Here is a 138,929-nt window from a genome sequence, read left to right as displayed (position 1 = left end):
GGATTTGAGAAGAACAATCCCATCAGAGTATCTCTCAGTTGTGCACCACTCTTATTCTGTCTCCTCCCACTTTAAGGTGTTCCTGTGTTCACAATGGGGAATCTGGGTTCACAGGCAACGAGGAGCAGAGAATCAGGATTACAGTATAGTCACTCTGACTCTAACCCACACTCTCTGGAAATTTTTTGTATTCCGAGAGGTTTCATTAGGTAATTCCTGCCCCCTATTGTCCATTCTGGATCATTTCATCGCAAGACCCACGAGCTGAAACTCATATTACTTGTTCATTTTCTTGAGGCAGTGGGGGAGAGAGCTCAGTTTGGATGTTCTGCTTGTACCAGGAAAGCAGCCTGGCCCCCAGAAGAGGTGATCTCATGGAAGCGTATAAAGTTCTGAGAGGCTGTTTCCTCTGGCTGGAGAATCCAGGACTAGGGGTTACAGTCTCAGGATAAGAGGTTAGCCATTGAGGACTGAGATGAAGAGACATTTCTTTACTCAGAGAGCTGTGGCTACTCTCTCATGAGTATGTCCACAATCGATAGATTTTTAGGCACAAAGGGAATCGAGGGATATAGGGATGGGGCAGGAAAGTGGAGTTGAGGTAGAACAGCAGCCATGATCGTACTGAATGGCAAAGCAGGCTTGAGGGGCCGTATGGCCTACACTTGCTCCAATTCCTTATGTAAATGCAGCAGCCAATTTGAGCACAGGAAGGTCCCGCAAACGGCATTGTGATAATGACCAGCTAATCTTTCACTGTTGTTGGCCAGAACTCCCCTGCTGCAAAATAGTGTTATAAGATCATTTACTTTCATCTAAAGAGGCAGACGTGGCCTGGGATTAATATTTCATCCAAAAGATGGCACCTCTGACAATGTAGCACTCCCTTAGTGTTGCACTGGATTGTCAGCCTAGATTTTGTGCTCAAGTACCTACAGTTCCTTTTATATCAGCAACAAGAGTGCTACATGCTGAGCCACAGCAGACACTAGGAAAAAGATTGCACCGTGTATAGGGAACAGTTTGTGATTCACAGATCGTGACTGAACCTGCCACGTCACCCAATTCTATCCCAAATCACAGCCATTTGAAATATAGGAGAAATCACCGTGGGTCTGTCGTGAGAGGGAGGCCCTTACTATTTTGTGGCCTTTGCGTTATCAACAAGCCACTCCAAAAAAACATAATCCCATGTGGACACATGTTAATGGATGACACACTCAGAGCAGGATCACAATAGATGAAACACTCCATACCATGCTGTGCAACAGAGCATTAAAGTAGCACCAGCATATTTCACAGGAGAAAGAGCTTCTAATGGGCAATTACCAAGCATTCTTGGTTTGTGTAGTAATTTGGCACAGTTGTGATGATCTATAATCAGTTGTATTGGGTATAACTGAAAACAGTATTTTTCTATCTTTTGAGAAGTTCCAATTGCAACATTTCCCAAACCTTTTGCAGCGAGTCCCTGGACAGTAGGAGAAGGGTCAATCAAACATCGAAGCAAGCTTCCCACAAGAGTGTCTGTGAGGGACAATTCCAACACTACTGAATGATTTAAAAGCTCAGTGAAGAAAGCAGCCACAGTGATTCTCTGCCTCTCATGGACATTAGCAAGGAAAGGAATGAGTTGCTCCACAATGCTGATCAGATGAGGGACAGCACACGTGGCCATTGTGCTGGCCAGCAGCATAACCCCCTCATGGTGCTTCCCTGGACTCTTGATCAGATCCCAACTTCCCTTTTTCGTAATGTTTGAATCATCGCTGTTTCCATTTGTCAAGAGAGCTTGAAGTATCTCAACAGCGTAATTGCAAGTGTCGATGTTACCAGGTTTTTCAGGCAGGCTGAATGCTTTCCTCTCTTTTGGAATTCCTGGAAAATCGCTGGGGAACCAGACCTGGACACTGGAGCTGAGATAAATCAGAATAATGCTGAACAGCTGGGGGTACAGGACATTTACCACACTTTCTGACTCAGGGCTGCAGATCATTGCATGAAGAGCACAGATAACAGCCAGAGGCTGTTGTGTTGTTGATTTTGTCATCTCTTGGATAAGGCATTCTTTCCTGTCATCATACAGTAGCTTTGTTATCCAGTAGGTATTTAACAGAGGCTGTGGCTAGTATATTATCACTCAGTAGGGATTTCCATATCTCATCCATGTATGTCTGAAATGGGATTTGGTATTTGAGGAGATAGGGCAAAACTATCAACATATTCTGTGAAGCCAGAATTGAGATAGAATGTATCACAGCATTTGTTACTGGTGGCTCTGTAATTGACTGCAATTGATGAAACAGAACTTTGATTATTCCAGGGCTGTCGGTAAGGATTGCTCTACATTTCCTAACAAGTAAGTTCATGACAATGGAAGCCACGCAGGAACCGTTCAATTACTCGTCAGTAAGTCCTGAAGTCACTGTGGAAGAAGTGTGCTACCACTGGGCCAAAGCAGACACCCGATAAAGAGACAACTAAAGGAAAAAACTGTGTGTGGATATATAAAAGATGGATGCAGCAATTCAATGGAAGCGTTTCCCCTGTGTGTTGCGATATTGAAGAATTTAGAATCGCAGTGGAAAAGAACTGATAATTAAAAGAACAAACTCTGACTTTTGGAGAAATGAGCCTTACTGGTTTATAAGGAAGCAAGAGAAGTAGAGAAATTACATCAAGTAAAAAGCTGACAATGCACTAGTAAAGAGGGCACTGAGGAAACAGTGACACATTTTATGCCAGAGGACAAAGAGAAGGGGCTGTTCAAAACAAGAGGAAGATACACAGAACTCAACAATGGGAAGGAAATCAACTGAATAGCCATGTAGTTCTGTGGCTCATTGAGAAAGTGAATTGATTCATTTCCCCTCACCCCATAAAACAACAATTATTACTTTGAGAAAAGAGGATTTTACCAAGAGTATCAATAATGCCATTAGCCAAAGCAAAATCAGGCAAGCAGTCTACACAGGAGTGGGAATGGACTTGGCTACAAGAATCAATGACTGAGGGTTACTGTCAAGACAAAAATGATTGGTATGTTTCCACATTCAAAATATCCACTACTTCAGTTGATGAAATAATAAAAAGCTACTGGAACAGAAAGTGTTCTCCCGTTCAGTTGCAAGAAATTGCTCTTGATACAATGGTCTGTTTTATTGAAGTGAAGGACAACACTGCATGTTTAACCCAACTCATCTCATTGGCTTCAATAGAAATGATGGAATTAACAAGTCTAACTGATGGATACAGGGAACCTGTGAGTAACCTCCTGATTACTCTGAGCTGAAGTTTTCTCACTATAAGATTATTAAACATTTAACCCCACAAAACTTCTTTTTTGTAGTATAGTATAGAAGTAGCTTAATATAATTGATGGATTAGGGAGACAATGTCAAGCTGTAAAACCTACTGCTGTTGAAGCTAGAGTTCTTGAAAACTGTCTGAGCTAAAAAGCAGGAATGCAAGGGCCTCTCAAGTAGATAAGAAATCATGGGATGTAGAAATCTTGAGTTAAGAGGAAAATAAGACAGTGGTGAATATGAAGGACATCATGTAATTATGTAAGGTTGGCAGCAGCCACATGAACATTATCTGATTGGCCAAGAAAAGCATGCAAAGGGTATGATCACCATGGCGATGAGCTGGTTGGGCACTGAGAGGGGTTAATTGGATAAGAACCAGAATAAAAGAAACCCTCCTGGTCATGTCTGCATGGCAGAGAAGAACTAGAAACAAGAAAACAAAAGACTAGAGAGAGAGAGAGAGAGAGAGAGGGAGAGAGAGAGAAGCTTGATGTGCCCTCTTCCATCCAGTGTTGATACGAGTAGCATAACCCACGTTAAACTGTAAATTGCTGCCCAAGTCTATTTCTTTAGTTTGAGCAAAACTTAATAAACTTGTTCTGACTTTGTCTCAGTAAAGTAGATTCACAACTGAACTTTTGTCATGTCCGATCCTGTTGCGAGTAAAGGGGTTAAATCTTTACAGACTGGCTCCTGACAAGTAGCGACCCAGATGGAACGTGACTAGATTGTGGACTCGTCTTTGAGAGAAAGAATTTCAAGATTAGCAAGTCCAGCCAACACGCGTCTCGGGAGGGGAACCTTACTGGAGTGTGGAGATCTTAGTGGGCCCACCAGCAATCAAAAGCAGTTAAGTGAGAAGAGATATCATTACGTCGTCCAAAAATGTTAAAGGGGTCTTCAAGCAGAAATTAGATAAACTTGCTGATAATGAGATACAAGAGCTGTTGGTGGAATGCCTCACTACAGGCAACCGAATGCCATATAAGGAAGGTATAGAGTTTATCCCAAGATAGGATAGGTCAGAAACAGTTAAAAGTCGAGAAGGCAAGGAACCTTCTAGCTTAAAAGCTAGTTCATTTTTGCGCTGAGTGATCAATTTTGATGCAGACATTTGGGATGAAGGGACAACCGCCGAGGATGACCTTAACCACTTAGGTATTCAGCGTCTGAACCTAATGGCACTGTGTGGTCAGACCCTACAGGAGAAGGATAAGACCCCAAAGGATTTGGCAATCAATTGTATGAATTGTACGAATGGTCTCAGTAAGGGACTCTCTGCGAGTGGACACCCCAAAAGCTGCAGCTCTAAAGAAATGTAGCCATTGTGGAAGGACCAAAAAGGTAACCCGGGAGGCAACGAGGATCATGTTACAACTGCGGTAAAACGGACCACATGGCTAAGGACTGTCGCTCTTCCACAAAGAGTCCACCACCGCACTACTTCCCCCGGCTCGACCCGAAGCCATCTGGGGTCAAGCAGAGGTCAGGCCAACTGATTGCCCTGCTTAAAAAAAACGTTAGTCTATGGCCCTCTGAGTCATCAGCACGATTGATCTTGCAACATCTTTTAGTGTTCGCCATTGGTAAGCATGACTGCAGTCGAATGGCAGGTGAGGAGTCTATAAATGGGCCCCCACACCCATATACTAAACAATATCCCATCCCCAAGGAAAGCCACCCCCACATTCAGGATACCATTCAATCCCTTCTCCAGCAGAGACCCTGAACACACTTACAAACTGACTTCATCTGTAACTAAAACCCAAGGGAATCATGACTATACCCTGGTCATGATGGACCAGTTTACTAAGTGGATTGAAGCCTTCCCCTGTCATTCCAATACCACAATCACTGCTCCCAAAATGTTATTGAGTGAGGTGATTTGCAGGCGGAGAGTGCCACTGCAGATAGTGATCAGGGCTCACATTCTCCTGGAAAAACTTTCACCCGTCTGTAAGAAATAATGGGGATAAAACCTAAGTTACACATTTCCCACCACCCCCATCTTTGGAAGAGGTGAAGAGGGGCAATAGGACCCTGAAAATAATGTTGATGGAACTATGTACAGATCATCCCACTCAATGGTTAGTATGCTGCCAATGTGTCTAATAGCGATCTGCTCGACCCCACACAGAGTATCATCATATCAGGCTATGACCAGGAGTCTTATGAGAACCCCAGGACACCTGATATTGCCATGCCTGAGTTCTCTGCTACAGTATTCACGTTGCTCCAAGTGGTCGGAAAAAGTGATAGAGTAGACTACTCAGATGAATCAGTTTGTAGCACAAAGGCTGGGGAAGTCAAAGAAGCAGATCAAGAAATACTTTGACAAGAAGGTGTGATCATTTGAGTGCCAAGTGGGACACATGCTAATGGTCTTGAATTATGGTAAAAAGAAGTATGCCGCTGAACCCAAATGGAAGTGACCATACCCAATTGTGGACCGCTCAAGTCCCGCAGTCTATTTGATTCAGTTCCTGTGGAAAAGAGGTTCCAAGTACGCAAAGTGGTATCACATTAATCAGCTGAAAACTGAGAAAGAATAAATACTTCACTGATCTGTTACAGGAAGACCTGCAACACCCGGACTATCTAGTTATACAATGAGATCGACTCTCCACTGGATGGTTGTCGGACTAACACTCATTGATACAAGATTCAACTCTACAACATGTAACTACACATGACGACCAAGGGAATCAAGGCTTTGTGAATCTACGAGATGGATGCTATATGACTGCTTACTGTGAACACTGTAGTACAGTGAAAGGGGACAAGGGCATCCACTGTAAAGTTACTAGAGGGGGAGGGACTAATGCTAAGGTGCCAATTTTGGGCAGCCCATACGCATTTAGTAAAGATGAGGTAGAATAATGACCGCAGAGAGCAGGAAATAAAATGGCTAGGTGAACACCAATGATGCGAAACAGTACAGAATGTAGAACAGCACTCATGGCTCCTAACACCGTCCATCTTTATGATACTGACCCAGGCAGTAATATTAGTGGTAGGAATTTTCATGCTTTACTATCTTAAACGTCTTGTGCGACAAGTAAGTCAAAAGACAGGTCGCTTAGAGTTTGTGGCTTTTCTCAGAAATAATCAATGAGGGCTTGATAAGGATATCTTCCATTCAAAGTTCTGTAAGATTATTAAGCTTTTAAACTGACTAAAACCCCTTGTAGTGTAGTATAGCAGAAGTAGGGCATAATATAAATGATGAGACCCACAAAGGTCTCGCGTTCAAGCCCCTGGTCAGTACAGATCTCAACTAGGGCACTAGGATTGGTCATTAACCCTCGAGTAGTGAGAGCAAAAATTGTAGGGTTCCTGCTTCCTATCTAGTGACCACTGCTTGAGGTCCATTTGGGTGCACATTGGGTGAAGACAGAATTGAGCTTGGCTGTGATGCTTTCACAGATGAATGTCATACCAAGATTCAACAACCAATGCCCATACATGAAGAATGGCAATTGGGTTGAGATATTGGCTGGGATACACTATCCAATCATTAAATAAACTCGCTGCCTCAGAAGGAGTTCCACATCTTTGTATTGGGGGGGGGGGGGGGGGGGGAGGGGTAATAGTTGCCAAGATTAAGAAAAAGTAAATTATATCTAATGAATATTCCCTCATGGTTTATAAGGTGCACTCTGTGTTCTAAGCAGAAAATATCATGCCTGGATTTTGCAATCAGCAGTGAGGTGACAGCACTTGCCGTTGACCTTGAGAAAGCTGTCCATAAAGGCCTAACTATCTCTGTGACTTGGATTTCCCCTTTCCCAACATTCATCTGAATCTGGCACCAAGTCAAGAGGATCTCCAGGAACCCAGCAAGTGATGGCGTCAAGCAGGGTAAGCAGTCAATCACATTGAAAAATTCTCTCAGGCAGCAAAACAGTAGGTAAAATGCACTGACTATCCTTCACTTGTCATAAATTTTACAGAGAACTAAATGAAGATTGGGATATACACATCAGAAGCTGAAGTATCATAAACTTTAAAAACTATGGAATTATCACAATGGAAACATTTGACTTTACACAAATATAAAATTAGTTGTCCAGGGCCAGAGAGGTTGTCAGCAGTAGTTATGACTTAATATGCCATTGAAACCCCAGTTACTCCTCATTAATATTGCGCAGCTTTTCGGGGGGTTTTAGCAGCCATATTGACAGTGACAGCGGAAGTTCTTGTCAGTTCAATGATTTCTGAAGATTGGTATCTGTGGGGACTTCAACAGCACTCCATGCAGCAGCAGGAAATCACTGACACCAATTTCTGGATTTTCACGTTTAACTGCACATTTGCAGATGCCAGGATTTGTTGTCGGTTTTATGATTATAATGACGGTGAACGCTGACAGTTTTTCGGTCACTACAACTGCAAAATCCAGGCTGTTGAACTAGATTTTACTTCTTGGCCATAAATCACTGGTAGTTTGCACCTGGTGCTTCAGCTATTTGGGAACCATACTCTAGAACATTTTCCCTAAACCTCTCTACCTTTTCAGAAGTTGCTAGGTATGACTCCAACCAGTGGAGAATTCCACCACCCCCCACCCCCCCACCCCGCCCCACCGACTCCCATTGATTTCAATTTTGCTAGGGCTCTTTGGTGCTACACTCGGTCAAATGCTACCTTGATGTCAAGATCAATCACTCTCATCTCACCTTTGGTATTCAGCTCTTTTGTCCATGTTTGGACCAAGGCTGTAATGAACTGAGTGGCCCTGGCGGAACTCAAAATGAGTGCCAATGAGCAGGTTATTGCAGAGTAAGTGCCGCTTGATAGTCAATAACACCTTCCATCACTTTGCTGACGATTGAGAGTAGACAGATGGGGTGGTAATGGGCTGGGATTGGATTTGTCCTGCTTTTGTGGATAGGACGTACCTGGGCAATTTTCCACATTGCTGGGTGTTGGAGCCAGTGTTGTAGCTGGACTGGAACAGCTTGCTTAGGCCATGGCTAGCTCTGGAACACAAGTCTTTAGTATTACAGCCAGAATGTTGTCAAGGCCTATAGCCTTTGCTGTAGACAGTGCCTTCAGCCATTTCTTGATATCTCGGGGAAAGAATCAAATTGGCTGAAGACTGGCATCTATGATGATGGGGTTCTTGGGAGGAGGCTGAGCTGGATCATCCACTTGGCACTTCTGGTTGAAGATGGTTGCAAATGCTTCAGTCTTGTCTTTGGCACTGATGTGCTGGGCTCCGCTATCATTAAGGATGGGATGTTTTTGGAGCCTCCCCCTCCGGTTATTTGCTTAATTATCCACAACCATTCACGACTGGATGTGGCAGGACTGCAGAGCTTTGATCTGATCCATTGGTTGTGGGTCGTTTAGCTCTGTCGATAGCATGCTGCTTCGGTTGTTTAGCATGCAAGTAGTCCTGTGTTGTAACTTCACTGAGTTGACACCTCATCTTTAGGTATGCCTGGTGCTGCTCCTGGCATGCTTTCTTACACTCCTCATTGAACCAGGGTTGGTCCCCTGGCTCCATGGTAATGGTAGAATGGGGGAATATGCCCAGGCCATGAGGTTATAGATTTTGGTGGAATACAACACTGCTCACAGTGCCTCATGGATGCCCATTTTTGAGCTGCTAGGTCTGTTCTGAGTCTATCCCATTTAGCGTGGTGGTCGCACCACACAACACGATGGAGGGTATCCTCACGGTGAAGACAGGACTCTGTCTCCACAAGGAGTGTGCGGTGGGTCACTATCATTGAGAAGTGCATCTGCGACAGCTAGATTGGTGAGTTCAAGGTCAAGTAGGTTTTGCCGTCTTGTTGGTTCTCTAACTACCTGCTGCAGGCCCAGGCTGGCAGCTATGTCCTTCAGGCCTGGGCCAGCTCAGTCAGTACTGAGCCACTGGTGATGGAGATTGAAGTGCTTCACCCAAAGTACATTCTGTGCCCTTGCTACCCTCAGTGCTTCTTCCAAGTGGTGTTCAACATGGAGGAGGACTGATTCATCAGCTGACAGAGGACAGTAGGTGATAATCAGGTGATAATCCTTGTCCATATTTGACCTGATGCCATGAGACTTAATAGGGTCCAGAGTCAATGTTGAGGAGCTCGAAGGCCACTCTCTCCCAACTGTGCACCAATGTGCCGCCATCTCTGTTGGGTCTATCCGGCCAGTTGGACAAGATATATCCAGGGATGGTGATGGATAAGTATGGGACATTAGCTGTAAGGTATGATTCGGTGATTATGACCAAGTCAGGTTAGTTGCTTGACTAGTCCAGCTATCCCAATTTTGGCACAAGTCTCCAGAGGTTAGTGAGGAGCATTTTGCAGGGTCAACTGGACAGGGTGTGCCTGAAATTTTTGGTGCCTAGGTGAATACTGGGTGATCTGTCCACTTTTATTCTTATTTGACTCTTCTGTAGTGGTTTGATACTACTGGGTAGCTTGCTAGGCTATTTCAGAGGGCAGATAAGATTTAACCACATTACTGTGGGTCTGGAGTTACATGTATTTTATACCTTTACTATTATACCATTCCAATTCTTGTATTATGTTGCATTCTTCCTCAGTGTTAGCTATAGTTCTCAGTGTGCTATCACCTGCAAATTTTGATAGAGTTACTTGTTCCTAAGTCCAAACATTTATATTAGGATAGTTGGCCAAAAACTTGTTCAAAGATGTAGGTTTTGCAGAGCCCCTTTAAGGAGGAGAAAGGGGTACAGAGGTGGGGAGGTTTAGGGAGAAAATTCCAGAGCTTAATACCGAGGCACCCCCCCACCCCCAACTCATATTAGGAGGGCAACTGAAATACCCTTACCTTTGCTGTGACTGTCAGCTACCTCAGCACATTCTGGGAAATAAACACAGTGCTTTCTTAATCGCCATTGTTCAGCCATTCATTGCTAAATGTATCCAGAAAGCGATAAGCAGAGCAGATGAGCATTTATTACCAAGCCTCCTCTGTCTTATCCTTAAGACTACAACCGATTTCACACTTCAAGCTGTCGGTCACCACCAAGGACATGAAAAAAACCCTTTGCACCAATCTTTGCTGCACACAAGACGATGTTGCCAACTCTGATTATACCTGGAGGTTTCATCATTTGCCTCCAAATACCTCACCCAATCGAATCAGCTTGCCCTCCATCTCCAATATTTTTATAATTATTAATGAAAGCACAATCTTTTAACTACCTCTGATATTTCTTCCAGGTGTAGCGTGCAGCAGGGCCCAGAAAATTAAACTTTAACTCCTGGAGACTCCAGGACCATCCTGGAGGGTTGGCAACCCAACCTAAGACAAGCATTCATTATCAGTTCAAGTAACACTGCCACCAACAGAATGTGTTGAAAGAAGCTTGAAATTTACAGTGATTTTGTGTTTCACGATTTTTTGTACAAAATCTGTTGAAGAGGACTTAAGCTTTAAGATTTTTCCCAGCGTTGCTGACCAGGTACAATGAACCTCAATAATAGTTCTTTTAGAAACATTGTGAAAATGATCCAGTGTTCCTCAGCCAAATGAGTTTCTTCAATCCATGAAAATATACTGCCCTTCAAACTACAGCAGAACTCACCTGCAAAATGCCCAGAGCTTTCACCATCACTGCTGCTAATTTATATGTCATAACTGCACCCCTTAGTGCAACAGTGTGTATTTTCCAACTTTCCCACAAGTATTCTCAATAAGATGGAAAAATGGTGTATAGACAAGGTCAACCTGCTCAGACTAAACAAGCGTCATGGTAAATGGATTAAAGGTGAACTAAATGATCTCTACAAGTCTTGCAGAGGCAAAGGGAAATAGGCTCTTTCACTAGGTTAATGTAGAAATATGTCAAAATTATGATTAGTGTGGTAAAGTGAGAACTGGGAAAAAGCATAGTTGCCAAAGAAAAATATAACAGAACTCTTGCAGCACCAAAACAGCAAAAAGACAAAGAAGCAAAAATATGGAACAATGCAAGTAAACTCAAAAGTAAGCATCAAATGGTAAAGATTCAGAATGATTATTTCCCATCAAAGTATTCACAAGGGAAGAATAAACAAGCCCTACTCCAAAAAGGCAAAATTCAGGACTTTGATATAAATGAGATGGATGTCCTAGGCAATCTGAAAGGATATAAAACAAATACATTTTCTGGGATAAATAGGATTAATCCCAAAAACTAGGGATTCTCAGTTACAATACCAGGGTTATACCAGCATTTAATTGGATATTGAGCAGAAAATGGTGAAGAATGATGCTGAACCAGACAATATATCTAGCGTGAAAATCCAGGGCTGATTTCATTAGAACAGAGGTGATAAGGGGTGATAAGGATAGACGTGCTCAAAACCATAAAGGGGTAGGACAGAGTAGCTAAAAACAGACTACTCCCTGTGATTGAGGAGACATAAAATCAAACACAAGAGATTTAGGGCAGAGAGCAGGAGAAATTTTTTTTAAACTACAGAGGGTTGCGGACACGCTAGTAATTAGTGACTGAAGCAGAGATCATGCAGCTTGAAAAGGTTAGGTAGGCAAGGAAAAGACAATAAGGGACTATAGAAACAGGACAGACACATGGGATTAGGACCACTGAAATTAAACATCATTATGGGCCGAACAAACAATTTCTATAATTCTGTAATTTTTATTAAAACTGACTAGCACTCTTTTAAGATGGATTGCGAGAGATGAATTCCAAGATTGGCAACCCGTAACCAAGTGCTTAGTTGCAATTTTGGATGAATCTTTAGATTCTTGGCTTTATCGACCCATTCAATAGGGGTAGGAGTAGTACTATCAGTAAAAGTCGATCTAATAGTTGATGAAAACAGTTATTTATGGAAGAGTAGAGGTTTGAGTCAATTCAAGTGAGATGGAATTAATTAATTACTACAAATTGAAGGATATGTATAACTGTTATGATCAGGTGAGGAGGGGGTCTCAGGCTCCCCTTTCGCCCCTTCCCTGGTTTGACCACAACAGTGTTTATCCTTTTTTAACGCAGGGATTGACCTTACCACCTCAGTGAGCACGTTCTCCTGTTCCTCTAATACAATTGCAAATGAACCAATCAGCCAGGTTTTCTTGAGTTTAAACAAGAAAGATGTGAGTTTATTACTGTTAACACTTGAACCTAGTTAAAATGCTAAAATATGCTACACATTCACACGAGAGTCACACACACACACACAAACAGATTACAGAGGGTAAACAGATTTGGTGGATGAAGTCTGGAATAAATGGAATTTAAATACAGTTTTGAGTCTCAAGTCCTTAGCTGAAGTTGTAGTCCTGAAGTCCTCGCTGGGCCACGTGCACAGTGGTGGGCTTGCTTTTCTCAAGGCTGCTGAAGGCAGAAGAGGAGTTCGATCCTTGTCCCTGGTTGCTGGCTGTGGTAGTTTGTAAGCTTGAGGGGGTTTCCAGTTGCAGCCGGGTCTTCTCTTGATATTTACTGGGAGAGAGAAAGAGACCTGCTTTGTTGCTGGCTTTTCAGTAACTCCTGTCTGTTTTCTGTGTGTCAAAGCTTACAGTCTCTCCAGAGTTGCACAGGCAGTCACATGACACTATCAAGTCCTTTTGTTGTTTTTAATGAGGGTTTTCTGGAATCTTCTGTGAGATTCAAGGTGCTACACTTCAAGCTGTCCAGTCACACTTGGTGGGGGTGGGGGAGGTGTGGGCGGGTGGGGTTGGCTCTTTCAAAATCAATGGGTATAGATGACCCTGACGACCGTGCTAATAAGGGCATTCACAGAATCACAGAATAATACAGTGCAGAAGAGGCCCTTCGGCCCATCGAGTCTGCACCAATGCATTAAAGACACCTGACCTGTCTACCTAATCCCATTTGCCAGCACTTGGCCCATAGCCTTGAATGTCATGACGTGCCAAGTGCTCATCCAGGTACTTTTTAAAGGATGTGAGGCAACCCGCTTCTACCACCCACCCAAACAGTGCATTCCAGACCGTCACCACCCTCTGGGTAAAATAGTTCTTCCTCAAATCCCCCTTAAACCTCCCACCCCTCACCTTAAACTTGTGACCCCTTGTAACTGACCCTTCAACTAAGGGGAACAGCTGCTCCATATCCACCCTGTCCATGCCCCTCATAATCTTGTACACCTCGATCAGGTCACCCCTCAGTCTTCTCTGCTCCAGCGAAAACAACCCAAGCCTATCCAACCTCTCTTCATAGCTTAAATATTCCATCCCAGGCAACATCCTGGTGAATCACCTCTGCACCCCCTCCAGTGCAATCACATCCTTCCTATAATGTGGCGACCAGAATTGCACACAGTACTCCAGCTGTGGCCTTGCCAATGTTCTGTACAACTCCAACACGACCTCCCTGCTTTTGTAATCTATGCCTCGATTGATAAAAGCAAGTGTCCCATATGCCTTTTTCACCACCGTATTAACCTGCCCTTCTGCCTTCAGAGATCTATGGACAAACACGCCAAGGTCCTTTTGTTCCTCGGAACTTCCCAGTGTCAGGCCATTCATTGAATAGTTCCGTGTCACATTACTCCTTCCAAAGTGTATCACCTCACACTTTTCAGCATTAAATTCCATCTGCCGCTTTTCTGCCCATTTGACCATCCCGTCTATATCTTCCTGTAACCTAAGACACTCCACCTCACTGTTAACCACTCGGCCAATCTTTGTGTCATCCGTGAACTTACTGATCCTACCCCCCACATAGTCATCTATGTCGTTTATATAAATGACAAACAATAGGGGACCTAGCACAGATTCCTGTGGTACGCCAATGGACATTGGCTTCCAGTCACTAAAACAGCCGTCTGTCATCACTCTGTCTCCTACAGCTAAGCCAATTTTGAATCCACCTTATCAAGTTACCTTGTATCCCATGTGCATTTGCTTTCTTGATAAGTCTCCCATGTGGGACCTTGTCAAAGGCTTTGCTGAAATCCATGTAAACTACATCAACTGCACTACCCTCATCCACACACCTGGTCACATGCTCAAAAAATTCAATCAAATTTGTTAGGCATGACCTCCCTCTGACAAAGCCATGCCGACTATTCCTAATCAAATTTTGCCTCTCCAAGTGGAGATAGATTCCTTCAGAATTTTCTCCAATAGTTTCCCGACCACTGACGTGAGACTCACTGGTCTGTAGTTCTCTGGCTTATCTCTACAACCTTCCTTAAATAGTGGGACCACATTAGCTGTTCTCCAGTTCTCTGGCACCTCCCGCATGGCCAAAGAGGAATTAAAAATTAGGGTCAGAACCCCTGCAATCTCCACCCTCGCCTCCCACAGCATCCTGGGAAACAAATCGTCCAGACCTGGAGATTTGTCCACTTTTAAGCCTTCCAAAACCTCCAATACCTTGTCACTCCCTATGACAATTTGTCCAAGAACCTCACAGTCTCTCTCTCTAAGTTCTATATCTACATCCTCATTCTCTTGGGTGAAGACAGATGTGAAGTATTCGTTCAACACCCTACCAATGTCCTCTGGCTCCACCCACAAATTTCCCCCTTTGTCCCTAATGGGTCCTACTCTTTCCCTGGTTATCCTCTTCCCATTGATATACTTACAGAATATCTTGGGATTTTCTCTACTTTTACCAGCCAGAGCTTTCTCATATCCCCTCTTTGCTCTCCTAATTGCTTTCTTAAGCTCCATCCTACACTTTTTGTACTCCACTAATGCTTCCATTGATTTGCTCTCCTTGTATTTGCTAAAAGCCTCTCTTTTCCTTCTCATCGTACCCTGAATGTTTCTGGTCATCCATGGTTCTCTGGGCTTGTTGCTCCTACCTATTACCCTAGAGGGAACATGTTGGGCCTGTACCCACCCAATTCCTTTTTGAATGCCCCCCCCCCACACTGCTCTTCTGTAGATTTCCTGACAAGTAACTCCAGTCTACCTTGGCCAGATCCTGCCTTATTTTACTAAAATTCACTCTCCCCCAATCCAAAACCTTTTTTTGCAACTTGCCATTCGAGGTAACATAATCACCAAGAGCACCCCATTGTTCTGGCTAGGTTGAATCAGACTTGTTGTCTGACAATTCAACCAATGAAATAATAATGGTAACTTGTTCAAACAATAAAGTGCTTCAGTAAAGTTGATTTTGGTTACTCTGAATTGATGGGAGGAAATTCAAGCATTGATTGTGGAAATTGAAAGGGGTTGGAACACAAAGGGGCAGAAGTTATGTTACAGTTATGTAAAGTTCTTCCTAAGCACCATTTAGAGTAATTGCATTCAGTTCTGGACACTGCACCTCAGGAAGGATATTTTGGCCTTGAAGAGGGCGCAGCGCAGATTGACCAGAATGATGAGGGTTAAATTATGAGGACAAGTTGCATAAACGTGGCTTGTATTCCCTTCAGTTTAGAAGATTGAGGGCTGTCTGATCAAGGTGACTTAAAATGTTAAAAGGATTTAATCGAGTACATGCAGAGCAACTACTTCCTCTGGTGGATGAATCATGAGCAAAGGGACATAAACCCAAAATTAAAACTAGGCTGTTTTGGAGCAAAATGTGAAACTCTTTCCCTGAAACGATTGTGGATGCTGGGGGTCAATTCGAGCTTTGAAGTCTGAGATTGATATGGTTTTGTTAGGTAAGGATATCAAGGAATGTGGAGCAAAGGCGAGTAATGCAATTCAATTGCATTATTAGCCATGACTTAATTGAATGGCGGAACATGTTCAAGCAGTTAAATGGCCTGCACTGGGAGAACTCCCTTGCTCTTCTTCAAAATAGTGCTATGGGGTCTTTTATGTCTACCCATGGACCTTGGTTTAATGTCTCATCTGAAAGATAGCACCTCTGACAGTGCAGCACTCCCTCAGCACTGCACTGAGAATGTCAACCTGAAATTTGTGCTCAAGTCCTGCAGTGGGATCCACAGCATTCTGACACAGGCGACAGTGCTATCACTAAGCTGTAAAATAACTAAAGGGCGCTTTCAGGTAATGCACTGGTCATGTTACAATCCGAGCTAACTGCTGTTTTTTGTAACAACTTAATAATTACTCGTAAATTCCAACTGCAGTCCAGTTACATAAGAATATATGAAATAGGAGCAGGTAGAGGCCAGCTACCCGACCCGAACCCGACGACATGTATCGGGTTCGGGTCGGGTCGGGCCCATCTTCAGCGTATGACGTTCAGGCTTGGGCCGAGTCCAAGTTGAGTCAGGTCGGACACACACGGTAAGTGCTCTGCTGGTAAGTATTGAAATTAAAAACACTTACCTGAGCTGGGAGTCCGGGACGAAACTGAGTCTGCGCAGTGAGTGAGTGACATCACGATGACATCACCGTGCATGCACTGCAGCTTCGTGGAGATTCCAAGTCCGAAGGTGAGTAAAGGGATGATTGGGTTGGGTCGAGTCGGGGCAGGTTCTGGCCGGGTCGGGCTCAGGGCAAAATCGGAGGGATTCGGGCCGGGACGGGAGTGGTTCGGTCGGGTGCTTTTTTCCCAACCTGAGCAGGCCTCTAGGAGCAGGAGTAGACTATATGATCTGTCGAGCCTATTCCGCCATTCAATATGGTCATGGCTGATTTTGGGCTTCAACTCCACTTTCTTGCCCGCTCTCCATATCCCACGATTCCCTGAGACCAAAAATCTGTCTATCCCAACCTTAAATATATTCAATGATGGTGCACCCATAACCCTCTGGTGTAGACAATTCCAAAGATACACAACCCTTTGAATGAAGGAATTTCTGATCTCAGTCCTAAATAATTAGCCCCTTATTCTGAAACTGTGCTGCCTTGTTCTAAATTTGCCAGCCAGGAGAAACAACCTCTCAGTATCTACCCTGTAAATCCTCTTCAAAATCTTGAATGTTTCAATGAGATCACCTGTCATTTTTCTAAACTCCAGAGAATACAGACCCAATTTAATCAGCCTCTCACCTTAGAACAACCCTCTCATCCCAGGGACCTAGCTAATGAACCTTTACTGTACTGCCCCAATGCAAGCATATCCTTCCTTAAATATTGGAACCAAAATTGCACACAGTATTCCAGGTGTTTTCTCACAAAAGCCCCGTACAATTGCAGCAAGACTTCTTTAATCTTGTACTCCAATCCCCTTGCAATAAAAGCCAACATGTCATTTGCCTTCCTAATTGCTTGCTGTACCTGTATGCTAACTTTGTATTCCTTGTACAAGTACACCCAAATCTCTCTGATCATTTACAAGTTTCATGCCTTTTAGAAAATATTCTACTATTCTATTCTTACAACCAAAGTGATAAACCTCACACTTTCCCACATTATACTCCATCTGCCACCTTGTTGCCCACTCACTTAATGTCTATATCTCTTTACAGCCTCTTTGTGTCCTCATCACAGTTTGCATTCTCACCTAGCTTTGTATCTTCAGCAAACTTAGTTACATTACTCTCTGTCTCGTCTAAGTCATTAATATAGATTGTAAATAGCTGAGGCCCCAGCATTGATCCTTGCGGCACTCCAATTGTCACAGCCTGCCAACTTTAAAATGACCCATTTATCCCTGCTCTCTGCTTCTTGTCTATTAACTAATCCTCTGTCCATGTTACTATATCACCCCCCCCCCCCCCCCAACTCCATAAGCCCATATCTTATGTATTAACCTTTTGTGTGACACCTTATTGAGTGCCTTTTGGAAATCCAATATACTACATCTACTGGTTCCCCTTTATCAACCCTACTAGTTACATCCTCAAAAAACTCTAATCAATTTGTCAAACAGAACTTTCCTTTGGTAAAACCATGTTGACTTGCTCTAATCATACTATACTTTTCTAAGTGTATTTTTAAAACTTCCTTAATAATAGATTCCAGCACTTGCCCGACAATTGATGTCAGGCTAACTGGCCTGTAGTTCCCTGTATTCTTTCTCCCTCCTTTCTTGAATAGCGGTGTTATGTTTGCTAACTTCCAATCTGCTGGAACTGTTCCAGAATCTATGGAATTTTGGAAAATCAGAACCAGCGCATCCACCTTGTCTGCAGCAATCTCTTCTAGAACCCTTGGATGTAGACCAGCAGGTCCTAGGGATCTGTTGGATTTTAATTCCTTGAGTTTCTACAGTACTTTTTCTCTGCTGATATTACCGTAATTTCCACACTCTTATTAGCACCTAGATTACCCTCTATTGCTGGTATGTAACTAATATCTTCTACTGTGAACAGACACAAAATATGTGTTCAATGTTTCTGCCATTTCCTCAATCCCCATAATTTCTCCTGTCTCTGCTTCTAGGGGACCAACTTTTACTTTAGCTGCTCTCTTCCTTTTTATATATTTGTCAAAGCTCTTACAATCTGTTTTTATACTTCTGGCTAGCTTACTCTCATTCTATTTTTTTCCCTTTTTTAAAATCAACTTTTTGGTGGCCCTTTGCTCGTTTCTAAAACAATCGCAATCCTTAGACCTACTACTATTCTTTGCAACATTATAAGTCTCTTCTTTTAATCTAATACTATCCGTAACCTCCTCAGTAAGCCACGGATGGACTTTTCTCACTTAGTTTTTGTTTTGAAATGGAAAGTATCTTTGTTGAATATTTTGAATTGTTTCTTTAAATGTTTCCTGTTTCTTTGCCATCATACCTTTAGTCTATTTACCCAGTCAACCTTAGCGAGCTCTTCCCTCATAACTATCTAATTGGCTTTAAGATTCCTGTTTGTGATTGGTGTATGTTATTTTCAAACTTAATATACTCAATTGTATTATGATCACTATTTGCCAGTGAATCTTTTACTATGGCATTACTAATTAACCCTGCCTCATTGCACAATACTAGATCCAAAATAGCTTTATCCCTAGTCAGCTCCACAACATATTTCTCCAGGAAACTATCACAAAAGCATTCTACAAACTCATCTTCCAGACCACTTTTGCCAACTTGATTGGTCCAAGTCCAAATGAAGATTAAAGTCCACCAGAATTATTACAATGCCTTTGTTATAAGCTCCAATAACATCATTTAATTTTCTGTCCAACAGTGTAACGACTGTTAGGGGGCCTATAAACTACTCCCACCAGCATTTTCTGACCCTTGCTATTCCTAATCTCCACTGTTACGACCGACTGCTCAAGACAAAGCCACCAATCAAAATATATAATTCTGATTGCGGTGGGAGCAACGGACTGTCAATTCAGTCCCGCTACTCCACAGATAGCCTAACCTATCACTTTAAACTCTCTAAAGTAAAGAAATCCACAGCCGAATTGAGCCATCTATTAACCCCTGAATGAGGTGAACCAAACCAGGTGTCTTTCGATCAGCAAATTAACTGTCCATTAGAAAAACGAAACTCTTAAACAGTAAGATATAAACATTAAAAAAAAAATGTCCTTGCAGATTTACACTCCTGCCGAAGTAGATTCTTCCAATGTGAAACAATCCATGGTTGCTTGAAGTCCTTGCAGCCGTCCGATGGGGAAAAAAAAGGTTCTTCAACAGTAGGACAGTCAGTAGTCCAGTTCAGCAGTTGAAGTGATGGTCTTCTTCTCTTCCAGCGATGAACACAGCAATTACAGTTCAGTAGTTAAAGTAATTGGTTATTTTCTTCTAAGGAATTAAGCTGGCTTGAAACTTCTTTAAAATTTTGAGTATAATAAATAGGGTTTAAATAAACCGAGGGAGAGCTCTCCTATTTCCTTCAGTATATGCTGGCAGACAGTCTGTGAGACTGTCTGTCAAAAGACAGTTTTCAGCTAATTTCAAAAATTAATCGCAACAATGTATATTTAACTTTAGTCTCTGAGTGGCTGTATCCAAGGCAACCAGGATGCACATTTTAAGCTGGTTGGTTCCTACTCTGTTTGATTGTATCCAACGGCAACCAGAATGCACCTTCTCTAATTCCTGAGGCTTGCCTGCTCTTAAAGCAGTACTGATCTTTTGCTGACTTAAAGACACACCGCATACTTCCCGAATAAAAAAAACCCACCAGGATCATAACACCACCCATACTGATTCTACTTCCTGATTTTCTGAACCAAGATCCTTTCTCATTAATGTCCTTATGTCATCCTTTATCAGGACTACCTCTCCTCCTTATCCATTCTGCCTGTCTTTTCAAAATATTGTGTACCCTACAATATTTATTTCACAACCTTAGTCACCTTGTAACCATGTCTCTGTAATGCCGATTAGATGTCAAGCAATTATCTCTTATTTGTGTGGATGATCTGTGTATTCAGAAAAAGTGACTTCAACTTTATTTTTTTACTACCATTCCCTGCATGGACCTTGCTCTCTGATGCACTATTACCGTTAAACTATGTCCCTTCCTGTCCCACTCAGTTTGGCTTTACCCACATCAATTGTACTTATCTATTGCCTCAACTTTTATCTTTGGATTTCTAAATTTCCCTTCACCCAAATCCTCCTACCCCTCTACTAGTTTAAAGCCACTTTTCCTACTCTGACCATATTTGCTGGTGCACTCCTAAGTTTGTACACTCTGTCCCTTCCTATAACACTCTAGTTACCATTAACCGTTTTGCCACCCTGCACTATTGCCCTGTCCTTTTAACTTTCCAAATTTCCCCTCACATGAACCACCTCCCCCCCCCCCCCCCCCCATCATTTAGTTTAAAGCCATCTCTACAGCCGTAGTTATATGACTCACCAGGACACTGGTCCCAGTACAATTCAGGTGAAGACTGTCCTAACAGTACATCTCCCTCTTTCCCCAGTACTGGTGCCAGTGCCCCATGACTTAGAGTCATAGAGTTATACAGCACAGAAACAGGCCCTTTGGCCCATCATGTCTGTGCCCGCCAAACTATTCTAATCCCATATTCCTGCACTTGGCCCGTAGCCCTGTATGCTATGGCGTTTCAATTGCTCATATAAATACCTCTTAAATGTTGTGAGGCAGTGCGTTCCAGATTCCAACCACCCTCTGGGTGAAAAAATGTTTCCTCAAATCTTCCCTAAACCTCCTGCCCCTTATCCTAAATCTATGCCCCCTGGTTCTTGACCCCTCCACTAAGGGAAAAAGTTTCCTCCTGTCTAACCTATCAATGCCCCTCACAGTCTTGTACACCTCAATCATGTCCCCCCCCCCCCCCTTCTCTGCTCCAAGGAAAACAACCCTAGCCTTTTCAGTCTCTCTTAATAGTTGAAATGCTCCAGCCCAGGCAACATCCTGGTGAATTTCCTCTGCACCCTCTCCAGTGCAATTACATCCTTCCTTTAGTGTGGTGACCAGAACTGTACACAGTACTATAGCTGTGGCCTAACTAGTGTTTTATATAGCTCCATCATAACCTCCCTGCTCTTATATTCTATATCTTGGCTAATAAAGGTAAGTATCTCATATGCCTTCCTAACCACCTTATCTACCTGTGCTGCTGCCTTCAGTGATCTATGGACGTTGGGACTCATGCTCTCAGCTGCAGAGAACAGTATCTATCCCACTAACTGTACTGCACCCTACTACAGCTACATTCCTTTTTATTCCCCCCACTTAAATGGCCCCCTGCACCATGGTGCTGTGGTCAGTTTGCTCATTCTCTCTGCAGGGCCTGCCCCAATCCACACAAGCTGCAAGAACATTGAACCTGTCGGACAAGTGCAAGGGGTAATGCTCCTCCGTTGCTACCTTCTGGATCCCCATACCTGCCTCACTCGCAGTCAACACCCTCCTGTCCCTCAGAAGTGCCTAGCCTAAGGGATGTGACTGCCTGCTGGAACAAAGTGTCCAGGCAACTTTCCCTCTCTCTGATACATCGCAGTGCCCGAAGCTCGCACTCCAACTCTTCAACTCTGAACCAAAGTTCCTCGAGCTCTAGACACACTGCAGATGTGGTTGCTGTGGATCATACTGGTGCCCACCAGCTCCCACATGCTACACCTGCCCTGCCATCTCTATTGTGTTTTATTTAACTAATTAGGTTTCAAGCTTAGAAATATCACTCAACTGTTATCTGTAGTTATATTAAGTAGTTTAACTACTTAAGCTATAAATTTAATACAATACTTATATCTCCCCAGTACTGGTTTATACTGCCCCGTTTAGAGGAATAAAATCTCAAACTCACCAACCAATCACCTACCTGCTCACCTAATTAATGCCTTTGAATACTCACCATCTACTGGAGGCAGAAAAAAAAGGTATAAAAAGCAGCACCTCCTTCCTCCTCTGCACTGAATTCCCAACTGCACCAAATTCCCAAGTTAGCACTAATTCCTCATCATCTCCACTCTGTGCTCCCACTCTCAGCTGCCATCTTCGGATTCCAACACTGCCTCGGTGTTGTGTGCAACATTTGTGAACTAATATCTCAGCTATATCAGTGGTCAGCTGAAGATCACTCTCGACTTCAGGTGACCTGGCTTACTGGCTACATCAGATACTTACAAATTAATGTTCTGACATCCAAAAGTTAATGTTCTGACATCCAAAAGCGCAAATCATGGTGTAGGCTACCAAAAAAGATTAGCTTTTTTATGCATTCATGGGATGTGTCACTGGAAAGGCCAGTATTTATTGCACATCCCTAATTGCCCAAGAAGGTGGTGATGAGCCGACTTCTTGAACCATTGCAGTTCATGTGGTGTAGGTACACCCACAGTCCTGTTAGGGAAAATGTTCCAGGATTTTGACCCAGCAACAGTGAAGGAATAGCAATATAGTTCCAAGTCAAAATGCTGTGTGGGAGGGGAACTTGCATTAACAAATCAATAAACGAACACGAAATAGAACTTGCATTTATATAGCACCCTTCAATACATCAAAATATCAAATAAGACAAAGTTAAGGGCAGTCTATCTGAATGCATGCAGCATTCACAACAAGGTAGATGATTTGAAGGCACAAGTAGAGTTAAATGGGTATAATTTAATTGCCATTACAGAGACATGGTTACAGGGTGACCAGGGCTGGGAACAGAATATTCAGGGATATTCGTCATTTAGGAGGGATAGGCGGAGGGGAAAAGGAGGTGGGGTAGGGCTGTTAATAAGGGACCAGATCAGTACATTAGATCGAAGGAGCAAGATGTAGAATCAGTTTGGGTGGAGCTAAGAAACAGCAAGGGGCAGCAAACATTGGTGGGAGTCGTTTATAGGCCACCAAACTGTAGTGGTAATGTTGGGCACGGTGTAAATCAGAAAATTAGAGTTGCATATAGCATGTTGCAAAAATATCACACAATCACACTGGAACACATGGGCTAGTCTCTCTTCTTAAACAAAGTAAATGGCAAAATAATTTTTTGTAAAGTCAATGCCTATTTTAAAATGCAAGTCTTTAGTCCAGCAGTGCACAGGCTTGCTAGTTATACGACTTTCCACAAACTCAGTGACACAAATGTAATACAACCAATGAAGTCCTTCTGAAGTGTAAGCACTGTTCTAATGTAGGAAACACAGAATCCAATTTGTGTTGGTTTTCGTGATGTTGATTGAGAGATAAATATTGACCAGGACACCAGAGAGAATTCAGCTGCTCTTCATCGAAAGAGTGCGGAGGAACCTTTTATATCCACCTGAGGGGGCAGACAGGGCCTCAGTTTAATGTCTCATCTAAAAGATGGCACAACACTGGAGTGTCAGCCTAGATTTTATGCTGTAGCCTCTGGAGTGTGACCTGAACCCATGATCTGCTCACTCAGAGGCAAGCGTGCTACCCACTGAGCCACGACTGACACTGTCCAGCAATTGCTGCAGCAGAGGATGGTAGGGCTCCAATATGTGCACACAACTCCTAGCAAACAGCAGGGTGCTGAGCTCAGCCAGGGAAATCTGAGCAAAGGCAAGAAACGTAACAGGGAAAAGAAAAATCACAACAGTTAAATGTAGACAAGTTCAACACTTCCATTACTGATAATACAATGAATATTTTAATGGCTATCAAGTTTAGAATTAATAACAACCATCTTCAATTAGCAGGATGCTAATCACAACTTACGTAATGCAGTCAATTTGCTGAAAAGCCAAACAGCTACAGGAGTAACCAGATAACTCACTGAAAAGTAAGTTTCCAGTTAAGAACTGCTAGGTTTAAGATCATTTGCAGCTACTTAACAATATCAATCCCTTCATAAACTGAAAATTCCTCATTGTCAGATTTTACTAATTCAGGGAGTACATTTGCAAGTTCAGATTTCCTAGACTCCACAAACAAATTAATTTTTTTAAAAAGCCACTGCCAGGCATGTAGTAAAATTAGTTTAGTCTTAAAGACAACTGAGGTTTATTAAGCATATTATACTTGCTACATTATGTATCATTAATGCATACGAAGACTATTTTTTTTAGGAGATGATGAATAAATATAGATTGCTAACAGCATGTTAAATAAGATCTAGAATATGATGAGTCAAACAAAGAATGCAATTGTTCAGATAAAACAAACTTCACAGAAATTCAGAGGCTGAGATTCAAATTTGAGCATGATTAGCTGTTCAACATTAATAAAAACAATATTTATAAAGCTTAGCATTGGTATTTGTGAAGTATCATTTAACTGTGCAAATCATTTGCCCCCCCCCCCCCAATAGTACTTATACAGCAGTTAAGAAAATTGCACAAACAAGTAGAGCTGTCAACTCTGGTTGGGTGTATTCCTGGAAATTATCACATGACCTCCTGGCCCCACACTCCCGCCACTGGTCCACTCTCCAGGCACACTGCCTTCCAACAACCAACTGAAAAGGGAACAGACCCTTTGTCAACCCACTGGATCAACCTTGACTGTTAGTGGAACAGCTTTTCTACGCCATCTCCAGCATTTTTATAATTAATAAATTAAAACAAACATGAAAACACCACCAGAAAATCTAGCCCCTAGTTTTCCTTCCAGGATTGTGTGCAGCAATGTCCTGGAGATTAATCTTCAATCCCTGAAGATACCAGGCCAATCCTGGAGAGTTGGCAACCCTACAAACAACTGAAGTGTCTGTTTAAGTAAGGAGCTACAAACTAGATCAAGAAGGAGCTGCATCTATTAGTTCGACTCCTTCAGATTTAAACAAACGGACTCCTATTGCTATTGCTCCACATATAGGTCTAAATGCTGTTCATATAACCACTGCTCAAAGCAGCTGAGAAATAAGCAGCACTAACATCAATCCATCAGGCTGGCAAATAAGTCAAGCTCACAATCTTACTATACTGGTTGAAGGCAATTCAAGTTCTTAATAGATATGAGTTATATTGAATCTACAGTCTGTGCCCTGAGCTAAGTTTAAAATTACAGCAATAACTGAAGTCAACAGTGCTTTTTTTTTTCAAAAAAACCTTTACGCTCGCAGAGAGGGGAAACGTGGTTTTGCACTCTAGATTATTCCCCTTCGACATGAATAGTCGAGCTGTGCTGGAAGAACATCCAGATCACCAAACGTTATCTGGCTCGGTGGTCAGCCAGAAGAAAGTCTTTGTCCCTACACATGACGCAAAGTTTCAGATTCCGCACTGAGCCACCCGCAGTGAAAAATGCCCAGATGCCCATGATCAGTGTGATGATGTAGACTGGGATCAGGCTCCCTTCATACTGAGGATTCATAAACGTCTGTATCGAGAGGGGGAGAAAGCACAATACAGTTTGAAAGAAAGCATTATTCTGAACCAACAGCACAACAAGAAGCCAGGATATTGTTAGTTTCCCTTCAAAAGTATTGAAGGATGCAGAATATGCAGGTTGTTGAATTTTACCATCTGATTTTGGATTCAGACAAAAGGATTAAATTACAAATGCACTGCACTTCATTAAACAAACTTCTGATTTATTGTGAAAAATTACAAATTAAAATTCAGTAAAAAAAACTAAAATTGATATAAGCAAAACTTATTGGCAGATAGAGGTAGATGGCAGTCAACCTCTCATAAAAAATTAGATCTGTAAAAGTTTGTTAAACAGGCCATTCAGCTCATTGTGTCCGTGTTGGCTCTTTGCTAGACCCATCCAAAATTAATCCCACTGCTCTGCTCTCTCCGCAGCCCTCTCTCTTCCTCTACTTCAAACACGATGCGTGTTGGGGGTGGAAGGGGTGTTGGGGACAGAGAAGTAATCATGAGTCCTAACCTGCATGAGCTTCCTCATAGCAGCTGGTTGATGCTCCAATCAAATCCAATTTTCCTTTGAAAAGAAACAATCTTCTCTGCCTCAGCCACTCCTTGTAGCAAAACATTGTACGATTCCCACTCCCAATGACTATTCAATGACCCTCACCCCATGGAAAATGCATGACATTGGTTGAGGATAGGATCAGTTCCAGATGTGATTCCGCCGCCCGCCCCCCCATGGTCAAACAGCCTATCAATACGCCCATGTTAAGAATGGCCATTTTGGCCCAGTATCAATGACTGCAAAGGAACAAGAAGAAACCAGGAAAAAAATCCCTTATGATTTACTTATATTAAACAGTGGCAAATTATCCCTAGTTTACTCAAAATACGCATTCAAAGCTGTGCAGTACATGTCGCTAACTTGGAAGCTGTAAATACACATTTGTAAGCTTCTCGGATAATTTCACCTCACAGAGGCAGGGCTATTTTGAGCTAATTTTACCACAGAGCATTAACACTTACCACGCTGGACACCACGAGGTGGCTTAGTACGACTGCAGCGAGTGCCCACCACTTCTTCTTCTCACAGGCATCGAAATAGATAATTCCCCAGAACACATGTAGCAGGATGATGGCCAGGGTCATAAACGCTACGACATAATAAAGACAGGCTTGTATTTATATAGTGCCTTTCAGCACCTCACATCCTGAAGTGTTTTACAGCCAATGAAGTATGTTTGAAGTGTAGTCACTGTTGCAATGTAGGAAATGCGACAGCCAATTTGTGCAAAGCTCCCACAAACAGAAATGCGATAATGACCAGATCATCTGCTTTTAGTGATGTTAACTGAGGGATAAATATTGGCCAGGAAACCGGGAATACTCCCCTGCTCTTTGAAATAGTGCCACAGAATCTTTTACATCCGGCTGCGAAGACAGATGTAACCTTGGTTTAACATCTCACCTGAAAGACCGCAAAATTATCTGAAGCACAAAAATTTGCAGCGTAATGGGGAGTGGGACTAGGTGAGTTGCTCTTGCAGAGAGCCGGCATGGACACAATGGGCCAAATGGCCTCCTTCTGTGCTGTAACCATTCTATGAGTCTATGATTCTACCTCTGACAGTGCAGCACTCATTCAAACAGCAATGTGATAAAGACCAAATAATCTGCTTTACAGTGATGTTGGTTGAGGGATAAATAGTGGCCAGGACACATGGGGTAAAGCGCCTGCTCTTTTTCAAATAATGTCATAGGATCCTTTACATCCAGTCGAGAGGGCAAATGGGGGCCTCAGTTTAATGAAAGACTGATTCATTTTAGCTGGTTTCCCATTTAGAAACTTGAACTTTTAAAATTGTAAACATGCACAACACACCAGTACCTTTGTAATTTTTAACCCACAAAGGTGTGTAATTGGGACATTGGGTCAGTGGAGCAAAGATTCATGGAGCACAGGAGTGAATTTTGGCCAGTTTCAACACACCTGATTACATTACTGGACTAATAATCCAGGGAACACGAGTTCAAATCTCACTGGGGCAAGTTGAGAATTGAATTCAGTTTCACAAGTCTGCTGTCAGATTATTGGAAAAACCCAACTGGTTCATTTATGCTCTTTAGGGAAGGAAACCTGCTGTCCTTACATGGTTTTGCCTATACGTGACTTCAGTTCCCAGAATAATGAGACTGACTCTTAACTTCCCTGTAAAGTGGCCTAGCAAGCGACTCAGTGATAGCAAAATCATGACAAAGAACTCATAACCTAACATTGTGGGTACACCCTCACCACATGCAAGCCTACCACCACCTTGTTAGGACAACTAGGGATGGGTAATAACTAACGGCCATGCCAGCAACACCTACATCCTGAGAATTACAAAAAATTGCTGTTTTCTCTCAGTCCTTTCCTGATTCTCCTGGACCACTCTCATCCCAAAGGATGGCAGGTGATTTGTCAAACTCAGCCATTGGGAGTTGCACAGGACGTTCCACAACTCCCCGTCGAGCAAATTGGTCTCTCGGCTCACAATCTTTCATAGCAGCATAGCCGAAATGAGAACACAATGTGCGTCGGGGTGGAGTTAGAAAAGTAATCGTGAATCCCAACCTGCATGAGCATTTTACAGAGCATCTGGTTTCTACTCCAATCCAATCCACCACCCCACCACACTGATACGAGCTCTATTTTTCTTTATGGATGTTTGAATAAGGAGCAAAATTTAACAAGTGCATATTTGACACTGCGGGATGAATAGAATAATGGAAAACAATGCTCAATTCAGCAATGATCTGTATGGTCTTGTGGGCTTGCTGAAAGTCATGGTGTGAGGCAGATTTGTCCAGAGTCTTATCATCATGCATCACCTGCGGTGTTATTGCCACATCTTAGCCAGGATTATCCCAAGTATCTTACAGAGCTAAGCTTTTCTGCCTTTTCTCCATAACATATCCTAGAAATAGAACATAAAGTAGGCAATCTCTCTCATTACAGTATTTTGAACAGATATCTATTTTCCTCCTTTTCTCCCCTCTCCAATTTTCTAGTATTGCCACCTTTGAACCTGAAGATACAGTATTGTTTTTGAGTAAAAACATACTTCCCTTCCATCTCTGTAAAGATAACAAGACTGAAATTCAGGCCCATTTTCCAATGTAAAACAGTACTTTGCATACAAAGAAGTTTGTTTTGTACATATGGTGTTTATAACATGCACACTTGGATTTCAGAGCTATTTTGATGCAAAATGAAAGAATAGCATTTGTACAGCAACTACTTGTATCTTCAGGATATCTCAACGTGTTTTGTAACCGATGAATTGCTGTGTTGAGGCAAACAATTAATACCCAACAAAGGTCCTAGAAACAGCAGTGAGATGAACGACCAGTTAATCTGCTTTTGGTACTGCTCCCATCTCTTCTTTGAATAGTGCCATGGAACCTTTGACATCCACCTGACCCACATAAGCATGCATATGAGCCCTGGGCTTAACATCTCCTCTGAAATTCATCTCCAACAATTCAACACTTCAGATATTATACTGAAATGTCATCCTAGATTATAGAGCCATAGGAGTTTTCAACACAGACGGAGGCCATCAAGTCCATCGTGTCTGTGCTGAGCAATCCAAAACTAACTCCACTCTCTCACCATAGCTCCATATCCTCTTCCGCTTCAAATATTTATCCAATTTTTCATTAAAAGATGTTATGGTCTCTGCCTCAATCACCCGCTGTGGCAAAACATTCCATCAGCCACGATCTAATTGATTGGCAGAAGAGGTTAGACGGGCTGAATGGCTTACTTCCTGTTTCTATGCTCCTCCAAACCTCAGCATAAAGAAATTTCTGCTCATCTCATTCCTCATGTGGTAAGGATGTTAAATTGATGACCTCGTCACCAATTCCTCTGCCAGCAGAACTAGTCTTTCCTCATTCATCCCATCAAAATGCTTTATCATTTTAAAAAACTCCTCTTGGTCTTCTCTGATCCAGTGGGAACGGTTCAGGATCTCAAATCTCTCCTCATAACCACAGTTTCCCATCACTGGGATCATCTTGGTGAATCTTCGCTGTAAGTTTGCATGTCCTTTCTACAATAGGGTGTCCAGAAGTGCCATTGCTCTTACGACCATACCCTTTATCTGTGGCCTAGCCACATGCTCCAATCATCAGCTGCTAAGTTTTCAGGATGGTCTGAACGTTGAATTCCCCCCACAAAACTGAAATCGCCTCCGTCCGACACTTCAGGTGAGAAGCCCCTCCCTCATCTTACTCAGGCATTTTTGTCCAGATCTGTAGAATAGAAAGCTGGGTGCTTGCAAAGTATCAGCCGTTGTGCAGTATAACAAAAATACACCTACCTGATAGAAGGAAGAAATGCGGCGACTCCCCGTGAATGCCGACTGTACCTGGACCCAGGGAATCCGCGAGGATATTTACAACAGAGAAGGCTCCACTCATTATACCAAAACCCAGCCCTGAAACTGTGCACAACACAAATCCTTATTCAAAATGCAACAGAATCCTATTGTAGAGCTAAGTACAGAAGATGATCAGTCACTCCACAAACAGGACTCACCTCTACTGCTGGGGCTTACATGTTTCTCCACCACATCAACCAAGTACAGCAACTAGAACTGGGGGTTGAGGTAATTATGTTGGGTGTTTAATCTCTGGGGGTTGAGATGATTATGTTGGGATTATAATCTCTGGGGGTTGAGGTGATTATGTTGGGATTATAATCTCTGGGGGTTGAGGTGATTATGTTGGGATTATAATCTCTGGGGGTTGAGGTGATTATGTTGGGATTATAATCTCTGGGGGTTGAGGTGATTCTGTTGATTGTTTAATCTCTGGGGGTTGAGATGATTATGTTGGGATTATAATCTCTGGGGGTTGAGGTAATTATGTTGGGTGTTTAATCTCTGGGGGTTGAGGTGATTATGTTGGGATTATAATCTCTGGGGGTTGAGGTGATTATGTTGGGATTATAATCTCTGGGGGTTGAGGTGATTATGTTGGGATTATAATCTCTGGGGGTTGAGGTGATTATGTTGGGATTATAATCTCTGGGGGTTGAGGTGATTATGTTGGGATTATAATCTCTGGGGGTTGAGGTGATTCTGTTGGGTGTTTAATCTCTGGGGGTTGAGATGATTATGTTGGGATTATAATCTCTGGGGGTTGAGGTAATTATGTTGGGTGTTCAATCTCTGGGGGTTGAGGTGATTATGTTGGGATTATAATCTCTGGGGGTTGAGGTGATTATGTTGGGATTATAATCTCTGGGGGTTGAGGTGATTATGTTGGGATTATAATCTCTGGGGGTTGAGGTGATTATGTTGGGATTATAATCTCTGGGGGTTGAGGTGATTATGTTGGGATTATAATCTCTGGGGGTTGAGGTGATTCTGTTGGGTGTTCAATCTCTGGGGGTTGAGATGATTATGTTGGGATTATAATCTCTGGGGGTTGAGGTAATTATGTTGGGTGTTTAATCTCTGGGGGTTGAGGTGATTATGTTGGGATTATAATCTCTGGGGGTTGAGGTGATTATGTTGGGATTATAATCTCTGGGGTTGAGGTGATTATGTTGGGTGTTTAATCTCTGGGGGTTGAGTGATTATGTTGGGTGTTTAATCTCTGGAGGTTTGAGGTGATTATGTTGGGATTATAATCTCTGGGGGTTGAGGTGATTATGTTGGGTGTTTAATCTCTGGGGGTTGAGGTGATTATGTTGGGAATATAATCTCTGGATATTGAGGTGATTATGTTGGGTGTTTAATCTCTGGGGGTTGAGGTGATTATGTTGGGATTATAATCTCTGGGGGTTGAGGTGATTATGTTGGGTGTTTAATCTCTGGGGGTTGAGGTGATTATGTTGGGTGTTTAATCTCTGGGGGTTGAGGTGATTATTGGGATTATAATCGCTGAGGGTTGAGGTGATTATGTTGGGTGTTTAATCTCTGGGGGTTGAGTGATTATGTTGGGTGTTTAATCTCTGGAGGTTTGAGGTGATTATGTTGGGATTATAATCTCTGGAGATTGAGGTGATTATGTTGGGAGTTTAATCTCTGGGGGTTGAGGTGATTATTGGGATTATAATCGCTGAGGGTTGAGGTGATTATGTTGGGATTATAATCTCTGGGGGTTGAGTGATTATGTTGGGTGTTTAATCTCTGGAGGTTTGAGGTGATTATGTTGGGATTATAATCTCTGGAGATTGAGGTGATTATGTTGGGTGTTTAATCTCTGGGGGTTGAGGTGATTATTGGGATTATAATCGCTGAGGGTTGAGGTGATTATGTTGGGTGTTTAATCTCTGGGGGTTGAGGTGATTATGTTGGGATTATAATCTCTGGGGGTTGAGGTGATTATGTTGGGTGTTTAATCTCTGGGGGTTGAGGTGAGTATGTTGGGTGTTTAATCTCTTGGGGTTGAGGTGATTATGTTGGGTGTTTAATCTCTGGGGGTTGAGATGATTATGTTGGGATTATAATCTCTGGGGGTTGAGGTAATTATGTTGGGTGTTTAATCTCTGGGGGTTGAGGTGATTATGTTGGGATTATAATCTCTGGGGGTTGAGGTGATTATGTTGGGATTATAATCTCTGGGGGTTGAGGTGATTATGTTGGGATTATAATCTCTGGGGGTTGAGGTGATTATGTTGGGATTATAATCTCTGGGGGTTGAGGTGATTCTGTTGGGTGTTTAATCTCTGGGGGTTGAGATGATTATGTTGGAATTATAATCTCTGGGGGTTGAGGTAATTATGTTGGGTGTTTAATCTCTGGGGGTTGAGGTGATTATGTTGGGATTATAATCTCTGGGGGCTGAGGTGATTATGTTGGGATTATAATCTCTGGGGTTGAGGTGATTATGTTGGGATTATAATCTCTGGGGGTTGAGGTGATTATGTTGGGTGTTTAATCTCTGGGGGTTGAGGTGATTATGTTGGGATTATAATCTCTGGAGATTGAGGTGATTATGTTGGGTGTTTAATCTCTGGGGGTTGAGGTGATTATGTTGGGATTATAATCTCTGGGGGTTGAGGTGATTATGTTGGGTGTTTAATCTCTGGGGGTTGAGATGATTATGTTGGGATTATAATCTCTGGAGATTGAGGTGATTATGTTGGGTGTTTAATCTCTGGGGGTTGAGGTGATTATTGGGATTATAATCGCTGAGGGTTGAGGTGATTATGTTGGGTGTTTAATCTCTGGAGATTGAGGTGATTATGTTGGGTGTTTAATCTCTGGGGGTTGAGGTGATTATTGGGATTATAATCGCTGAGGGTTGAGGTGATTATGTTGGGTGTTTAATCTCTGGGGGTTGAGTGATTATGTTGGGTGTTTAATCTCTGGAGGTTTGAGGTGATTATGTTGGGATTATAATCTCTGGAGATTGAGGTGATTATGTTGGGTGTTTAATCTCTGGGGGTTGAGGTGATTATTGGGATTATAATCGCTGAGGGTTGAGGTGATTATGTTGGGTGTTTAATCTCTGGGGGTTGAGGTGATTATGTTGGGATTATAATCTCTGGGGGTTGAGGTGATTATGTTGGGTGTTTAATCTCTGGGGGTTGAGGTGAGTATGTTGGGTGTTTAATCTCTTGGGGTTGAGGTGATTATGTTGGGTGTTTAATCTCTGGGGGTTGAGATGATTATGTTGGGATTATAATCTCTGGGGGTTGAGGTGAGTATGTTGGGTGTTTAATCTCTGGGGGTTGAGGTGAGTATGTTGGGTGTTTAATCTCTTGGGGTTGAGGTGATTATGTTGGGTGTTTAATCTCTGGGGGTTGAGATGATTATGTTGGGATTATAATCTCTGGGGGTTGAGGTGAGTATGTTGGGTGTTTAATCTCTGGGGGTTGAGGTGATTATGTTGGGATTATAATCTCTGGGGGTTGAGGTGAGTATGTTGGGTGTTTAATCTCTGGGGGTTGAGGTGATTATGTTGGGATTATAATCTCTGGGGGTTGAGGTGAGTATGTTGGGTGTTTAATCTCTGGAGGTTTGAGGTGATTATGTTGGGATTATAATCTCTGGGGGTTGAGGTGAGTATGTTGGGATTATAATCTCTGGAGGTTGAGGTGATTATGTTAGGTGTTCAATCTCTGGGGGTTGAGGTGATTATTGGGATTATAATCTCTGGGGGTTGAGGTGATTATGTTGGGTGTTTAACCTCTGGGGGTTGAGGTGATTATGTTGGGATTATAATCTCTGGAGGTTGAGGTGATTATGTTGGGATTATAATCTCTGGAGGTTGAGGTGATTATGTTAGGTGTTTAATCTCTGGGGGTTGAGGTGATTATTGGGATTATAATCTCTGGGGGTTGAGGTGATTATGTTGGGTGTTTAATCTCTGTGGGTTGAGGTGATTATGTTGGGTGTTTAATCTCTGGAGGTTGAGGTGATTATGTTGGGATTATAATCTCTGGGGGTCGAGGTGAGTATGTTGGGTGTTTAATCTCTGGGGGTTGAGGTGATTATGTTGGGTGTTTAATCTCTGGGGGTTGAGGTGATTATGTTGGGATTATAATCTCTGGAGGTTGAGGTGATTATGTTGGGTGTTTAATCTCTGGTGGTTGAGGTGATTATTGGGATTATAATCTCTGGGGGTTGAGGTGATTATGTTGGGTGTTTAATCTCTGTGGGTTGAGGTGATTATGTTGGGTGTTTAATCTCTGGAGGTTGAGGTGATTATGTTGGGATTATAGTCTCTGGGGGTTGAGGTGATTATGTTGGGTGTTTAATCTCTGGGGGTTGAGGTGATTATGTTGGGTGTTTAATCTCTTGGGGTTGAGGTGATTATGTTGGGTGTTTAATCTCTGGGGGTTGAGATGATTATGTTGGGATTATAATCTCTGGGGGTTGAGGTAATTATGTTGGGTGTTTAATCTCTGGGGGTTGAGGTGATTATGTTGGGATTATAATCTCTGGGGGTTGAGGTGATTATGTTGGGATTATAATCTCTGGGGGTTGAGGTGATTATGTTGGGATTATAATCTCTGGGGGTTGAGGTGATTATGTTGGGATTATAATCTCTGGGGGTTGAGGTGATTCTGTTGGGTGTTTAATCTCTGGGGGTTGAGATGATTATGTTGGGATTATAATCTCTGGGGGTTGAGGTAATTATGTTGGGTGTTTAATCTCTGGGGGTTGAGGTGATTATGTTGGGCTTATAATCTCTGGGGGTTGAGGTGATTATGTTGGGATTATAATCTCTGGGGTTGAGGTGATTATGTTGGGTGTTTAATCTCTGGGGGTTGAGTGATTATGTTGGGTGTTTAATCTCTGGAGGTTTGAGGTGATTATGTTGGGATTATAATCTCTGGGGGTTGAGGTGATTATGTTGGGTGTTTAATCTCTGGGGGTTGAGGTGATTATGTTGGGATTATAATCTCTGGAGATTGAGGTGATTATGTTGGGTGTTTAATCTCTGGGGGTTGAGGTGATTATGTTGGGATTATAATCTCTGGGGTTTGAGGTGATTATGTTGGGTGTTTAATCTCTGGGGGTTGAGGTGATTATGTTGGGATTATAATCTCTGGAGATTGAGGTGATTATGTTGGGTGTTTAATCTCTGGGGGTTGAGGTGATTATTGGGATTATAATCGCTGAGGGTTGAGGTGATTATGTTGGGTGTTTAATCTCTGGGGGTTGAGTGATTATGTTGGGTGTTTAATCTCTGGGGGTTGAGGTGATTATGTTGGGATTATAATCTCTGGAGGTTGAGGTGATTATGTTGGGTGTTTAATCTCTGGTGGTTGAGGTGATTATGTTGGGATTATAATCTCTGGGGGTCGAGGTGAGTATGTTGGGTGTTTAATCTCTGGGGGTTGAGGTGATTATGTTGGGTGTTTAATCTCTGGGGGTTGAGGTGATTATGTTGGGATTATAATCTCTGGAGGTTGAGGTGATTATGTTGGGTGTTTAATCTCTGGTGGTTGAGGTGATTATTGGGATTATAATCTCTGGGGGTTGAGGTGATTATGTTGGGTGTTTAATCTCTGTGGGTTGAGGTGATTATGTTGGGTGTTTAATCTCTGGAGGTTGAGGTGATTATGTTGGGATTATAGTCTCTGGGGGTTGAGGTGATTATGTTGGGTGTTTAATCTCTGGGGGTTGAGGTGATTATGTTGGGTGTTTAATCTCTTGGGGTTGAGGTGATTATGTTGGGTGTTTAATCTCTGGGGGTTGAGATGATTATGTTGGGATTATAATCTCTGGGGGTTGAGGTAATTATGTTGGGTGTTTAATCTCTGGGGGTTGAGGTGATTATGTTGGGATTATAATCTCTGGGGGTTGAGGTGATTATGTTGGGATTATAATCTCTGGGGGTTGAGGTGATTATGTTGGGATTATAATCTCTGGGGGTTGAGGTGATTATGTTGGGATTATAATCTCTGGGGGTTGAGGTGATTCTGTTGGGTGTTTAATCTCTGGGGGTTGAGATGATTATGTTGGGATTATAATCTCTGGGGGTTGAGGTAATTATGTTGGGTGTTTAATCTCTGGGGGTTGAGGTGATTATGTTGGGCTTATAATCTCTGGGGGTTGAGGTGATTATGTTGGGATTATAATCTCTGGGGTTGAGGTGATTATGTTGGGTGTTTAATCTCTGGGGGTTGAGTGATTATGTTGGGTGTTTAATCTCTGGAGGTTTGAGGTGATTATGTTGGGATTATAATCTCTGGGGGTTGAGGTGATTATGTTGGGTGTTTAATCTCTGGGGGTTGAGGTGATTATGTTGGGATTATAATCTCTGGAGATTGAGGTGATTATGTTGGGTGTTTAATCTCTGGGGGTTGAGGTGATTATGTTGGGATTATAATCTCTGGGGGTTGAGGTGATTATGTTGGGTGTTTAATCTCTGGGGGTTGAGGTGATTATGTTGGGATTATAATCTCTGGAGATTGAGGTGATTATGTTGGGTGTTTAATCTCTGGGGGTTGAGGTGATTATTGGGATTATAATCGCTGAGGGTTGAGGTGATTATGTTGGGTGTTTAATCTCTGGAGGTTTGAGGTGATTATGTTGGGATTATAATCTCTGGAGATTGAGGTGATTATGTTGGGTGTTTAATCTCTGGGGGTTGAGGTGATTATTGGGATTATAATCGCTGAGGGTTGAGGTGATTATGTTGGGTGTTTAATCTCTGGGGGTTGAGTGATTATGTTGGGTGTTTAATCTCTGGAGGTTTGAGGTGATTATGTTGGGATTATAATCTCTGGAGATTGAGGTGATTATGTTGGGTGTTTAATCTCTGGGGGTTGAGGTGATTATTGGGATTATAATCGCTGAGGGTTGAGGTGATTATGTTGGGTGTTTAATCTCTGGGGGTTGAGGTGATTATGTTGGGATTATAATCTCTGGGGGTTGAGGTGATTATGTTGGGTGTTTAATCTCTGGGGGTTGAGGTGAGTATGTTGGGTGTTTAATCTCTTGGGGTTGAGGTGAGTATGTTGGGTGTTTAATCTCTTGGGGTTGAGGTGATTATGTTGGGTGTTTAATCTCTGGGGGTTGAGATGATTATGTTGGGATTATAATCTCTGGGGGTTGAGGTGAGTATTTTGGGTGTTTAATCTCTGGGGGTTGAGGTGATTATGTTGGGATTATAATCTCTGGGGGTTGAGGTGAGTATGTTGGGTGTTTAATCTCTGGGGGTTGAGGTGATTATGTTGGGATTATAATCTCTGGGGGTTGAGGTGAGTATGTTGGGTGTTTAATCTCTGGAGGTTTGAGGTGATTATGTTGGGATTATAATCTCTGGGGGTTGAGGTGAGTATGTTGGGATTATAATCTCTGGAGGTTGAGGTGATTATGTTAGGTGTTTAATCTCTGGGGGTTGAGGTGATTATTGGGATTATAATCTCTGGGGGTTGAGGTGATTATGTTGGGTGTTTAATCTCTGTGGGTTGAGGTGATTATGTTGGGTGTTTAATCTCTGGAGGTTGAGGTGATTATGTTGGGATTATAATCTCTGGGGGTCGAGGTGAGTATGTTGGGTGTTTAATCTCTGTGGGTTGAGGTGATTATGTTGGGTGTTTAATCTCTGGGGGTTGAGGTGATTATGTTGGGTGTTTAATCTCTGGGGGTTGAGGTGATTATGTTGGGATTATAATCTCTGGAGGTTGAGGTGATTATGTTGGGTGTTTAATCTCTGGTGGTTGAGGTGATTATTGGGATTATAATCTCTGGGGGTTGAGGTGATTATGTTGGGTGTTTAATCTCTGTGGGTTGAGGTGATTATGTTGGGTGTTTAATCTCTGGAGGTTGAGGTGATTATGTTGGGATTATAGTCTCTGGGGGTTGAGGTGATTATGTTGGGTGTTTAATCTCTGGGGGTTGAGGTGATTATGTTGGGTGTTTAATCTCTGGGGGTTGAGGTGATTATGTTGGGTGTTTAATCTCTGGGGGTTGAGGTGAGTATGTTGGGTGTTTAATCTCTTGGTGTTGAGGTGATTAGTTTAGCTCCCCCTAAATTAACTCAAGTCATGTATACGTTCAGCATTGTATCTCTGCTTTTGTGTTCTGTGACTGTAGACATTGGTAACAGCAACAACTTGCATTTATATAGCACCTTTAATGTAGTACAACGTCCAAAGGCACTTCATGGGAGTGTTATCAAATAAAATCTGACATCGAGTCAAATAGATCAAAAGCTTGGTCAAAAAGGTGGATTTTAAGCTGTGTCTTAAAGGAGGAGAGCAGTCGAGAGACGGACACGTTTAGTGAAGACCCAGGCAGCTGAACGCACGGTCACTAGACGTGCAGCGATTAAAACCCGGAACACGCAAGAGGTGAGAAGTGCAGAACTGCAGAGAGTTTGGAGGGTTGTGAGGCTTGAGGAAGTTACAGAGATAGGGTGGGGCAAAGCCATGAAAGGATTTGAAAACAAGGATGAGAATTTTAAATTCGAGGCGTTGGTCAAGATGAAGCCGGTGTAGGTCAGCGAGGACAGTGATGATACGTTTATGGAAGGCAGAAAATTGGAGGCCTTCCAGGAGTGCATTGTAATAGTGAAGTCTAGAGGTAATAAAGGCAAGAATAAAGATTTCAGCAGCAAATGAGCTGATAAAAGGTTGATTTCCATTCTAAAACCTTACCATAAGCCAGCTGTCTCATCGAAATTGGCACCATCTCCTCTTGTGTTATAGCCAGTAAACCTTCATTTGCCTTCCTGGAAGTTTCAGCAACAGAAACCACAAGTTACCCAGAGATATTCACAACAGTAAGGTGGTAAACATCAAGATTATAACTTTTTAATAAATTTTATTATGCAGCAACACATCAACCATATAAATTTGGAATTTTTTGAAATACAACATATTCAACAAAAAAGTCCAGAATCCATTACATTTACGTTTCTCTTGTTGAACAAAGCCAGGTTACTAAGCTGCACAGACCAGAAGATCTTGGTTTAATTCTGAGTTAGCTGACCTGAGCCACGACAACTAGCCCCAGATTCCAAAACATTACCTGGCTTGGATGTGATGCCTTCCACAGCTGGATTGTCTGCCAACAGTCATCACCTAGTCTCATACGATCATAAGAATTAGGAGCAGAAGTAGGCCATTCCATATATGAACAATGGCCATGAGGGTGAGGCACTGGAGGGCCGACAGTGCCTGAGGAACTGAACCTTACCTTCAGAAGATGGCTAATGACAAGAAAAGTAGATACAGTGCAAGGATAAAGAGGGAGGGTAGTGGTATTAGTTTTGCTCCATCAACGAGCTAACACGGGCCTGATGAGCCAAATGGCCTCCTCTGTGCTATAAGCTTCTATGGCTGTTTTTGCCTCAAAAATGGATCGAGCATTTCCAAGCACGGAAGCAATAACCATAACGGCAACGATCACATGCCTACACACAACTGCAAGAACCCATCTGAGGACAGTTTCCAAATGTTGCAACTGCAATGGCAGGTTTGTGTTTTAGATTTTACTTTGTATTTTATTTGAAGGTTTGGGTGGGAATGCAGTGGCCAATTCCAGATGTCTGACTGGAGGTGGAAACCTAGCTATAGTGAAAGATATACGTCAAACACCAATAACTGCAGTTCATGCTCCATTAAATGAGATCCACTGGTTAAAAACATAAGTAGAAAAGTCCAAAGTTTTATCTGGTTAAACTTTTATAAAGAATTAAACTACGGCCGGGATTTTACAGCCCCACCCCTGAGGCAGGATCGGAAGCAGGGGGACGGAGTACTGCGATGGATGATGGTGGGCCAGCGGGCTCGTGGCCCAGCGATCTTCCCAGGGGCAGGTTAGGCAGACGATGGCCTTCCCGCCCAGAGGCCAACTGAGACCCTAAGTGGCCTATTAACGGTCAATTAAGAGCCTCTTCCGGCCACCGCTGGGAGGTGGCCTCCCTGCAGGCTTGGGGGGGCAGGGATCCCTCCATCGTGGGCAATTTGTGGCCCACGGAGGACCCCCACCAGGAACCAGTTTACCTCCCGGGACCCTTCCTCCCCCTGGACTGAACGACCACCCCCGTACCCCACGGCCTTCTGGACTGGCCCCGGTGACCCTGCCTCACCTACCTCTTGTCCGGGGTTCCACCGCTGGGCCTGGGTCCGAAGCCCTGCAGTACCAGCAGTGACCACCGCTCCCGGGGGTGCTGCCGATTCCGCTGAGCTGTCGGCCCTCTGATTGGATGGCAGCTCTTGGAGCCAGGAGCCCCCGTCCCTTAGAGACAGTTACCCTCCATCTTTTCAGCCTGGTACCAGGAGCACCGCCTCTAGCACAAAATCCAGCCCTACCTATGGTGTTGCTCACAGTCGGTTGTTGTGTACAAGGGGGAGGGTTTTTTTTCATTCTCTGGAAGTGAGCATCCCTGTCAAAGTCAGCATTTACTTTCCATTGGTAAGTGCCTTTGTTAAGGTGGTATTGCATTCTTCAACCACTGCAAACATAGTGGTTTGGTACAACTGAGTGGCTTGCTCGGCCATTTCAGAGGGCAGTTAAGAGTCAACCACATTGCTCTGGACCTGGAATCACATACAGGCCAGATTGGGTAAGTTGGCAGGTTTCTTTTTCTAAAGGACACTAATGTGTCAGCTGGCTTTCACAACAATCCAGTAATTTCATAGTCACCTTTATAGAGACTAGCTTTTTATTCCAGATTTATTTTAATTAATTGAAATTAAATTACCCAGCTGCCTTAGTGGGATTTGAACTCATGTCTCCAGATCATTAGTCCTGACCTCTGGATGAGTAGGTAAGTAACATAACCAGTAGCCACTGTACCTATGTGGGGTGGGGGCTTATATGCAGGATGGTGACAGAGTTGGGATTGGAGATTTCAGTAAGTTGCTCCATAGATCTCACTAGTTGTCTGAGCCTGCCATTATGTCACAAAAGTTTATATAGTAATTTACGTGAACAGCAAAGCAAAACTTGTGACAATGGGAAGTAAGGTCTGTATACCAGAAATATGCATCATGCACAAGATTTTTACTAACATTGATATGTGCAATGATGTAGACTAAAGTTGTTATCCAACTTTATCCTGGAATATCCCAGTCGTTTGTCAACTGCACTTGTAAACTGCAACTAAAGCCAGCAAAACTAACCTCGGTTATTAAAAGTTAATTCAAATAATTTGCTTTAAAACAATGTGAGCTGATCTTTTCTTACTTTAATAACTTATAGTAAGCAAATCGAATGAGCTCTTGAAGCAGCACTGAGAAAATGGCGCCCAAGATGAGAAGTCCTTTCTGCATTACCGCATTGTTCTTGTCACTCAGTTGCACAGCAACAACCCATACGAGTGATGACAACAACAGAGACACCAGCCAGAAGAAGGCCCTGAGGGAAAAAAATAACAGATTCATGCATCAATCCATATTCAACACTTCAGGTCCAACTGATCACTGTTCACTTTAAAAATCCAATTATAGTTTTCATTTTAAGGTAAAATGTTTGTAGTGCAGTCCTCTGGTGAAACATTCTTCACGTAGAAGCCTAAATACATATTGTTTACTGGCCTTGCAAATGATTTTTTTTTTATCAGCCATGAAAGGATCCATTTTTTTCCTCAGGTAAACATTGGGACCATATAGGTCCAGATCTTGTGGTAAAAATAATGGTGAGGCTACCAATGCTCACTGTTATTAAAGAGTAAATTGGACAGCATCTTCCAGCAATCCTACATGCAGTTAAATGTGGAAATCATAGAGCTGTTGTCCAAGTTGCCTTGCTGCTCCAGGAGCTTCGCTACACCATTATCATGACAAGAGACTCACCATTGAAACATGGAATGGTGGGAATTTGAGTTATCCACTAAATATGCCAGAAAAATATTAGGGCTTCTCCATTCCAGTGAAGTAAATTTTTAGCAGCATGATATGTCTTAATTACTGCCAAACATATTCTCTGGCTCTGAAATTTAATTTTTACAAATATGGAGTCTCATTCCTTCAGATTTGAATGATTGTTGCAGTTCTAATGAAACGTTAACTCTGCTTCTCTTGCCACAGATGCTGCCAGACCTGAGTATTTCCAGCATTTTCTGTTTTTATTTTAGATTTCCAGCATCCGCAGTATTTTGCTTTTATATTTTTCATTTATTGCTTAGTTGAGTATCTGCCATGCAGAAACATATTTAGTGCCTCACCCATTACCCCTGTGCTCACTGACCTATGTTGGCATGCCTTCAATTTAAAATTTTCATCATGTTCAAATCTCTTCATGGCCTCCTTCCTCCAGCTCTGTAACCCCCTCCAGCCACCCAACCATCAGAGTTCCTCCAACTCTGGCCTCCTGTGCATCCCCCATGCCTTTAGCCATCTAGCCCAAAGTGCTGGAATTCCCTCCCTAAACCTCTCCGCCAATCTCTCCTCCTTTACCAGACTTCAGGTCCAACTGATCACATTAAAAAGCCTAAATAGATAGTTTACTGGCCTTGCAAATGATTTTTTTTTATCAGCCATGAAAGACAACTGTTCAGGACTCATTGTTTTCCTCAGGTAAACATTGGGACCATACAACACATGTCTAGATTAGATTAGATTAGAGATACAGCACTGAAACAGGCCCTTCGGCCCACCGAGTCTGTGCCGAACATCAACCACCCATTGATACTAATCCTACACTAATCCCTTATTCCTACCAAACATCCCCACCTGTCCCTATATTTCCCTACCACCTACCTATACTAGTGACAATTTATAATGGCCAATTTACCTATCAACCTGCAAGTCTTTTGGCTTGTGGGAGGAAACCGGAGCACCCGGAGAAAACCCACGCAGACACAGGGAGAACTTGCAAACTCCACACAGGCAGTACCCGGAATCGAACCCTGGTCCCTGGAGCTGTGAGGCTGCGGTGCTAACCACTGCGCCACTGTGCCGCCCTGGTCTATGGTCAAGCTTCTCGCTACCTTTCCTCATCTTTGGCTCGGGTCCATTCTAACCTGATTATCCTCTGTAAAGCACCTTGGGACATTTACTAACTTAAAGCCACTATGTAAAAGTTGTTGTCGTAAACATCTCCAGATAGATCTGCTACAAAATCCACACAGGCAGTTTCTATCCACTTGTTCTCTTGTAATTTTCCTCCCACTTGCACAAGTCAGAGTGATTAGGCTGGTTAAAATCCAGCATTAGTCCTGCACACTCTTGGGCCCACAAGCATGCACAGAGTCACTGCTGACATTTAACCATTGCCTGTAGCTGATCAGCACACAGCATTGGTAATCTGCCACTGTTTGTCCAACCTAGATCACTAGTTTGCTGGACTAGTGAATGAAAATTATCAGCACTGTCAGTGAATCCCACAGTGCTTATGGTTTTTGTTTGAACTGTGTATGCACAAAAAAGGATGTAACAATATCAAAATGTATAGAGTGACAGAGAACAGGGGAAACACAAGTGATATCCTCACTAACTCAATGACAATCTAGTAATGAGAAAATCAGTGAGCCGCGCGCAGGGCAGGCCTAGGGACTAAACAGTAGCCGTGGGTGTGTTAGTACAAAATTGCAGATAAATCAAATACCTGGAGGTGGCTGATCCATGAAAATGTGGGTCTCGAATACCCAAGAATCAGGAGCAGAGACCTTTTACAGAAAAGGTCAGTGGCATTTTCTCAATAGTTTTACTTACCACAAATTACAATCCAAACTTGAAGACATGGGAACGTGGGAATTGTTAAATGGGAAAAAGACCAAGGCCCATCTAGTTCACCTTCCACCATCCTGGTAGTTGCATGGTATAATAATGGAATTGTTTACTGATCATAGTGACGTTCCGTCTGGCATCAAAAGCAGCTGCCCAGATGCCGAGTGCCAGCTCACGCTCCGTGTGGCAGTGCTGCCCGACCCCGAGCTTTCCTGCTTCTGCTCTCTATCAGCTAAACACAAAATATCCAAAGGGCTGAAAGTGGTTCTCTGCTGATTTGTGCTCCTTTTAAATTTAGCTAGAGGTGAGAACAGGTAGTGAAGGAAACTCACTGCTTGGGTGGCAGCATGAGCTTGGGATTTACTTAAAATGGAGCCTGCTAGTTTGTGGAGACACCATGGAGGACAAAGGGGGCAGTTCCATATATCAGCGGGTACCAAGATGAAATGCTGCATCCAAATTAGAACATAAACAACACAAATGTTGGACTTGATTTGGACCTTGAAACACCCTCCACAGACTCTACACAAAAACAGGAATAAAGAAAAACCCATCCCTCAAACATAAACATATTAGCACAGCAAGTAGAGATGCTATTTAGTCAGCTTGGCTCAGTTAGCAACATTCTAACTAAGAATAATCTAGGCCTACACCACAGTACAGCAGTGGGGAGGATTGCTGCATTGTCAGAGTGCAATCCTTCTGTTGAGACATGCATTCAATGCCCTATTTGTCTGCTTAGGTGGAGGTCAGAAACTCACGATTTTAATGGCAGCAAGTTATCCTGCTATTTAGGCTAATATTCCTCCCTGAAACCCCACACATTAACTGGTCATTTACATCACTTCTCCCAAATATTCATTATGTGGTTTGGGCTCACCTAATTCCATAATTCCAATGGCCTAAGTAATGAAAATGTGGAACTTTATCAAAAATTTTCTGTTGAGAGTTGCAGTGTGCTCACTGCTTCTTGGTGTAAGAAAGAGTAATGGGAGCAGCAATGAGAAGAGATAGCTGAAGGAAATGGTAGCAGTACATTATTATTGGAGAACAAAAAGTCGGGACATCACTAGAATAACAAAACACAGCAACACAACAGGGTGGGGCAGTGGGGGGGGGGGGATGTACTGGGTTACCCCATTTTACATGTGCTTTTGTAATTTCTAGACCCCCAAGGATTAAAACCTTAACCAGGAAGGAGGAAGAATGGGGCCAATAGAGCAGTCCTTAATTAAACATGCAGCTTAACTCAAGCCAAAACACTGAGCCCAAGCCAAGCTGCACTGGTACCAGTTCTGTCACCTCCAATAGATGATTGTACCATGCACTGCTGTATCATCCCTCCCTCTCCTCATCATCCTTGCAGGGAGATCGATACATTTCCCCTGCTCTCAGTTGGCAACCAGTTGCTACAACACATCAGCCCTGTTTAAACTGTCAGGTTTGCGTAAACCAGAATACATTTAAAATATAGAACATATCTGAGGACAGGGATGGATGACACCAATCATCAGACCAGACATCCAGAGCCCTCATGACAGAAAAGGGGAAGGGAAGAGGGAGAAAAGAAAGACTTGTATTTATATAGCACCTTTGACGACCACCAGACATTTCAAAGTGCTTTAGAACCAACTAAGTTCTTTTTTTGAAGTGTAGTCTCTGCAGGAAACATGGCAGCCAGTATGCATACAGCAAGCTCCCACAAACAGCAATGTAATAATGACCAGATAATATGTTTTGGTGATGTTGATTGAGGGATAAATATTAGATAAGAAACTGGGAATAACTCTCCTACTCTTCTTCAAAACAAAGCCATGGGATATTTTACATCCACCCACGCAGATGGAGCCTCAGCTTAACTTCTCATCTGCAAGACGACACAGTCGACGGTGCAGCATTTCCTCAGTACGGCACAGGAGTGTCAGCCTTGATTTTTGTGCTCAAGCCCTGGAATGCCACTTGAACCTGGCGAGAGTGCTACCAATTGAGGCACAGCAGACACAACTGGGGAAAGGGGAGGTGGGAGCAGAATAGGGGAGAACAGAGAGTGGCGAAGGGCTAAGGATAGGGGAGGGGATAGAGCGTATGCGGGGTGCTGGGTTTTCTATTCTCTGGCCCTGACCTCTACCCCAGGCCCTCCCGGTGATGCGTGGCCGCCAATGCGAGACCCGAGCCCCAAGGCCGCGCCCTCACCCTGCGATCAGGAGGATAACCCGCAGCGGCTCCCGGGCTATGGTGAAGAGGAAGAGGGAGAGCGCGGGCCCAAAGGCGATGAACGTGCAGCCGAAGAACACGGCCGACGGCATCCCGCCGCCTCGCAGCTGCAAGGTTACGGGCCAGAACCCCGCCCAACGGACACCAGCAGCGAGACACCGCACTCCACCCACAGCGCCGCCACCGGCACCCGCCTGCACAGCGCCCTCACCGGCACCCGACCGCACTCCGCCCACAGCGCCCTCACCGGCACCCGACCGCACTCCGCCCACAGCGCCGCCACCGGCACCCGCCTGCACTCCGCCGACAGCGCCCTCACCGGCACCCGACCGCACTCCGCCCACAGCGCCCTCACCGGCACCCGCCTGCACTCCACCCACAGCGCCCTCACCGGCACCCGACCGCACTCCGCCCACAGCGCCCTCACCAGCACCCAACCGCACTCGACCACTAGTGGGTGACGTCTATAAAATGAAGGTTTTGGGCAGTCGGACTGGAAGCACTGGTACAATTGAGTCTAATTAATTGTGTATTCCTTTCCTTTGTTTGACCTCCCCAAATGCATCACCTCACTCTGCTCCAGGTTGAATTCCATTTGCCACTTTCTGTCCGTCTGACCAGACCATCAATATCTTCCTGCAGGCTACAGCTATACTCCTTGCTCTCTACCACATGGCCAATCTTTGTGTCGTCTGCAACCTTCTTGTTCATGCCCCCTACATTTACATCCAAATCATTTATACCACAAAAAGTAGGGGACGTAGTACTGAGCCCTCCAACCCGTCAACAATTACCCTTTGTTTCCTGCCACTGAGCCAATTTTGTATCCACCTTGCTGCATTTCCCTGGATCCCATGGGATTTTATTTTTTTTAAACCAGACTGCCATGTGGGACCTTATGAAAAGCCTTACTAAAATCCATGTAGACCACATCAACTGCACTACCCTCATCTATCGTCCTTGTTACTTCTTTAAAAAATTCGATCTAGTTGGTCAAACAAGATCTTCCCTTACCAAATCCATGCTGACTATCCTTGATTAACCTGTGCCTTTCTAAGTGACAGTTTATCATGTCTCTCAGCATAGATTCCAATAATTTGCCCACTACTGAGGTTAGACTGACTGGCCTGTAATTATTTGGTCTATCCCCCGCTCCCCTTTTAAACAGAGGTACAACATTAGCAGTTCTCCAATCCTCCCACACCACACCTGTATCCAGTGAGGACTGGAAAATGATGGTCAGACCTTTCGCTATTTCCTCTCTTGCTTCTTTTAACAGCCTGGGGTACATTTCATCCGGCCCTGGTGATTTATCAGCTTTCAAGGATGCTAGTCCCACTAATACCTCCTCTCTCCTTATGTTTATCACATCCAATACTTCACACTCCTCCTCCTTAACTACAATATCTGCATCATCCCCCCCTTTTGTGAAGACAGATGCAAAGTATTCATTAAGAACAATACCAACATCTTCCGCCCCTACGCATGGGTTACCTTTTTGGTCTTTTGATGGGCCCTACTCTCTCCTTAGTTATCCTCTTGCTCTTAATGTATTGATAAAACATCTTTGGATTCACCTTGATTTTGCTTGCCAATATTCTTTCATGCTGTCTCTTTGCTTTCCTAATTTCCTTTTTGATTTCACCCCTCCACTTTCTATACTCATCTCAGCTTTCTGTAGTATTGAGTTCTCACTGTTGGACGTAAGCTTTCCTTTTCTGCCTGATCTTACCTTGTAACTCCTTGACATCCATGGGGTTTTAGATTTGACCATCTCACTCTTTTTCTTTGTGGGAATAGGTTTACTCTGCACCCCTTGAATCTCCCCTTTGAATGCTTCCCACTGCTCTGACACTCATTTACCTTCAAGTAGCTGTTTTCAGTGCACTTTTGCTAAATCACTCCTCAGTTTAGTAAAATTGGCCTTGCCCCAATTGACAACTCTAACTCCTGTTCTATCTCTGTCCTTTTCCATAACTGCTGCCTTCCGTGTTGTTTCAGTCGCTGTGAGGCAACTATGGAGTGACCTCTCCATGGCGCATGCCTGGGCAAATTTATGGAGGTTGAGAGTTGCCCAGTCGTCAAAACCCCCCTCTCGGCCTTTCTGGTGGGGTCCAAAGGAGTGCAGGACACGACGTTTGGCACCAGTATGGCTGCAGGAACTGCCGGAAACATGCCAAAGGTGACACATGACCGCCTACGGGGTTCCGCTCCGGATTTTCTGTTAGGGTTTACTCCCTTAGCCTTGGTCTCTCCCGAGACGCCCACAAGGCAGTGGGGTTGTTGGGGCCCCTACACAGGTGTAGGATGGTGCCGGTGGGAGGAGGGGATGCAAGGGGGAGGGGTAGAGGGAGGGGGTGGGGGGGGGTGCAGGGGAAGGGGGTGCGGGGTGAAGATGGTGCGAGGGGGGGGGCGGGCTGGGACGGGGTTGTGAGGGGGTGAGCTGAGAGGGTGGAGCAGGGAAGGGGACGGGGGTGGGGGGGGTGGAAGGGGGGTAAAGGGGGGGGGGAGGGGGGGTGGAATCTGGTGCAGGTAATAAGCCATTTCCTCAGTGCCCACCATCGACGTCCGGAAAGCTCATCCACGTCCTTCGGGAGGTGAAGCATCATTTGGCAGACTTAGAGGTGATTACATTTGCTAAGGGTTTTTTTTTTTTGCAGTGGTTTAAATAAAGGCATGCAGCATTGCCGACAGTGCGCTGCAGATGCTCTCCGAGCCATCTCCCGCGGGCGCTTTGAAGTTGCGGCCGGGGGGGGGGGGGCGTTCGTGGATGTTTTGGGTGTTCGGGGCACCTTTTCACAGGACTTCTCTCGGGTCCCGCAGCTCCTTCTTCACCTCAATGGACTTACCGCATGCCGTGGCTGCAGACACTCTGGACTGTGAAGACAGCAGGATCGGAGATTAAAGTATCGGCAGCTGTTCTCGTCAGTTTCATCCGGATCAATTTCATTGAGAAAACAAAGAGCAGGTGTGGCTGGGGGAGGGCAGTGGGCCCAGGTAACATACACTAAACTAACTGTTAACTTTTAGATAGGGCTAAAATGAACTGATTTAAAGAGCCAGGGGAATTTAAACAGTTTAAGAGGGCAGATTGGGGGAGAAAACGTTAGGGATGGGAGCAGATGGCCATGGATAGAGCACGATAATTATGTTAAAACTGACTGAATTATGATCACTACCACCAATGCTCTTCCACTGCCACTCCTTCCACCGGCCCATCTTCATTTCCTAAAACTAAGTCTAAAACTGCACCCTCTCTTGTTGGATTTGCTACATACTGGGCAAAAAAGTTCTCCTGAATGCACCTCAAGAATTCTGCTCCCTCGATTCCTTTCACACTAAAACCATCCCAGTTAATATTGGGGTAGTTAAAATCCCCTATTACTGCCCTATTGTTCTTGCACTTCTCAGAGATTTGCCTACATATCGGCTGTTTTAGCTCCCTACCAGACAGTAGGGATTTTGAAACTGGAGTTTTAAGTGAATTGTAAGGTTTTTCCAGGGCAGAGATAGAAAAAAGGGCAGAGATGGTGGAAGGGGGATGTGAGTGGACAGCAGTACAAGGAATTGATTAGAGATGGCTTTTATGTGATTGATACAATGGGAGTACCGAGGCTACGTGAGTTGAAAAGGTCAAGAGGGTGGCCATGAATATGTGTTGGGGAGTTTACATGGAGTGAAACATTAAGAGAGGATAAGGGAACAGTGAACTCGAGGTGCAAGAGAATGATGAGTTGAGACGGAATTTGGAATCATCGAAAATGAGAAGTCGCTCCATGCAGAAGCTAAGGGAGGAAAGCAGTGATGATATCATGCTGAGATAATTATGCTACTTGAGTGCAATACAGAATGAAGATTTGGCATCAGAGGGTACAAGGTGAGATGCTCACAAAGTACAAGTGCCAGAGGAGTAAGGAAATAGGCAAAGGTGTGATTTGGTGGTAAGAGCCACAGTACCACCACGACAATCTTGCTGGGGCAAGTGGTGGAAGGTATAGCCAGGCCAGGAGGCTCCAGTTAGGGGGAAGGGATCAACACCCCTCAGCCAGGTTTCCGTCAAGGCAATGATGTTGATGCAATCACCCACAACAAGCTCATGGATGGCAAGGGCCTGGTTCACAAGTGAACAGCTATTCTGGAAGGACAAGCTGATCCACTGGCAGAGTCCGCAGCGTTTGCAGTGGGACGGATGAGTTGGATGGGGAGGTAATTGGCACAATTAGCCCCAGGGGTTGCTGGGCAGGAGGTGAGAGAGCAGGATGGGGCAGTTGGGGTTGCAGCTTGTGAGGAGGCAGTGACAAGTGCCTTGATGGGTCCTTCCGAGAATGCCAAGAGAAGCAGAGAAGGAAGCTGTGTCGGCTTATCCAAAAGGGAGCAAAGCTTGGGACAGCAGCAGGAATGGAGGAAGGTTGAGGAGTACTGAAGGGTTGGTGTCGGGATTTGGGAGGCCAGATTACCCGAGAGAGAAGGCATGATGACAGAAGAAAGGTCTGGGAGGAGCAAAGAGAAAAATAAAAACAGGGCAGAAAAATGTATAAATAAGTGATGGGCTTGAGTCCAGAGCAGCAACCAAAATGTGCATATGAATGGACACAGTGAAAAATCAAATACATAGGCCTAGTTATGTAGCAATTTAGGATATGTAAAAACTTGGCAGTAAACAGGGATTAGATAGGAGACAATAGGAGGGAGTCCAGAGTTCAAGTTAGAGGTTCCGTAGAGGGATAAAGTTGACGTAGGTCGGGTGGCGTTGACATGGGGCATTGATGAACTGCTGTCCAAGATCGGAGACAGATGTGGCAGGTGAGTGAAGTCCAGAAGCTCTTTGAGGATGCACTGATTTTACTAATTTTACATTTCCATGTAAAAGATGATCCAGAAATGTACCGTATCAGTTACAGGGCAGAAAGATGGAGGAGTTGGAAGTCACCATAAGATTTGGAAGCGGTAGAGGAGTGTACTTTGGCCCAGGCAAGTGAATTTCTGGCCAGGAACAGACTGTAGCTGAAGCTGAAAAACCAGTAGATCCAGTAATCTAATCACAGGCTCAGCTGGGGACTGGAATCCCTGTTACAGCAGCAGTGGGGAAACTGCTGTAAGCTGATCAAAGTTACTTTATAAGCAATAGAGCAGCAGATCAGAGACGACAATTGAGTCTTACTGTGTAGTCCAGTGTAAGTCACTTAGTCTTGCTGTCCAGATAAGAATTTGAAAGCCAAATTTCCTCTGATGGGGAGTCCAGAACAAGGCAGGCTAACCTTACAGCTGGAGCTAGGCCGGTCAGGGGTGACATCAGGTAGCACTTCCTCAGCAACAATTTGCATTTATATAAAATGTAGTTGCACTAGAGAGGGTACAGAGGAGATTTACGAGGATGTTGCCGGGACTGGAAAAATGCAGCTTTGAGGAAAGATTGGATAGGCCGGGTGTGACGGAAATCACACCTGCCAAATGGAAACATATTAATTTCATCGTTTTAAATACCACTTGAGAACGTTTTTACGGGACACCAAATGATTTTTTGAAAAAGCGGAACTGAACAGCTGAAAAATTGGTTGCACATTTGCATTCTGAGAAGACCCTTGCTGTTTGTAGTGTGCATTAATGATTTAGACGTGAAGAAAGGAGGTATGATCAGTAAGTTTGCAGATGACACTAAAATTGGTGGTGTTGTAAATAGTGAGGAGGAAAGCCTTAGATTACAGGTCCGTATAGGTCGGCTGGTAAGATGGGCGGAGCAGTGGTAAATGAAATTTAATCCTGAGAAGTGTGAGGTAATGCATTTTGGGAGGACTAACAAGGCAAGGGAATATACAATTGATAGTAGGACCCTAGGAAGTACAGAGGGTCAGAGGGACCTTGGTGAACTTGTCCATAGATCACTGAAGGCAACAGCACAGGTAGATGAGGTGGTTAGGAAGGCATATGGGATACTTGTATTCTGTGCCTCGGCTAATAAAGGCAAGAGCAGGGGGGTTATGATGGAGCTGTATAAAACGCTAGTTAGGCCACAGCTGGAGTACTGTGTACAGTTCTGGTCACCACACTATAGGAAGGATGTGATTGCATTGGAGACTGTGCAGAGGAGATTCACCAGGATGTTGCCTGGGCTGGAGCATTTCAGCTATGAGGAGAGACTGGATAGGCTAGGGTTGATTTCCTTGGAGCAGAGAAGGCTGAGGGTGGGGGAAGGGGGGGACCTGATTGAGGTATGCAAAATTATGAGGGGCATTGATAGGATAGATAGGAAGAAACGTTTTCCCTTAGTGGAGGGGCAATAACCAGGGGTCATAGATTTAAGGTAGGGGCAGGAGGTTTAGAGGGGATTTGAGGAAAAAAATTTTCACCCAGAGGATGGTTGGAATCTGGAACACACTGCCTGAAGAGGTGGTAGAAACAGGAACCCTCACAACATTTTAGTATTTAGATGAGCACTTGAAACGCCATAGCATACAAAGCTACGGGCCAAGTGCTGGAAAATGGGATTAGAATAGATAGGTGCTTAATAGCCGGCACAGACATGAAGGGCCTGTTTCTGTGCTGTATGACTCTATGTCAAGGGCTGTCTGAGAGACAGAAGGAAATTACCCTGTCTAGCTGGAACCATGGGGGTGTTCCCTGATTTAATTAGCGAGATTGGTCTTGGCAAAAGTGGTGATCAACACCCTTTGACTTTGAAAGAGCCAAACGCACCCCCCGCCCTCGTCCCCCCCAACTACAGAATATGTCTGATTGACTCTGAATTTCCAAGACCCCTCGAGAAGTTGCTGTTTCAAACAAAGATGGTCACATGACATACCTGCAGGTAACAGAGGTTTTTTGATTGTGGCTCAGAAAGCAAAGACTGCAACTGGACTGGCAGAGAAAAGTCTCTCTCCCTCCAGCAAAGTCCCAGGAAAACCATGGTGGTAGCCTCCAAACCTCAAGACTACAGAACTTTACAAACGACCTCCAAGCAAACAGGTCAAACCTCCTTTCGGCCTTCTGGAACCAGAGAAACAAGCCTGAAATTGTACTCGTGGCCCTCCAGCGAGGACTCCAAGATTTTGACTTCAATTAAGGACATTACAACCCAGTATTTGAATTCCATTTATTACCAACTTTACTTCAACCTCCCAACTCTTTCTTCCCCTCTGTATCTATTTGTATGTGTGTGTGCCTATCGTATGCATGCAAGCATGGATGCGTCGCGTATTTTTGTAGTTTTAACCAGTTCAGAGCGATAAGGTTAATAAACTTACATATTTCTTGTTTAAACCCAAGAAAACCTGTCTGATTAGTTCATTTGCAATTCTAATTAGAGTGGAGTTAGCAAGGGCTCACTGAGGTGGTAAGCTAAAATCACTGTGTTTAAAAAGATAAAACCTGTTGTGGTCAAACCAGAGAAAGGGTGAGAGGAGAGCCTAAGACCCCTTCCTCACCTGGTCGTAACAGAAATTTGGGGGCTCTAGTCCAGCATTGGACCCACAGTCAAACAAGAAATTGGAAGTGGGAAATCAAATTGATCCCAAAAGAGAAAAATTTCAATACAGGTTTTCTTGTGGTTTGTATTGTTGGAATGCTAACATGTCCACGACTGAAGCCAGTACTTCCCCAAGCCAGGTGAAGTAATATGGAATAAGTTAAAGGCACTATCAATGGAGGAGTTGAGGAATATGGCTGAGCAATATGGGATTTACCTTCCGTGCCAAAGCTAGGAAATCCGAGACTAGTAGCCAACGATTTTTCCCTCAAACCTGAAGAATCAGAGGCAGGGCTAGAACTGGGCTTCAACAGGGTAATGTTTCCAAAGACACAACTGGAACAGCGGAAACTTGAATCAGAAGACAGGAAAAGAGACAGAGAAAGGGAAAGAGAGGAGAGAGAAAAAGGGAGGAGAGAAAGAGAAAGAGGGACAGGAGAAAGAGACAGGAGAGATAGAGAGGGAAAGAACTTTCCAGAAGGAACAGGCAGAAAGCAAACTTCGGCGGCTTGAGTTCGCTGGGGCGACAGAGTAACCCCAGTGAAAGCGTGGCCAATATGGAGACTACAATTAATTCAGGGCTATGTGCTGAGCTTTTGAAATTTTCCCAATTGATCCCAAAGTTCAATGAGGGAGACCTAGAAGCATTTTTTGTAACCTTTGAAAAACTTGCGAAGCAGTTAAAATGGCTGGCCGAGAGCTGGACCGTCCTGCTGCAAAGCAAGTTAACAGAAAAAGCCCATGAGGTTTATTCCCTGTTGCTAGACAAAAGTTCATCAAATTATGAACTGACAAAAAATGCTATCTTCGGGGCATACGAGCTAGTACCGGAAGCCTACCGCCAGAAGTTCCAAACCCTCCGGAAACAAGTTGATCAAACTTACTCGGAGTTTGAGAGAAGTAAGCAGCTGGGTTTTGACCAATGGTTGAGGGCTCTTAAAAGTCCATCCCACATATGAAAGCCTGAGAGGTGATTTTGCTCGAGGAATTTGAAAACTCTCTCCCCCTCTCTATAAAGACCCACATGGAGGAACAAAAAGTGCACAGAGCAAGGCATGCTGCAGTTCTGGCTGATGAGTTCGCTCTAATATGCAAGTTGGTTCACCATGGAAAAACCTTTCCTAGTTAACCTCACACCACCCGTCTTGGGAGAGAAAGAAAATTTGGACATACGGGGGCACTGCTCAAGCCAAAAAGGATAGTGCTATGAGTAGGAGTGAGACCCAGAGACCTGTGTGCTTCCATTGTAATAAGGCAGGTCACCTCAGAGCTGACAGCTGGAAACTACGGGGAAAGCCTGTAGGGTTAATCAGGGCACACCTGCTCAATGCAGAAGGGACCCTGATGGAAAGCGCAGCAGGGCAGGCTGTGGCTTTAACTGCAGCAGCAAGACCCAGAAAAAATACAGCTGTGGTTGCAGGGAGATTTAATAAAATCCCTGAAGGTCATCAGGATTTTGTATGTGAAGGGAGAGTAACCCCATACCCCTCGAGTAAGGCAAGCAAGCCCATCGTCATACTCAGGGATACAGGGGCCATCAGATCCCTTTTGCTGAGAAAAGGCATGACCTTTCCCCCCCAAAGTGTGCAGTAAATACCAGCATGGTGAAGGGAATCGGAGGGTGGTGCGTGACCGTACCTTTACATTGGGTCCACTTGGAGTGCGACCTAGTTTCAGGACCGGTGATTGTAGGGATTGTCCCTAATTTGCCTGTGGACAGGGTTGACCTGTTCCTAGGTAAAGATCTGGCGGGGGCGAAAGTGGTAGCTTTCCCAGCAGTGATAGAGAGAACGAAGAAGGTTAAAGAGACAGGGCAGTGGCAGAAGATGGTCCCTTGCATTTCTCCTGAATGTGTAGTGACTCAGACCATGGCCAAACCAGCTTCCCCAGAGGAGACTGAATGGGTGCTGCAGACAGACGACCATGTGGTCTACCTGTCTGAAACTTTCTTTGGAAAGTTAAGAGGACCCAGAAAACAGATTAAATGAATCTTCCCTAGTTGAGGCTTAGCGAGCCAACCCAGTATTGAGTGTTAGCACATGCTGCTCAAACTGAAATTGAAGCAGATGGAGTCCCTGGTTGCTACTATGTGAGGAATGAGGTGCTGATGAGGAAGTGGAGCTCTCCTCACAAACTTGAGGACAAAGAGTGGACAGTGGTTCACTAGTTAATGGTGCCGCAGAGGTACTGGAGAGAAGTATTAAGAATGGCCCATGAATTGACAATGGCTGTACCTGTCAGAATACGAAAAACCAAAGCCCACATAAGACAGCAGTTTGACTGGCTGAAACTCCACAAGGATGTGGTGGAGTACTGTAGGAGTTGCCACACATGCCAGGTTGAGGGGAAACCCCAACCTATAGTGAAATCTGCACCCCTAATTCCTGTACCAGCTTTTGGGAAACCCTCCAGCAAACGGCTGGTGAATTGTGAGGGACCCCTGCTGAGAACAAAAGGGGACAGATAGACACAGGTCTGGCAGAGTTAGAGAGAAAGGGGACAAAGAGGACAGGTTAAAGGAGGTTCAGGGGGATTCCCAAATGAAAACCCCTACTGTCTGGTCAGCCAACCCTGAAATGTTGGAAAAATTAGACCCCACATCTTCCTATGTAAATGAGACAACAGAAGCACCCTAACAGGACTGCTAACAGCATTTTCAGAAACCTGCAGGGACAAAGAAAGTCCTCAAGAGGGCAGAGAAACCGTGAGGGTGATGCCTCACCTAATCGAAGTGCCGCAGGGGAGTGCAGTAGAATCTGGACAAATACCTGTAAGCAGGAATGTCCCAGAGGATATAGGGAGATTAGCAAAGAATCCTCCTCCACAGTCAGGAGAAAAGGGAACCAATAATGCACTAAAAAGTGAGCAGCACTTGGATGACTTAGCAGAGCACTGAAAGTGATGTCAGAGTGGATCCACCCACTGCAGACTCCCATGATCAGAGCTCAAACCCAGAGCTAATTAAATCCAACCATCTCCCTGCAGACCTCAACTGAAACAAAGGTACCCTGGACAATTATGGAAATGCGCAAACATGAAACCTCCCCAAAAACCACATGTTTATTGGGATGCCCATTCCCAGCTTATTACATATATGCTGATACTAAAGAAACGTTAAATAGAACTCTTTGAGGAAGTGACAAAGTTGATTGATGAGGGAAGGGCTGTAGATGTCATATACATGGACTTCAGTAAGGCGTTTGATAAGGTTCCCCATGGTAGGCTGATGGAGAAAATGAAGGCGCATGGGGTCCAGGGTGTACTAGCTAGATGGATAAAGAACTGGCTGGGCAACAGGAGACAGAGAGTAGCAGTGGAAGGGAGTTTCTCAAAATGGAGACATGTGACCAGTGGTGTTCCACAGGGATCCGTGCTGGGACCACTGTTGTTTGTGATATACATAAATGATTTGGAGGAAAGTATAGGTGGTCTGATTAGCAAGTTTGCAGACGACACTAAGATTGGTGGAGTAGCAGATAGTGAAGGGGACTGTCAGAGAATACAGCAGAATATAAATAGATTGGAGAGTTGGGCAGAAAAATGGCAGATGGAGTTCAATCAGGGCAAATGCGAGGTGATGCATTTTGCAAGATCCAATTCAAGAGTGAATTATACAGTAAATGGAAAAGTCCTGGGGAAAATTGATGTACAGAGAGACTTGGGTGTTCAGGTCCATTGTTCCCTGAAGGTGGCAACGCAGGTCAATAGAGTGGTCAAGAAGGCATACGGCATGCTTTCCTTCATCGGACGGTGTATTGAGTACAAGGGTTGGCAGGTCATGTTACAGTTGTATAAGACTTTGGTTCGGCCACATTTGGAATACTGCGTGCAGTTCTGGTCGCCACATTACCAAAAGGATGTAGATGCTTTGGAGAGGGTGCAGAGGAGGTTCACCAGGATGTTGCCTGGTATGGAGGGCGCTAGCTATGAAGAGAGGTTGAGCAGATTAGGATTATTTTCATTAGAAAGACGGAGGTTGAGGGGGGACCTGATTGAGGTGTACAAAATCATGAGAGGTATAGACAGGGTGGATAGCAAGAAGCTTTTTCCCCAGAGTGGGGGATTCAATTACAAGGGGTCACGAGTTCAAAGTGAGAGGGGAAAAGTTTAGGGGGGATATGCGTGGAAAGTTCTTTACGCAGAGGGTGGTGGGTGCCTGGAACGCGTTGCCAGCGGAGGTGGTAGACGCGGGCACGATAGCGTCTTTTAAGATGTATCTAGACAGATACATGAATGGGAAGGAAGCAAAGAGATACAGACCCTTAGAAAATAGGCGACATGTTTAGATAGAGGATCTGGATCGGCGCAGCCTTGGAGGGCCGAAGGGCCTGTTCCTGTGCTGTCATTTTCTTTGTTCTTTGTTCTAAATCCACTGGGCAACAACTAACCATCTCAGACCCACCTCAAGGAAAAAATGCAGTTTAAATCAGCACTACTACTACAGAGAAAACACAGGCTGAATCAATTTTTAAGATTTCTGAGTGGATGAGAACAAGTGAGAGAAACACATGTACTTTCTCTTCCTTCCAAGTTATAATGAAATGCTCCCCAGTATCACATTTCATTCGGCTTGGTGCAGAGGTGCGACGGAAATCACACCTGCCAACTGGAAACATTAACTTCATCGTATGAAACACTACTTGAGAACTTTTTTTTACTGGACACTACAAATGACTTTTTGAAAGAGCAGAACAGAACAGCTGAAAAATTGGTTGCACATTTGCATTCTGAGAAGACAAGGGCTGGCTGAGAGACAAAAGGAAATTACCCAATCTAGCTGAAACAATGGGGGTGCTCCCTGATTCAAGTAGCGAGATTGGTCTTGGTGAAAGTGGTGATCAACACCCTTTGACTTTGAAAGAGCCAACCCCTCCCCCCCCACCGAGTATGTCTGATGGACTCTGAAGTTCAGAGACCCCTCTAGAAGTTGCTATTTCAAACAAAGAGTTGGTCACATGACATACCTGCTAGTAACAGAGGTTTTTTGATTGTAGCTCAAAGAAAAGAGACTGATACTGGACTGGCAGAGCAAAGTCTCTTTGTCTCTCGCTCTCCAGCAAAGTCCCAGGAAATCCACAATGCCAGCTTCCAAACCTCAAGACTTTTACAGACAACCTCCAAGCAAACAGTTGAAACATCCTTTTGGCCTTCTGGAACCAGAGAAGAAAGCCTGAAATTGTGCACGCTGCCCCCAGCAAGGACTCTTAAGATTTTGACTTCAATTAAGGACTTTACAACCCAGTATTTGCATTCCATTTATTACCAACTTTACTTCAACCTCTCAACTCTTTCTTCCCCACTGTATCTATTTGTAGGTGTGCGTGCCTCTTGTATACATGCGAGCGTGGAAGCGTCAGTATTTTATTAATTTTAACTGGTTTAGAGTGATCAGGTTAATAAACTTACATATTTCTTATTTAAACCCAAGAAAACCTGTCTGATTGGTTCATTTGCAATTCTAATTAGAGCACATGAGCAAGGGCTCAGAGGTGGTAAGCTAAAATCACTGTGCTAAAAAGATAAACCCTGTTACAGCCAAACCAGAGAAGGGGCAAGAGGGGAGCCTGAGACCCCTTCCTCATTTGGCCTTTGTTGTTGGGGTTGTTTTCCTTGGAACAGTAAAAGCTGAGGGGAGATCTGATTGAAATGTACAAAATTTTGAGGAGCCTGAATAGAGTGGAGGTGAAGGGCCTATTTACCTTAGCAGAGAGGTCAGTGACTAGGGGCCGTAGATTTAAAGTGATTGGTAGAAAGATTAGAGGGGATATGAGGAAAAGGATTTTTACCCAGAGGGTGGTGGGGATCCGGAACTCACCGCCTGAAAGGGTAGTTTAGGCACCAACAAGCCACTCATTCAAAACGACTCTTGATATGCACCTCAAGTGCCGTAATCTGCAGGGCTACAGACCAAATGCTGGAAGGTGAGATTAGCCTGGGTGGATCGTTTTTCGGTTGGCACAGACACAACGGGCCAAGTGGCCTCTTTCAGTACCATAAACTTTCTATGATTCTATATAACACCTTAACATAAACTGTTACTAGGGACTTAACAAGAGTGATATCAATAAAAGCAATTTTGGCACCAAGCCATATATGGAGACATTAGGACAGATGACTAAGAACTTGGTCAATGAGGTAGGTTTTAAAGGAGCCTCTTAAAAGGAGGAGAGAGGTGGAGAGATTGAGGGAGGAAATTCCAGAGCTTAGAGCCTTGGCAGCTGAATTCAGGATGGTGAGTGGCTTGGAGAGGAACTTGCAGGTGATGGTGTTCCCATGCAATTAATATCAGGGATGCACAAGAGGCCAGAACTGGAGAAGCGAAATTATACGAAAGGATAATGGAAATCTGGAACATTATCCCCACCCCTCCAAAAAAAAAAAAGTGGACTGGGAATCAATTGAAAATTTCAAAACCGATCGCTAGATTTTTGTTGGGCAAGGGTATTAGGGTTGCAGAACTGGTGAATTGGCGGGGGGTGGGGGTGGGGTGGTAGATGGAGCTAGGACAGATCAGCCATAATTAATTCAATGGCAGAACAGACTTGAGTGACTGAATGGCCTACTCCTATTCCGATGTTCCTAGAGCGATGATCCACGCGATGGGTTTCAAGTTGCCAGAAATCACCCTGTTGCCTCCACTCTGGAGTACACCGAGGCAGATCCATCAGGAGGGAGCAATATCCTGAAACCAGCCTCCCCACACGCAACAGCTTGAACATAGCATTACTGTCAACTAAAGACCAATGTGCTCATTTTCCCAGTTAATCTTTATTTCAGACTCATTATAAAAAATATCCACATGGAATAATAAAACCCACCAAGTTTACTTAACAGATCAGTACACATGAATAAATCTGATTCAAATGTTAAAACACTTTTCATAGGAACCTATCCCATTCATTTAGCTGCAAAAACTTATGATACTAGCAGGGACTTGCAAATATGCTTACAGATGCTTAAGAGTTTTTTAAAAATGTAAATTTCCAAAGCATTTTTTTTTTTTGAAAGGGGCAAAAATAGGGAGTATGTTGTGATTTACCTTAACCTAATACAATGCACTAAAATAACAATGATCCCTGTTGAGTGTCTTCAGCAAACTATTTGTAAGGCCATAGAAAAATACTACATTGTTCTTTTATCTAGAAGTGAAATGAACAGGTTTTTTAAAACGATTTGGTCATGGGATATGGACATCACTGGCAAGGCCAGCATTTATTGCCCATCCCCAACTGCCTGAGGTGGTGGTGGTGAGCCTTCTTGAATCACTTGCAGTCTATGTGGTAGAGGTACTTCCATGGTGCTGTAAGGAGAGAGTTCCAGGAATTTGACCCAGTGACAATGATGTGACAGTGATATATTTCCAAGTCAAGACGGTGAGTGGCTTAGATAGGAACTAGCAGGGGGTGATGTTCCCATGCATCTGCCGCCCTTGTTCTTCTAGGTGGTAGAGGTCGCGGGTGTGGAAGGTGCTCTTGAAGGAGCTTCGGTGAGCTGCTGCAGTGCATCTTGCAGATGGTACACACTGCTGCACTGAATGAATGTTTAAGGCAGTGGATAGGGTGCCAATCAAGCAGACTGCTTTGGCATGGTTGATGTTGAACTTTGAGTGTTGTTGGAGTGCACTCATCCAGGCAAGTGGGGAGTATTCCATTCTGATTTGTGCCTTGTAGATGCTGGACAGGCTTTAGGGAGTCAGGAGTTGAGTTACTCGCCACAGAATACATAGCGTCTGACCTACTCTTGTAGCCACAGTATTTATATGGCTGGTCCAACAGATCAGCCATGATCGTATTGAATGGTAGAGCAGTCTAGAGGGGCTGAATGGCCTACTTCTGCTCCTAATTCATATGTTCATAAGTTTCTGGTCAATGGTAACCATCAGGATGTTGGTGGTGAGGGATTCAGTGAGCGTAATGCCATTGAATGTCCGGGGTGATAGTCAAGATTCTCATTTTGGAAATAGTCATTGCCTGGCACTTGTGTGGTGCGAATGTTACTTGCCACTTATCAGGCCAAGCCTGAATGTTGTCCAGGTCTTGCTGCATGCAGGCACAGACTGTTTCATTATTTGGGGAGTTGCAAATGGAACTGAACACTACAATCATCAGCAAACATCCCCAATTCTGATCTATGAAGAAGGGTAGGTCATTGAAGCAACTGAAGACGGTTGGGCCTAGGACACTCCCCTGAGGAACTCCTGCAGCAATGCCCTGGGGCTGCGTTTGGCCTCCAACAACCACAACCACCTTTCTTTGTGCTAGGTATGGCTCCAGCCAGTGGAGTTTTCCGCAATTCCCAATTGACTTCAGTTTTACTGGGCTCCTTGATGCCACACTGTCAAATGCTGCTTTGATGTCAAGGGCAGTGGCTCTCACCTCACCTCTGCAATTTTAGCTCTTTTGTCCATGTTTGGACCAAGCCTGTAATGAGGTCTGGAGCAGAGTGGTCCCTGCAGAATCAAACTGAACATCAGTGAGCAGGTTATTAGTGTGTAAGTACCACTAGATATCACTGTCAATGACACATTCCATAACTTTACGGATGACTGAAAGTAGACAAATGGCATGGTAACTGGCTGGATTGGGTTTGTGCTGTTATTTGTGGACAGGACACACCTGGGCAATTTCCTACATTGTCGTATAGATGCCAGTGCTGTAGCTATACTGAACAGCTTGGCTAGGAGCACAGCTAGTTATGAAGCATGTCTTCAGCATTACAGCAGGATGTTGTCAGGGCCCATAGCGTTTGCTGTATCCAGTGCACTCAGCTGTTTGAAATCACGTGGAGTAAATCACATTGGCTAAAGACTGGCACATGATGGAGATCTCATCAGGAGGCTGTGATGGTTCATCCACTTGGCAGTTCTGGCTGAAGGTGGTTGCAAACACTTCAGCCTTGTCTTTCGTTCGGACATGCCGAGCTCCCTCATCACTGGGGTTGGGGATGTATGTGGAGCCTCCTCCTCCCGTTAGTTAATTGTTCACCATCATTCACAGCTGGCAGGACTGCAGAGCTTTGATCCGATCTGATGGTTGTGTCTTGTATTTGGATTTCCAGAAGGCATTTGATAAAGTGACACATCAAAGGCTATTGCAGAAAATAAAAGCTCATGGTGTAGGGGGTAAAATATTGGCATGGAAAGAAGATTGGTTAGCTAACAGAGAGTAGGCATAAATGGGTCATTTTCTGGTTGGCAAGATGTAACAAGTGGTGTGCAACAGGGATCTGTGCTGGGGCCTCAACTTTTTACAATTTATATAAATGACTTAGATGAAGGGACCAAAAGTACAGTTGCTAAATTTGCTGATGACACAAAGATAGGTAGGAAAGTAACTTGAAGAGGACATAAGGAGGCTACAAAGGGATATAGGTAGGTTAAAGTGAGTGGGCAAAGACTTGGCAAATGGAGTATAATGTGGGAAATTGTCCATTTTGGCAGGGAGAATAAAAAAGCATATTATCTTAATGGTGACAGATTGCAGAGCTCTGAGATGCAGAGGGATCTGGGTGTCCTAGTGCATGAATTGCAAAAGGATAGTGTGCAGGTACAGGACGTAATTAGGAAAGCGAATAGAATGTTAGCATTTATCGCGAGGGGAATTGAATACAAAAGTAGGGAGGTTATGCTTCAGCTATACAGGGCATTGGTGAGACCACATCTGGAGTACTGTATACAGTATTGGTCTCCTTATTTAAGGAAGGATGTAAATGCGTTGGAAGCAGTACAGAGATGGTTTACTAGACTAGTACTTGGAGTGGGTGGCCTGTCTTATGAGGAAAGATTGGACAGGCTAGGCTTGTATCTGCTGGAATTTAGAAGAGTATGAAGCAACTTGATTGAAATATACAAGATCCTGAGGGGTCTTGACAGGGTGGACATGGAAAGGGTGTTTCCCATTGTGGGAGAATCTAGAACTAGGGGTCACTGTTTAAAAATAAGGGGTCGCCCATTTAAGACAGAGATGAGGAGAAATTTTTTCTGAGAGTGTTGAGTCTTTGGAACTCTCTTCCTCAAAAGGTAGTGGAAGCAGAGTCTTTGAATATTTTTAAAGCAGAGGTAGATAGATTCTTGATAAGTAAGGGAGTGGGTAGATGGAAATGTGGAGTAATCAGTTCAGCCATGAACTTATTGAATGGTGGAGCAGGCTCGAGGGGTCGAGTGACCTACTCCTGCTCCTAATTCGTATGTTCGTATTTAGCATACATGTAATCTGTGTTATGAGCTTGGCACCTCATTTTTTTTTAGTGCATCATGCTCTCCTGCACTCCCCTCATTGGACCAGAGTTGGTGCCCTAGCTCAGTGGTAATGCTAGAGTGAGGGATATGCCAGGCCATGAGGTTACAGGTTGTGGTGAAATACAATTCTGTTGCTGATGTTGGCCCACAGCGCATCGTGGATGCCGAGTTTTGAGCTAGATCTGTTCTGAGTCTATCCCATTTAGCACAGTGGTAATGCCACGCAACACAATGGAAGGTATCCTCAGTGTGAAGATGGAACTTTATCTACTCAAGGAATGTCCAGTGGTCACTTCTACCAATACTGTCATGGGCAGATGTATCAGTGACAGGTAGATTTGCGAGGACGCAATCAAGTCGGTTTTTCCCTCTTGTTGGTTCTCTCACCACCTTCCGCAGGCCCAGTCTGGCAGATGTGTACTTCAGGACTCGGCCAGCTTGATCAGTAGTGGTGCTACCGAGCCACTCTTGGCGACAGACATTGAAGTCCTCCATCCAGAGTGCATTTTGTGCCTTTGCTACCCTCAGTGCTTCTTCCAGGTGGTGTTCTACATGGAGCAGTAGTGATTCATCAGCTGAGGGAGAGTGGTAATCAGCATGAGGTTTCCTTGCCCACGTTTGACCTGATGCCATGAGACTTCATGTGGTCCGCAGCCAATACAGAACTGTCCCAGGACCACTCCCTCCTGACTTTATATCACTGTGCACCCACAACTGGTGGACATTGTCTTCTAGAATCTCAGTGTGTTAAGGACAATGTATTACCAATGCAAGTCATTTCTTTTAGAAACCTCATTTTAACCACGTGGAAAATCAACTGCTTACGCAATGTATTTACAATTAAGCACAGTTACATCTAAGAAAATAACAAACATTTTATACAGAGCATCTACTCCAGTGTACTGCTGCATCAAGAAGCATATCTGATTTAATCACAGGCTGGAGAAAGTTGTTCTTGGAGATGGACATATATATGTGCACACATTCTCACAGCAAGGCAATTCCCAGTAAATGGTCACTGACAAGTCAAACGAAGTTACAGCTTCGAAGACACCTGAGATGCAACTGAAGTTGGACATGTGCTCTGACAATAATCAGTTTGTTTATATAAAAAACAACTTTTTAAAAATAAAGTAATTTAGTTCAATGCTGTTTAATACACTTTGAAATTGCAGACGGTCCATACCATGCTACTGCAGTCTGACAGATGTAAAAAGCAGGCCACAGATACTCTGCTACCACCACACAATGCGTAAAGCTATGGTTCGAAAGAAGCAGTCATCACTCTAACGCTCCAGTAGTTACTGCACATAGACCTTGGCGCTGTAAGGGAAAGCCACCTGTATCGAATTATATATTTTACACAGCATTAGAGAAGTCAGAGGCAAAGTTAGTATCTGGTAGCAAGCGGCAGTTAAAAGTGCAAATTACAGAGGGGCTGTCGATAAAGTATGTATACCAGTGGGAGGGTGGGTGGGGTTTCAAAGTCAGTGAAATTAGGACACAGGTGGCCATTTGGCCCATCGAATCCATGCCAGCTTTCTGTACAGCATTCTTATCAGTCCCATACGCCCTTAGCCCTGCAAGTTTATTTCCATCCAGTTTCCTTTTGAAATGATTCAGCATCTCCACTTCCACCACCCTTGTCGGCAGCAAGTTCCAGGTCACTGCCAATCGCTTTGTAAAAAAATCAGTATCCCCTAGTCCCTGTGGGAATAGGTTTTCTTTGTCTACCTTATTTAAACCTGTCATAACCTTGTACACCTCTGTGAAGTGAGGAGAGGTTGCTCAAGAGGAAACACGTGTCGTTTCTGCAGGTGTTTTGGCCATCACAGAAATGGTGCAGTCTCTTGAGTGGGGTTTCAAAGAAGGAGTGGGGCAGATAGCAAACATGGTCAGTCCAGCAAAACCAGGGAGGGCTTGCATTCTGTCAATACTTCAAAAACTGGCCACACATCATTTGCTGGAATATGAGCCCATGAGCCTCCTGCGGTACATCACCAAATGGCCACAGTAAATGTGAAAGCCCTGAACAGCCAATCAGGCTATTTGACCACTGGGATCACACCTGAGTCCTAACCTGCCTTTGCCCCCATGTCCTCACAAATAATACCTTTAAAATTGAGGCAGGGGAGGGAATACTGACCATAAATCAGGAGTAGCAGCCATGGCTAACTTTCCCCATATTGGCCCAGAGGTATTCAGTCCCATTGCAGCAATCTTGCTATTGGCTGAGAGCAGCTAACTGATTCTGGGGTGGGTGCTACAAATTAATGACAAAAAAGGAAAGTTTTACTAAAAAGATATCGAGCCAGCAGACAGCTAATTTGACTTCAGGGCACTTGGGAAAATAAAAAACTATCTCGAGAAGCTCCACCAGTCCAAGGCCATATATCTTACTGCTCATAATATTCATTCTTTGTTAATGTTAAACTAGTTACGTCAAATACTATTACCCAAAATGAAATAAGAGCATGAGATCCAAATTTTTTTTTGTGAGGGACGGGGAAGAAGGGAAAGAGATCAAAAGTAGAAGTACTTTTCAGGGTGGCGTCCTGGAACAGACCATGACTGACGAGCAGATGTTTGGAGCGGTGGGGCGTGATTTTTGGTATACATACTTAATGGATGGTTCCAGACACAGATTTTGCAGCGGGCAGTGCAGGTTAAACTAAAGTCTATGCAGATTAGTCCTGCGTCTCCAATTCTCATCGACATGCTGTCTCTCGGCGAAATCAATTTCTACATGTACACTGACGGCTTCCAACTCTACCTCACCACCACCTCTCTCAACCCCTGCACTGACTCGAAATTGTCAGACTGCTTGTCCAACATCCAGGACAGAATGATCTTAAATTTCCTCTAACCAAATATTGGGCAGACTAAAGCCATTGTCTTCAGTTCCTGCCACAAACTCTGTTCCCTAGCTACCGACCCTATCCCTCCCCCTGGCAATTGTCCAAGGCTGAACCAGACTGTTCGCAATCTTGGTATCTAATTTGGCTCTGAGATGAGTTTCGATCACATATCGACGCCATTACAAAGGTCACCCATTTTCTCCTCCATAGAATCGCATGTCTTTGTCCCTGCCTCAGTTCATCTGCTGCTGAAATCCTCATCCATGCACTGACTCCTGATTAAGCAATGTCTTGATTTTAAAATGTTCATCTTTGTTTTCAAGTCCCTTCATGACCTCACCCCTCTTTATCTCCACAATCTCCTCTAGCCCTACAACCCTCATATCTGCACTCCTCCAATTCTGGCCTCTTCAGCATCCCCAATTTTAATCACTCCACCATTGGTGGCCGTGTCTTCAGCTTCCAAGGCCCTAAGCTCTGGAATTCCTTCCTTAAACTCCTCTGCCTTGCTTTCCTCTAAGACACTCATTGAAACCTACCTCACTGATCAAGCTTTTGGTCATCTGCCCATATATCTCCTTCTGGTCGGTGTCCAATTTTGTTTGATAACTTTTCTGTCATGCCTTGGGTCATTTTACTAAGTTAAAGACGCCATATAAATACAAGTTGTTGTTGTTCCAATTCAGAGATTTCCATTTTCATCACGTGACGGTTAACACAAGCCAATGTGGGGTGGGGGGGGGGGGGGGCAGTCGAGGGCATACCTGCAGACCCACTGAGGGAAGACCAATGGGTCACCTGCAAACAGCGAGCTCTCAGCAGAAGGTGGAATTTACTTCACAGGCTGATCAGAGAAGCAAGAAAGGTTGCCTTAAGGATGCTGCAGTCTGTCATTTTAAGTCCATCAAAGTAGTGTACATCGGAAGAGGCTTCTTTTCTTTGACTGACGCTTTGCGGTGATTTTAACTTGCCCACTGTTTTCTGGAGTACTGTTTTCATTCTAGAAACAGGTAAATAACTGTTATAAATATATAAAGACAAGTTGTTATTTGGAGGCATAAGGAACATAGCAACAGGAGTAGGGCATTTAACCCCTCAAGACCATTCGGTCATTCAATGAGATCATGATTGATCTGCAATCTAATTCCATATACACACTGTTGCCTTAAATCCCTTAATGCCTTTGGCCAACAAGGGAGCTTATCAATAAACAGTGCTCATCATACAAACAAGTATATTCTTGACTGGACTCCTGCCATCATCTCATCACACATCTGTGTCTCCACGCCCTGAACTTTTTCCAAGACCATCACTATACAAGATTCTGTAACAGTCTAATTGTTTAGATTAGAAAATATTCACTGTTCAGTTTACTCCAATGCCCGTTCTTCCATCAGTGTGGGAGGGAAGAGCATAAGAAGTAGCAGCAGAAATAGACCATATGACCAAATGATTTTGGGAATGTGAACCAAAGTCTCCAGGACAATACGAAGCCAGTGGATAATTACAGAGATAGGAAGCAAATTGCTCCATGCCGCTTTTCGCCTGTGGGACATCAGTGACCAGTCACTACATTATCTCTCCATTCTCTATTTTTGGCATCAGTAGTTTTTTAAAAATTTGCAATCAGATACGCTAACAGTTCAGATTTTTTTTTTAAAATCACAAATATCTAGGTTATCTTGTAGCAGTTTGATTTCCGATCGAAACCAGCTTTTTGTTTTTAAGTGCCAGGCACAAGCCATCTAAGCTACAAAAAAATATTTTTTAAGCCATTTACAATTGGGTTTGGCAGTTACCTTTCACTAATAGTTCTCAATCTTTGAAATGACTAATCGCCTCATATAACATGTGGCCACAAGAGGGATTTCCATATAATTAATGCCTTTAAACCTTGGGAGACACTTCTTGAAATTTTTAGCATAATCCCCAGGGTTGATATCTCTTACCCAGGTATGCAAGATAGATTGTCACGAATCCAAACAGTGCTAAGACTTTTCTATCTGATCCAGAGTAGGCGGTGGCATAGCGGTATTATCACTGGGCTGGTAACCCAGAAATCCAGGGTATTTCTCTGGGTACATGGGTTCGAATCCCACCACAGCAGAAGGTGGAATTTGAATTTAATTAATAAATCTGGAATTAAAAGCTAGTCTAATGATGGCCATGAAACCATTGTCGATTGTTGTAAAAACCCATCTGATTCACTAATGTCCTTTAGGGAAGGAAATCTGCTGTCCTTACCTGGTCTGGCCTACATGTGACTCCAGACCCGCAGCAATGTGGATGGCTCTTAAAATGTTCTCTGAAATGGCCTAGCAAGCAACTCAGTTGTACCTAACCTCTACGAAGTCAATAAAAAGGAATGAAAACGGACGGACCACCCGGCATCGACCTAGGCACCGGAAACGACAACGGCAAACCCAGCCCTGTCGACCCTGCAAAGTCCTCCTTACTAACATATGGGGGCTTCTGCCAAAGTTGGGAGAGCTGTCCCACAGACTAGTCAAGCAACAGCCTGACATAGTCATACTCACGGAATCATACCTTATAGACAATGTCCCAGACACAGCCATCACCATCCCCGGGTATGTCCTGTCCCGCCGGCAGGACAGACCCACCAGAGGTGGTGACTCAGTGGTATACAATAGGGAGGGAGTTGCCCTGGGAGTCCTTAACATCGACTCCGGACCCCATGAAGTCTCAAGGCATCAGGTCAAACATGGGCAAGGTAACCTCCTACTGATTACCACCTACGGCCCTCCCTTAGCTGATGAGTCAGTACTCCTCCATATTGAACACCACTTGGAGGAAGCACGGAGGGTGGCAAGGGCACAAAATGTACTCTGGGTGGGGGACTTCAATGTCCATCACCAAGAATGGCTTGGTAGCACCACTACTGACCGAGCTGGCCGAGTTCTAAAGGAAATAGCTGCTAGACTGGGTTTGCGGCAGGTGGTGGGGGAAACCAATACGAGGGGAAAAACATACTTGACCTCGTCCTCACCAATCTGCCTGCCGCAGATGCTTCTGTCCATGACAGTATTGGTAGGAGTGACCACCGCACAGTCCTTTTGGAGACGACGTCCCACCTTCACATTGAGGATACACTCATCGTGTTGTGTGGCACTATCACCGTGCTAAATGGGATAGATTTCAAACAGATCTAGCAATGCAAAACTGTGCATCCATGAGGCACTGTGGGCCATCAGCAACAGCAGCAGAATTGTACTCAACCACAATCTGTAACCTCATGGCCCGGCATATCCCCCACTCTACCATTACCATCAAGCCAGGAGACCAACCCTGGTTCAAACAAAGAACAAAGAACAGTATAGCACAGGAACAGGCCATTCGGCCCTCCAAGCCTGCACCGATCTTGATGCCTGCCTAAACTAACACCTTCTGCACTTCCGGGGCCCATATCCCGCTATTCCCTTCCTATTCATGTATTTGTCAAGATATCTCTTAAACGTCGCTATTGTATCTGCTTCCACCACCTCCCCTGGCAGCAAGTTCCAGGCACTCACCACCCTCTGTGTAAAAAGCTTGCCTCGCACATCCCCTCTAAACTTTGCCACTCGCACCTTAAACCTACGTCCCCTAGTAACTGACTCTTCCACCCTGGGAAAAAGCTTCTGACTATCCACTCTGTCCATGCCGCTCATAACTTTGTAAACCTCTATCATGTCACCCCTCCACCTCCGTCGTTCCAGTGAAAACAATCTGAGTTTTTCCAACCTCTCCTCATAGCTAATGCCCTCCAGACCAGGCAACATCCTGGGAAACCTCCTCTGTACCCTCTCCAAAGCCTCCACGTCCTTCTGGTAGTGTGGCGACCAGAATTGCATGCATTCTAAGTGTGGCCTAACTAAGGTTCTTTATAGCTGCAACATGACTTGCCAATTTTTATACACTATGCCCCGACCGATGAAGACAAGCATGCCGTATGCCTTCTTGACTACCTTATCCACCTGCGTTGCCACTTTCAGTGACCTGTGGACCTGTACGCACAGATCTCTCTGCCTGTCAATACTCCTAAGGGTTCTGCCATTTACTGTATACCTCCCACCTGCATTAGACCTTCCAAAATGCATTACCTCACATTTGTCCGGATTAAACTCCATCTGCCATTTCTCCGCCCAAGTCTCCAACCGATCTATATCCTGCTGTATCCTCCGACAATCCTCATCATTATCCGCAACTCCACCAACCTTTGTGTCGTCCGCAAACTTACTAATCAGACCAGCTACATTTTCCTCCAAATCATTTATATATACTACAAACAGCAAAGGTCCCAGCACTGATCCCTGCGGAACACCACTAGTCACATCCCTCCATTCAGAAAAACACCCACCCGCTGATACCCTCTGTCTTCTATGACTGAGCCAGTTCTGTATCCATCTTGCCAGCTCACCTCTGATCCCGTGTGACTTCACCTTTTGTACCAGTCTGCCATGCGGGACCTTGTCAAAGGCTTTACTAAAGTCCATATAGATAACATCCACTGCCCTTCCTTCATTAATCATCTTCGTCACTTCCTCAAAAAACTCAATCAAATTAGTAAGACACGACCTCCCCTTCACAAAACCATGCTGTCTCTCGCTAATAAGTTCGTTTGTTTCCAAATGGGAGTAAATCCTGTCCCGAAGAATCCTCTCTAATAATTTCCCTACCACTGACGTAAGGCTCACCAGCCTATAATTTTCTGGATTATCCTTGCCACCCTTCTTAAACAAAGGAACAACGTTGGCTTTTCTCCAGTCCTCTGGGACCTCACCTGTAGCCAATGAGGATGCAAAGATTTCTGTCAAGGCCCCAGCAATTTCCTCCCTTGCCTCCCTCAGTATTCTAGGGTAGATCCCATCAGGCCCTGGGGACTTATCTACCTTAATGCTTTGCAAGACCCCCAACACCTCCTCCTTTTTGATAATGAGATGACTGAGACTATCTGCACTCCCTTCCCTAGGCTCATCATCCACCAAGTCCTTCTCTTTGGTGAATACTGATGCAAAGTACTCATTTAGCACCTCGCCTATTTCCTCTGGCTCCACACATAGATTCCCATCTCTGTCCTTGAGTGGGCCAACCCTTTCCCTGGTTACCCTCTTGCTCTTTATATACGTATAAAAAGCCTTGGGATTTTTCTTAATCCTGTTTGCCAATGACTTTTCATGACCCCTTTTAGCCCTAACTCCTTGCTTAGGTTCCTTCCTACTGTCTTTATATTCCTCAAGTGCTTCATCTGTTCCTAGCCTTCCAGCCCTTACAAATGCTTCCTTTTTCTTTTTGACTAGGCTCACAATATCCCGTGTTATCCAAGCTTCCCGAAACTTGCCAAACTTCAATGAAGAGTGCAGGAGGGCATGCTAGGAGCAGCACCAGGCATACCTCAAAATGAAGTGTCAACCTGGTGAAGCTACAACCCAGGACTACCTGTATGCCAAACTGCGTAAGCAGCATACGATAGACAGAGCTAAGCGATCCCATAACCAACAGATCAGATCTAAGCTCTGCAGTCCTGCCACATCTAGCCGTGAATGGTGGTGGACATTTAAACAACTAACTGGAGGAGGTGGCTCCATAAATATCCCCATCCTCAATGACGGGGGAGCCCAGCACATCAGTGCAAAAGATAAAGCTGAAGCATTTGCAACAATCTTCAGCCAGAAGTGTCGAGTTGATGATCCATCTCAGCCTCCTCCTGAAGTCCCCAGCATCACAGATGCCAGACTTCAACCAATTCGATTCACTCCGCGTGATATCAAGAAACGACTGAAGGCACTGGATACTGCAAAAGCTATGGGCCCTGACAATATTCCGGCAATAGTACTGAAGACCTGTGCTCCAGAACTTGCCGCGCCCCTAGCCAAGCTGTCCCAGTACAGCTACAACACTGGCATCTATCCTGCAATGTGGAAAATTGCCCAGGTATGTCCTGTACACAAAAAGCAGGACAAGACCAACCCGGCCAATTACTGCCCCATCAGCCTACTCTCAATCATCAGTAAAGTGATGGAAGGTGTCATCAACAGTGCCATCAAGCGGCACTTACTTAGCAATAACCTACTCAGTGACGCTCAGTTTGGGTTCCGCCAGGGCCACTCAGCTCCTGACCTCATTACAGCGTTGGTTCAAACATGGACAAAAGAGCTGAACTCAAGAGGTGAGGTGAGAGTGACTGCCCTTGACATCAAGGTAGCATTTGACCGAGTATGGCATCAAGGAGTCCTAGCAAAACTAAGGGCAATGGGAATCAGGGGGAAAACCCTCCGCTGGCTGGAGTCATACCTAGTGCAAAGGAAGACAGTTGTGTTTGTTGGAGGTCAATCATCTGAGCTCCAGGACATCAATGCAGGAGTTCCTCAGGGTAGTGTCCTAGGCCCAACCATCTTCAGCTGCTTCATCAATGATCTTCCTTCAATCATAAGGACAGAAGTGGGGATGTTCGCTGATGATTGCACAATATTCAGCACCATTCATGACTCCTCAGATACTGAAGCAGTCCTTGTAGAAATGCAGCAAGACCTAGACAATATCCAGGCTTGGGCTGATAAGTGGCAAGTAACATTCGCGCCACACAAGTGCCAGGCAATGACCATCTCCAACAAGAGAGAATCTAACTATCTCCCCTTGACATTCAACGGCATTACCATCGCTGAATCCCCCACTATCAACACATTAGGGGCTACCATTGACCAGAAACTGAACTGGAGTAGCCACATAAATACCATGGCTACAAGAGCAGGTCAGAGGCTAGGAATCCTGAGGCGAGTAACTCACCTCCTGACTCCCTAAAGCCTGTCTATCATCTACAAGGCACAAGTCAGGAGTGCGATGGAATACTCTCCACTTGCCTGGATGGGTGCAGCTCCAACAACACTCAAGAAGCTCGACACCATCCAGGACAAAGCAGCCCGCTTGATTGGCACCCTATCTACAAACATTCACTCCCTCCACCACCGACACAGTGGCAGCAGTGTGTACCATCTACAAGATGCGTTGCAGCAATGCACCAAGGCTCCTTAGACAGCACCTTTCAAACCCGCGACCTCTACCAACTTTCAGTGCTGCATCTCTAAATAAATAAATAAATAAATAAATAAAAGGACAAGGGCAGCAAATACATGGGAACACCACCACCTGCAAGTTCCCCTCCAAGTCACACACCATCCTGACTTGGAACTATATCGCCGTTCCTTCACTGTCGCTGGGTCAAAATCCTGGAACTCCCTTCCTAACAGCATTGTGGGTATACCTACCCCAAATGGACTGCAGTGGTTCAAGAAGGCAGCTCACCCCCACCTTCTCAAGGGCAATTAGGGATGGGCAATAAATGCTGGCCTGGCCAGTGACGCCTACATCCCATGAATGAATTTAAAAAAAAATTAAATCCAGGGATCTTGGGGCAATAGCTAATAGGAATTAACAATCCCTACACAATGAGACACCAAGTAGCCCCAAGAGCTATCATTCCAGGTCACCTCTGGCTCTTGTTTGGGATTTGTTACTTCAGCAATGGCTGTGCTCTTGTGATAGAAACCTGATGGACAGCTGGAACTTAGCAAGCAATATACAAGAAACTAAGCCAGGTATGCTGCTGCAGGCACCATTCCAAAACTAAGGTTCGATATGAGCAGCACACAACATCTGCAATTATGCAACTGCACAAGATATTTGGGACAGTTTTATGGTACGATCCCGATAAAATGGCCTTGAGAGTACCAGGATGGAGGGCAGAGCTGCCTTTCCTGTGGAAATGTGAGGCCTCCATTTAGCAAATCCTCATGAGAGAACAACTGAGACTGAGCTCACTGTGGTTTTATGCATAAGAGACACAGACACTTGTAAAACTTTGCCAAGCAGATTTGTGCAAGTTGGTCATGACACTCGTGCTTTTTCCTACCCTTTCCAAAGGATGCATGGGGATAGCAGCTTTCAGCACTGAAGTGTGATGGGTATTGTTGCTCTAATTTGACTGAGTTGAATATCTTTGATAATTCGCAATGATAACTGCTCTTTCAAGTTGGTACAAGAGGCTATTGGGGCAGACCATCCATTGACCCACCATATCATCAGCTGCCTCAGTTCAAAATGCAAGAATACCAAATTCCAAAACAGTTAGCAGTGCTAAGACAGTAACTACTCTTTGGGTAAAGATGTCAATTTGAACACTGTAGGAGTGTGGGTCTCATGCTCAGGTATTATTTTGTTTTAAGATATGATTAGCCCACCCAACATAGGCTCCTACCTTCTTGGCACTGGGGAATTTCAGATAAGTGGTAGATAGGTAACCACTTCTTAAAGACATCTAGGGAACACATTACCTTTATAAGAATTTTGGTGGAATGTCATGTCACAAATAAGGGTTTGTATACTGCCTGGCACCATGCTGTGCCAGCCCACTCACCAGCATAATTACAAACGGACGTTCCTCTCAGGACACATTCTCTTTGCAAGACTGACAGCAGCAGTAAAAGTTTTGAAGATGGTCACATGGACAATTGGTGAAAGTGGTGGGGCTCTGCACAGTCTCTTAAAATGGACAGCAAGTCAATACTTCCTTGTTGTGAAGTTTATGTCCCCATTATATGTGAAGGAGAGCAGAAGGATTTGTTCAACTGTACTCAAGCTTTTGTAAGATAACTTACTTTGGGGATTTCCTTTGAATGTCATCATTGTTATATTGATTAAAAGTTAGTTTCATGTTAATTTAAAATATGTACACAATAGGAAACTAAGCAGCTCACAAAAGAATTAACCAATGACAAGAAACAGAAGCCGCAAAATAAATACTAGCACAAAAAGATTACTGCCAATGGTTTGAAAGTTCACCTAGAGACAGCGTAAGTGTAGAGGAGTGCATTGACTCAGTCACTCTTCATGAACAAGTCTGTCACAATAGAGAACTTGAAGTGGTAGGTAGAGCAACTACCAGCTTCTGATCATTTGACAGAGTCCAGCAGTGAAGGAGAGCCTCATATGTGGGCAGACATGTAGTAGAGTTAAGAAAACTGGGGGGAAAACATGTACTACAAAGGTCAGGTGAAAACTCATCAGATCATTGCTATTTACAGGCACTCCAAGTGGACACAGCTGGTTCTCAGCATTTGAAACTGCATCTGGATACCAAGTTCTAAAAACATAACCTTGTTGCTTCCGAAGTATTTACGTACCATTTTCCTGTTCATCTTGGTCATGATATCTCGTGCAAGTGTAATAAATGCCTGCAAAGAAAATAAATCATTACATGCATAACTGTGCTTTCAATGCACCTGTCATTCAGGAAATGCAATCATGTTGCTAAATTCTGCACATTTAATACCACAACCCCAAAAAAGATAAAAGTTTCCTGACAGTTATTAAGTATTACGATGTGAGCTATGTACACTTCCCACCCAGTTAAAGCTAGAAACAGGCGTGTCTGCAGCCAGCTTTTTCTCAAAAACAGTATATAATCCATGAAGGCTGCATTCTGCCTGCACGCGACAAGGGATAAAATGGATATTTTTACACAGTCTTCTGTGTGATTTCATACAAATGTTCAAATTGATGTGCAAAGCGTTAACTCCATGAACTTACTGCCACAAGCCAGGGTTCACACCAACACAACAGCAGCATTTCCTTACGGGTTTAGTTTCTCCCTTGTGCAGATAAAAAAAAAAACTTAACTCAACAGGAAACTTTTAACTGAAGTGTTTAGAACATGCCAACAATTCATAAGCCCATCTGGAATTATTTCCATAGCTAACTTGTGTCTCCAAGTTAAAAGTGGTTGTGGTTTTGTAAACACTGCAGTCCTGGCTTTTCAGAAATCCACTCTTCATTTTACCCAAAATGGGTTACATTAGGTTTTGTCCAAGATTCCAAAGATTTGCAATTTTGGAGGGAAATTTGGTGCGTTCCACAGATACAGTAGTTTTGATTTCAGGAGATCATGAACCACACAGTTAATTATCTAAATCGTTTTGTTGCAAATGAATAATTTTTCTCATAACATTTTTTAAAAAGGAAGACCAGCAGTTGCAGGATTAATCTGCCCACTGCTCCTTCACTAAATCAGCATGACTGACAGCCCCCTCGTAAATAGATTTTGCTTATTCAGACCCAGATAGTCTATAGATGGAAATGAACTTGTAGAGAGAGATGTATCTTTAGTTTTGTAAAGATATTGTGCTTGATGTTCTAAGAAGTGATTGGTTTAAAGTTTATCGTATGCATGGATATGATCTTGTCCCATTTCACCTTATCACCAAACTACACTTTTAACATAGCATTTTGAAACATTAGTTGCATCAACTTCAACGAAATTAAATTAATATTACATTTAGTTTGTAAAACAAGCTTCTTGGAGCAGGTTACAGCAGTGTGAAAACCAAACCAAGTGGGCAGGGAGACTGAAGTATAAAAAAAGGGAGGTGGCAAGGCAGAGGTACAGAGGGAAAGGATACTAGTGAAGAACAGGCCACCAAAGGAACAGCCAGCAGCAGAAAATCCATATTGATTGCTGTGGGTTCCAAGCTGCAGACACCTTCTGCCTGCAGGACTTCCCCAGCAGTGGATATTTCGACGTGAGGTTCAAGAATGTGGCGGGATGCATCAAGTTCCTGAATATGTTCAAGGAGAAGGGAAACCAGGCGCCATTGTTGATCCTCACAGTGCAGCCACTCTTCACACTGTTGTCGCAACGCGACCGTGTGGTGACAATTCACCTCGACACCCCCACGTTCCTGCAGTGGATGTACTCACCTGCCTCGCCAGGTACGTTGAGATGGCCAGCAGCAGTACTGCTGTCAAGGACCCCTTTGGGATTTGGACCAGCAAGCAGCAGGTTAAGGTGACCTTGAAGGTCGATGCCAACGGAGCCATCATCCATTCCCCCCTCCAGCTTCACTATGGGAGAAGTTGAGGCTTCTTGGGCAGCCCAGAGTTTGTCGCACCTGTGGCAAATCTGGTCACGTGGCAGCCAACTGAAGCACAGTCGTCAGCAAGAACTGCAAGAAGGAAGGCCAGACCAAGAACTATAAACAGAGTAAGTGTTGCAACTTGTGCGGTGCGGCAGGCCACCTCTACAAAACCTGCCCCAAACGCTGCCTCAGTTATGCTCAGGCGGCAAGGTCCAAGGAAAGGCCGGGAGAAGGAACGGTGAATGCATCTGGTGCTGGGAAGGAGACAAGCAACCCTCCCCACAGTGAGGAAAGTCTACCTGAGAAGGAAAAGGGGAGGTGGCTACAACACATGCCCAGAAACCCCACCTCGACAGAATCAATGGAGGAGGAGGCAGCAGATGGACAAACTGGTCAGTGGCAAGTGGCACAAAGGAAAACCACAAAGAAGAAACCTCCGAAAAAAGGAACAGGCCACCACCCAAACCAGTGGCAAGCGGAGGCTACCGTCTGAGATGGACTCTGGCTGTTCCTCCTCATTGGACGAGGAAGGGCCGGAACAATGGCACCTGCAAAAGAAGCAGTAGAACTCAAAGGAGCAGCAAGATAAAGCCCCCCAGCGCGCCCCAAACTGCCAAATCCAGCGAGATGCCCAGCACCCCCAACATGGGGGCAGCACAGTGGCGCAGTGGATAGCACTGCAGCCTCACAGCTCCAGGGACCTGGGTTCAATTCTGGGTACTGCCTGTGCGGAGTTTGCAAGTTCTCCCTGGGACCGCGTGGGTTTTCGCCGGGTGCTCCGGTTTCCTCCCACAGCCAAAAGACTTGCAGGTGATAGATAAATTGGCCATTGTAAATTGCCCCTAGTGTAGGTAGGTGGTAGGGAATATGGGAGACTGTCGCCCACCTCCTTCTGTAATGTGTCTTTGCAAAGCAGGTGTGGAAAGAGATGCAGTGGTATTTGTCGAGATTCATCCCAAGCAGCACTGTAACACAGGAGTCTGTGCTCTACGTGCTGTTCCCAGGGACGCACGCCGAGATAAACATCAACTGCTGCTGGAGGACCATCAATTCAGTGAAAGACACTTTGATCTGCCCGAAACTTGCTGGTCTTCCAGCGCAAAGAGTTGTCCACGACCAAGTGTTGCAGACTGGCACATTCCAAGGTCTAGGACTACATGCTGAGGGATGCACTAAAGCTTGGGGCAGCCGCTGCAAAGGCTCAATGGGAAAAGACCACAGTGTCAGGTCCTCCCGCCATAGTGAACTGAGGGGCTGGATCCATGGAAAACCCCTCGGGCTGTATACACTGAATATGGTTTAGCTGTAAAATGTACATGGCATATAAAACGGAATGGAAGGTTGTGAGGCAACTCACTCCTATATTGTAGAAAACTGATTTCCTTTGCACTTGTTGGAATGTCAACTTGGTGCTGTTTTGAACTGTTCTGTAATTTTTTTAAAAAAAACAGATTTATGAATAAAGTATATTTTTTGGCCTTTATAGCCACTCCAGGCGTTGCTCCACACACCACTGACCACCTCCAGGCGCTTACCCATTGTCTCTCGAGATAAAGGAGGCCAAAGAAGAAGAATATTTTTTGGGGGAAAAAAGCAGCTGTTTCATTACCTGGCGCCTTGCTGTTGAAGGAGCTGTGGAGCCGCTACCATGTCGGACAATGAGGACAATTTTGATGGAGATGATTTGGATGATCCGGATAAGGAGGACCGTGAAAATGTGGAGATTCTTCCCGCGGCAGATGGCCAGCAGGTCAATCGGAAAAGGATCACAATGTCATACATGACCAAGTATGAGAGAGCCCAAGTACTGGGAACACGCGCTCTTCAAATAGCGATGTGCGCACCAGTCATGGTGGAGCTGGAAGGGGAGACAGACCCTCTGCAGATCGCAATGAAAGAACTGAAAACACAAAAGATTCCAATCATTATCCGAAGATAACTGCCAGACGGAAGCTACGGGGACTGGGGACTGGATGAGCTGATTATTGTAGACTGACCCACGCTCGCCACTCAGGCACTTGCACGTTTCCTGTATTTAAATGTTCTTTTTGGGGTTTTTTTACTCTGGATTTTTATAAAATAAAAATTGATTCCCATGAAAAAAAAAAGCATAATGTAGACCAGTAGAGCTTCATGATGGGAATATGGCCTTAATATGGTTGAGGACACCGTCCCTACTCAATTTCACTACTGGCTTTGACACTCTTGACTATTCAATCTCGTTTGCAGGTCTCTGCTCCATTCCACTCCCAACCATCACACATAGGGGGAAATGTGGCCTTAGTGTTGGTGAGAACACAGACTCTGGCATTCTGGGTCAATTGCAATTGATAAGGGGCATACATAAGGAAATTGGTGAGAAGTCCAACAGCAAAGTGAGAGAAGTATCAATTAAGGTTTCAGGGAGGGCCCCAGTAAACAGGAAAATTAGGAGCAGGCCCCAGTAATTAGGAAAGGGGGAAGAAAAAGAGAAGAAAGCCTCAGAGGCAAGAGTTACTGCAGAGGTGGAAGAGATAGGTCTTTGTATCTCATTGGATGCGAGAAAGGAAGCAATAGTCAGGATTCCACACCAGTGGGCCGAAGCTGAGGTGGCAACCAGGGTGGGACGTTGGGATTGAGCAGAACAGCTTCAGCGTTAGAAATGATCTAGAGGAAATTCTTGTTTATCCAGGTCTTAATGTTAACTAAGCAGCTGCAGATGGAGGCAAATGCCAAAGACTCAAAGGAGGACTGGTGAGGCACAGTTGAGTGTCAGCATCCATTTGAAAGCTGACCCCATGCTCCTTGACAACACCAATAGGTGGCATGTAAATTATGAAGGACAAAGCCAACAAAGGAACCCTAGGGTACACCAGAGGTAACTGTGTGGGCAAAGGAGGAGGGGCAATTTGAGTTGATGTAATGTCCACAGTGCCACAGATTAAAGTGCAAACGGAAGCAGGCAGTGCCATGGTGATGGACATGAGAGAGCAGCACTCCATAGCGTCAAGGCAGTACAGATGTTGCAAGGAGATAGCTGCAGTTACATCATTGGCAACAATTAGCCAATGGGGGGGGGGGGGGGGGGGGGGGGGGGGGGTGGTTCAACGCTACTGACATGGTAGAATCCCAATCAGACAGCTTCAAATAAGGACTGGAAAGAAAGGCACAAACATAGTTTCAAGGCTACATGTTTTCATCAAATTTCGTCAAATTAATTTTGCTGTCAACAACGATTAATCTAATGGCTCTGAAACTCTATGACCGACTCCCAGAGCCCTTCATCCTAACTTCTGATAGAGAGTGTCAGCTACTCAAAGGGAAACAGTAGTATAATTGTGAAACAAATTAGTATGGAGCAGCAGAAACACAAAATTAAGTCAAGAAATATGGAAAATACAGTAATCTGATGACTTTCCTGATCCAGCAGAACCCCCTTCACAGTTGCTCCCCCTCCCCACTTTTCCTCATCTAGGTACCCCCAGTGTGATGTGTGCGAAGCAGCTTTTACAGTTACAGACTCAGTTAGACTTATTTTATTTGGAGTTCCAGTGAGCCTTTATCCAATTGGGGCAAGTGTTAACCCTCAGGTTATACAGCACTGCACAGGGCAAATCTAATAATATTAGTTTAAGGGGCGTGTCTGTTGAAGGCTTGCGGAGGGCTGGAACCAATAACACACATGCAGGGTTGGTGGAGAACACCACCAGCGGAAAGTAAAGGGAGCCCAACAACGTTACCCTTTGGAGAGATTGTTTGTGAGAATGGAAGCAATGGATGGGCATGGCATAAGAGAGATTACACAAGGATGGAATGGCATAAGAGGGAATGAGATGATGAAATTGATTAAGTGTGAAAATGGCAGGGACTATTATTTGATACATCCTATATTCGAAAGCTATTCTTTGTGCTAAAAATCAAGATTCAAGAGATTTGAATGAAAATGTTTTAGAAAAGTTGTCAGATGAATTAAAAGAATACATCAGCATTGATTCTATAGATGATGATGATGATAACAGTGTAAACCCTACAGAGTTTCTACACAGACAAACTCCTAACGGTCATGCCACCACACAAACTTAGACTCAAGAAAGAAACAGTTGTAATGTTGCTACGAAACTTGAATTTTAAACAAGAACTTTGTCATGGAACAAGACTGGTAGTCAGGAAGCTGTTTTCTTCGACGATAGATGCTGAAATTATAACAGATGGATTTCAAGGAAACAGAGTATTTATTCCGAGAATAATATTGAGCCCATCAGAAGTAAACCTGCCTTTTCAACACAGGAGAAAACAGTTCCTAATTGGACTTTTATATTCTATGACTGTAAACAAGTCATACACATGGACAGCTTTGTCCAGAGGGAGAAGTTTCGATTCTATTAAAAGTCTTTGGGGAAAGAATAACTTAAAATCCTGTATTTAAAGAAGTACTATTGCAATAAAGATACTAATATGGCCGCAAATGTTTTGTGGGTCTCGGCTAGTTGATAATAAATGCTCGACTGTCAGATTGTAGGGGGATAAGGTTTGTTTAAAGGAGGCCCGTTAAATTATGGAACAGTTTATAATCACTAACAGAATGATCTGTTAATAATAAAAATTTGTATGTAGTTAATTTTTCATTATAAGTGTCCATATTTTGAATGGAAACTGCCTAAGTAAACTTGTTATGCTGTAGTCACATATCAGAATTTCAGGATCTGCGTTATGTTCAATATAAACAGGATGCAGAGACAATCAATAACTTCAAAAAGAAACTGGGGGATGGCAACGTGAAGGAAATAAACTTGCAGGCCTATGGAGATCAAGTAGGGGAGTGGGACTGACTGGACCATCTGTGGAGAGCCGGCATGGACTCGATGGACTGAATGTTCCATAAATGACTATGACTCTATGGTTTAGTTCAGACTGTGTAACAAGCATGTACATTTGTCAGTGTGATTAGTATGTAAATACTTCCCCAGATTTCTTACCTCTTCAACATTCAAGCTGGATTTTGCACTGGTCTCCAGGAACTTAATCCCATAATCTATCGCTAACTGGAAAAGGCAACAATAATGATTAAAAGCATCATGTAGAAATGAGGCCAATTTATACCCGAGTCTCATTACTCAGCCTTAAATTAAAGATGAACAATTGTGTACAGCCTTACCTTCTCTCCTTGCTCTTTTGACACCTGCCTTTTCTCATTCACATCACACTTGTTGCCCAGAATCATCCTTTCCACATCTGAAGATGCATGCTAAGAAGGTAGAAAGACACTTCACTCTCAATCTTAACGGACAGAAATTTATCTAGCTCAATTTTAAATTTCCAATCTGTTGGGATTCAGACTAAGTGGATAATAATGCTACATATTGGCAATGTGCAGCTTTCTATTTCAGAATAGATATGCAATTCGAAAAAAAAATTTTTTACATCAAGTCCTGCCCTCCCCTGCCTCCACCAATGCAGAGAGAACAGTTCACACTGTATCTCAGCTAATGCTGTTGCTTTTGAACAAAATCCAAAGCAACTGAGGAAATGACAGTTTTAACTATTGCAAATCTGAATCACAAGAGATAAGCCTGCACTGTTGCTTTACCAATGAAATAGATGGTACTTTTGACAGCAATTCATTCTCTCTCTCCCACCCTCTCCAGCGAAAAGGGGAGCATTTTTAATTTTTATGTAAAAGTATTTTACATCTTTGCCCTCTTGATGTCATTACATTATGACTGGAGAAAAAATTTGAGCTTTAAACCAGACAATTGCTCAGTAGCAAATTCAAGCACGCATCACTGTTCATACTGCACCATGTACCTTCACAAATTCAAAAGCTGATTACTTATTACAATCACCCCCTTCCACCAACTCATGGCATTAAAATAAAGATAATGCTCATTTATGAAATTGTGTCTTTGTTTTGTTGTTAAGTAGCAATGTTAGCAAAGAAGTACAAAATAATTTTTAATGCCCTATTAAACTTTGAATTTCACAGGTTGGACAAGAAACCAACACATAGTAAACCAGTTTGAGTAATTACTAACACTGACTGTAGGTTCAATTTATCCATTCACTTCAGAATTTTGAATATTGTACTTGCTTACTCTGGAGAAGAAATGACCTGGAGCTATCAATCGCAAGCTCTTCAACCAAGCATCAGCCCGGGTGTCTCTTTCTGCACCGGCCCCATTCCCTTGCTCTAATATGCTGTCCAGAATTGCACACTGTACATTGTAGCCATTTTAGTGTCTCCTGGGATCTGTGCTCTATCCCTCTGGCAAGAGTCCTAAGATCTGTTTGATCTTTCATTACTGTTGTTACGCACTGCGCTACTGGTCTCAGTGAGCTCCCCACCAACACCTTCAAGGATGGGAACGCAAGATGGCTGGTGCAAAAAGGCCTATAACTGAATAAAATTATGGATCAAACTAAGATTAAGGCACAGGTTCAAGCAGCTGAATGGTCTACTCCTGTTCCTATGTTTCTATGAATGGAGCAAGCGGAGAGAACTAAGCAATGCTCTGCCGTCAGTATTTCCAAATTGTACATGGATGCAGAGGATATATTAAACATTGAACGGAAATTTTGCAAATCATTTTGTGTCTTGTAAATAAATTTTATTTAAAAAAAAGAGTAAGGCGAGAGTGCAAGGCTCCCAAAGTCATGTCAAATGTTAAGCTTGCCTCGATCAAATATTTCTGGGCAGTCAGCCCAGAATAATAAGCCCACATCAAGCTAGACTGAGAAACATGAAATTTTCAGCTGGAACAACCAACAAACAGCTACACATTGCGTTAAAAGTATATTTTACTATTCTTGGATATACAGAAAACACAGTTTCATTGCATTAACACCCCTGGTTTGAAATTCACTTTAAAAAAAATATATATTAAAAAAAACATGATTTGATCATCTTCTGTTCTCCCCACTCACACACCCCAGTTTAGTAACTGACATTTTTGAGCATTCAACCACATGGTGGTTCTGGAATATCTCAACTTGCGTATACTATTACATTCAATTGTGTGGTTTTTAACCAGTGTTTTGGAGATCACATTCTAATATTCGTTCCATTTCCCTTAAAAACCAAGAACCAGAAACTAAGTGAAGCTTCTTCTGCCCTACACCTCAGTAGCTGTTGGCCCAGCACTGGGAATTCTTCACCAGCTGCTCATGTAGTGAGTGAAAACGGAAATATGTTTTCCTATTTTACATCGTGGACTCTCAAACTCAAACAACTGATTTCATGAAAGACCTAATACATCATCCAATCAGTATGAGTTCAAATTCAAACCTACAAATCAAAGCTGCAAACAACAGCATACTCCTCATGGTGCCCATCAGTCCATTTCACTTTAAAATAATGATCACCACTTATAAAATCACTTCTCCATTCGTTGACATTGACCATCTCAGTGGCATTATGAAAGATTAAACAGTTAAACGCAAAATGTACAGCAAGTTATAGCTCATTATTGTGTCACTAAATGACCTGTGGAAATTAACTGTATGCATTAACTGTCTGGTTCATGCTGACGGATAGCTGCTGTTAACAAAGCACATTACTCGCCTCTTCAATATCCCTTATCCAGCTCTTTACGTTGTCAAAAGACTTCTCATTTGTAACATCATACACCAACATTATTCCCTAGAAACACATGACAAATCAAAGGACACAGATTGAGTACATTTCAATACTGCTTCTTCCATCAAAATTAGTACATGCCATGACAACAATGTGTATTTATAGAACATTTTGAACATAGCAAAATGTCCCAGGGCACCTCACAGAAGTGTCAGAAAACAAAATTTGGCACAGTCACATAAGATATTGAGAGGTGACCAAAACTTTGGTCGAAGAGGGGGGGCTATAAGGAGCATTCTAAAAGGAGAATAAAAAGGTAGGAAGGTGGAGAGGTTTAGGGAGGCAATAGTTGCATATGTAGCTGTACATCAAGCAACATCAGTACGGATGTTTTGCTACAGTTGTATAGAGTATTGGTAAGACCACATCTGCAGGATCAGTTCTGGTCTCCTTATTTAAGAAAGATATAAATGTGTTAGAGGCAGTTCAGAGAAGGTTCACTCAACTGATACCTGGGATTTTGGCGGGGGGGGGGGGGGGCGGGGGAGGAGGGCCGGGGGCGGGGTGTTATCTTATGAAGAACAGGTTGGGTCGGTATCCATTAGAGTTTAGAAGAATGAGAGGTGACCTTATTGAAACATATAAAGATCCTGAGGGGACTTGACAGGGTAGATGCTGAAAGGATGTTTCCCCTTGTGGTAGAAAATAGAACTTGGGGGCATAGTTTAAAAATAAGGGGTTGCCCATTTAAGACAGATGAGGAGAATTTTTTTCTCTCAGAGGACTGAGTGTCTTTGGAACCCTCTTCCCCAGAGCACGGTGGAAGCAAGGTCACTGAATCACTGAATGCAGAGGTAGATAAATTCTTGACTAACAAGGAAGTCACAGGGTATTGGGGGCAGGTAGGAAAGTAGAATTGAGGCCACAATCAGATAAGCCATGATCTTATTAAATGGCAGAGCAGGCGCGAAGGGGCTGAATGGCCTACTCCCACTCCTAATTCGTATCTTGGTAACATCACCTTGCTTTGCCTTGAAATACTGGTGGCTGCAGTCTGTAAATTACCAGTAAAGAGATTATTGAACAACTTCAGAGGAAATATTTGGCTGGAAAGATTGCAGTTTATATTCAGCCCCAGTGAAGTAGTTATTCTACTAACAAAGGTTTCAGAACATGAGGTGAAAAAAAACCTGATCAAAAACATGATTATGCACAATTTTTGCTGAAATAAATGCAACCTTCCAGTTGAAAACCCTGGCAGGTGGTCCATCTAGGTCTTAGCAAATTGCACAGTGGTGCAGTGGTTAGCACCGCAGCCTCACAGCTCCAGCGACCCGTGTTCAATTCTGGGTACTGCCTGTGTGGAGTTTGCAAGTTCTCACTGTGTCTGCGTGGGTTTCCTCCGGGTGCTCCGGTTTCCTCCCACATGCCAAAGACTTGCAGGTTGATAGGTAAATTGGCCATTAGCAATTGCCCCTAGTATAGGTAGGTGGTAGGGAAATATAGGGACAGGTGGGGATGTGGTAGGAATATGGAATTAGTGCAGGATTAGTATAAATGGGTGGTTGATGGTCGGCACAGACTCGGTGGGCCGAAGGGCCTGTTTCAGTGCTGCATCTCTAAACTAAACTAGGTGCTACTGAAGTGCACAATAAAACAGAGTACTCTCCTTACACGGGCCTCCATTAGACAGCCAGCAGAGACTGGGTGAGTGCTATGTGCAGAAAGTACAGGTGTGAGCTTGCATCTTGCTAGTCCAATGCACTTCCCAGCAAATCGCCAAAGGTCTTCACCCTGCCAGTCCAATGCACTGCCTGGCAGATCATAGATGTGGCTAGATATTTGAATTTCAATTGGGCCAGCCTTTTCCCTACCCCACACACAGCCTGCATTCCAAGGGGGGAGGGGGGGAAAGATATGTCCAGCCCAAATTTAAATGGACATATTCACCAAATCCTTCGCAACAGGCACAAGGACTGTGTTTTCTTTCCTGGCGTTAAACTGCTGAGCTGTTATGTGCTGTCCTGCCCAGGAGTCTTGTCAGAAAGTGATGAGTTTCATCACATGCAAAGCAACACCCTGCCTCAGGCATATAAACTATTGTTCAACCTCAGCGCTGTTGTGGAGAACTTTAACTATGACACAGCTCAGCTGGACTGATCACTTAGGATGGGATTTTTGAAAAATAACTTGGCTGTGGAAAGTTTAAATGTTTCCTATTAGTCTAAAAATCAAAAATAATTGTAAATTTGAAATTGTAGTTTTGTGGGAAGAAGCAAATTTAGAATCCAGCAGGTTGTATATGCTTACCATAGCTCCTCTGTAGTATGCCGACGTGATGGTACGGAATCTTTCGTGACCTGCTGTGTCCCTTAAATGAGTAAGTGGATAAAATGAGAATACAGTTATCAACCATTATAGAAAGAAAGGAACCTCAATTTTCCGGTGTTCCTATCATGTGTTTGATTATCCAATTACTAGTAGTGGGAGTCAGAGGTCACAGTGAGCAGCTGTCACTAAAACAGCTGATGCCAGCCTGGAGCTCCCCTATCTACCTGTCTGTGACTCCAGTCATTGGGCCCCTCCACATAGTTGCTGCCCCATTGTTGAGTTGGTATTGCATTAAACATAACAGCATGTTTGAAGAGGCAGCCTCTTGAAGATAAGGTGGTTAGGAAGGCATATGGGATACGAACAGACGCATTTGGAGCGGGAATAGGCCACTCGACTCCTCGAGCCTGCTCCACCATTCAATATGTTCATGGCTGAACTGATTACTCCACATTTCCACCTATCCAGATAACCTTCCACCCCCTTGCTTATCAACAATCTATCTACCTCTGTCTTTAAAATATTCAAAGACTCTGCTTCCACAGCCTTTTGAGGAAGAGAATTCCAAAGACTCAAGATCCTCGGAGAGAAAAAAATTTCTCCTCATCTCTGTCTAAAATGGGCGACCCCTTATTTTTAAACAGTGACCCCTAGTTCGAGATTGTCTCACAAGGGGAAACATCCTTTCCACATCCACCCTGTCAAGACCCCTCAGGATCTTAAATGTTTCAATCAAGTTGCCACCTACTCTTCTAAATTCCAGCAGATACATGTCTAGCCTGTCCAATCTTTCCTCATAAGACAGCCCACCCATTCCAGGTATTAGTCTAGTAAACCTTCTCTGTACAGGCCTGTAAGTACCTGGTTTATCCCTACTACCTTCTTGAATAATGGTACCGCATTTGCTGTCCTCCAGTCTTCTGGCACTTCTCCTGTGGCCAGAGAGGATTTGAAAATTTGTGTCAGAGCCCCTGCAATCTCCTCCCTTGCCTCACAAAGCAGCCTGGGATACATCTCATCTGGGCCTGGGGATTTATCCACTTTTAAGCCCGCTAAAACCTCCTCCCTTTCAATGCTAATTTGTTCAAGGATATCACAATCTCCCTCCCTGATCTCTACACCTACATCGTTCTTCTCCATAGTGTACACAGATAAAAAGTAATCATTTAAAACCTCACCTATGTCCTCCGGCTCCACATACAGATTACCACTTTGGTCCTTAATGGACCCCACTCTTTCCCTGGTTATCCTCTTGCCCTTAATATACTTATAAAATGCCTTGGGATTTTCCTTTATCTTGCCCACCAGTGTTTTCTTACACCCCCTCTTTGCTCTCCGAATTACTTTAAGTACCCCCCTAAACTTTCTTTACTACGAGGATCTCCGCTGTTTTCTCCCCTGAATCTGCCATACGACTCCTTTTTTTTCCCTTACCCAATCCTCTATATATCTTGACATCCAGGGTCCCTGGACTTATTGGACCTACCCTTCACCTTTACGGGAACATGTTGGCCCTGAACTCTCACTATTTCCTAAAATAAATGCAAAATACTGCGGATGCTGGAAATCTGAAATAAAAACAAGAAATGCTGGAACCACTCAGCAGGTCTGGCAGCATCTGTGAAAAGAGAAGCAGAGTTAACGTTTCGGGTCAGTGACCCTTCTTCGGAACCGTTCTGAAGAAGGGTCACTGACCTGAAACGTTAACTCTGCTTCTCTTTTCACAGATGCTGCCAGACCTGTTGAGTGGTTCCAGCATTTCTTGTTTTTATCTCACTATTTCCTTTTTGAATGGCTCCCACTGGTCTGATGTAGACTTTCCAACAAGCTGCTCCCAGTCCAGATCCTGTTTTATCATATTGAAATCGGCCTTCCCCACAATTCAGTACCTTTATTTCTGGTCTCTCTTTGTCCTTTTCCATAACTACCTTAAATCTTAGAGTTATAGTCGCTATCCCCAAAATGCTCCCCCACTGACACTTCTACCACATGTCTGGCTTCATCCCCAAGATTAGGTCCAGTACTGTCCCTTCTCTTGTAGGACGTTCTACTGACTGGCTCAAAAAGCTTTCCTGGATGCACTTTAAGAATTCCACCCCCTTTAAGCCTTTTGCACGAAGACTATCCCAGTTAATATTGGGGGAGTTGAAATCCCTTATTATTTTTACACCTCCGAGATTTGCCTACATATCTGCTCCTCTATCTCTCCCTGACTGTTTGGAGGCCTGTAGTAAACTCCCAGTAGTGATTGCCCCCCTTTTGATTTTAAGTTCTACCCACGTGGCCTCTTTTGAGGAACCTTCAAAGATATCATCCCTCCTTACTGCAGTAATTGACTCCTTGATCAATAGTACAATACCATTTCCTCATGCCTGAAGATTCTATAGCCTGGAATATTAAGCTGCCAGTCCTGCCCTTCCCTCAACCATGTCTCTGTGATACCAATATCATATTTCCATGTGTTAATCAATGCCCTCAATTCATCTGCCTTACTTGTAAGACTCATTGCATTAAAATAGATGCAATCCAGCCTTACATTATTCGCTTGCACCTTAACAGGTCTATATTTGGTCTGCCTTCCAGACTGACATAAATATTTTGTGCCTGTAGTCACAGCAGAAAACAAAAAGAACCAAGGAAATTATGGGGAACCAAATATCTACAGCAGGGTTGTCCAACCTATTTGGACAGAGGGCCACATTACGATTTTTGCTTGGCCCGGGTAGGAGGCCAGTGAGCAAATTTTGAAAGATTTTAGGGATTAAAAATTTATTTTACTAATAAAAACAACAACAAATGTGCATTTTTGGAAAGAAACTTTAAATGAGAAGACTAATTTAATGACTTACTTTCTCATCACTATATTGAAAACTGATTTAGTGACATATCTGCATTATCTTGCTTGCATAAGTAGTCAATCTCTGTAGCGATGCAGTGTGTTGTGTCAGGCGACACCTTGATCTCTCCCCCCACCCTCTCCCCGTACTGCGTGTGTGTCTCGTTCGCACTTTCTCTCCACACCCACCCTCCCACCTCCCTTCTAGGACGAGGAGACACAGATTGAAAGTGTTTTTTTTTTTTTACAGGGAGAATATAGGGTAGCACTTTTTTTTAAAAACACAACAGGTGGTAATGATCTGGAACTCACTGCCCACAAGGGTGGTGAAAGTGAAGACTATCAATGACTTCAAGAGGAAGTTGGATGGCCACAGGAGAGAAATAGACTTGCAGGGCTACGAGGATCGAGCCAGGGAATGGGACTGACTGCACAGCTCCATGGAGAGCCGGCATGGACTCAATGGGCCGAATGGCCTCCTTCTGTGCTGTAAGTAAATCACTCTATGACTCTCTCTTCCTCCCCACCGTCTCTCTCTTTCTCCATCTCCCTCCCCACACTCCCCGTGTCTCCCATGTTTCCCGCTCAGTCTTCCCGGTTCCCCACTCCCCGCTCAATCTTCCCTGCAGCAGCCATTCCCACAACTGGATACTTACCATGCCTGTATTATTTAAGTTGGGACGAGTGGAGGTGAGAACTTGCCCAGTACACAGGTTACAGGACATTTACTGAATCACGCAAAAGCAACAGGGGTGGTCGATCTCAGGGTACCTGCCCTGCATTCCAATAAGCACTAACGCTGTTGGGGCAGCCCCCGTCAGTCACAGGGAGTGGCCAATCACAGACAGGGATCCCCCTGCCTGTCAGTCACAGGTCCCACCTACACCGTCCGCCTGACATAAATGGGAGTCATCAATCAGAGCTGAGCCACAGGCAGATTGGCGGGCGCATGAAAACCTTCAGTGGGCATATGTTGGACAACCCTGGTCTAGAGGTAACAAAGGCACAGATAAGGCGCACAACAGTGGATGAGCTAAGGCAGGGTGAAGTCAGGCAACATTACCGAGGTGGAATTAGTGATGGCGCAGATGTGGTCAGAAGCTCATCATATGTCAAATATGTCAAAGGCTGCAGACAGGTCATGAAGAGTGAACAGTCTACCTTTGTCACAGTCACATGGAATGTCTGATACGTGTCATTTCGGTACTCTGGCGGGAGCTTGATTGGAAGTATTCAGACAGAGTTCTGGGGAAAATGGACATATCTTTGCACACTCAAGGACCTGAGAGGAGAGGAAAGAGAGGTAGGAGATGGGGCTGTAATTTACAAGGATGGTGGGATCAAGGTTTTTTTTTTAAAGAGAGAGGTTATGACAAAAAATTTGAAGGCAAGAGGGAGAGTACCTGAAGAGAACCATTATCATCAGCGAACATGGGAAAAGGAAAGGCGGTTGGGTGGTCAGCTGTTTAGCTGTTCCCTCTGCTCTCATGTCCACATCACTGTCCTGAACTTGCTGCAGTGTTCCAGTGAACATCAACGCAAGCTGGAGGAACAGCGCCTCGTTTTCAAATAACACACTCCACAGCCTTATGGACTTAACATTGAGTTGAATAATTTCAGAGCATGGCTGGCCCTTTATTTTATTTCATCATTTTTTTTTTTACCATGTGCCTGCCTACTGGGTTTTCATGTTTGTGCTTTCAGCTAGGGCTCATTATTCTGTCATCAACACACTCTCTGCACTAATGCTTTGTCTTTCACCACACCATTAGCACACTCTCTTTGCCTTTGCCCCATGACCTCGTCAGTTAATCTCGCCGGCCCTCTGTCCTATCGCATACCTTTCGTTTTGTTCTCTTCCCCCCGCCCCCACTTTACTTGCTTAAAACCCATTTCATTTCTGACCTTTGCCAGTTCTGATGAAAGGTCACAGACCTGAAACATTAACTCTGCTTCTCTCTCCACAGATGTTGCCAGACCTGCTGCAATTTCAAGCACTTTGTTTATTATTTCAGATTTTCAGCATCAGCAGTATTCTGCTTTTATTTTCTTATTCTAGCACTCCAATCCCCTTGCAGCTCCAGCTCCAGGGACCCAGGTTCGATTCCGTGTACTGCCTGTGTGGAGTTTGCAAGTTCTCCCTGTGTCTGCATGGGTTTTCTCCGGGTGCTCCGGTTTCCTCCCACAAGCCAAAAGACTTGCAGGTTGATAGGTAAATTGACCGTTATAAATTGTCACTAGTATGGGTAGGTGGGGATGTTTGGTAGGAATATGGGATTAGTGTAGGATTAGTATAAGTGGGTGGTTGATGTTCGGCACAGACTCGGTGGGCCGAAGGGCCTGTTTCAGTGCTGTGTCTCTAATCTAATCAATAAAGGCCGGAATGCAATTTGCCTTTCTAATTTTTGCTGTACCAGTATGCTGTCTGTGTTCCTTGTACGAGTACATCTAAGTCTCTCCAAATAGCAACTATATTTTAAAAAATATTCTGCTTTTCTATTCCTACTCCCAAAATGAATAGTCTCTAACTCCCCCACACTGTAGTCCATCTGCCACCTTGTTGCTCACTCATTTAACCTGTCTATATCTCTTTGTAGCCTTCACAGCTTAAATTCCCACCTAGTTTTGTATTGCCGCAAACTTGAATACATTACTCCCAATCTCTTGGTCTACGTCATTAATATACACTAGCTGAGATCCACAAAACATTTGCGATCAAATTAGCATCTTCGTTCCAACAGTACTTCTTTAAATACAGGATTTCTAGTTATTCTTTCACCAAAGACTTTTAAAAATCTACATAAAGCCATGTGTAAAAACAGGCCTAGGAATCTAAATACAAATTTTGTCAAGAGTCTGGCCTTGTGACATGTTTACAGTTGTAAAGTATGAAAGTCTAATTGGGAACTATTTTCACCTGAGTTGAAAAGGCAGCTTTATATCTGTTGGGCTCAATAGTCACAGAATTTATTGCAGCGCAGACGGCAGCCATTCGGCCCATCGTGCCTGCACTGGCTCTCCGAGTGAGCAATTCACTCAGTACCATTCCCCCGCCTTCTCCCCATAGCCCTGCACATTGTTCCTTTTTTAGATAGCAATCCAATTACCTCTTGAATGCCTTGAGTGAACCTGCCTCCACCACACACACTGGCAATGCACTGAACACTATTTTCTTGAATCTGCTTGTTATAACTTCAGCGGCGATTACTGAGGAAAACAGCTTCCCAACTACCAAACCTGTTCCATGACAAAATCTTTGCTTAGGATTCAAGTTTTGTAGCAACATTAGAACTGCTCCTTCCTCAAGTCTAAGTGCGTGTAGTGGCATGTCCATTGGAGTTAAACTGTGTAGAAACTCTGGAGGATATAGACTGCAAACATCTTCGTCTGTAGAATCAATGCTGATGTATTCTTTTAATTCACCTGACAGCTTTTCTAAAACTTCATCATTCAAATCTCTTGAATCTTGATTTTTAGCACAAAGGATAGCTTTCAAATAAATTGTATCAAATAATTTCCCCTGCCATTTTGCAGGGGTTCACACATTCCCTACAATTCCACACATGAAGGACAAGAAAGAAAAATTCTCAGGCTAAGACAACATGGGTCTCTCTCACTTTCTCAAATCAATGTTCAGCAGTGATGCATGAAAGTAACCGACCCAACCTTTGTCAAGTAGCAGGGCAAAAGCAACCTAAATGGAGAGATGGAAAAGACAAAAGCTCCTCAAACAATAAAACCTTAAACAAACAACGCAACCAATCAGATTGATTATCCTAACTAAACACAGTCAGTGTTAAAATTGTCATTGCTTTGTACAGACAATTAGTCTGGATCTGGTGCTGGGGAATGAGGCGGATCAAGTGTCTGTGGGAACACTTGGGTAAGAGTGATCATTGTATCAAAGGGTTTAGATTTTCAATGGAAAAGAGCAAGGAACAAACTAAAGTAGAACTTGTAAATTAGAAGAGGGCTAACGTCAATGGGATGAGAGGGGATCTAACCAGGATCTCAGAAACCAGAAAAATTTACAAAAAACTAACAGAGCAATGGGTGATCATTGAGGAGATGTTGTTTCAGGCACAGGCTAGTACATTCCAACAAGGGTGAAAGGTAAGGGAACTAAAGCCACGGCTCCTTGGATACAAGGGAGATAGAGAATATAAAAAGTGGGTGTATGATGCATGTCAAATGAATTCTTCAAAGGAGAACCAGGCCAAACACAATAAGATGAGAGGAGAAAATACCACTGGAAAAGAATATGAGAACAGAATGGCAGTTAACATAAAAGGGAACCCAAAAATCTTCTACTGGCATGTAAATAGTAAAATGGCAGTAAGAGACAGGTGGTGCCTATTTGGGACAAGGGGGATGATATATGTTTAGAGGTGCAGGGCAAGGCTAGAATGAGTACTTCGTATCAGTGTTTACTAAGGAAGAGGATGCTGACAAAATATAAGAAGTGGATCTGGTAGAGGTCATAGATGGGGTGAAAATTGATCAGAAGGATGTACTGGAAAGGCTCACTATGCTCAGAGAGGATACATCGCCTGGTCAGGATGGCTTGCATCCTAGGTTTCTGAAGGAAGTGGGCATGGAGATAGTGGAAGGGCTTGCCATAATCTTCCAATCTCCCAGAGGACTGGCAAGTGACAAATGTGACACCCTTATTCAAGAAAGGGTGTAAGGGCATTCCAACAGGCCAGTCAGTTTAACATTAATGGTGGGTAAGGTTTTAGCAACAATAATCAGGGGGAAAAAAATTAACAGGCACTTGGAGAGTTTATTTGGGAAAGCCAGCATGGATCTGTAAAAGGCAGATCGTGTTTGTCTAGTCTAATGGATTTTTATGATTAACAAGAGAAGGTTGATGAAGGGATGTTGTCTATATAGATTTTAAGAAAGCCTTTGACAAAGTGTCACATAAAAGGCTGGTTAACAAAACTGAGGCTCATGGAATAGGAGTATCAGTGTCAGCTTGGATAAAAAGTTGGCTTAAGGACAGAAAACAGCGAGTCATGGTAAATGGTTGTTTTTCAGATGGAAAGTTGGTAGACAGTGATGTTCTTTAAGGTTCAGTGCTAGGACCACTGCTTTGTTTGACATATATAAATGACCTGGATACTGGAATACGGAGTAAAATTTCAAAATTTGCCAATGATACCGAACTTGGGAGGTATGGAAAACAGTGAGGATGATACCAATCGACTGCAACAGGATATAGACAGGGTGGCAGAATGGGCAGACAAGTGGCAGATGGAATTCAATACAGAGAAATGTGAGGTGATGCATTTTGGCAAAAGGGATAGGGCGAGGCAATATAGAATAAATGGTACAGTTCTAAAGAGTGTGCAGGGACAGAGTGACCTAGCAGTTCATGTGTATAGATCTTTGAAGGTGGCAGCACGTTTTTTAAAAAATTCTTTCTTGGGATGTGGGCATCGCTGGCAAAGCCATCATTTGTTGCCCATCCCTAAATGCCCTTGACAAGTGAGTGGCTTGCTAGACTGGGCGGCACAGTGGCGCAGTGGTTAGCACCGCAGCCTCACAGCTCCAGCGACCCGGGTTCGGTTCTGAGTACTGCCTGTGCAGAGTTTGCAAGTTCTCCCTGTGACCGCGTGGGTTTCCTCCGAGTGCTCCGGTTTCCTCCCACATGCCAAAGATTTGCGGGTTGATAGGTAAATTGGCCATTGTAAAAATTGCCCCTAGTGCAGGTAGGTGGTAGGAGAATTGAGGGAAGGTGGGGACGTGAGAGGGAAAATGGGATTAATGTAGGATTGGTATAAATGGGTGGTTGATGGTCGGCACGGACTGGGTAGGCCGAAGGGTCTGTTTCAGTGCTGTATCTCTCTACGACTCTATGACTATTGGCAGTTAAGAGTCAACCTTGTGGATTTAGAGTCAATTGTAGGCAGCACCAGGTAAGGATGGTAGATTTCCTTCCCTAAAGGACATTAGTGAACCAAATGAGTTTTCACAACAATTGATGATAGTTTCATGACACTATTACTGAGAAGAGCTTTCAATTCCAAATTTTTTTTTAATTAATTAATTGAATTTAAATTCCACCAGCTGCCATGGTGGGATTTGAACTCATGTCTCCAGGGCATTGGCCTGGGCTTCTGCATTACTAGTTCGGTGACATTACCACTATGCCACCATGAGAGAGTGGTTAGCAAAGCATGTAGGATCTTGGGCTTCAGAAGTAGAGGTATTGAGTACAAAAGCAGGTAAGTTATGCTGAACTTGTATAAAGCTCTGGTTCGGCAACAACTAAGAGTATTGTGTCCAGTTCTGGTCACCACACTTTAGGAAGAATGTGAGGGTCCTTGAGAGGGTCCAGAGGAGATTTACTAGATGGTTCCAGTAATGAGGGAATTTTAGCGACAAGGTTAGGTTGAAGAAGCTGGGGTTGTTCTCCTTGAAGCAAAGGCGATTGAGAGATTTGATAGAATTGTACAACATTATGACAGGTTTGAATAGGGTAGGCAAATAAAAGCTGTTCCTACTAGCCAATGGTACAAGGACTAGGGGGCACAGATTTAAGGTTTTGGGCAAGACATGCAGAAGGAATATGAAGAATTTTTTTTTACGTGGCGAGTGATAATAACCTGAAACTCGTTGCCTACAAGAATGGTGGAAGCAGAGACGATGAATCATTTCAAAAGGAAATTGGATGGGCATGTGAGGGAAATGAACACAGAGCAACGGGAACACAGCCAGGGAACGGGACTGATTGGATTGCGCTACAGAGAGCTGGAATGGACGCGATGGGCTGAATGGCCTCCTGTGCCTTTTTGACTCTACAATTACATACAGCCAGATTGCAATAATTGAGCATCAATCCTAGGATAACTGAGAATTCCTAATTCAGGTATAATCTCATGGCCACTTTTAACAATCAACAAAGAATCTGTCATAACAATATAAAGGACATCAACATGAAATGTTAAATTTGCTTTTTTCTGTACGGATGCTGCCTGACCTGTTGAGCATCTCCAACATTTGAACCTAAAAAAGATAGAACAGGGTACTTTCTAAATAGTGAGAAATTAGAAACAGTGGAGGCCCAAAGAGAGACCTAGGGACCCAGGTACACAGATTAAAATGTCATGAACAGATCCACAAAATAATCTAAAAGGCAAATGGAATGTTGGCCTTTATATCTACAGGAACAGAATAGAAGGTGTCATGGTCCTGTAGTTTTTTTTTCGGGAATATGCAGTTTGCCTTTAAGGCTTGCAAAGGATCAGTATTGTTTTTAGAACCAGCAAGCCTCAGGCGTTATAGGAAGGTGTATTTTCATTGCCTTAGAAACAGCCATTTGGAGACTGCGATTCAAAGGGTGCATTCTCGTTAACTTAGATACAGCCACTGGGAGTGAGTATTAAGCGATACATTTGTAACAATTCAATTTTGAACTGGCTTTTTAGTTGAAGACAGTGTGTTCTAACAGAACACAGACACAGAGGACACACAGACAGACAGCTGTGGTGTTTAGCACCTGAAAAAAAGAGCTCTCAACCATTTAAACTGAATGAATACGATTTTTGTCTGTTTAATTATTATCTCTCAAAATTCTAAAATAAGTCAAGCCAAAACAGAGATCTCTGGTAATTTAAACTGAAGGAAGGGAAGTTAGACTGTGACAATCTCTTATCCCTCAAAAACTCTAAAGTCAGATTGATTCTATTGTAAGTATTCGCAAGTCGTTAATTGTTGAAATACATCGAGGAAGAAGGAAAGCATCACCTACTGCTGGAGTTAGACTATGGACTGTTCTACTGTGGAAGAACCTTTTTTTCACATTGGAAGGCTATGAGGACTTCAAGCAACATTGGACTGTAAATTTTCAAGGACTCTAATTGTTTCTATTTTAAATGTTGTTTATATCTTCACAGTGTTTAAGAATTTAGTTCTTCTAATTAAAGAGTTAATTTATTGATTTAAAGATACCTGGTTTGGTTAGTCTCATTCGGGGGTTAATAGATGGTACAATTTGGCTGGGTCTATCTTTAATTTGGAAAGTTTTGAATGATATGCTAGGCAACTGGTGGAGCGATGAGATTGAATTCGCAGTGCATTTCTCCCACCACAATCAGAATCGTATATTTTGATTGGGGGCTTTGACTGGAGCGGTCTGTTGTAACAAAGGGAAGAGAAGTCATGCTTCAGCCATACAAAGCCCTGGTCAGACCACACCTGGAGTTCTGAGAGCAGTTTTGAGCACCACATTGTAGAAAGGTGGTAGTGCAGCGTAGCTTTACCAGAAAGATACCAGAACTCGGAGGATTACATTGTGAGGGGAGAGAGTACACAGTTGAATTCCCTGGAATTTAGAAGATGAAAGGTGATTTGATTGAAGTATCAAGATATTAAGGGGAACAGACAGGGTACATTGGGAGCAACTTTTTCCACGAACTGGAGAGTCTAGGACTAGGGGTCATAATCAAAATATTAGAGCCAGACCTTTCAGGAGTGAAATTAGGAAACACTTCTACACACAAAGGGTGGTAAAAGTTTGAAACTCTCATTATCTCTCTGATTCTAGATCAATTGTTAATTTTAAAACTGAGATTGATAGATCTTTTTAGCCAAAGGAATCAAGGGATATGGAGTTAGGTCACAGACCAACCTAACATCTCATTGAACGGCAGAACAGGTTCAAGGGGCTAAATGGCCTTCTCCTGTTTCGAAGCTCTGTTGTTGTCTAAGCCGGTATAGTTTAGTTATATATATATATATATATATATATATTTAGATCAGTAAATCCTACATATTACAGCCCTGTTCAAAAAAGGGTGCAAGAATAAGCCCAGCAACTACAGGTCAGTCAGTTTAACCTTGATGACGAGAAAGCTTTTAGAAATAATAATCCAGGACAAAATTAACAGTCACTTGGGAAAATGTGGATTCATTAAGGAAAGCCAGCACAGATTTGTTAAAGGCAAATTTTGTTTAACTAACTTGATTGAGTTTTTTGATGAGGTAACAGAGAGGTTTGATGAGGGTAATGCAGTTGATGTGGTGTACATGGACTTCCAAAAGGCATTTGATAAAGTACCACATAATAAGCTGGCCAGCAAAGTTAAAGCCTATGGAACAAAAGGGACAGTGGCAGCATGGATACAAAGCCGATTGAGTGACAGGAAACAGAGTAGTGGTGAATGGTTCTTTTTTGGACTGGAGGAAGATATACAGAAAGGCTCCCTGGGGGTCAGTATTAGGACCACTGCTTTTCTTGATCTACATTGAGGACCTAGTCTTGTGTGTGGAGAGCACAATTCCAAAATTTGCTGATAACACCAAATTTGAAAGTATTGTGAACTGCAAGAAGGATAGTGATAGACTTCAGAAGGACATAGACAGGCTGGTGGAATGGGCAGACACATGACAGATGAAATTTAATGTAGAGAAGTATGAAGTAATAGATTTTGGTAGGAAAAAATGAGCAGAGGCAATATAAATTAAAGGATACAATTCTAAAAAGTGGTGCAGGAGCAGAGTACCTGAGGGTAAACGTGAACAAATCATTGAAGGTGGCAGGGCAGGTGGAGAAAGTGCTTAATAAAGCATATGTGATCCTGGGTTTTATAAATAAGGGCACAGAGTACAAAAGCAAGGAAGTTACGATAAACCTTTATAAAACACTGGTTCGGCCTCAACTGAAGTATTGTGTTCAATTCTGGGCACCACACTTCAGGAAGGATGTGAAGGCATTAGATAGAGTGCAGAAAAGATTTACGAGAATGCCTCCAAAGATGAGGGACTTCAGTTACCTGGATAGATTGGAGAAGCTGGAGCTGATCTCCTTAGAGAAGGTTGAGATGAGATTTAATAGAAGTGGTCAAAATCAGGAGGGGTCTGGACAGAGTGGATAGGGAGAGGAAGTTTCGAGAACTAGCGGACATTGATTTAAGGTGAATGGCAAAACTACCAAAGGCGACATCAGGAAAAGCTTTTTCACACAGCGAGTGGTTAGGATCTGGAAGGTACTGCCTGAGCGTGTGGTGGAGGCAGAGTCAATCATAGCTTTCAAAAGCAAATTGGATAATTATCTGAAGAGAAAACGTTTGCAGGGCTAGGGGGAAAAGGGGAGGGAGTGGGACCAGCTGAGTTGCTCTTGCAGAGAGCTGGCACGGATACGACGGTGGAATGATGGCCTTCTGTGCTGTAATCATTCTTCGATTTGATTCAACAGGCAAATCAGACTGAGTGAAAATTGTGCTCGTTGTGAACTATTAGTACTTACCATATCTGTAACTTGATTTTTTTCCCATCTAATTCTACTGCTTTAATTTTGAAATCAATTCCTGCAAAAAAGCGAAATAAGTGTCAAATGAATAGAAAATGTAAAATGTTTTATGTTGAAAGAACCTTTGAAATATATATATATCTTAAAGCCCATTAACAATACTCTCTCCTGTTGCTCAGACAGAATCTCGCCACATGTAGGCTCATAAAAAACAGATCCCTACCAGAGCAATCTGGCAACATGATCCAGTTCACAGCACATAAATCTCTGCGCTATTTCTGTAGTTGAATGAGTAAAACCCCAACAGTGTACTTTTAATAAGCAGCAATAATTCTGTATTGTACTGAAGTTCACATCACAAAATAATTGGTTAATAAGATTGGCTGCATAAAGCACAGTGGAACTACTCTCGGAAACTGTGAAATGTTTGCTTTTAATATGAGACAGCTGAAATGTGAGAACAGCAACAAGGTAATCCCTTTCAAATTTCACAAGCAACCAGACTACATTACTAGTAGACTATCCTTCCCTGCGCAAAGTGAGCACCCTCAGCTGTACCATACCATGAATACTTAAGGGGAGGACTCGATTTCACTTCCTTTCCATTTCTTGGTCTCCCTGCACCAAGTAGCATTCCTGACAAGAAGCACCTTGCACCCTAATTATTCTCAACCCAGGAGATAGACCTGTGACAGTTTAGGTGTTAGATCTTTCCTTCTTGACAATAGGGGAGCTCGTACTGGAGTCCTGGCCAACATTTATCCCTCAACAAATGTCACCAAAACAGATTGCCGTTTGTGGGAATTTGGCTGCCTCATTTCCCACATTACAACAGTGACTATACTTCAAGCAGAAGTTCTTTGGCTGTAAAGTCCTTTGAGAAAAGTGTTACATAAATGCAAGTTTTTCTTTGTCATTTCTGGCCTTTACTTGACACTTCCTCACAAAAGCCTTGCTATAATCAGCAATGTCATGTGAAGCTTTTCTCACACCTATCAGTGAGTATCAGCAGTGGACAGACAAACCTGTGAAGATATACAACAGTGTGGAACTAACTGGGAGATAGGCCAGTGTTATCTTTTCTCTGTTAATAACCAATAAATGGGAATTGGATAGAAACATCTGAGTGCAGTCCAACAGAATATACCAATCTAGTTTCCTTGTACATTCTAGTGAAAGCCAGGAAAGTGCAGATGAAACTAGTATATTGATAAATTGTCCTGAGAGATGTTTGTATCCTTGCCCGTGAATTTTTTTTAAAATTAAACTGCATTTAACACTCTAGCCAATACACAAGGCATAGGGACCATGCAGGAGAGATAAGCCAAAAATGGCTTGCATCAGATGGCACGTGTGGCATGATATTGGGACACTGGTGTAAGTGTGCAGAAGTGATTTGTTGTATGTGAAGCAACCAACATGCAGAAATGCATGATGAATTGGCACTGAAGAACTGGTTTTAGACGTGGTCAGTTACTTGATAACAGCACAACATGAAATGGTTACTGTGGCCAGTTGAGTGAGACCACATTTTAAATCAAGGCATTTACACATACTCCATAGAGAAATCGACTTTGAAATAATCAGGATAGAATTAAGCACACTGGTACCTATCAAAAGGGAGTGAAATTTAAGGAAAATGAATACAGAATTTGGATTGGGACAATTGAGGGGTTGGAAGAAGTAATACTTAGTAAGAACGAACTACAAAATGGATTGGGGGGAAAAGGAAAGTGAGAGAATCTTTTGAATTCATGGTTTAAATCGATGACATGGTGAACTGTAGATTTCTGTACAATGTATTATGATTTTCTTTGCCTGTATCATAATGATAAAATGTATGTGCTTGGTTGGCATGCTAATAATTTAGAATTAACAACCCTCCTGCAGAAGGAGAAAAGATTGACTAAATGTTACCCTGGGGTCAGGGGGGTGGGAGCAGAACAGATCTAAAAAACAGTGAGTGAAACTGAGTGCGGGATCGGAGATTGCTTCTTCCGTGCAAAAGTGTGAACTGTAAGAATTCTGGCAAATCCCTCATTTAGGTTGTCTTGCTAATTAACAAAAATGAATTAAATACTATGACTGACTGCACACTTGTTTAATTTCATGGTTATACTGAACCTTATACTGAAATTTTTAATCCCTGCTTGAAATACAACCTGGGCAAAAGCGGCTGAGAAGTGATGTGCTGGGGAATTATAGTTGGGCCTTCACTGACCAAGTGTTTTTGACCCAGAAGGTTTTGAAGAGAACCAAATGGTAAAAAAGTAGACTTCAGCAGAAATCTAGCAGTTCATGAAAACAGATTGTCTACTGTGTGAGAAGTATGAGAACTAAAAAATAAACATTAGTAGAATTCCAGAGGCCCAGATAGAGGGCAGAGAAAACAACAGTGCCTTGAATCCTAGACAAGACACTTGGGAGCCAAGGCCACCATATTCTTCTTGCTTGGCACTGGAACATTTACAAGCTGATATGGGAGTCACAGCATGGAAAGACAGAGATCCTGACTCTGAGCTGGCTCGGGCGGATTTTGTAATTGGGCCGTCCAAATAATAGCGAGGTAAAGAAAGTTCAAGAAGGAACTCCCCAAGCACAGATTGCAGAGGTTTTACATATCGCATTGAATGACACGATGTAATTTCAGCAGTACCTGGGAGTAGTTACGTGGGGATCTACCCAGGGTATAATCGTAATGCTGTTGTGCTTTGAGACTACTGTTCAGACATTACCATCCATGTGTTAAGTCTTATTTATACTGAATAAAATATGACTACTGTCACCAATAAGGGTTATCACTTTGAACCATTTTGGAACTGGAGAATAAGGGGTTAGAAGATTAACTGACTCCAACACTCTTGAATTCCAACAGCTAGCACTGGAGGAACACACCAACAGAAGCGACCAGCACTCCTGTGTCAGGTGAAACACTTCAACATAAAACACCCTCAACTCTACCTCCACACAGTTACCTAACCCCAAATTCAAAAATGCTCACTTTTCCATTGTCGATACCAGTTATTCTTTGGCCTCTGAGCAAGACTGACAATTTAGTAAATATAATAAAAGCAAAATACTACAGATGCTGGAAGTCTGAAATAAAAACAGAAAGTGCTAGAAATACTCAGGAGGTCAGGCTGCATCTGTGAAGAGAGAAGCAGAGTCAACGTTTCAGGTCTGAAGGGTCACAGACCTGAAATGTTGACTCTGCTTCTCTCTCTCCATAGATGCAAGTTGACAAATTAGTGTTTAACAAAGGGACAATTCCTAGCGACACTAGGAACTGGACTGGGACTTCAAAAATGTAAAACTTGAAACATTTCAGAAATACATTTCTAATTGTGCTGCTCCTACAGTAAACAAAGAATGTAATATTAAATTTTGCTTTTATAATATATGAAATCAACAGGTGAATAAGCATTATAAAATAAATCCCCAATATTAAATACTGGATATATAAAATACTTCTTTAAAAAAGAATTTCAGAAAACAAGAAAAGCAAAACATTGCCAAATATCAGCAGCCCTCAGACAGATGGAGCCAGACTCCACTAGATGCTCCATTGAAGAACAAAGAGGCTAATCTCCTTCCTACTTACCATCACAATGATCCCGAACGATTTAATACAAACCCAAAAGGTCATTCATAAGCCTAACTGAAGTAGCTCCTTCCTCCTAGTCCCCCCCAAAATACTGACATACTTGAATTGTTCATGATGAATTACACAGTCCACTGCCCTCAAACACTGAAGAAATTACATTTATAATCTTGACAATCATATATGTGTCATTATTTTTTTTCGACTGAGGAACTGGGGTTGACTACAGACATATCGCAATAGCAAGGGAAGTGCTTTCCCTATTTGAAACTAGGACAAGGAAGGAATATCCGAATGCAAAGTATTTTGGATATGTTTGCTTCAGAACATTGCTTAAATGCTAAGAAATTCTTGGTTTCTATTATATCTGCAATTTTCACTATCACACTTTACAATCTGCTTTTGCTGTACGGACATTCATTACTACTTGATTGGTCACAGAAAAGTCAACCAGTTACTTTCATTTTGATGGAAGGTCACAAAACGGGACAGGAAAGCTCAACTTTTGGACTTGACAAACTGGAAAGCCAAAATAGAAATAGTGACGGTCAACTGTGCAAACCACAGGTAAGTATGTAGTGACAACAAACATTTTGATTACAATTGGTGCTTTCAATCACATTTTAAATCTGGCAAAAAAGGTGATGAATTTTTATTCATTCATGGGACGTGAACATTGCTGACAAGGTCAGTATTTAATGCCCATTCTCAGTTGCCCTTAAGAAGGCAGTGGTGAGCCGCTTTCTTGATCAGCTGTAGTCCTTGCAGTGTAAGTACACCCATAGTGCTGTTAGGGAGTTCCAGGATTTGACCGAGTGACAGTGAAGGAACGGGGATATCGTTCCAGGTCAGGATTGTGTGCAACTTGGAGAGGAACGTGCATCTGTTGGTGTCCCTATGTGTCTGCTGCACTTGTCATATGGGCTAGCACTTCGAACCACTTTGGAACTGGAAAATAAGGGGTTAAAAGGTTAATTGACTCCAGCACTCCTTAATTCCAGTAGCTGGCATTTGAGGAACACACCACCAGCAGCGGCCAACACTCCTGTGTCAGGTGAAACACTCCAACATAAAATGCCCTCAACTCTACCTTCACACGGTTACCTAACCTTGAGATTGTGGGTTTGGAAGATGCTGTTGAAAGAGCCTTGGCAAGTTGTTGCTGTGCATTTTGTAGAGGGTACAAACTGCAGCCACTGTGCACCAATGTTAGAGGGAGAGAATGTTTAAGGTGGTGGATGTGCTGCTTTGTCCTGGATGATGTTGAGCTTCAAGTGCTGTTGGAGCCACACTCATCCAGGCAAGTGGAGAGTATTCCATCACACTCCTGACTTGTGCCTTGTAGATTGTGGAGTCAGGTGGTGAGTTACTCATTGCAAAATACACAGCCTCTGACCTGCTCTTGTAGCCACATTATTTATTTGGCTGGTCCAGTTAAGTTTCTCGTCAATGGAAACCTCCAGAATGATGATGGTGGGGTATTCACTGATTATGCCATTGAAAGTCAAGGGAAGATGGCTAGTTTCTCTAGTTGGAGATGGTCATTGCCCAGCACTTGTGTGACACAAATGTTACTTTCCACTTATCAGCCCAAGCCTGACTGTTGTCCAGGTCTTGCTGCATATGGTGTTATGATTGAGGAGTGCACTGTCTTTCTCTAGTTCCACTACTCCACTGGTTACAACAGATGTTTAAATGTTTTACCCAGTTACCAATAGGGCCAATTATATACTTTATCGATATCAGTTTCTGAATAAAAATCCGCCAACCAGGTTTCTTTAATAAACAAAAAAATTACTGATTTATGAAACAAGACTTATTCAATAAAGATGCAAAGCTTATTAACACCGTTTGAAATAGGGAAGTATAAATATCTACCCTTCTAAAATAACCTAACATACGCACTCACATACACACCAGTTAAAGAAAAAAATAAAGAAATATGAAAAACTGTCTCTGCAGAGTTCACCTTTCAAAAATATACTTTGGCCAAGTTATTGTCAATTCTTGAAGAAAAAGGATAAGACATGGAATGTTCCAGATGGCCTTTGGTCTGGAGTCCAGGTGCACATAGACAGCTGTCACTGGGATCTTTCTGAAGCAGTTCTGTTCAGGAGACATTAAGGAGTCATCTTGTAGGCTTTTTGGGAGAATTACTGCATCAATGGTTTCAGCTATCACACTGATCTCTGAAGATTTTTCAAAATAGATGGAAAAGGATGAGTTGAGTTGCTTCTCTTTTAGCTGGCTTTACACCAACTGAGCATTCAAACAGTCCAAGCCCAAAACAGAAAGCCAAAACTCCTGACAGCCATAAACCTAGACATGTGACTTCTCTGTAAACAACTCCAATAGCCAGCAAGGCTCACGTTTATTTAGCCCTCCACTGTCTCTTCTCATAAATGATTTTTTTAACAAAATTCAAAGTGTCCTTCCAGTAACCCTTTAAAATCTAGGCATCTTCTCCGTCTTTCAAATGAACCAATTTTCACAATCTTTTAAACATTAGTCCGCAAAAAAATAATAGAAGCACCTTCATGATAGCAGGCACGGACTACTTCAGTATCTGAGGAGTTGCGAATAATATTGAATACTGTGCAATCATCAGTTCACATCCTGACTTCTGACCTTATGGTTGGAAGGAAGGTCATTGATGAAGTAGTTGAAGATGGTTGGGCCTAGAATACTACCCTAAGGAAGTGCTGGAGTGATGTCTTGGGGATGAGATAACTGGCCTCCCAACAACCATCTTCCTTTGTGCTAAATATGACTCCAACCACCCGCCCCCCACAAGCCCCCGATTACCATCAGCTTCAATTTTGCTCGGGCTCCTTGATGCCACACTTGTTCAAATGCTGCCTTGATGTCAAGCACAGTCGCACTTACCTCACCTCTGGAATTTAGCACTTTTGTCCATGTTTGGACGAAGGCTGTAATGAGGTCTGGAGCCGGGTGGCTCTGGCAGAACCCAAAATGAGCATTGGTGAGCAGCTTATTACTATTTAAGTGCCAATTGATAGCACTGTCAATGACACCCTCCATCAATTTGATGATTGAGAGTAGACTGATAGGGAGGTGACTGTTGGATTGAATTTGTTCTGATTTTTGTGGACAGGACAGAACTGTGCAATTTTTCACATTTTCAGGTAGATGCCAGTGTTGTACCTGTATTGGAACAGCTTAGCTAGGGGTGCGGCTAGTTCTGGAGCACAAGTCTTCAGTACCACTGCCGAAAACCGCTAATGTGACGCCCCTGTTCAAGAAGAGAGGGAGACAAAAAGCAGGAAACTATAGGCCAGTCATTGGGAAAATGCTAGAGTCCATTATCAAAGGAAGAAATAGCAGGACATTTAGAAAAGCTTAATGCAATCAAACAGAGTCAACATGGTTTTGTGAAAGGGTAATCGTGTTTGACAAATTTGCTAGAGTTCTTGGTGGATATAACAAGCAGAGTTGATAAAGGGAAACCGGTAGATATAATGTATTTGGATTTCCAGAAGGCATTCGATAAGGTGCCACATAATAGATTATTACACAAGATAGGAGCTCATGGTATTGGGGGCAATGTATTAGCGTGGATTGAGGATTGGTTAACTCACAGAAGAGAGAGAGTCGGGATTAATTGGTCTTTTTCAGGTTGGAAAGACATAACTAGTGGAGTGCCACAAAGATCAGTCCTAGGGCCTCAATTATTTACTATCTATATTGAATGACTTGGAGGAGGGGCAGAGTGTAATATATCCAAATTTGCTGATGATACAAAAATAGGTGGGAGGACATGCTGTGATGAGGACATAAGGAATCTGTAAGGGAATATAGAGGTTGAGTGAGCGGGCAAAAACTTGGCAGATGAAGTAGGAAAGTGTGATGTCATGTAGTGAATATCTGGAATTCTCTACCCCAGAGAGTTGTGGAGGTTAGATCACTGAAAGTAGTTAAAGAGGAGGTAGATAGATTTTTGAAATCTCGGGGAGTTGAGGGCTATGAGGAGCTGGCACGAAAGAGGAGCTAAGGTCTGGGGCAGATCAGCCATGATCTTATTGAATGGCAGGGCAGGCTTTGACAATATTGAAAAAGCTGGTCCCTTTAATTTCAGTGTTAATAGAGAGCAGGTGATGCTCATTAAAGTTTTGTATTTAAGGGCTGGTTTTTTGTCCAGAGGCAACTCCCCAACTGGACAGGGAGTTAGTCCAGAAGGAGAGAATGGGAACTGATGTTTGGACTAAACTATAAATTGCCAATAAAACAGTTGTGGATCAGAGACTGTTATTTGCTTCCTCATTTTGATGATTAGACATCTGCCTGTTTAACAGGCTTGAGGGGCCGATGGCCTACTCCTGCTCCTATTTCTTATGTTCTTATGAGATACTGTCAGGACCCATAGCCTTTGCTGTATCCAGTGCCTTCAGCCGTTTCTTGATTTCATGTGGAGTGAATCGAATTGGCTGAAGACATCAGTGATGCTTGGGACCTCAGGAGGAGGCAGAGATGGATCATCCACTCAGCACTTCTAACTGAAGATGTTTGCAAATGCTTCAGCCTTGTCTTTTGCACTGACATGCTGGACTCTGCCATCATTGAGGATAGAAATGTTTATGAAGCCTCCTCCAGTTAGTTGTTAATTGTTCAAGACCACTCACTACCTGATGCGGCAGGACTGAAGAGCTTTGATCTGAGCCATTGGTTGTGGGATTGCTTAGTGCTGTCTATTGCATGCTGCTTCTGCTGTTCAGCATGCTGCAGCTTCACCAGGTTGGTACCTCAATATGCCAGATGCTGCTCCATGCATGCTCTCCTGAACTCCTCATTGAACCAGAGTAGATCCCCTAGCTTGATGGTAATGGTAGATTGAGGGATACGCTAATATACGAGATCGCAACTTGTGGTTGAATACAATTTTGCTGCTGCCGATGGCCCACAGCACCTCATGGATGCCCAATTTTGAACTGATATATCTGTTCTGAGTCTATCCCAGTTAGCATGATGGCAATACCGCACAACACGATGGTGTCCTCAGTGTAAAGACAGGACTTGGTCTCCACAAGGTCTGCGCGGTGGTCACTCCTACCAATACGGTCACAGACAGATGCATCCGCGACAGATTGGTGAGGATGAGGTCAAGTAGGGTTTTCCCTTGTGTTGGTTCTTTCACCACCTGCTGTAGGCCCAGTCCAGTATCTGTCCTTTAGGACTCAGCCAGCTTAATCTGTAGTGGTGCTACCAAGCCACTCTTGGTGATGGATATTGAAGTCTCCCACCCAGAGTACATTTTGTGCCTTTGCTACCCTCAGCGCTTCTTCCAAGAGGCGCTCAACATAGACAAGTACTGATTCATCAGCAGAAGCTTTACTTGCCCATGTTTGACCTGATGCCATGAACCTTCATGGGCTCCAGAGCTGATGTTAAGGACTCCCAGGGCCACTCCCTCGACTGTTTACCACTGTGACACCACCTCCGGCAGGTCTGTCCTGCAGGTAGGACAGGACATAACCAGGGATGGTGATGGAGAAGTCTGGGATAATAGCTGTATGATTTGGTGAGTATGAGTATGTCAGGCTGTTGCTTGACTAGTCTGTGTGACAACTCTCTCAATTTTGGCATAGGTTAATTAAGAGGACTTTGCAGGGTTGACTGAGCAGGGTATGCCCTTGTCATTTCGCTGCCTAAGTCGATGCTGGATGGTCCGTCCAATTTTATTCTTCTTCAACTTTTCTGTAGCGGCTTGATACAACTGAATGGCTTGCTAGGCCATTTCAGAGGCAGTTTAGAGACAGCCACATTGCTGAGTCTGGAATCACATGTAGGCCAGACCAGATAAGAACAGCAGATTACCTTCCCTGAAGGACATTTGTGAACCAGATACATTTTTACAACAATCGGTAGTTTCATGATCACCATTACTGAAACAAGCTCTTTATTCCAGAATTGTTCATTAATTGAATTTAAATTCCTGCAGCTGTGAAAAAACAAACAGACTTGCATTTAAATATTGCTTTTCACAACATCTGGATGTCTCAAAGCGCTCTACAATGAGTGTAGTCACTACTGTAAAGCAGTAACCGCAACAGCCAATTTACAAACACCAAGATCACACAAACAGTAATGTGATAATGACCAGATTGCCTCTGTGATTATTTGAGCAGCGCCATCTTTAATCCTGGCAGCTGCCTGAAGTTGCAGACTGAGACATTTTAGTGGCACATGCTGCGTTTGTGCATGTGCCACTGCAGCACCACCTAGTGCTAGCGTTGTCAGCAAACGCAGCCAAAATTCTTTGGCCTAGACACCAGGGATAACTCTTCTATCCTTCGAATAGTGCCATGTAAAGCCTGGCTACTCAACCTGAACCTGACCAAACCCGACTACAAGTGTCGGGTTCGGTTCAGATCTGTATTCTGCGTACAGCATTCGGGCTCAGGTCGAACTGGACTAGACTGTTTTGTTTCAATCTACATTTAATCTGTCTGTTATTTTCTGGTCGGGTCAGGCATTTAAAAAAATTAAAGGACTCGGGCCCGAGTTGGCTGCTGTCGAGTTGGGGCCAGGTTTTAATCTTATACCTGAGCCAGGCTTTGGTGCCATGGGATCTTTCACATCCACCTGAGGGGTCAGCCAGGGCCTCGGTTTAGTGTCTCACCTCTAACAGTGCAGCACTCCCTCATTACTGCACTGGAGTGACAGCCTCGATTTTTGTGCTCAAGAGCTGGAGTGGGGCTTGAACCCAGAACCTTATGATACCAAGGTGAGAGTGCTCCCCACTGAGCTACAGCTGGACTCGTGCCTCTGGAGCATTAGTCCAGGCCTCTGAATTACTGTTCAGTAACAGTACAACTATACTACCACCCCCAAGAACAAATAGCATTTTAAAGGCTGCATTTGCTGACAATGCTACCGCTAGGTGGCGCTGCAGTGGCAAATGCACAAATGCAGCATGTGCCACTAAAATGTCTCAGTCTGCGACTTCAGGCAGCTGCCAGGACTAAAGATGGCACTGCTCAAATAATCACACAGAGGCAACCTCACCTAAACACATGGCAGCACACAATGGCCGGAGGGAGAGAGCAAGCGGCTGGGGCTGGGGGGGGGGGGCGGCGTGGTGGTGGTGGAGCGGAGTGGGCGGAAAGAGTGGAGCAGCCGGGGGGGGGGGGGGGGGGAGGGAGGAGGAATGCGTTTTTCTGCGCACGCGCCATCAACTTGCAACAGCAAAAGACGTACCGGCCGGTCCCCGCACCCAGCGACACCAAGGTCTTCGGTCGCTCCCCGCGGCTCTCACTTCTGGCCCCCGCCATCCCCTCCTGCTGCAGATCTCCCATCCAGCCACTCCCGCCAGCCCAAGATCCCCCATCCAGCCGTTCTCTCCCCTACTTCTCAACTGTACTGCAGGCATTGCAGCTGTCTGGTTCCTGCCTTTTGCATCCCCCTCTTCAGGCAGTTCTGAATTTAACTCCCTCCCACTACACCCCCTCTACCACCTCACCACCCCAATCCCCCCCAAGGATCACACAACAGCTGAATATCTGAAGTGCAGTTGCAAAGTCAGGAAAATATCAAAAACCTCAACAATTCCATGTTTAATTATTGAGAAATTTTATTAAGTACATGAAGCATTCGAGGCACTGCTGTGCATGGATACATGAGTGTTGTGTCGCCAGCATTCCCGTGAAACAGACAGGCCATGTCTCTGCTATGCAGAACTAAAGAGATTGTTCCTGGATAGCCTTGTGGTGAATGAACGCTTGGCTCTCTATTCCACTAATGTATTGTCCATGTGAAGAAGGCAAAGTCACAAGAGTCTGTGTTCAGTCTACTCTTGGTGAATGTTCCCCAAGCGCATCCCAATGTGCACTCCCACTTCATTTCCTTGCAGATCATAAACAACTGATCCCTCAGTTCACCGTTCAATGGGTAGCTGCTGATCTTCCTCCTCATGCTCTGCATCACATGGAACTGACAGAGGAGAACCGTTGCAGCTGGGAGATGCTTCCTGATTGCATTCTCATTGACGTCCTTATCCACAATGGCTGATCTCACGCGGCAGGCGCTGGATCCCATGAAATCGACAAAAACACCCACAATCTCGTCCAGTATCTGAGCCATCTCATTCCTCACCATGGCATAGAACACAGCCCCTACCAACATTGTCCTGCACCATCACCTGGTACAGAGGGTAGCCGCATTTGTTCACTTTGTATGTTCCGTCCATGAGCAGCAGTTCAGGAAAGGCCTGCAGGTGGGCCTTCATAGCTGGTGTCATGAAGGCAATAAAGTGGATGTTGCTTCCCTGCAGGCCAACCCGCACCGTGACCCCGTCCTGCTGAATCTTCTCCAGCATATCATACAGTACATCCATGTTGTCATCCCCCGTTTTAAGCCAGGACTTTCCATTTCTAATGTCACTAAGGGGCACGGTCTTGTTGAACGAATGCTCGATATAATCCTTCAGCTGTTTGTTCCCAGCCTGCAGCTTGACCAACTCTTCTACCTTCTGCCTTTCACCCTGGTTCAGTTGTTGTCTCCTTGCATGGAAGCGTAAACATTCTGGATCCAAAACATGACCAGTATCTACAAGATGGTAGGAGCTGACACACAGATTGTTCTTGCTCGTATTGAATTTCACACTGATGAAGACCTCACAGCCCAGGGCGAGATACCTGAAAAGTTACAGACATACAATGAGAGCACGCCCAAGTTCCTCGCGCCCTCACCAAAACATCAGCCATCCTCAGGTGTGTTGTTGGCAGCAGTTTACATGCACACCATGACAAAGTCCCAAAAGCTGGTGCGCACCTGTTTCGCAGTGCAGAGGAGGTTGCGCAGAGGTGGTCAACCAGCCATGCTCCATCCAGGAAATCACAACGAAGGCAGTCTGTAAACACTTAAACTGACCCTAGGAGAGGGGGGGGCGATACTCCATAGAAACTTTACAGAAATGAAAGCGAGCGTTTAGATGGAAAGCTGTTCGCTCTACTGGAGCACATGTACTGCCTGCACACAGCCCCAGACAATGGAAAGGATTTTAGTGCAGTGCAGTGGACTGGAGCACATGCAGTGCACCAGACAATGGAAATGTTTTCAGAGGAACTTACAACAGCAGAGCAACTTACCTTGGAGCAATCTCCTCTTTCTAATAAAAATGAAGCAGACTGAAATCTCCAAAACAACCAAATAATTGCGATAAAATGCCAGAAAATGCCCGACGAAACCTCTCCTCCTTCCACTTTCAGAAACGCACGCCGAAGCTTGATGCATGCGTGAATATCCGTTGGCGTCACATTGCTGTAAAGCGTATGCACATAGACCGACCAGGCGCATTGCCTGAAGATGCACAGGTCACGCGATGACGTAATCAGCTAACCAGTCCTGGCAAGTCGGAACGCAGCGCATGCACAGAGAGCAGGAACACGTCTGTGTATGTGTGCACCAGGGCGCAGCCTGATGACGTCAGTGGCCGGCTGCATCGTCAGGAATCACTTTGTATTTTAAATGTCTAAGGGCTACTAACACAGCCAATACAATTTGGTGTAGTCTTTCATTAAACTGTGTGAGCATACCAAGAAAATCGGGTGAGGAACTTGATTTAATCTATGTCGTGCTGCTCCAAACAGAGCCTTTATATGAATTCTCTACAGCTGTGCCTTATCAAAATTCCACATGTAAATTGTCTCTAGACCAATTTTGACGCAGCATTTTATATTAATTTCAAATGAAATATGGTAGATGACTTCATTGGGATGAGATTTTTGTGCTGACCAATAACAAATACCCATGAGTATTGACACCTGTCAGTTAAGCAAACATTGCTACCAATGTTTTATCTTAACAGGAATTGCTGCCATTTCCTGCAACTGAATTTCACTGCAGCTTAACTTTCCACAGATAACTGCATGTCAGAATGAATATGAAACTTAGATACAGTATTAATTTACAAACAGCATAGAGCTAAGTTAGGTGACAGGATATATGATGGCAGGGGTGCAGGAAGTGGTAAACTGACATTTAACTTAAGATAAGAGCAACTCACCACTTCCTGTAGATGTAGCTTATACCACTTTTACATTGGAAGTACCAAGTCTATCACAAGCCCACTCATACTGACAGAAACCTGAACTACTACCATTCTTTTCAACATTCCTCCATTCTTCAACTGGTCTCCAACACCCTCCTCAGAAGAATCTACTCCATTAGCATTAAGAAACATCGACAATGAGAACTACGCCATATTAATTTTATACTTCAACTCAATGCATTTCCTTCCCACAATATCAACCTGTTACTTGCACTGCAACAACAACTTCAACCACAACAAGAGTCAGCCTTCCATGCATCAGCTCCACCTCGCACAGACTACAACACACACTCAAGTCAGTGGACACAGAAGTCTGACATAAGTCATCCAAAAAGTTCCACTCCATCCTTCATACCCACAAAGACAAGAAACCATCTCACAACAAACCAGGAATTTACAGCATAGTATGCAACTGCAGACTCATCTACATCGGAGAAACAGGCTGCAGACTACACACTATACTCAAGGAATACCAAGCCTACTTCAAACACAGTGAATGGAACAAGTCAACCATCATCAAGCATGCTCAACTCAATAACCACTGCATTGAATGGTCCAATTCCAAACTCATCTCATCCATTACATATTGGCATACAAGACATATCAGGGAGGCTATGGAGATCTATCAACACCACACCATCCCCCAAGACAGTAGCCTGCTCATCAGTGATACCTGGCTACACATACTCAGGAAACACATCACCACCTGCTCTGCAGCCAACATACCCTGTCAAAAATAATAGTATGTATCAACTTACCATGAGACACAATAGCTGACTAATCAGCAGCAAGAACAATAGCTTGTACCGACCTATCATGGAACACAATTCGTTGACCAACAGCAGCAAGAACATGGAATGATGTATCAGGAGTAAGATGCCACCCACAGTCCACATTCTCCACCACATATAAACCTACTGTTTCCACCTGCTTCAGTTATTTCTCCAGACGATGGGTCAAGTATACTACCCGAAACATCAAGGCCCGCCAGTTCTTCCAAGAACTCCATTTTTCAAGAAAACAACTGCTCTTTTCAGAGCGAATTCACATGGCGTAAAATGATAAAATCGCCTTATTCAACATAGGAGCAGCCGAGTAAGCCATTCAGCCCATTGAGCCTGCCCCGCCATTCAATATCATGGCTGATCATCCAATTCAATTCCTTTTTCCCACACTATTCTCATATCCCCTTATGTCATTTGTATTTAGAAATCTGTCAATCTCTGCTTTAAACATACTCAATAACTGAGCTTCCACAGCCCTCTGGAGTAGAGAATTCCAAAGATTCACAAAGCTCTGAGTAAAGAAATTTCTCCTCATCTCGGTCCTAAATGGATTCCCCCTTATTTTGAAATTGTGTCCCCTGGTTCTAGACTCCCCAACCAGGGGAAACACCTTACCTGCATCTACCCTGTCTATCCCTTTAAGTATTTTGTAGGTTTCAATGAGATCACCTCTCATCCTTCGAAACTCTACAGAATACAGGCTCAGTTTACCTAATCTCTCTTCACAGACAGTCCTGCCATCCAGGAACAAGTCTGACGAACCTTCATTGCACTCCCTCTATGGCAATCATATCCTTTCAAAGGTAAGGGGATCAAAACTGCACACAGTACTCAGGTGCGGTCTAATCAAGATTCTATACAATTGAAGCAAGACTTCACTACTCCTGTACACAAAACCTCTTGCGATAAAGGCTAACATACCATTAGCCTTCCTAAATGCTTACTGCACCTGCATATTGGTTTTCAGTGACTGATTGACAAGGATTCACCCAGGTCTCTTAGTACATCTACACTTTCTAATCTCTTCTCATTTAAGAAATACTCTGCACATCTATCCTCCTACCAAAGTAGATAACCGCACATTTTCCACATTATATTCCATCCTCCACATTCTTGCCCATTCACCAAGTCTTTCCCATTGCCCTTGAAGCCACTTTGCATCTTCCTCACAACACACATTCCCATCTAGTTGTGTCATCCACAAGCTTGGAAATGCTACAATTGGTCCCCAAGCACTGATCCTTGCAGTACCCCACTTGTCACAGCCTGTCAACGTGAGAATGACCCATTCATTTCTACTCTCTGCTTTCTGCCTGTTAACCAATCCTTAATCCATGCCTGTATATTACCTCCTATCCCACGTGCTTTCATTTTGCTAACCAACCTCCTGTGGGGGACTTTATCAAAAGCTTTCTGAAAATCCAAGTATACCACGTCCACCGACTCCCCTTGACCAATTCTGTTAGCAACATCCTCAAAAAACGTCAACAGGTTCATCAAACATGATTTCCCATTCATAAATCCATGTTGACTATGCCCAATCAGGTCATTATTATCCAAGCGTCCATCCTTTAGAACAGATTCTAACATTTTCCCAACGACTGATATAAGGCTAACAAGTCTGTAGTTCCCCGTTTTCTCTCTCCCTCCCTTCTTAAATAGTGGGGTGACATTTGCTACCTTCCAATCTGCAGGAACTGTTCCAGAATCTATAGATGAGCACCAATGCATCCATTATCTCCATAGCTACCTCTTTCAACACTCTGGGATGTAGACTATCAGCTCCTGGGGAACTATCAACCTTCAGCCCCATTAATTTTTCCAATACAACCTTCTTACTAATACTAATTTCCTTCAATTCCTCATTCCCCCAAACCCTTAGATCTCTAATTCTGGGAGATTTCTCGTATCTTCCTCAGTGAAGACAGACAAAGTAATCATTTAGTTTCTTTGCCAATTCTCTATTCTCCCATTATAAATTCTCCTGACTCTGCCTGTAATGGACTCACATTTACAAACATAGAATTAGGAGCGGGAATAGGCCACTCGGCCCTTCAAGCCTACTCCGCTATTCAATACGTTCATGGCTGAACATGGTTACCTCTGATAACCTTCCACCCCCTTGCTTATCAAGAATCTATCTACCTCTGTCTTAAAAATATTCAAAGACTCTGCTTCCACCGTCTTTTGAGGAAGAGAGTTCCAAAGGCTCGTGACCCTCAGAGAAAAAATTTCTCCTCATCTTGGTCTTAAATGGGCAACCCCTTATTTTTAAACAGCGACCCCTAGTTCTAGATTCTCCCACAAAGGAAACATCCTTTCCACATCCACCCTGTCAAGACCCCTCAGGATCTTGTATGTTTCAATCAAGTCGCCTCCTCTTACTCTATATTCCAATGGATACAAGCCTAGCCTGGCCAATCTTTCCTCGTACGACAGCCCGCCCATTCCAGGTAATAGTCTAGTAACCCTTCTCTGTACTGCTTCCAACACATTTACATCCTTCCTTAAATAAGGAGACCAGTACTGTACACAGCACTCCAGATGTGGTCTCACCAATGCCCTGTATAGCTGAAGCATAACCACCCCACTTATGTATTCAATTCCCCTTGCGATAAATGATAACATTCAATTAGCTTTCCTAATTACGTGCTGTACCTGCATACTAACCTTTTGTGATTCACACACTAGGACACCCAGATCCCTCTGCATCTCAGATCTCTGCAATTTCTCACCATTTATTTAATATGCTTCTTTTTTATTCTTCCTGCCAAAGTGGACTATTTCACACTTTCCCGCATTATACTCCATTTCCCAAGTCTTTGCCCACTCACTTAATCGATCTATATCCCTTTGTAGCCCCCTTATGTCCTCTTCACAACTTACTTTCCTACCTTTGGGTCATCAGCAAATTTAGCAACCATACCTTCGGTCCCTTCATCTAAGTCATTTATATAAATAGTAACAAGTTGAGGCCCCAGCACAGATCCCTGTGGCACACCACTCGTTACATCTTGCCAACCAGAAAATGATCCATTTATGCCTACTTTGTCTCTTGTTAGCTAGCCAATCTTCTATCCATGCCAATCTGGAAATCTAAGTACAATACATCCACCGGTTCCCCTTTGTCCACAACACATGTAACTCTCTCAAAAGAACTCCAATAAATTGGTTAAACGTGATTTCCCTTCCAAAAATCCATGTTGACTCTGCCTGATTACCTTGAATTTTTCTAAATGCCCTGCTATAACATCTTTAATAATAGCTTCTAGCATTTTCTCTAAGACTTAGCCAAGCGTTTCCTTTTTATGTATCGAAGAAGCTTTTACAGTCCGTTTTTATATTTTTTGATGGCTTACATTCATATTCTATTCTCCCTTTATCAGTTTCTTCATCCCCCTTTGCTGTGTTCTAAAATCCTCCCAATCCTCAGGTTTGCTCCTATTTCGGGCAACTTTATAGGCCTTTTCTTTTAATCTTATACAATCCTCAACTTCCTTCGTTATCCACAGTTGACTGCCTTTACGTTTGGGGGTTTCATGCCTTGAAGGAATGCAGAGTTGCTGCAAACTACGTAATATTTCTTTCAAGACTATCCATTGCCTATGTACTGTCATACCTTTTAATGTATTTTCCCAATCCACCTCAGTTAATTTGCCCCTCACACCTTCATATTTCCTTTGTTCAAATTTAACACCCTGGCTTCAGATTGAACTACCTCACTTTCAAACATAATGTAAAATTCTATCATATTATGGTCACTCATCCCTAAAGGTTCTTTTACAACAAGATTAATTAGCCCTTTCTCATTACATAATACTAGATTTAAAATAGCCTGTTCTCTCGTTGGTTCCGCAACAAACTGCTTTAGAAAGCCATCCCTAACACACTCCATAAACTCGTCCTCAACAGCATTAGTGCTCATTAGGTTTACTCAATCTATATGCAGATTGAAGTCACCCGTGATTACTGTATTACCCATGCTACATGATTCTCTAATCTCCTGATTAATGACATGCCCCACACTACCACTACTGTTTGGTGGCCGCAAACAACACCCAATGTTTGCTGCCCCTTGCTGTTTCTTAGCTCCACCCAGATTCCATATTTTGTTCTTCCGATCGGAGATTCTCCCTTACATATAAATACTGCGGCTACAAGAGTTGCTCAGAGGCTGGGAATTCTGCATTGAGTAACTCATAAAATCAGAAATAGGAGTAAGCCATTCGGCCCCTCAAGTCTGCTCCACCATTCAATAAGATCATGGCTGTTCTGATTGTGGCCTGAACTCCAAAGTATTTCCAGCCAGCCTGTATAACGCATTACTCCCTTGTAGATCAAAAATTCTATCTAACTCACCCTTGAATATATTCAATGACCCAGCCTCCACTGCTCTCTGGGGAAGAGTATTCCAAAGATTAATGATCCTCAGAGAAGAAATTCTTTCTGATCTCCATCTTAAATGGAAGCCCCTTATCTTGAAACTGTGCCCCTCTCGTTCTAGATTTCCCCCACGAGGGAAAGTATTCTCTCAGCATCTACCCTATCAAGTCCCCTCAGAATCTGATATGTTTCAATTGTACAGTTGTAGCAAGATTTCCCCATTGTTACACTCACTCCTCCTTGCAACAAAGGCTAATATTTCATTTGCCTTCTGAATTACTTGCTGTACCTGCACGCTAACTTTTTGTGATTTTGTAAAGGATACTCTGATCCTTCTGTAGCACAGCATTCTGCAGTCTCTCTCCATTTAAATGATTCTACCTTTTTATTCTTCCCACCTTACCCTTTTCCCACATTATACTCCATCTTCCAAATTTTTGCCCACTCACTTAACCTATTTATACCTCTTTGCAGACACTTATTGTCCTCCTCACAACTTGCTTTCGTATGTATCTTTGTGCCGTTAACAAATTTGGCTACAATACACTCTATCCCTTCGTCCAAGTTATCAATATAAGATCGTAAATAATTGTGCCCCAGCACTGATCCCTGTGACACTCCACTAGTTACAGTTTGCCAACCTGAAAATGACCCATTTATCCCAATTCTGTTTCCTGATAGTTAGCCAATCCTCTATCCATGGTAATATATTAACCCTCAACATTATGAGTAACCTTTTATGTGGCACCTTATCAAATGCCTTTTGAAAATCCAAATACACTACATCTAATGGTTCCCCTTTATCCACCCTGCTTGATACATTCGCAAAGAACTCAGGTGAAGGCCCTCCCAATAGTACAACTCCCTCTTTCCCCAGTACTGGTGCCAGTGCCCCATGAATCGAAACTCATTTCTCCCACACCAATCTTTGAGCCACACATTCAACTCTCTGATCTTATTTACCCGATGCCAATTTGCTCGTGGCTCAGGTAGCAATCCAGAGATTAACTTTGTGGTGCTGCTTTTTAATTTAGCCCCTAGCTGCTCATACTCCCTCAGAACCTCCTTCTTAGTCCTAGCTATATCGCTGTGGACCATGACAACTGGATCCTTCCCCTCCCACTCCAAGCTCCTCTCCAGCCTGAACGACAGGTCCTTAACCCTGGCACCGGACAGGCAACACAGCCTTTGGGACTCATGCTCTCGGCTGCAGAGAACAGGATCTATTCCCCCTAACTGCACTGTCCTCCTAACTATACAACTACACTCCTTTTTACTCCCCCCACTTGAATGGCCAGTTTGTTCATCCTCCCTACACTCCCTGCTCTCATCCGCATAAGCTGCAAGATCATCGAACCTGTTGGACGTGCAAGGGCTGAAGCTCCTCCGTTGCTATCTTCTGAATCCGCATACCTGCCTCACTCGTAGACACACCCTCCTGTCCCTGACCACAGACCAAATCTGAAGTACCTAGATGAAGGGGTGTGACTGCCTCCTGGAACAAAGTGTCCAGGTAACTTTCCCCCTCCCTCATACATCGCAGTGTCAGAGGCTCAGACTCCAGCAAAGCCTGTCCACCATCTACAAGGCACAAATCAGGAGTGTGATGGAATACTCCCTACTTGCCTAGAGAGCTCCAACTGCACTCAAGAAGCTCAACACCATCCAAGACAAAGCAGCCCGCTTGATCGGCACCCCATCTTAAACATTCATTCCCTCCACCACCATTCAGACTGGCTTTGGCAAGAGGCAAAATTTGCAAACAATTCAGAAACATGGTTGGAGTGCAGAGAGTCTGTGAGGAAGGGTTGTTGTTGACAGGGCAAAGTTGCAGCCAGTATGATGGGTTGAAGTGTGTCTATTTTAACGCAAGAAGTGTCAGGAATAAGGGTGATGAACTTAGAGCATGGATCAGTACTTGGAGCTACAATGTTGTGGCCATTACGGAGACGTGGATATCACAGGGGCAGGAATGGATGTTGGATATTCCGGGGTTTAGATGTTTCAAAAGGAATAGGGAGGGAGGCAAAAGAGGTGGGAGAGTGGCATTGTTAATCAGGGATAGTGGCATTGTTAATCAGGGATAGTATCACAGCTGCAGAAAGGGAGGTCGTCGAGGAGGGTTTGTCTACTGAGTCATTATGGGTGGAAGTCAGAAACAGGAAAGGAGCAATCACTTTGTTGGGAGTTTTCTATAGACCCCCAATAGCAACAGAGACACGGAGGAACAGATTGGGAGGCAGATTTTGGAAAGGTGCAGAAGTAACAGGGTTGTTGTCATGGGTGACTTCAACTTCCCTAATATTGATTGGAACCTCCTTAGTGCAAATAGTTTGGATGGAGCAGTTTTTGTCAGGTGTGTCCAGGAAGGTTTCCTGACTCAATATGGAGATAGGCCGACTAGAGGGGAGACTATGTTGGACTTGGTGCTTGGCAACGAACCAGGCCAGGTGGCAGATCTCTCGGTGGGAGAGCATTTCGGTGATAGTGATCACAACTCCCTGACCTTTACTATAGTCATGGAGGGGGACTGGAGCAGACGGGATGGGAAAATATTTAATTGGGAGAGGGGGAATTACAATGCTATTAGGCAGGAACTGGGGAGCATAAATTGGGAACAGATGTTCTCAGGGAAATGCACGACAGAAATGTGGAGGTTGTTTAGGGAGCACTTGCTGCGACTGCTGGATAGGTAGGGAAGGGATGGTAGGGTGAAGGAACCATGGATGACAAGAGATGTGGAACAGCTAGTCAAGAGGATGAAGGAAGCTTACTTAAGGTTGAGGAGGCAAGGATCAGACAGGGCTCTAGAGGGTTACAAGGTAGCCAGGAAGGAACTGAAGAATCGACTTAGGAGAGCTAGAAAGGGACATGAAAAAGTCTTGGCAGGTAGGATTAAGGAAAATCACAAGGCGTTCTACACTTATGTGAGGAACAAGAGGATGGCCAGAGTGAGGGTAGGGCCGATCAGGGATAGTGGAGGGAACTTGTGCCTGGAGTCGGAAGCGGTAGGGGAGGACCTAAATGAATACTTTGCTTCAGTATTCACTAGTGAGAGGGACCTGGTCGTTTGTGAGGACAACGTGGAACAGGCTGATATGCTTGAACAGGTTGAGGTTAAGAGGGAGGATGTGCTGGAAATTTTGAATGATATGAGGACAGATAAGTCCCCGGGGCCAGACGGGATATACCCAAGGATATTACGGGAAGCGAGGGAAGAGATTGCTGCGCCTTTGGCGATGATCTTTGCGTCTGGAGCAGTACCGGATGATTGGAGGGTGGCAAATGTTGTTCCCTTGTTCAAGAAAGGGAATAAGGATAACCCTGGGAATTATAGACCAGTCAGTCTTACGTCGGTAGTGGGCAAATTAATGGAGAGGATTCTGAGAGACAGGATTTATGATTACTTGGAAAAGCATGGTTTGATTAGAGACAGTCAGCATGGCTTTGTGAGGGGCAGGTCATGCCTCACAAGCCTTATTGAATTCTTTGAAGATGTGACAAAACACATTGATGAAGGAAGAGCAGTGGATGTGGTGTATATGGATTTTAGCGAGGCGTTTGATAAGGTTCCCCATGGTAGGCTCATTCAGAAAGTAAGGAGGCATGGGATACTGGGAAAGTTGGCTGTCTGGATACAAAATTGGCTGGCCCATAGAAGATGACACGAAGGTTGCTGGAGTTATGGATAGTGTGGAAGGCTGTTGTAGGTTGCAACGGGACATTGACAGGATGCAAAGCTGGGCTGAAAAGTGGCAGATGGAGTTCAACCTGGAAAAGTGTGAAGTGATTCATTTTGGAAGGTCGAATTTGAATGCGGAATACAGGCTTAAAGACAGGATTCTTGGTAGTGTGGAGGAACAGAGGGATCTTGGGGTCCATGTCCATAGATCGCTCAAAGTTGCCACCCAAGTTGATAGGGTTGTTAAGAAGGCGTATGGTGTGTTGGCTTTCATTAACAGGGGGATTGAGTTGAAGAGCCGCGAGGTTATGCTGCAGCACTATAAGGCCCCGATGCGACCACACTTGGAATATTGTGTTCAGTTCTGGTCACCTCATTATAGGAAGGATGTGGAAGCTTTAGAGGGGGTGCACAGGAGATTTACCAGGATGCTGCCTGGACTGGAGGGCATGTCCTCCGAAGAAAGATTGAGGGAGCTAGGGCTTTTCTCATTGGAGCGAAGAAGGATGAGAGGTGACTTGATAAAGGGGTACAAGATGATGAGAGGCATAGACAGAGTGGATAGTCAGAGACTTTTTCCCAGGGTGGAAAGGGCTATCACCAGGGGGCATAATTTTAAGGTGATTGGAGGAAGGTTTCGGGGAGATGTCAGAGGTAGGTTCTTTACACAGAGAGTGGTGGGTGCATGGAATGCGCTGCCAGCGGTGGTAGTAGAAGCAGATACATTAGGGGCATTTAAGCGACTCTTGGATAGGTACATTGATGATAGTAGAATGAAGGGTAGGCAGTTAGTTTGATCTTAGAGTAGGTTAAAGGTTCGGCACAACATCGCAGAAGGTTGGTCTGCAGGTACAGCAAGTAATTAGGAAGGCAAATGGAATTTTGTCCTTCATTGATGAAGGGATTGAGTTTAAAAGCAGAGAGGTTATGTTGCAGCTGTATAAGGTACTGGTGAGGCCGCACCTGGAGTAGTGTGTGCAGTTTTGGTCTCCTTACTTGAGAAAGGATATACTGGCACTGGAGAGGGTGCAGAGGAGGTTCACTCGGTTGATTCCGGAGTTGAAGGAGTTGGCTTATGAGGAGAGACTGAGTAGATTGGGATTATATTCATTGGAGTTCAGAAGAATGAGGGGGGATCTTATAGAAACATATAAAATCATGAAGGGAATAAATAAGATACAAGTAGAGAGGATGTTTCCACTGGCAGGTGAAGCTAGGACAAGAGGGCATAGCCTCAAGATTAGAGGGAGCAGATTTAGGACTGAATTAAGAAGGAACTTCTTCACCCAGAGGGTTGTTAATCTATGGAATTCCTTGCCCAGTGAAGTAGTTGACGCTTCTTCAGTAAACGTCTTTAAAGCTAAGGTAGATATCTTTTTGAACAATAAAGGAATTAAGGGATACGGGTATCCCTTAATGGGAGCGCGGGTAAGTGGATCTGAGTCCACGAAAAGATCAGCCATGATCTTATTGAATGGCGGAGCAGGCTCGAGGGGCCGGACGGCCTACTCCTGCTCCTAGTTCTTATGATCTTATGATCTACTGTGCTGTACTGTTCTATGTTCTAAATCTGTAAAGATCAGGGATGTGTATTTTTAGCATTTGCTGTTTCAGATTTATAGTGTTACTTTTTTTTTAAAACTTTGAGAGACTTATGAACTGAAATGTGGCAAAATTCCCTTGCTTTTATTGCAAAATACTTAAAATAATGTGAAGATTTTTCACTTAAATGCTTTAGTTTTCCAGTTTTGTGCAGACCACTCATTACTTTTGCCTCCATATATTTACACTTCCTGTTTTGGCGACATCACTCCCATTTGTCTAGTGAAACAAAGCAAAATGCAATTATTGTATAATTGTATAATTAATCTGTGGAAAAACCAGGGAAATGTTCTTAATGTTAACAGAAGTAATGTACGTTTTTAAAAATTGATTCAAAGCAGTGGGAATGTTACAACATTCTTCTATTGAATTCAGTTCACTCATTGCTGCCTCCCAGCTCCAATCTCACCCTGTCAGTCAGGAGGACAATACTTCCCCAACATTAACAATCCTCTGGGATGACGCAACCAGAGAGGGGACATATATTATTAAGCCAGAGAGGGGTGTTCAATGATAATAAGCCTCTGTTCTTTCACTCAGCCATCAGAATGCAAGTCAACCAGCTTAACACCTGTAGGAAAATCTAAATGTCAACTGGGGTCAGCATTAAAAAAAGACTGTGGTAGAATATGGACACATATGGATTTCTACTAAATAAGTTTCTGATCTAGTCCACGCCATCAAGAGGGAAGCAGAGGGCAAAATAAGGCGAGCTTTCACATAGTTCTTAATAGCCGGCTACAAAGTATCATTGGAAGATGAGATTAGATCACGTAGTCCCGCAAAGAGCAGTATAAAGGAGGAAACAAATAAAGCGAAACAAAACAGGACTTTGGGTGATAGACTAATCTCTCGCTTTAAGATATGTGAAAGAATCAGAATGGTCAAAAAAAAAATCTTCGAACCCACATCCTGCAGTGAAGAACTGAAATACTAGAAACTTCAATATATTGTATGGCAGTTTCTTTATAAAGTGCCAACCTTGCTTGTGCAGTAATTCTTTTAGTGGTGTTACCTTAATGTAACACAAATGGATATCAAAAATGTGTACTCCATTACGTTAAGCAGTGTGCCATTCTTGCATTGGCAGCCTCGATTACATTGCAGTATTGAAGCTCATTTAAGTTATTTAAAAATGTATTCAATTCTGACCATTACTGGCAGCAAATGTCTCTCACTTTGCGTTCGAATCTCAGTGGTAACACTCTCGCTTCAATCTCAACGTTGTGGGTTTAAACCCCACTCCACAGACTATACCGTATAATCTCGCTTGACACCAACAGCCGCCTCCCTCTCCCCACCCCGGACCCATGGTACTAGGCAGAGGCCCCGCTGCCTGCCCGGGGGGACCCGCGTTGCCCTGACAACGGCAGGGTCGGGGTGGGGGAGTAAGACCCCACCCCCTTTCCCTTGACAACCCCGGGCTCGCCTTCCCCCTCACTCACCTATGGTGGAGATGAAGGTTGTGCTAAAACTGTCGTCAGAGAAGCGGAAGAGGAGACAGGTTTTCCCAACGCCGCTGTCGCCGATCAGCAGCAGCTTGAAGAGGTAATCGTAGGTCTTGGCCATATTGAGCGGGGCGGGCGGACTCTACGCTGCGGCGGCCGAAGAAGAAGCGAACAGCGAGAGGGGGAGGGGAAACTGCGTCATCACCACGCCCGCCAGCTGATTGGCCGGTGGCTGCCGTGACAGAGCGCTGCGCACTGCACCTGCGCGACATCCGCACGGCCTGCTGGGAATTGAAGTCCTTTCTTCCCCACCTCACCTGCGGGACGCACAGTCTGAGACTGGCTGCTTCACTTCCCCTGTGTCTGGAATCAGTCCATCTCTTTTAATTCCTTACACTAAATATGTAACATTTGGTTACAAAGTGATCAGTAACCTAATGTATCTAATCACTCAGTTCTTTGTTCATAGCTTGCTTAGATAAGAGTTCAAATTATCCTGCAATAAGCTCCCAAACCAGCTCAAATACTTGTTTGCATAAAGTACCTAAAATGTAATTTGTCAGAACAACCGTTGTTAGTTAACAGTTCAAATCAACTTTAAATGGTGATCTGATGAAAAGTATTTATTTGTAAGAAGCTGAGGTAAAATGGCCAGAAGTGCAGGAACACCAAGTCTGAACAGTGTAAAGAGAGATTAGCTGATGTTCAAGTTGCTATGTTCTGTAGGAATTGTGGGTGTTGAATTTTCTTGAGTTCTTTGGAAAGAATTAGTTCAAGCAGAATTCGTGATATGGCCGATTGAATTACATGAAACGGTTGAATCAAAGATCAAGTTATGAATATTTTAAAAAATAAATTGTGCGTGAACTGAAACTATTTAGATGGTGAACAAAGGCTGCAAGCTCTGCCACTTCAAATAGATATGGAAGATGATAGCTGTTCTGTACAACTGCAGAGTGTCAAGCTCTCCCTTAACCACCACCCCACCCCTTCCTTCCCCCACGTTCCCTGTGGTTTGTGGTCGATATCAGTATCCGCAGGTGAGTGAGTGAAGTGTTCCTACATTAAAGGCAGTATTTGAATGCAAGTTGTTGACAGATGTGTCCCAGGGTGGAGAATTGAATGTTGCTGGAGTTACAGGAGTTTTGTTTTTGTCTTAAAAGTTTAGAATTCTGTGTGTTTTTAAAAACTGAGGAAAGGATTTTTCTCTGTGGACATTGCTGAAACTTGGTGGGTTTGAACTGAGTGAAATACATAGACTGCAAGGCACCTGTTTCCATACAACTCACACAGGTCAAGATCTATGACTGTCAGGTGACTTGATTGTTGAAGTTAGTTTCACTTTTGGAGTGTGAAAAGACCAGTGAGCTGGACAAGGAGCAGGCAGGTGAAATCTGTCTGTGACCTGCCTGGAGACTGGAGAAAAAGACCTCCCTCTGTAAAGGAAGACTATGCAGATCTTGAAAAGAAATCCTGCATTTGAAATGTGGCTGTGACATGCCTGGAGAGAGAAAAAAGACCCAGGGGAAAAAAGTTACTTCTCTCTGTAGAGGAAGACTGCCTTTCAGAGAAGAAACCCCTGTATGTCAGTGGTAGCAGATTCCTATTGCCTCCAGTCTTTGAAGAATCCCTGCCTCAAGAGTGGTTCCTGGTGCCTCCTGTGTTTTGGGAGATCCTGAAATCTCAAGAAAGCTTCTACTACCAGGCAGCTACTTCAAAACCCAAGCAGACCTGTTGCTACGCCTTTGCTGAAAGACCTGTGTGACACCTGCTGCAGACAAATTGCCTTGAATGCCAACCCATCACAGACTGTTCATCAAACTCGCCTGGAGAGACTTCGAGTGGCATTCAACTATTCCACTCTGGGACACCTCACCATACCGAAACTATCCTACCTGAACACGATAAACTCATTTTCTTTTTCTCTTTTATTCCTAAGAAACAGCTGTAAACCAATAAAAAAAAAAATCCTTTTCCCCTGGTTAACTGTTTTTTTGAAAGTATGTTTGTATGTATGAGGGCTCGGAAGAATGAGTTTTAGAAAGTCTTTTCACCTATAGATTTATATTATTTAAGGCTTATTTATTTTCTAATAAATAGTTAATGTTGTTTAAAGAAACCTGGTTTGATGTGCTTTATTCTGGTGGACAAATAGTGTCTAATTTGGCTATTCTTGGTAGGTGGAAAACTTACTTGATATGTTGAGTAGTGGGACTGAATTAACAGTGCATTACTCCTGCTTTGGTCATAACATATTAATTGGGGAATCTTGCAGCATTAAAATTCAATGCAAATAATGTTAATTGTGAGGGGAGTAATAACTGAAAGAGAAAAAAATAAAGGAACCAGGTTTCTTGTGTAATAGGATAAAGCCTATACCATCAGAATGGCATTAGCAATTGCTGCAGCTTCTCTGGGAAAGGAGAATGTGTCCCTCAGTGACTTGAAAACTTTAACCAAGATTAAACTAAAAGAATTGGCAGCACAATTGAGGTTAGAATTGAAATCAGGTGCTTAAAAAAGCAGAGATAATTGACGTAATACTCCAACATTTAAAATTGTCCCACCCTGGGACACATCTGTCAACAACAAGTAGTAAGTCTTGGCGATGCAGTGGAATTGGCTAAGATTCAGTTGGAAATGAAAAAAAACTTGAGGCTGAAAAAGAATTAAGAAAATTTGAATTTCAGAGAGAAAGTGAAAGTGAAGAGAGGCAATTTAGATTAAAAGAGAGAGAACTGAAAGAAAAGTGTGGCCTTAACTGCGGGGAATATTCTGGTCAGGAAGAATCTGAATCCAGCCCAGGACCCATCGAAAAGCTGTTTAAATTTATACAAACTCTCCCTAAGTTTGAGGAGAGAGATGTAGAGGCATTTTTTATTTCTTTTGAAAAAATAGCCAAATAAATGAAATGGCCAAAGGAAAGCTGGACACTGCTTGTACAAAGCAGGTTGATGGCAGAGCTCAAGAAGTTTATGCCATGCTTTCTGAGGAGGCTTCTGCAGATGATGAGATGGCAAAAAAGGCTGTTCTCGCTGCATATGAGTTAGTCCCTGAAGCTTACTGGGAGAAATTTCGGAACCTCCAGAGATTGCCTGGGCAGACTTATGCAGAATTTGAGAGGGTAAAGCAAATCAATTTTGATCATTGGATAAGGGCAGTAAACATGGAAGCCACGTACGAGAACCTTACAGAATTGATTCTCTTGGAATTGTTTAAAAATTCAATCCCTCCAGTTGTGAGAATTCATGTACAGAGCCAGAAAGTTTTAAACGCCAGACAAGCAGCAGAAATCACTGATGATTTTGAGCTTGTGAATAAGCCAAAATCTTTTGTCAGTCATCTCCACAAACCCGAGAAGAACAGAAAGTGGGAGTGAAAGGAAGGCAAGTAGGTGGGGACAAGAAGGAACAGCTAGGAATGCCTCAGGGTCCCCTCCTCAGGCTAGAAAGGAAGGTGCTGAGGGTAGAAGTGAGGTTCACAAGCCTAAGTGTTATCATTGCCACAAGGTGGGACATCTTCGTTCAGAATGCTGTAAGTTGCGAGGTAAACCCATGGCACTTGTTGGGGTACATAAAGCTAATATAATGCAGAGAAAGGGGCTCTGATTGAGAGTATAACAGACCAGGCTGTAGCATTGACGGCAAACCAGATACAAAAACCAAAGTGAGTGTTGGGGTTGAGAATAAAATATCTGAAAGTTTATAGGGGGTTCTTGTCAAAAGGAAAAGTAACTCCATATCCCTCAAGTGATACAGGAGCAACCAAAACTCTTTTGCTGGGGAAAGGTATAACATTTCCACCAGAGAGCACACTGAATGCTAAAGGTTTAGTTAATGGTTTTGGCAGGGAGTACATTTGTATTGAGTGCATCTAGAGTATGACCTAATGTGTGGGATGGTAACTGTAGGAGTTGTCCATAGTTTGCCAGTAGAGGGAATTGACCTACTCCTAGGGAATGATTTGGCTGGAGCAAAAGTATCAGTTTCTGTAGTCACAGAAAAACCAAGTGAAGTTAAAGAAACAGAACAATTACAGGAACAATGTTCAGCACCATTCGCGACTCCTCAGATACTGAAGCAGTCTGTGCAGAAATGCAGCAAGACCTGGACAATATCCAGGCTTGGGCTGATGAGTGGCAAGTAACATTCACGTCACACAAGTGCCAGGCAATGACCATCTCCAACAAGACAGAATCTAACCATCACCGCTTTACATTCAATGGCATTACCATCGCTGAATCCCCCACTATCAACATCCCAGGGGCTACCATTGACCAGAAACTGAACTGGAGTAGCCATATAAATACTGCAGCTACAAGAGCAGGTCAGAGGCTAGGAATCCTGCAGCGAGTAACTCACCTCCTGACTCCCCAAAGCCTGTCCACCATCTACAAGGCACAAGTTAGGAGTGTGATGGAATACTCTCCACTTGCCTGGATGGGTGCAGCTCCAACAACACTCAAGAAGCTCGACACCATCCAGGACAAAGCAGCCCGCTTGATTGGCACCCCATCTACAAACATTCACTCCCTCCACCACCGATGCACAGTGGCAGCAATGTGTACCATCTACAAGATGCACTGCAGCAATGCACCAAGGCTCCTTCCACAGCACCTTTCAAACCCACAACCTCTACCAACTAGAAGGACAAGGGCAGCAAATGCATGGGAACACCACCACCTGCAAGTTCCTTTCCAAGTCACACACCATCCTGACTTAGAACTATGTCGCCGTTCCTTCACTGTCGCTGGGTCAAAATCCTGGAACTCCCTTCCTAACAACACTGTGGGTGGACCTATCGCACATGGACTGCAGCGGTTCAAGGCAGCTCACCACCAGCTTCTCAAGGGCAATTAGGGATGGGTAATAAATGCTGGCCTAACCAGCGATGCCCACATCCCATGAATGAATAAAAATAAACTTTCAGGAATATTTCCCGAGCAATGGCTAAACAAGTTCCATTGTTGGAGGTAAAATTGGCACCACAAACAGATCGCCGAGTATCTGAAGTAGAGAAGTTAACCCAATTCTTTACGAGATATGGATTACCAACTGAAGTTCAATCAGATCAAGGTTCCAATTTTATGTCTAAGATATTTTCAAGAAGTTATGGGCTATTTGGGTATCAAACAGTTAAAACCTTCATCATATCACCCGCTGAGACAGGGAGCTTTAGAAAGGTACCATCAAACACTCAAAACAATGATTAGGACATACTGTCATGAATATCCCCATGATTGGGATAAAGGGCTGGACTTTCTTTTATTTGCCACTAGAAGTTCACCATATGAGTCTACAGGTTTTAGTCCATTCGAATTGGTTTATAGACATGCGATAAGAGGTCCCCTAAAACTCATCAAAGACAGGTTCTGAGAACAAAAGAATGACTGAATCTTCAGTCCTAGACTATGTAACTGTGTTCCGGGAAAGGCTCACAAAAGCTTGCAATGTGGCTCAGGAACACCTTAAAGCATCCCAAACCACTATAAAAATATGGGCAGACAAGAATGCAAAGACCTGAACTTTTCAACCAGGGGATGAAGTATTATTATTACCTTTACAGTGTGAACCATTAAAAGCACTGTTTGGTGGTCCGTATAAAGTGGTCAAAAGAGTGGGAAAGGTAAATTACTTGAGTGACAACACTGATCGCCCGAAAAAAAATTGGCTGTGTCATATCAATATGTTAAAGCAATATAATCGCAGGGAGGAGGATAAGCCAGTACAGGTATGTCAGGAAATAGGGACTGTTGAGAATTAAAGGGATAGTGAGGATGAGGCAGAAGGAGGCCTAGACAATACTCAGATTGAACCTCCTGCTATCCGGTTAGCTAACGCAGAATGGCTAGGAAAAGTGGACAACAGGCTTTCGTACTTAGATGCAGAACAACGGGAAGACTGAACAAGACTACTCACAGCATTTAAAAGAGTCTGTAGGGACAAGCCAGACGTACAACCTTATCCACTCATGATGTGGATGTAGGGGAATCCGTTCCTATTAAACAGCATCCTTATCTCTTAAGTCCAGACAAACAGGCCCAAGTAAAAGCAGAAATCCAATGCATGCTGGAAAACAACTTAACTGAACATAGTCAAAGCATCTGGAGTTCACCAATAGTATTAGTGCCTAAACCCGATGGGTCAACCCGACTTTGCGTAGATTACATAAAAGTCAATGCAGTAACGAAGGCAGACTCCTACCAAATTCCTCGCTTGGAAAACTGTATTGACAGAGTGGGCAATGACATGTTCCTTAGATTTGTTAAAGGGATACTGGCAAATTCCTTTAACATCCCAAGCTAAGGAACAATTAGTTTTTGTCACACTGGATGGGCTTTTCCAGTGTCTAGTGATACTACACAAGTTAATGGATACTCAAAACTACTGAACCCATTAGAAGCCAGTGTTATTAACTGTGCAGTTCACCTTGCTAAGGTGCTGGTCTATAGGGACTCTTGGAAGGAACACATGAAACAACTGGGAGACTATGTTTGGAAGTTTGCAACTGGTTGATGGAAACAACCAAAATGCCCAAATATTCAGATGGAGTTTATTGGTACAGCCTTATCACTTGAAGATTGTACACATTTCAGGAAAAAAACAATGTTATCATAGATGCTTTGTCACAAATTTAACTTTATTCAGTTACGAGAGTCACAATGGTACAAAGCAAAATTGTGTTAACTACCAGTAGAGTGAATGAGGGGCATGTGTATGAAAATATGGTTAAAATGTTTTCAACTCCTGTTTTTACATTGTAATAAAACTCATTCAAGGTTCATTTCGCCAAGGGCGGAGGTGTTGAGTTTTGTTTTTGTATTGAAAGCTTAGAATTCTGTGTGTTTTTAAAAACTGAGGAAAGGATTTTTCTCTGCGGACATTGATTGCTGAAACTTGGTGGGTTTGAACTGAGCGAAATACACAGACTGCAAGGCACCTGTTTCCAAATAACTCAGCAGTGGAAAGACAGGTCAAGATTTATGATTGTCATGTGACTTAATTGTTGAAGTTAGTCTCACTTTTGGATTGTGAAAAGACCAGGGGCAGGCAGTTGGAATCTGGCTGTGACCTGCCTGGAGAGAGAAAAAAGACCCAGGGAAAAAAAAAAAGAGTTACTTCTCTCTGTAGAGGAATATTACTTTTCAGAGCAGAAACCCCTATATGTCAGTGGTAGCAGATTTCTATTGCCTCCAGTCTTTGAAGAATCCATGCCTCAAAAGTGGTTCCTGGTGCCTCCTGTGTTTTTGGAGAACCTGAAATCGCAAAAAAGCTTCTACTACCAGGCAGCTGCTTCAAAACCCAAGCAGACCTGTTGCTACACCATTGCTAAAAGACCTGTGTGACGCCTGCTGCAGACAAATTGCCTTTAACGCCTACACATCACAGACTGTTCATCAAACTTGCCTGGAGAGACTTTGAGTGGCATTCAACTATTCCACTCTGGGACACCTCACCATACCAAAAACATCCTACCTGAACGCGATAAACTCATTTTCTTTTTCTCTTTTATTCCTAAGAAACAGCTGTAAACCAAAAAGCTGTGATTGATGGATTTTTGTTAAGCAAGTGTATTAAGGTTTACAGAACTAAGGCAGGTAGGTGGAGTGAAGATACAAACTGAATGGTGGAACAGGAACAGGCTTGATGGGCTGAATGGCTTATTCCTGTTCCTATGTATTCTCTCAGTGCTGCAAACTGAGACTGAGGAAGGGGCGAGATTACTGAAAGCCACTTGCAAGAAAGCTATTGTGTAAATGACTGAATGTGTGCAAAACCACTGATTGGAAATCTACTCCATCACTTCATTTATATCGAGGCTGCAGCTGTTATGTCAGTGTGACAAGGTCTTGCTTCATACCGAAGTTGGAGCATTAGTGTAAATGTGGCCTGATTCCAGAGTCTGAACCTGAACTGACAGTGGAATAAAGTGGAGCAAGACTCCCGATATCTTCAGCCAGAAGTACCGAGTTGATAATCCATCTCGACCTCTTCCTGAAGTCCCCAGCATCACAGATGTCAGACTTCAGCCAATTCAATTCACTCTACGTGATATCCAGTGCCTTCAGGCGTTTCTTGATACTGCAAAGGCTGTGGGCCCTGACAACATTCCGGCAATAGCACTGAAGACTTGTGCTCCAGAACTTGCCGCGCCCCGAGCCAAGCTGTTCTAGTACAGCGACAACACTGGCATCTACCCTGCAATGTGGAAAATTGCCCAGGTATGTCCTGCACATAAAAAGCAGGACAAGTCCAACCTGGACAATTACCGCCCATCAGCCTACTCTCAATCATCAGTAAAGTGATGGAAGATGTCATCGGCAGTACCATCAAGCGGCACTTGCTTCGCAATAACCTGCTCAGTGACGCTCAGTTTGGGTTCCGCCAGGGCCACTCAGCTCCTGACCTCATTACAGTGTTGGTTCAAACATGGACAAAAGAGCTGAACTCAAGAGGTGAGGTGAGAGTGACTGCCCTTGACATCAAGGCAGCATTTGACCAAGTATGGCATCAAGGAGCCCTAGCAAAACTGAGGTCAATGGGAATCAGGAGCAAACCCTCCACTGGCTGGAGTCATACCTAGTGCAAAGGAAGATGGTTGTGGTTGTTGGAGGTCAATCGTCTGAGCTCCAGGACATCACTGCAGGAATTCCTCAGGGTAGTGTCCTAGGCCCAACCATCTTCAGCTGCTTCATCAATGATCTTCCTTCAATCATAAGGTCAGAAGTGGGGATGTTCGCTGATGATTGCACAATATTCAGCACCATTCGCAACTCCTCAGATACTGAAGCAGTCCTTGTAGAAATGCAGCAAGACCTGGACAATATCCAGGCTTGGGCTGATAAGTGGCGTAACATTCGCAACACACAAGTACCAGGCAATGACCATCTCCAACAAGAGAGAATCTAACCATCTCCCCTTGACATTCAATGGCATTACCATTGCTGAATCCCACACTATCAACATCCTAGGGGCTACCATTGACCAGTAACTGAACTGGAGTAGCCATATGAATACCGTGGCTACAAGAGCAGGTCAGAGGCTAGGAATCCTGCAGCAAGTAACTCACCTCCTGACTCCCCAAAGTCTGTCCACCATCTACAAGGCACAAGTCAGGAGTGTGATGGAATGCTCTCCACTTGCCTGGATGGGTGCAGCTCCAACAACACTCAAGAAGCTCGACACCATCCAGGACAAAGCAGCCCGCTTGATTGGCACCCCATCTACAAACATTCACTCCCTCCACCACCGATGCACAGTGGCAGCAGTGTGTACCATCTACAAGATGCACTGCAACAACGCACCAAGGCTCCTTAGACAGCACCTTCCAAACCCGCGACCTCTACCAACTAGAAGGACAAGGGCAGCAAATGCATGGGAACACCACCACCTGCAAGTTCCCCTCCAAGTCACACACCATCCTGACTTGGAACTATATCGCCGTTCCTTCACTGTCGCTGGGTCAAAATCCTGGAACTCCCTTCCTAACAGCGCTGTGCATGTACCTACCCCACATGGACTGAACAAAGAACAGTACAGCACAGGAACAGGCCATTCGGCCCTCCAAGCCTGCGCCGATCTTGATACCTGCCTAAACTGAAACCTTCTGCAATTCCGGGGTCCATATCCCTCTATTCCCATCCTATTCATGTATTTGTCAAGATGCCTCTTAAACGTTGCTATCAATCCTACTTCCACCACCTCCCCCAGCAGCAAGTTCCAGGCACTCACTGCTCTCGGTGTAAAAAAAAACTTGCCTTGCACATCCCCTATAATCTTTGCCCCTTGCACCTTAAACCTATGTCACTAGTAACTGACTCTTGCATCCTGGGAAATAGCTTCTGACTATCCACTCTGTCCATGCCACTCATAACTTTGTAAACCTCTTATCATGTCGCCCCTCCACCTCCGTCGTTCCAGTGAAAACAATCTGAGTTTATCCAACCTCTCCTTATAGCTAATACCCTCCAGACCAGGCAACATCCTGGTAAACCTCTTCTGTACCCTCTCCAAAGCCTCCACGTCCTTCTGGTAGTGTGGCGACCAGAATTGCACGCAATATTCCAAGTGTGGCCTAACTAAGCTTCTGTACAGCTGCAGCATGACTTGTTAATTTTTATACTCTATGCCCCGACCGATGAAGGCAAGCATGCCGTATGCCTTCTTGACTACCTTATCCACCTGCGTTGCCACTTTCAGTGACCTGTGGACCTGTACGCCCAGATCTCTCTGCCTGTCAATATTCCTAAGGGTTCTGCCATTTACTGTATATTTCCCACCTGTATTAGACCTTCCAAAATGCATTACCTCAGATTTGTCCGGATTAAACTCCATCTGCCATTTCTCCGCCCAAGTCTCCAACCGATCTATATCCTGCTGTATCCTCTGACAATCCTCATCATTATCCACAACTCCAGCAACCTCTGTTGTCTGCAAACTTACTAATCAGACCAGCTACATTTTCCTCCAAATCATTTATATATACTACAAACAGCAAAGGTCCCAGCACTGATCCCTGCGGAACACCACTAGTCACATCCCTCCATTCAGAAAAGCACCCTTCCACTGCTACCCTCTGTGTTCTATGACCAAGCCAGTTCCGTATCCATCTTGCCAGCTCACCTCTGATCCCGTGTGACTTCACCTTTTGTACCGGTCTGCCATGAAGGACCTTGTCAAAGGCTTTACTGAAGTCCATATAGATAACATCCACTGCCCTTCCTTCATCAATCATCTTCGTCACTTCCTCAAAAAACTCGATCAAGTCAGTGAGACATGACCTCCCCTTCACAAAACCATGCTTTCTCTCGCTAATAAGTCCCTTTGTTTCCAAATGGGAGTAAATCCTGTCCCGAAGAATCCTCTCCAATAATTTCCCATCCACTGACGTAAGGTTCACCGGCCTATAATTTCCTGGATTATCCTTGCTACCCTTCTTAAACAAAGGAACAACAGCGGTACTGCAGTGGTTCAAGGAGGCAGCTCACCACCACCTTCTCAAGGGCAATTAGGGACGGGCAATAAATGCTGGCCTGGCCAGTGACGCCCTCATCCCATGAATGAATTAAAAAAACATGCCATTTGCCTTCCTAATTGCTTGCTGTACCTGCATGCTAACTTTCCGTGTTCCTTGTACAAGCACACCCAAGTCTCTTTGAACATTGACACTTACAAGTTTCACACCTTTTAAATAATGCAGTGCCAATAACTGAGATCTAGCCCAAAAAATGGAGAGGATTGGTTTCCTAATATTCCTGAGTACAAGGTATTCAGGAAAGATAAGGAAGGAAAAAAGGAGGAATAGCAGTTTTGATGAAGGAAAATATTATGGTGCTAGAAAGAATATCCTTGAGGGATGAGATAATCAATTGGATTGGATTTGAGAAGCAATAAAGGAGCTATTATGCTACTTTGTGTATTTTATAGGCCACCAAATAGCGAGGAGATCTGCAAATGGATTAAGAGGTGTAAGAACTATAGAATAGTGAAAATGGGAAATTTCTCCGACCGGCATATGGAATGGGCAGCGCTTGTGTTAAAGCCAAAGAAGGGGAGGAACTTCTTAAGTGAGTTCAGGATAATTTTCTAGATCAGTCTGTTTCCTGTCCAAGGAAAGTAGTGTTGCTGGATCTAGTCCTGGGGAATGAAGTGGGTAAAATGAGGAATGTCCCAGTCGGGGAGCATCTTGAGAATTGTGATCATTATATCATAAGGTTTAGATTGGTTATGGATAAGGACAAGGAGCAATCTAGGATAAAAATACTTAACTGGTTTTGTGAAGGGGAGGTCGTGTCTTACTAATTTGATTGAGTTTTTTGAGGAAGTGACGAAGATGATTGATGAGGGAAAGGCGGTGGATGTTGTCTACATGGACTTTAGTAAAGCCTTTGACAAGGTCCCGCATGGCAGACTGGTGCAAAAGGTGAAGTCACACGGGATCAGAGGTGAGCTGGCAAGATGGATACAGAACTAGCTCAGTCACAGAAGACAGAGGGTAACAGTGGATGGGTGTTTTTCTGAATGGAGGGATGTGACTAGTGGTGTTCCGCAGGGATCAGTGCTGGGACCTTTGCTGTTTGTAGTATATATAAATGATTTGGAGGAAAATGTCGCTGGTCTGATTAGTTAAGTTTGCGGACCGACACAAAGGTTGGTGAAGTTGCGGATAATGATGAGGATTGTCGGAGGATACAGCAGGATATAGATCGGTTGGAGACTTGGGCGGAGAAATGGCAGATGGAGTTTAATCCGGACAAATGTGAGGTAATGTATTTTGGAAGGTCTAATGCAGGTGGGAAATATACAGTAAATGGCAGAACCCTTAGTAGTGACAGGCAGAGAGATCTGTGCGTACAGGTCCACAGATCACAAAGTGGCAAGGCAGGTGGATAAGGTAGTCAAGAAGGCATACGGCATGCTTGCCTTCATCGGTCGGGGCATAGAGTATAAAAATTGGCAAGTCATGTTGCAGCTGTACAGAACCTTAGTTAGGCCACACTTAGAATATTGCGTGCAATTCTGGTCGCCACACTACCAGAAGGATGTGGAGGCTTTGGAGAGGGTACAGAGGAGGTTTACCAGGATGTTGCCTGGTCTGGAGGGCATTAGCTATGAGGAGAGGTTGGAAAAACTCGGATTGTTTTCACTGGAACGACGGAGGTGGAGGGGCGACATGATAGAGGTTTACAAAGTTATGAGCGGCATGGACAGAGTGGATAGTCAGAAGCTTTTTCCCAGGGTGGAAGAGTCAGTTACTAGGGGACATAGGTTTAAGGTGAGAGGGGCAAAG

At 43.8% G+C, this 138,929-nt stretch overlaps 2 protein-coding genes and 1 pseudogene across 6 annotated transcripts; 1 reads left to right on the top strand and 2 right to left on the bottom strand.

Moving 5' to 3' along the window:
- Positions 1 to 22,975: 22,975 nt before the first annotated feature.
- LOC137350587 (gamma-secretase subunit Aph-1b-like) lies at positions 22,976 to 46,295 on the bottom strand. 4 transcript variants are annotated; one of them, XM_068015261.1, is made up of 6 exons: positions 46,115 to 46,295; positions 41,439 to 41,609; positions 38,903 to 38,976; positions 30,153 to 30,275; positions 26,812 to 26,939; positions 22,976 to 23,768 (listed from the first exon to the last, which is right to left on the bottom strand). In XM_068015261.1, exons 1-6 carry the CDS (start codon positions 46,225 to 46,227, stop codon positions 23,733 to 23,735), a joined length of 645 nt encoding a protein of 214 aa, XP_067871362.1. In that variant the 5' UTR covers positions 46,228 to 46,295; the 3' UTR covers positions 22,976 to 23,732. The 4 variants fall into 4 exon arrangements, with proteins under 4 accessions (XP_067871362.1, XP_067871358.1, XP_067871360.1 ...); XM_068015257.1 differs by lacking the exon at positions 22,976 to 23,768 and adding an exon at positions 24,100 to 25,792 and having other exon boundaries at positions 46,115 to 46,294; XM_068015259.1 differs by lacking the exons at positions 22,976 to 23,768; positions 46,115 to 46,295 and adding exons at positions 24,100 to 25,792; positions 45,513 to 46,108.
- Positions 46,296 to 46,600: 305 nt separating this feature from the next.
- On the top strand, positions 46,601 to 79,705 carry LOC137350586 (DNA-directed RNA polymerases I, II, and III subunit RPABC2 pseudogene; annotated as a pseudogene).
- On the bottom strand, positions 64,954 to 126,335 carry LOC137350584 (ras-related protein Rab-8B-like). Of its 2 annotated transcripts, XR_010969460.1 has the most exons (9): positions 126,138 to 126,335; positions 100,571 to 100,631; positions 87,462 to 87,522; positions 85,137 to 85,214; positions 82,734 to 82,823; positions 82,555 to 82,620; positions 75,869 to 75,919; positions 67,457 to 67,692; positions 64,954 to 65,174 (listed from the first exon to the last, which is right to left on the bottom strand). XR_010969460.1 is itself a non-coding variant. In XM_068015256.1 (8 exons), the coding sequence occupies exons 1-8, from the start codon at positions 126,259 to 126,261 to the stop codon at positions 67,597 to 67,599; spliced, it is 627 nt and encodes a 208-aa protein (XP_067871357.1). In that variant the 5' UTR covers positions 126,262 to 126,335; the 3' UTR covers positions 64,954 to 67,596. The 2 variants fall into 2 exon arrangements, 1 of the variants encoding a protein (XP_067871357.1); XM_068015256.1 differs by having other exon boundaries at positions 64,954 to 67,692.
- Positions 126,336 to 138,929: the final 12,594 nt, after the last annotated feature.

This window comes from Heterodontus francisci, chromosome 35, assembly GCF_036365525.1.
Source record: "Heterodontus francisci isolate sHetFra1 chromosome 35, sHetFra1.hap1, whole genome shotgun sequence".
Classification (NCBI taxonomy): Eukaryota; Metazoa; Chordata; class Chondrichthyes; order Heterodontiformes; family Heterodontidae; genus Heterodontus; species Heterodontus francisci.
The sequence above is the reverse complement of the archived record's forward strand: the minus strand, read 5'-3'. Positions and strand labels throughout refer to the sequence as shown.

What these genes read in the sequence shown, in the direction of transcription:
- LOC137350587 (XM_068015257.1), bottom strand. Translation starts at nt 46,227, where the DNA reads ATGCCGTCGGCCGTGTTCTTCGGCTGCACGTTCATCGCCTTTGGGCCC. An exon ending in GATGAGACAGCTGGCTTATG is followed by an intron (nt 30,276 to 38,902) that starts GTAAGGTTTTAG and finishes TGTTGTGCACAG; the next exon opens with TTTCAGGGCTGGGTTTTGGT. An exon ending in ACCTCGTGGTGTCCAGCGTG is followed by an intron (nt 25,793 to 26,811) that starts GTAAGTGTTAAT and finishes CTCTCGATACAG; the next exon opens with ACGTTTATGAATCCTCAGTA.
- LOC137350584 (XM_068015256.1), bottom strand. Translation starts at nt 126,261, where the DNA reads ATGGCCAAGACCTACGATTACCTCTTCAAGCTGCTGCTGATCGGCGAC. An exon ending in AACCTTCATCTCCACCATAG is followed by an intron (nt 100,632 to 126,137) that starts GTGAGTGAGGGG and finishes GCTTTTTTGCAG; the next exon opens with GAATTGATTTCAAAATTAAA. An exon ending in CAAAAGAGCAAGGAGAGAAG is followed by an intron (nt 82,621 to 82,733) that starts GTAAGGCTGTAC and finishes TGCCTTTTCCAG; the next exon opens with TTAGCGATAGATTATGGGAT.